Raw genomic sequence first — 115,367 nt, 5'->3', positions numbered from 1 at the left:
CAAGACGTAGCCTTGAGGGAAGTGAAAAAACAGCTCTTGCCATCTAAGGTGTTGGCCACTACAATCCTAAGCGAGGTGTGGTGCTGGGAAGTGATGCCTCCCCAAATGCTTTTGGGTAACATTGGCTCACCCGTGGCTCAACGGAGAGGAACGCCTGATAGCGTGTGCTTCCTGGACATTGGGCATATTTGTGTTCAGCATCAGCCAGAGAGAGAAGGAAAGTTTGGCAGCCATCTTTGGTGTGGGGTAATTCCACCAATACCTTCATGAATGTAAATTTGTAACAGTGACAGATCACAAACCACTACTAGGACTACTTAAAAAGGACAGGGCCTGTCCTTAAAAAGGACACCAACCTGTAATTGCTGGTGCGTATAATTACAGGTTGGAACACCATCCGGGAGGCCAAGTGACAAATGAGGTTGCCTTGAGAACCCTCCCATTGGTGAATGCACCACCGGTGGTGCCACCACGGGAACAGTCCTTTCTGGTTTTAAATTTCCGGTCACCGTCCACTGACATTATCCGAACATGGGCACAAAAAAGATTTGGTCCTGGCAAAACTAAAACAGCTGGTGGCAATGGGGGAGACAGAAGGGCCATCACAAACAGAAATGGAACTTTTCTGGATCCGCTGGGACCAGATCACCATAGAAGACGTCATTTTATTGTGAGGAGCAAGAGTGATTGTCCTGAGCGAAAGTCGCTGCCAGATACTGGCTGAACTCCGTGCGGGCCATCCAGGGGTTTCCAAGGTGTTGCTGAGAGGTTATGTCTGGTGGTCAGGGTTGGATGCAGTCATAGCCATGTTGTTAGGCAGTGCCCAGAGTGCCAACAAGGACAAAAATTACCGCTGGCAGCTACCCCAAATTCGTGGGACTGGCTGGGCAAACCCTTGACTCAGTTACACGTCAACAATACCGGTCCTTTCATTGGCTCAATGTTCTTAGTCATTGTGCACGCCCAGTCAAAGTGGCTGGACTTGCAGAGAGTTCATTTGTCCCTCACAGAGACGACAATTGAAAAGTTGTATGCATGTTTTGTTAAACACAGGCTTCCCGAGACAAGACAATAGGTCATAATTTACCAGCAGGGAACTTAAACATTTCCTAAAGTCAAATGGCATTCAGAATAAAAGGACAGCTCCTTACCATCCATCATCCAGTGGTCTGGCAGAAAGAGCAGCCCAAACTTTCAAGGCAAGCTTAAAGGAACAGCCGATGGCTTCACTCAATACCAAACTGCCCCGGTTCCTGTTTGATTATCGGACCATCCCTCACGCAACTACAGGGACAGCACCAGCAGAGTTGCTGATGGGGAGAAGACTCCAACCCAGGTTAAACTTTACCTCCCCAGACCTGGGGCTTTGGGGAGCAAGGGTGAAACGACATTTGAGAATGCCAATACCAGGCACAAGGCTCCTCTACGTGAGAGAGGTGGTTTAATCCAGGGGATGACATTTGGTGCAGGAATCATGGGAATGGCCTTGCACAGGTAAGAGGTGGGGTTGATGCAAAGTCAGGTCACATGACATGCAAAGTTCGCGAAGGTGAGGCAGTCCTGGACAAGCTCATGGATCACATGGAAATCACATGGAAACTTCAACCTCTCAAACTTGGGGGGGGGGGGGGGGGGGGGGGGGGTGGGCAGGAGCAAAACATACCCGGCCCTCAGAACAACTTCGTGGGTTCTCCCTGAGTGTCCAGCATTGAAGAAACTCTGAGGATGAGAAAGACATGGTCAATGTTACAGTCTCGATGCTGTTTACTAGCTGGGGAAGAAGATAAATTTCAGCTGAGACGCTCTGGGAACAGGAGACTGTCTATGGTCCGGTACACGGCACCGGTATCCGCGGCAGGGTCAGAGGAACTGGACCTGGTGTGAAATTGCCCCAGGAGAAGCTACAGGAAAAAGATCAGGCCTATGTCGCCAGGACCTGGTAGTGGGGGGTGGGGGGATGTAGTAATTAGAATGAGGTCAGGCAGGTGGATCTCATATCGGGGTTTCCTGACTGGGGCTGTTAACCTGGTTCAATCGGGGAGCCCTGACTGACAGATAGGAACAGGAGTGTTAGGTATTCTGCTCACTCTAGGAATCAGTGCTGAGCCAGCTGGGTCAGTGTCTTGTAAATAAAGGGTGACTTGGTGATAGGATACCAGGCCTCTGTGAAGTGATGACGGTGGGGTGGGGTCTATCAGAAATCTGAAGCCTCAGATTTAAGGAAATTGGGTAGAAGACAGATGAAGGTTTTTTTTTTAAAACAGTGACTGACAAGTTATCTGGGATATAATGCCTGAAAGAATGGAGGCAGCAGACTCAGTAAGTTTCAAACAAATGAATCATATAAACGCTCATACAGTGGGTGAAAGTATGTTTAACTGAGTAGGTCTTTCAAAAAGCTGACATCTTGGCTGAATGGCCTCCTGCTCTGTACTGCTGTACAGTTCTTGAAGAGAGTTGAATTGAAATACAACAGCTTACAGTGACAGAATATATTGGAGCATTTATGCATGGTTTCATGATGTGCAAAATTGGCATTTTTAAAATATTTATTTACAGGATAATAAGCATCATTGGCCAGGACATCATTTATTGCCCTAACCTAATTACCCAGAGGACAGTTAAGAGTCAACCACATTGATGTGGGTCTAGAGTCACATGGAGCCGAGAGTGTGGTGCTGGAAAAGCACAGCAGGTCGGGCAGCATCCGAGGTGCAGGAGAATCGATGTTCCGAGCAAAAGCTCTTCATCAGGAGTTCTGATGAAGGGCTTATGCCCGAAACATCGATTTTCCTGCTCCTCGGATGCTGCCTGACCTGCTGTGCTTTTCCAGCACCGCACTCTTGACTCTGATCTCCAGCATCTGCAGTCCTCCCTTTCTCCTAGTCACATGGAAGCAAGATTGGCTAAGGACAGATTTCTTTCCTTAAAGAGAATTAGTGAACCAGATGGATTTTTAATGACAATTTACAATGGTTTCATGGTCATCATTAGACTCTTAGAGTCATATAACATGGAAACAAACTCTTCAGTCCAACCAGTCCATGCCAACCATAATCCCAAATTAAACTAGTCCCACCGCCTGCATTTGGCCCATTTCCCTCCTTAATCCCAGATATCTGTGAATTCACATTGTAACATCTGGGGATTTGAATCCGGGTTCTCAGAACATCACCTGGGTCTCTGGATTAATAGCCTGGCCATTGCCTCTCCATTTTTGGAGACGCAAAAATCAAAAGCTTTGCCCCTTCCAGTAGAAGCAGACAAAAAAAGACTTGCATTTTCCATGTTCCAAAGTACTTGAGAGCCAATTATGTACTTCTGGGGTTTTCAATGTTGTCATACAGGAAGCACTGCAGCCAATTTGTCACAAATAGACCAGATTCATCAGTTTTATTTTGTTGTTGTTGCGTGAGGGATAAATATTGGTCCGAATACCAGCAAGAATCTCCTGCACGTCTCTGACATGGGATCTTCCAGCAGCCCTTTGACAGAGCAGATCAGAGCTCAGGGATTAACGTTGCATCGAAACATCCACACTCCCTCAGCACTGCAGTAGAGCGTCAGGCTGGACTTTTAACACATTGGAATGAGGCTGGAATCCCACCATCTCATGATTTGAGAGGGATGCCCACTGTGTCTCGCTGCTACATTTACCACTCTTCAGCACTTTTCAGTCAAATCTTTAAGGGTAAGTGATGGATGAAATGGTGTAACCTGCACAGACTGGGGCGAAGGATATGAAACAACTGAGTAGTAATCTGAATTGCATCAAATGGCAACGCACAGAACCCCATTTAAGGCGTCTTAAGGCAAGTGAAGATAAATATCTTCTCATCAGGTTCTGAGTTTTTGGGACTCTCTTCCCCAGAGAGAGATGGAGGCAGGATTGTTTAACATATTTTAAAGACAGAGGTAGATAGAGTTTTGACTAACAAGCAAGTCCAAGGTTAGTGGGACACTTGGTGGGGGGGGAAAGCAGGAAAGTGGAGTCGATGCACAATCGCATCCTATTGAATGGTGAAGCAGGGTTGTAGGGCCGAATGGCCTACCTCTCCTCCTAATTTGTTTGTTTGTACTAAAATAATGAACTGGTATGGTGGCTGTGTACCAGAACTATCTGTCATAGTTGTTCCTCTCAAAATACGGGACATTGGCTCATTCATCTTGCTTTGACCTGAAGGGACCAGCGAGGGACCCAGAACAAAATCTGAAAAGTCCCAGATTTCAGTACAAGAGGCCAGAGATTTGGAAGGATTATTGAAGTATTGACCTAAGTGAGGTTCAAAGAATGGTGACAAGAGTTGATCGGGTTTGACAGTAAGAAACTATTTCAGGCAGTTGGGGCAGATACAGAACAAGGTGACACAGAACTAAAACAAAGAAGAGAAATCAGCTTTTTTTTTCCCCCAGATGTGGGGAATCAGGAGCTCTCTGTCTCTCCTCCCCGACAAAAAGCTGGGTGGGGGATGCGGGCTATTGAAAACTGAGATTGGTAAGTTTTGGGTAGGGTGTGGGGATTAAGGGTTATGGAAGCATTGTGGTTAATTGGAGATAAGATACAGATCAGATATGATCTAATTCCCAATTAGATGACTGCTTTGGAGAACATCTCACTGGACACAGAAAGGCTTTGGAGCATCCTTATTGGTCCGAATAACACAAGCCTTGTAAGAATACATAAGAATATAATTGCTAAACCTCCCACCCTCCTCAACCTTATTAAACCCCTAGGCAACCAGCTCAGGCAGCGTGCATTTGTGTGTGTCTCTGTGTGTGTGTATATATATATATATATATATATATATATGTGTATGTGTGTGTGTGTGTGTATATATGTGTGTGTGTATATGTGTGTGTGTGTGTATATATATATATATGTGTGTGTGTGGGGAGGTGGGGTTGGCTCATTGGCTGCTTGCTTTATTTACAGAGGAGACCGTGACAACATCTCAACAGGTTGTATGCCTCGGCCGAACATATGCTGGAAACTCCGGTTCCTGATTGATAGTCCTGAGGGAGCATTGTGAGTGCCACCATCTGTCTTACACATTCCAGGATCCCATCTCGGAATCTCCAGTGGTTATGAAACATTCGCATAAATCCAATCGATGAGCCTGGTCACCCGCGTGTAGACACCGTAGTATTCCGGCCGGCCACAGCCGTAACCAAAGCTGACGATTCCGGCCAGGAACCACCGCCCGCTCGCCTCTTCACAGACCAGCGGCCCTCCAGAGTCACCCTGTTGACAAAGAGGAAGGTCATCAATTGGAATTATTGCTGTTTCAATTTTGTAAACACAAACATTTAGGGACTGGGTGAGATGGGGGAGGCAGTGGTATTTTTGCTGGGCAGTTAATCCAGAAGCAGCAATTGCTGGAAAAATCTCAGCAAGTCAGGCAGCAACTATGGAGAGAAATCAGAGTTCACTGGACCCCAAACATTAACTCTCCACAAATGGTGCTAACAATTTGTGTTTTTGTTCCTGATTCACAGCTTCTGAGTTCTTTCGGTTTCTGTTAATCCAGAGACCCAGATAATGTTCTGGGGACCTAGGTTCAAATCCCACCATGGCTGATGGTGGAATTTTTTTCTCTAATGTTACAGCGCAGTACAGGCCCTTCGGCCCTCGATGTTGCGCCGCCCTGTCATACTAATCTGAAGCCCATCCCACCTACACTATTCCATGTACATCCATATGCCTGTCCAATGATGACTTAAATGCACTTAAACTTGGCAAATCTACTACCGTTGCAGGCAAAGCATTCCATACCCTTACTACTCTCTGAGTAAAGAAACTACCTCTGACATCTGTCTTATACCCATCTCCCCTCACTTTAAAGTTGTGTCCCCTCGTGTTTGCCGTCCCCATACTTGGAAAAAGGCTCTCCCTGTCCACCCTATCTAACCCCCTGATTATTTTGTATGTCTCTATTAGGTCACCTCTCAACCTTCTTCTCTCTAATGAGAACAGCCTCAAGGCCCTCGGCCTTTCCTCGCAAGACCTTCCCTCCATACCAGGCAACATCCTAGTAAATCTCCTCTGCACCCTTTCCAAAGCTTCCACATCCTTCTTATAATGCGATGACCAGAACTGTACATTATACTCCAAGTTCAATTTTTAAAAACCTGGACTTAAGTGTCTAATGATGACAATGAAACTATTGTTGATTGTTGGAAAAACACCCATCTGGTTCACTAGTATCCTTACCTGGTCTAGCCTACATGTGACTCCAGACTCATAGCAATTTGGGTGACACTCAACTGCCCTCTGGACAATTAGGGATGGACAATAAATGCTGACCTAGCCAGCAATGCCCTTATCCCGTGATTGGGAGAAGACTTGAGTGGAACATAACCACTAGAATGGACCGGTTGGGTCAAAAGGTCTGTTTTTGTGTCATCCTTTTGTTGTTTTTAATCTCTTGTTTCCCTTCTCTCTGTTCATTCCTTCACCTCAATTTGTGGATTGGTGCTGGCTCACAATTCCATTGTTGCTGTTGGTGTTCTCGTGCCTCGTCTGAGCAGCATCATGATGAGATATTGCACCAACCAGTTAGAACACTCAAGAAGTCCAACGCCATCCTGGGAAAAGCTGCCCACTTGACTGGCATCCATTCATCCACTCACCTTCAACATTCACCAATGCACAGTGACATCCATAAGTTGCATTGCAACAACTCTCCAAAGGTCCGTTGTCAGCATTTTCCACCTCTACCATCCTTTGACCTCTATCCCCCTAGAAGGACAAGGGCAGCAGATACATGGGAACACCACAATCTTACAAGTTCCTTTGAGGAGGGGGTGGCATTATGGTACCTAGGCTAATGTTCTGGTAACATGGGTTTAGAACCCCACCATGGAGGTTAGCGCAATTTGGATCAGTGGAAATATGGAATTAAAGGTTAGCCGAAAGACAGTTGTTATTAAAAACCCACTGGTTCACTGATGTCCTTTAGGGAAGGAAATCTGCCATCCTTACCTGGTTTGGCTCTACATGTGACTTCAGATCCATAGTAATGTGGTTGACTCTTAACTCTCTGAAAAAGGAAGCCACTGAGTTCAAGGGCACTTTGGGATGGGCAAAAAACACTGGCCTTACCAGAAATTCCACATTAGTGAGGAGGCGATGGCCTAGTGGTATTATCACTGGGCTATTCACCCAGAGAGTCAAAAAGTGTGGTGCTGGAAAAGCACAGCCGGTCAGGTAGCATCCGAGGAGCAGAAGAATCGACGTTTTGAGCATAAGCTCTTCATCAGGAATGAGAAGGGGCCCAAGGGGGCTGAGGGATAAATGGGAGGGTGGTGGGGCTGGGGCGGGGGAAGGTAATTGGGAATGCAATAGGTAGATGGAGGGTGAAGGTGATAGGTCAGAGAGGAGGTTAGAGGGGATAGGTGGGAAGGGAGATGGACAGGTAGGACAGTTCAAGAGAGCGGTGCCGAGTTGGAGGATTGGATCTGGGTATAGAATGGGGGGAGGGGAGATGAGGAAACTGGTGAAATCCACATTGATCCCATATGGGGGGAGGGTCCCAAGATGGAAGATGAGGCGTTTTTCCTCCAGGCATTGGGTGGTTAGAGTTTGGCAGTGGAGGAGACCCAGGACTTGCATGTCCTTGGCGGAGTGGGAGGGCGAGTTGAAGTGTTCGGCCACAAGGCGGTGGGGTTGATTCATGCATGTGCTCCAGAGATGTTCTCTGCAATGTTCTGAAGTTGGTGTCCTGTCTCCCCAATATGGAGGAGACCACATTGGGAGCAACGGATACAGTAAATGACATGTGTGGAAGTACAGGTAAATCTCTGTCAGATGTGGAAGGATCCTTTGGGTCCTTTGACGGAGTTTGGGGGGGGGGGCGTGGGGGGGCGTGGGGAAGTGTGGGTGCAGGTTTTGTACTTCTTGCAGGGGGAGGAGTAGGTGCCAGGAGTGGAGGGTGGGTTGGTGGGGGACATAGACTCACAAGGGAGCTGCAGAGGGAATGGTCTCTGTGGAATGCAGATGGAGTGGGGAGGGAAATCTATCCCTGTTTGTAGGTGGCGGAAATGGCAGAGGACAATGCATTGTATCCGGAGGTTGGTGGGGTGGAAAGTGAAGATCGGGGGGGGGGGGATTCTGTCCTTATTACAATTGGAGGTGGGATTCAAGGGCAGAGGTGTGGGAACTGGAGGGCATCGTTGACCACATGGGAGTAGAAATTGCCGTCCCTGAAGGAGGAGGCCATCTGGGATGCTCTAGGTGGAATTGGTCTTCCTGGGAGCAGATAATAGACAATAGGTGCATGAGTAGGCCATTCTGCCCTTCGAGCCAGCACCATCATTCATTACGATCATGGCTGATCATCCTCAATCAGTATCCTGTTCCTGCCTTATCCCCATAACCCTTGATTCCACTATCCTTAAGTGCTCTATCCAACTCTTTCTTGAAAGTATCCAGAGACTTGGCCTCTACAGCCTTCTGGGGCAGAGCATTCCACACAGCCACCACTCTCTGGGTGAAGAAGTTTCTCCTCAACTCTGTTCTAAGTGGCCTACCCCTTATTTTTAAACTGTGTCCTCTGGTTCAGGACTCACCCATCAGTAGAAACATGCTTCCTGCCTCCAGAGTGTCCAATCCTTTAATAATCTTAAACGTTTCAATCAGATTCCCTCTCAGCCTTCTAAACTCAAGTGTATACAAGCCCAGTCGCTCCAATCTTTCAGCATAAGATAGTCCCGCCATTCTGGGAAATGACCTCGTGAACCTACGCTACACTCCTCAATAGCCAGAATGTCTTTCCTCAAATCTGGAGAACAAAACTGCGCACAATATTCCAGGTGCGGTCTCACCAGGGCCCTGTACAGCTGCAAAAGGACCTCTTTGCTTTTATACTCAATTCCTCTTGTTATGAAGGCCAGTATGCGGTGGAGGTGGAGGAATTGGGAGTAAGAGATAACGTTTTTACAGGAGACAGGGTGGGAGAAGGTGTAGTCCAGGTAGCTGGTCAGTGTTGGTGGGTTTGAAGTAGATATCTGTGTTGAATCGGTCACCAGAAGTGGAGATGGAGAGGTCCAGGAAGAGGAGGGAGGTATCCAAGATGGTCCAGGTGAAGTTGAGTTCAGGGTGGAAGGTGTTCGCGAAATTGATGGACTGTTCAATCTCCTCATGGGAGCACGAGGTGGTGCACATAAAGTCATCGATGCTGTGGAGGAAATGGTGGAGAGTGGTGCAGGTGTAACTGCGGAAGATGGACTGTTCCACGTACCCGATGAAGAGGCAGGCATAGCTGAGATCCATGTGGTTGCCCACGGCTACCCCTTAGGTCTAGAGGAAGTGGGAGGATTCGAAGGAGAAATTATTGAGGGTGAGGACCAGTTCAGCCAATCGAATGAGTGTGTCAGTGGAAGGGTACTGGTTGGGTTGGCAGGAGAGGAAGAAATGAAGGGCTTGGAGGCCTTCATCATGGTGGATGGAGGTGTACAAGGACTGGATGTCCATGGTGAAGATGAGACGTTGGGGGCTTTGGAAACAAAAGTGATGGAGAGGAGGTGGAGTCCTGAATGTACGTGGGGGTACCCAGATAATGACCTGGGTTCAAATCCCACCAAAGCAGCTGAAGGAATTTGAATTCAATAAAAGTCTGTAATTAAGTGTCCAATGATGACCATGTAATCATTGATGATTGTCTGGAAAAAGTCCATCTGGTTCACTAATGCCCTTCAGGGAAGAAAACTGCCATCCTTACCTTGCCTGGCCTACATGTGACCTAATTTGTGTTATAAGGAGAGGTTGGATAGGCTGGGACTTCTTTTCTCCTGGAACGTAGGTGGTTGAAGGGTGACCTTATAAAGGTCTATAACGCCATGAGAAGCATCGATAGGGTAGATAGTCAACGTTTTTCCCCACGGTAGGGCAGTCTAAAACTAGAGGGTATGGGTTTAAGGTGAGAGAGGAGAGATAGAAAAGGTCCAGAGGGGCAATGTTTTCACACAGAGGGTGGGGAGTGTCTGGAGCAGGCTGTCAGGCATAGTGGTGGAGGCAAGTACAATGTTTTTCAGTTAAGTAACACTTAGACAGGTACATGGATGGGTTAGGTATGGAGGGTTATGGGCCAAACATAGGCAAATGGGACTAGATTCATTGTGATTTTGGGCGCATAGACAGTTTGGGCCGAAGGGCCTGTTTCCATACTGTAGACCCCTATGACGTTTTATGACTGCCCTTTGGGATTCATCCCATGAATTAATAAAAAACAGGCTTCCCATTAACAAATTTAAAAATAAAGACCATCCCATCTGAACTTGGAACTATATCACTGTTGGAGCATCTAGTGTTTGCAGCTCTCTACAGTCTTGCTGCTCCCAATCCCTATCTCTCCCTGTCCCCATCTACTCCAGCCCCAAACCCTCTGTGATCTCCATGCTGCCCTCATTCTGGCCTGTCGCTCAACCCCATTCTCATCACTCCACCATTTGTGGCCAATCCTTCTGCTGGCGAGGCCAGAAGCACTGGAATTTCTACAGTGAAGCTCTCTCCTCCTTCAAGATGCTCTTTGATTGATCTTTGGTCACCTGACCTTATGTATCTCATTACGAACCTCAGTGTCAAGTTTTTATAAATCATAGAATGCCTACAGTGTGGAAACAGGCCATTTGGCCCGACAAGTCCACACCGACCCTCCGAATGGTATCCCACCCAGACCCATTCCCCGACCCTATTACATTTTACATTTCCCCTGACTAGTGCACCTAACCTGCACATCCCTGAACATGACGCGACAATTTAGCATGGCCAATCCACTCTAATCTGTACATCTTTGGACTGTGGGAGGAAACCAGAGCACCCAGAGGAAACCCCAGGGAGAATGTGCAAATTCCACACAGACAGTTGCCCGGGGCTGGAATCAAACCTGTGTCCCTGGCGCAGTGAGGCAGCAGTGCTAACCACTGAGCCACTATGCCACCCCAAGTTATGTGACATGACTCAAAGTCATAGAGTCGTACGCACAAAAACAGACCCTTTGGTCCAACCAGTCCATGCTGACCATAACCCCAAACTAGACTAGCCCCACCTGCCGACCCCTGGCCCATATTCAAACAACAGGTGGATGCTGGAAGTCTGAAACAAAAACAAATAGTTGGAGAAACTCAGCAGGTCTGGCAATATCTGTGGAGCGAGAAATCAGGGTCAATGCTTTGGGTCCAGCGACCCTTCCTGAGAACTGACTGTAGCTCGGAAAAGGTTGGTACATATGCTGAAGGTGGAGTGGGAGGGGTGGGGGGTGGGGGTGGGGGGTGAAGAGTAGGAATTAACAATTGGTGGAGATGGAGCCCAGAGAGAGAACAACAGTTAGGCAGACAAATGAATAGCTAAAGTTCAGCTGGGGGAAATGAATTAGGAGAAAGTGAGGACTATAGATGCTGGAGATCAGAGTCGAGAGTGTGGTGCTGGAAAAGCACAGCAGGTCAGGCAGCATCCGAGGAGGAGAGTCAACTTTCCGAACATAAGCTCTTCAAGATGATAAGGGGTTTAGATAGGGTTGACCATGAGAACCTTTTTCCACGTATGGAGTCAGCTATTACGAGGGGGCATAGCTTTAAATTAAGGGGTGGTAGGTATAGGACAGATGTTAGGCGTAGATTCTTTACTCAGCGAGTCGTGAGTTCATGGAATGCCCTGCCAGTAGCAGTGGTGGACTCTCCCTCTTTATGGGCATTTAAACAGGCATTGGATAGGCATATGGAGGACAGTGGGCTAGTGTAGGTTAGGTGGGCTTGGATTGGCGCAACATCGAGGGTCAAAGGGCCTATACTGCGCTGTATTTTTCTATGTTCTATGTTCATTGGGACACATTCCTGATGAAGAGCTTATGCTCCAAACGTTGACTGTCCCACTCCTCAGATGCTGCCTGACCAGCTGTGCTTTTCCAGCACCACACTCTTTGACTTGGGGGGGATGAATAGCTGCTAATGGAGACCATTATGGATGGCAATCGCTTGGTTGTGGTAGCAGCCTACTTGATGTCAAGGCCTAGTGTGTAGGGATTGAGGGAAAGACATGGGAGAAGGTGCCTCAGGCCCTAAAGTTATTGAACTTGATATTGAATCCTCAACATCCAAGTTTGGTTAGCTCAGTTGGCTGGATGGCTGTTTTGCCACACAGAGGGACGTCAAAAGTGCAGGCTTAATTCCTACCTCAGCTGAGGCAGCTAGGAAGGTCCATCTCCTCAATCCTGCCCCTTTGCCTGTATCCCTGAGGTTATCCCTCATGGTATCCCTCAGGTTAAACTCACCATCAGTTATCTCTCTCCAGTGGGAGAGTGGGATGATGAGAACTTTACATTTTCCTTGGACTTTGAGCAGCATTGGATCATTGTCTATGTTAAAACAGTGACCTGAATTTCCAAAATACTTCTGTGATTGGCTGTGAAGCAATCTTCAAGACCTTGAGGGTGTATGAGGTGTGACACAAACACAAGTTTCGTAGAATCCCTACAGTGTGGAGGCAGACCATTCGGCCCATCGGGTCCACACCAACCCTCCAAAGAGCATCCCACCCAGACCCAACCTGAATTTCCCATGGCTAATCCACCTACCCTGCACACTGTGGGACAATGTAGTATGGCCAATCCACCTAATATGTACACCTTTGGACTTTGGGAGGAAACCCACGCAGACTCAGGGAGAATGTGCAAGCTGCAGACAGCCCTAATGCTGTGAGGCAGCAGTGTTAACCACTGAGCCACCCTTTCCTTCATTTGCCCAGAGAAAATAATGGATGAGCTGAAGTCTGTTACAAATCAGTATCCTCAATATGCAGAGGCCAGGCGAGAGACACTGAGTTGCTGTTTGCGACAGGCAGACCCTGACCTGATTGTTGATCCCTCTGTAAGCCCATCACAGCCAAGGCTGACCCGCTTGGTACGGAACTGGAGTGTGTCCTGGGCACTGTCGGTAGCTCTGCTTTCTGTTCAACATTCCTTCAACCTCCCTCATCGCAAGAAAGGAGGATCGAAGTCAGACAGAGAAGTTGAAGTACAGTAAACATTTTATTATCCGACACCTATGGCTGATAGATCAAATGGGCAGCACGGTGGCACAGTGGTTAGCACTGCTGCCTCACAGCGCCAGAGACCTGGGTTCAATTCCTGCCTTAGGCGACTCTGTGTGGAGTTTGCACATTCTCCCTGTGTCTGCGTGGGTTTCCTCTGGGTGCTCTGGTTTCCTCCCACAATCCAAAAATGTATTGGCCATACTAAATTGCCTGTAGTGTTAGGTGAAGAGGTAAATGTAGGAGAATGGGTCTGGGTGGGTTACGCTTCGGCGGGTCGGTGTGGATTTGTCGGGCCGAAGGGCCTGTTTCCACACTGTAAATAATCTAACCTAATCCCAGATAATCAAGAGGTCCACATAATCAATGTTAAAGTACACACTAAGTAATGCAGGCAGTCCACACATCTCTGTTATACTTTATTTGCAGCACAAATCACTTCGCCTTAAATAAAACTTACCGTTAGAGAGCTTTCTCACTCGCACCCTCAACTGACTAAAAACCGAAAGAACTGCACATGCTGGAAATCAGAAACAAAAACAGAAATTGCTGGAAAAGCTCAGCAGGTCTGGCAGCATCGGTGGAGAGAAATCAGAGTTACCATTTCAGGTCAAGTGACCCTTCCTCAGAACAATCTGGACCCAAACTGTTAACTCTGATTTCTCTCCACCGATGCTGCCAGACCTGCTGAGCTTTTCCAGCAATTTCTATTTTTTTCTCTCAACTGGCTACTCTGAGATCATGGTATTTGAGGAGGAATTGAATTGAAATTGAATCAACTGTTGATATTCCACGTGGCCATTCGATTGAACAACTACATTTATATTGAGGTGAATATATTTTAAAAAACTACAGTAACTGGACAGAATAATACTGTAAACATCACGATATCATTTATCGGTTTATGTTAGTTCGTAAGGTGCCAGTTAAAACAAAGTTTGCCGTATTATAATAAAACAAAGGAACATCCTTTTCTCTCTGAGGGACATAAAGTCCTAGTAGGAGTGATGGGGGAAGTAGGTGTTGGCATGGGGACACTCGAGTAGCTACTTAGCCTGCAGTAATTTCTAAAAATATTCAAAAGTTTAGGTGGAGCAGGCATGGTTACCAGACAGTCCAATGCTGGTCTTATCCAATATCTCCGATCCCCCATAGAGTTTAGTGGATGGTAACCAGTAACAAAAATGGTGTCTGGTTATCCTATCCCTAATCTAGTGAGGTTAAGATCTAATGTCATTAAGCACCTCGACTGAATTTGGTGAACTTAGATTCGCAAAGTTTTAAGGAGGTCCTTCAGCCCATTGTGGAAGAGATAGTCTCCCTTACTCCTACTCTTGAAGATTGCTCCTTTTTCAAATATTGGAGCTTATCACTGAATCTATTTTGATCACTCCTTTAGGCCATTCCAAACGACAACAAAGCGGGTGGGGGTGGGGGGAGAATGTAGGAGAGGGGGAGCAAGGGCCTAATGGTATTATTGCTGGACTGTTTCATAGATTCATACAGCCCTTCGGCCCAACAAGTCTGTACTGGCATAACTACCCCAAAAATCCCAATTTCCTGTGCTGGTCCCATACCTTTGAATGTTGTGATATGTGAAGTGCTCATCCATACTTTTTTTAAAGGTTGTAAGGTTTCCAGCCTCCATTACCTTCCCAGGCAATGCTTTCCAGGTTCCCACCACCCACTGAACTTTTCTCCCCCGAATCCCCTCTGAATCTCCTACCTTAAAACTATGTCCCCCTGTGATTGACCTCTCAACCAAGGGGAACAGTTGCTCTGTACTCACCCTGACAATACCCCTCACAATTGTATACACTTCATGTCGCCCTCAGTCTTCTCTGCTCTTAAGAAAACAATCCAAGCCTATTCAGTCTCTCCTTATCGCTTAATAACTCCATCCCAGGCAACATCCTGATGAACCTCCTCTGTACCCCCTCTAGTGCTTTCACATCCTTCCTGTAGTGAGGTGACCAGAACTTCACACAGTACTCCAGCTGGGGCCCGAGCAACACTTGTACAATTCCAACATTATCTCCCATAAATCCATTGTTCATCATCAGGGGGAAATCCCATCTGGTTCACTAATGTCCTTTAGGGAAGGAAATCTGCCATCCTTACCTGGTCTGGCCTACATGTGACTTCAGACCCACAGCAATATGGTTGACTCTTAACTGCCCTCTGGGCAATCAGAAATGGGCAATAAATACTGGCCAGTGATGGTCTCATCTCGTGAACGAATGAAAAGAGCTTGGTGAGTCAGCCCTCTGGGTTATATGTCAAAAAGGGTGGTGCTGGAAAAGCACAGCTGGTCAGGCAGCATCTGAGGAGCAGAAGAGTCGACGTTTCAGACTGAAGGAGAGCTTATGCTCGAAACATCTACTCTCCTGCTCCTCAGATGCTGCCTGACCAGCTGTGCTTTTCCAGCACCACCCTTTTTGACTCTGATCTCCAGCATCTGCAGTCCTCACCTTCTTCCTCTGGATTACATGCCAAATATTTTCAATCTATCCCCTCTGGTCACTGACTCTCCCAATCACTGAACCATCACTTCCTCCGGTCCCTCCCTCCCTCCCTCCCTCCCTCCCCCCCGCTGTCCTCCACTGTTTGCCTGCTGTCCACCACCCCGAACTGCATTGTGTAGGGCTAAGAAAATTCAAGCTTACAGATTCAGTCAGCTTTTCAGCCTTGCTGATCTTTCATTTTGATCAAAGACAGAAACAAGGCACAATACCTGACAGGAATCCTTCTTTCCCTCAGGATAGCCAGCGCAGATCATTCTGGGTGAAATGGTGTAGGAATACGCTTTATTGCAGGTAGACTGATCAACTAGCTTGACGTCGACTTTCTGGAGAACATTTGCTACAGAACCTACAAGAAATAGAGAAATGGTCATCTTCGATTCTTATTACTGAGTGCAGCCTCCCGTCTTCCTCATGTCTATAACAATCCAGAATCACGGCCATTGCTATAGTAATACAAAAAAATTTAATTAGAAATTTACAATCAGAAGAATGTTCAATCCAGTGAGCTTTTCCCACCAAATAAGTCTAATCTGTATCTTCTTCTGTCAACTGGCTTTCTTTTGTTCTTTAATTTGATGCTTGTGTTAGAGGCAAAGCCAGCATCTGTTACTCATTCCTCATTGACATTGAGAATGTAGTGGAGTGTTGCCTTCTTAGATTAGACTAGTGTGAAAACAGGCCGTTCGGCCCAACAGTCCACACCAACCCTCCGAAGAGTACCCACCCAGGCCCATTCCCCTCTGACTAATGCATCTAACACTACGGGCAATTTATTATGGCCAATTCACCTGACCTGCACATCTTTGGACTGTGGGAGGAAACCGGAGCACCCAGAGGAAACCCACACAGACACAGGGAGAATGTGTAAACTCCACACAGTCACCCGAGGCAGGAATTGAACCTGGGACCCTGGTGCTGTGAGGCAGCAGTGTTAACCACTGAGCCACTGTGCCACCAAAAGCCACTATCAGCAATCCAGAGGGAGCATGGTGGCTCAGTGGTTAGCAATGCTGCCTTCCAGCGCCAGGGACCTGGGTTCAATTCCACCCTTGGGTGACTATCTGTGCGGGTTTCCTCTGGGCGCTCTGGTTTACTCCCACAGAGCAAAGATGTGTGGGTTAGGTGGATTGGACATGCTAAATTACCAAGGGGAACAGCGGCTCTCTACTCACCCTGACAATACCCCTCACAATCGTGTACACTTCATGTCCTTCTCTGATTAAAGAAAACAATCCAAGCCCATTCAGTCTCTCCTTATCGCTTAATTACTCCATCCCAGGCAACATCCCGATGAACCTCCTCTGCACCCCTTCTAGTGCTGTCACATCCTTCCTGTAGTGAGGTGACCAGAACTTCACACAATACTCCAGCTGGGGCCTGAGCAACACTTGTACAACTCCAACATTATCTCCGTGCTCTTATACTCTATGCCTCGACTGATCAAAGCAAGTGTCCCATCTGCCTTCCTAATTATCCTATTCACATGCAGTGCTGACTTCAGAGATCTAGGTTCTGGGAATCTGGGTTCAAGTTGCACAGTGGAATTTGAATTCAATAAAGAAATCTGGAATTAAACATCTAATGACGACCATAAATCTATTGCTGACCATCAGGGGGAAATCCCATCTGGTTCACTAATGTCCTTTAGGGAAGGAAATCAGATTCCTTATGAAGAGCTTATACTCGAAACGTCGACTCTCTTGCTCCTCGTATGCTGCCTGACCGGCTGTGCTTTTCCAGCACCACCCTTTTTGACTCTGATCTCCAGCATCTGCAGTCCACACTTTCTCCATGCTAAATTACCCATAATGTCCAGGCATGTGTAAGATAGGTGGATTAGCCATGGGAAGTGCAGGGTTACAGGGATCGGGTAGGGGGAGGGTCTAGGTGGGCTGCCCTTTGTAGGGTTGGTTGGACTCGATGGGCTGAATGGCCTGCTTCCACACTGTATAGATTCTATGATCTGATGTAAGTACATCTACAATGCTGTTAGAAAGAGAGTTTCAGGATTTTGACCCACTGACACTGAAGGAACGGTGATATATTTTTGAGTCAAGATTGCAAGTGGCTTGAAAGGGAATTTGCAGGATGCAGTGTTCCCCATGTATCTGTTGCCCTTGTCCTTACAGGTGATAGAGCTCATGGGTTTGGAAGGTGCAGTCTAAGAAGTATTGGTGAGTTGCTGCAGTGCATCTTTGAAGGTAGCACACACTGCTGCTCCTGAGCATCGGTGGTGGTGGGAGTGGATATTAATTGTGGTGGAGGGATTGCTCATTAAGCGGAATGCTTTGTCTGGAATAGTGTCAGGGTTTTGAGTGTTATGGGTTCCATATCTCCTTAAAAAAGCTCTAATTAAGAAAAATCAAATTAAAATGATCATTTAAAACCCATCAGTCAAATTTTCAATTGACTCCAATCTCAACAGCTTTTCGGAGAGCAGAGGTTTGAGATTTCCATGCTCTTTGCTATGAGGAAGTACTTTCTGACATTAATCCTTAATGCTCTGACTCTAAATTCAAGCATTTATCTCTTTGTTCCAGACCTTCTCAGCCAGAGGTAATTGTTCCTCTCTTTGTCCTCTGTATCAAATAATTCTTACTTGGTCTGGATGACATATAACTCCAGACCCACAGCGATGTGGTCAATTCTTAACTACCCTCTGGACAATTAGAGATGGGTAATAAATACTGGCCTAGCCAGCAACATCCACATCCCGTGAATGAGTTAAAAAAAAAAATGTCATGCTATTGAACACTTTAAATAGATCATGATTTGGAGACGCTGGTGTTGGACTCAGGTCATTCTAAAAGATGAGAGACTTAACAAGCAATCCGGGTCTTTTTCCAATCTATAATTTCAGCTATATCACACTGTAAACTTTTGCTATAAATTCTGTGTCTTACAATCTTATTCTTCACAATCACCTGATGAAGGAGCAGCGCTCCGAAAGCTAATGCTTCCAAATAAACCTATTGGACTATAACTTGGTGTATGATTTTAAACCTTAAATAGATCGCCCCTTGATTTTCTGTACAATCACCCTCATAACGTATTTGGGCGGCATGGTGGCTCAGTGGTTAGCACTGCTGCCTCACAGCACCAGAATCCCAGGTCCAATTTCAGCCTCTTTGTGGATTTTGCACATTCTCCCCATGTCTGCATGGGTTTGCTCTGGATTCCTCCCACAGTCCAAAGATGTGCAGGTCAGGTGCATTGGCCATGCTAAATTGCCCGTAGTGTTAGGTACATTAGTCAGAGGGAAATGGGTTTGGGTGGGTTACTCTTCGGAGGGTCAGGTGTGGACTGGTTGGGCCGAAGGGCCTGCTTCCACACTGTAGGGAATCTAATCTAATCTAATTTAGCATCTTTAGTTACAGAAGAGGAGCTGGCAGAGCAGCAGCAATCTCACTAGCCTAGTAACCAAACTACTGCCCTAAGGTCACTGGACTTTAAAACCTTTACTCTGTTTTTCTCCCCAAAGATGCTGTGTTTCTCTGGCACCTCCTGTTTTTGTTCCAGATCGCCAGTGTTCGCAGCTCTTTGTTTTATTTCAGTGCCCTGAGGACACTGTATTTAAGCACAATTAATTCAAAAATCCGCAGTCAAATGTTGCTGACCGGGATAATTTCACCTTCTGGTTCACTACTGGTCCTCCAAAGGAGGAAATCTGCTGTCTGTACCTGGTCTTGTCTCTCTGTGATCCTGACCTGCCATCTGGCAGGGCAAACTATTCCATTCAAGGGCAAATAGGGATGGACAACAAAAGCCATCCTTTGCAGTGGTACTTGAGTCCCACGAAGGAATGCTGCACCCTTTCCAAGGCCAAAATAGTGTTAAGTCCCTTCAGGGAGGTCAACTAGATGAAGGTCTGAGGCCTAGATTGTTTGAGAGTTTGGATTGATGGGAAAAACATGGAGTCATAGAATCATTCGGCACAGAAGTAGACCCTTCAGTCTAATCAGTCCATAATCCCAAACTAAACTAGTCCCATCTGCCTATGCTTCACCCATATCCCTCCAAACCTTTCCTATCCATGTACTTATCCAAATGTCTTTTAAATGTTGCAAATGTACCTGCATCCACCACTTCCTCTGGAAGTTCATTCCACACATGAACCACTCTCTGTGTAAAATGTTGCCTCTCGGGTCCTTTTTAAATCTTCCTCCTTTCATCTTAAAATTATAGCCCCTAGTCTTGAAATCCCCAACGGAAAAGACACTTGCCATTCACCTTATCTATGTCCCTCATGATTTTATAAACTTCTATACGGTTACCTCTTCACCTCCTAGGCTCCAGTGAAAAGCGTCCAGGCCTATCTAGCCTCTCCTCATAACTCAAACCCTCCATTCCCAGCAACATCCTGGGAAATCTCTTCTGAACCCTCATCAGCCTAATAGTATCCTCCCTATAACAGGTCCTGGTTGGCGTGCACAGAACATATGCCCCTAAATTGGCAACCTCTGGTTGACTGGAAACGTGCAGTGGTTGACAGCAGTGGTCTCTGGCACTAAGTCCACCCAACGATAATTTCTTTCCCGGTATGAGCCGTTAGTTTGCAAGTCTGTTCTCTTGGGTACTGATGTGACAGCCTTCTTTGTAAGTACAGGAGGGTCGTTATCTTTTGTTCCCTGGATAATGTTTATCTCCCAACCATCACAAGTGAAATAACACCATATGATTATCTGTCATTATCACTTTGCTGCCTGAGGGACTTTGCTGGGCACAAGTTGATGATCAGGCATTTATTGCAACACAACATGAATTGCATTTCAAAATACTTTATTGGTTGCCGAGTACTACGCACCTGCCAAAGGTTGCGAGAGGTGCTAAATTTGAGTCTTTTTTAAAAGGTTCGAAACCAAGCCAATTTAACACAGTAAGATAAATGAAGGATCCAACTGTAGTAAATCTGCTTGGAAGGAGGATGAAGAACGGAAATGCGAGCAACAGCACCAGAGCTCGTTATAGACTGGGAATTACCCAGTTGTAAAGTCATAGAGATGTACAGCATGGAAACAGACCCTCTGGTCCAACTCTTCCATGCCAACCAGATATCCTAACCTAATCTCGTCCCATTTGCCAGCACTTGGCACATATCCCTCCAAACCCTTCCTATTTATATACCCATCCAGATGCCTTTTAAATGTTGTAATTGTACCAGCCTCCACCACTTCCTCTGGCACCTCATTCATGCACACAGCACCTTCTATGTGAAAAGGTTGCCCCTTAGGTCCTGTTTAAATCTTTCCCCCTCACCTAAACCTTTAGTTCTGGACTCCCCCACCCCAAGGAAAAAAAACGTTGTCTATTTACCCTATCCATGCCCCTCATGAGTTTATAAACATCTACAAGGTCACCCCTCAGCCTCCGACGCTCCAGGGAAAACAGCCCCAGCCTATTCAGCCTCTCTCTGTACCTTAAACCCTCCAACCCTGGCAACAGCCTTGTAAATCATTTCTGAACTCTTTCAAGTTTCACACAATCTTTGCGATAGGAAGGAGACCAGAATTGCACACAATATTCCAAAAGTAGCCTAACCAATGTCCTGCACAGCTTCAACATGACCTCCAAACTCCTGTACTCAATGCTCTGACCGACAAAGGAAAGCATACCAAACGCCTTCTTCACTATCCTATCTACCTATGACTTTACTTTCAAGGAGCTATGAACCTGCACTCCAAGATCTCTTGTTCAGCAACATTCCCTAGGACCTTACCATTAAGTGTATAAATCCTGCTCTGAGTTGCCTTTCCAAAATGCAGCACCTCACATTTATCTAAATTAAACTCAGTCTGCCACTCCTCGACCCATTGGCCCACCTGATTAAGGTCCCATTGTACTCTGAGGTAACCTTCCTAGCTGTCCACTACACCTCCATTTTTGGTGTCATCTGCAAACCTACTAATCATATCTCCTATGTTCACATCCAAATCATTTCTATAAATGATTAAAATGCTGATGGACCCAGCACCGATCCTTGTGGCACACCAGTGGTCACAGGCCTCCAGTCTGAAAAGCAATCCTCCAGAACCACCCTCTGTCTTCTACCTTTGAGCCAGTTCTGTATCCAAATGGCTAGCTCTCCCTGTATTCCATGTGACTGAAGCTTGTTAACCAATCTACCATGAGGGACCTTGTTGAATGCCTTACTGAAGTGCATGCAGATCATGTCCACCGTTCTGCCCTCATCAGACCTCTTTGTTACTTCTTCAAAAAACTCAATCACGTTAGTGAGACATGATTTCCCACGCACAAAGCCAAAATATTTGGCCTTAATGCTTGCTGTTTGCCCATTGCCACCAGCTCTCCTTATACTTGGAAGCCGTGTCTTTGCAAGCTGTTCATGGATAATGGAGCAGTTAAACTACAGACAACAATACTACAATATAGTGTGTATAGCAATATTGACCTTCCAGACCATAGGGCCGCTCTCTTCTTAGAGAGAGATGATTTTCAGTGGCTCAGCGGTGAGCACTGCTGCCAGACAGCACCATGGACCAAGGTTCAATTCCAGCCTCCGGTGACTGTCTGTACAGAATTTTCATATTCTCCCTGTGTCTGCGTGGGTTTCTGTTGCATGCTCCAATTTTGTCATACAGCCCAAAGATGGGCAGGTTAGGTGGATTGACTGTGCTAAAGTGTCCAGGCTATGTGGATTAGCCATAGGAATTGCAGGTTTACAGGAATAGAGTGTGGGGGGGGCTGTGATTGGGTGGAATGCTCTTGGGAGGGTTGATGTGGACTCGATGGGCCGAATGGCCGATGGGGTTCTATAATGACTGGTGGTGGCTTAACCTGAGGGTCACCACCCCTCAGGTAAGTGGAGAGGTTGAAAAGGAGACCATCCTTCAAAGTTATTTCAGCCGATGCAAGGATCGAACCCACGCTGTTGGCATCACACTGCAGCGCAATCCAACCCACTCAGCTGTAGGGTGTATGTACAGCTATCCTGACAGACAAACTAGATCTTCAATGGAGGAACAAAACCCCAACAAAATGAAGGCTGCGCAGAAAATCTAACCCCCAGGGGGGGGGGGGCTACGTACCGTCTTCCTCAGTTGTTCCCCAGCCGGTGACCCAACACATTTTGTCTGTCTCGAACACGTGAGTTTTAGCTGGCAGGCAGATGGGGTATGTGAATGCGTCAATGGACACAGGTTGGTCCAACTGGAGTAGAGCAATGTCGTGGTCATAGGTGTCATCGTCATAGTATCGGTGAGAAATGATCTTCACTACCTTGAAGGTGAGCTCATGGTAGCTGACGACGTCAAGCTTGAACTTGCCCAGGACAACAGTCCACCGGTCAGGCGGGGCGAATCTGCGAGGAGACACAGAAAGGAATTTTAATGAATTGCAGGACTCGAAGATTCATTTAGCATGAGACTGAATTCCAAGCTGACCATGAGGTGGTGAGGGAAAACTGCCTCATGCCGGTGAACTGGGAATAACGTCGGTCGTTTAAACAATTTGATGTCGTTATGGATCTACCTGCTAACGAAGCAGTGAGCTGCAGAGAGCACCCAATTCTCACTGATGAGAATGCCCCCGCAAACGTGTTGGCCACTGATCTGTAGACTCGCCTGCCACGGCCACTCACCCTCAGTGGCATTTGTTCCCCCGACAATTCTGCTTGTGGGCGGCTGAAGGCCACACTCTGAGGAAGAGAAGGCAAATTGTTAATCCCAAGGAGGGTCTCACTGCAAGGGAAAGAGGAGCTTGGCCAGTCTTACTTTGTTGGCTGAAGTCTGTGCCCACACTGTGGGGAGGGGTGGGAGGGGGGTTGGTGATGGGAAGCTTCCAGACAGGGCCCACAATGTGGGGGCAGATGGGGTTCTAGTCTAGGCCCACACTACCAGGGTGGGATGGGGTACGAGGCAAAAATTCCAGCCTAGGCCCACAGTGTGGAAGAGGGGTTGGGGATGAAGGTTGCAGTCTGGGCCCACATGGCAGGGGAGGGGTTGGGGATGTAGGTCTTTACTAGGGGCAGTTTAACATTGATAACTGTTGAAGTAGGGCTTAATAAAGATACAGCTGAGCATTTGAAGTGTGCTGTGATATCCCTCTACCCTCAAAAGACATGTGATAGAGACTCTTTTTGAAGATTACAACCAGATAGAGGCAGAGATGTGTGCTGCTGCTAATCCAGGATGTCGATTATTTCTAATCAACCAGTTCAGAGATATGATTACACTCTGGTAGAATGGTGGCGTGATGGGGGGAGCCTTGAACCCAGGACTCTTGGCTCTAAGTACTGTTGGAAGAAATACCTAGAGGTTTGGCTTGAGATTAAACAGCTACAATTTTAAAAATATATTTCACAACACTTCAAGATGCCTTAATAAAGCGCAGATGAGGGATTTCAAACTTGGTTTTAGAGGCTGTTGTGATTTAGTTAGTTTCTGCAGCTCCACTTGCCAGTAGCAATGACCTTACCACAATATTTCTCATCTGATCCATCTTGACAATCTGACACATAGTCACACTGTGGGTTGGCTTTCTTTACACACGTCCCATCGTCACACTTGTAGGTGAACAGGTCACATGGTACAGCTAGAATACAAAGAACATGCAAGTATTTAACCACAGCTGAAAACACACACACACACACACAAACTCTCACGCACACACTCACTCAGAGAGCAAAGGATATAGTAATAGAAACATACTCTCACATACACACATTCAAACTTACACTCTCATAAGCTCACACACAAACACACATTTACTGAGGGAACACTGGACCCACACACACACATTCACATACACCAACTCTCACACATATCTCACTCATAGAGCAAAGGGGACACACACACACGCACACACCGAACAACCGATCTATCACCAAGCCTGTGCTCCCTTGACTATTCGCGATCTCCCCCAGATTTAGATGACTGAATGCCCCCTCCCCCAGGCAGACAGCCTGACCCACCCTCCGAGTCTTACACTGGGAAGACAGGCACTGGGGCCAGTGGCACATGAAGGCCCCTGATTGGTTGTTAATTGACCACTTTAGGGACTTTCATTGGGTGGTGGGTCAGGATGGTCACCCAGACCCTGATGGTAGTGAAGGAAGTGGGCATCTCCCTGATACTAACCAAATTGCCCTCCCTGTCACTTTCCACTCGGTGACTTCTAGAGATGAACAGTTTTTGAGATAGATTAATCCCAACACTCCAACAGAATTTCGAAAAGAAAATTAGACTCGATCCAAAAATAAACAGGTGATGTGCACTAAACTGTGCAGAACACCAAAGCTCAGTCTCCACATACCCTCATCACAGCTCTGTTCATCGTTGGCTGTCTCACAGTCTGCAACCTGATTACAGACATCCAGTAAGGAGAGGCAGGTGTTTCCCTCAGCGCAGTGGAACTGTGCAGGACAAACTGGGGAAAGAGTGAGAGAAAGAGGGAAGATGAATGAAGGAACAAGTAAAAGAGAGAGAGAGGAGTAGAACATGAGAATGAGAAAAAGGAGCTCAGCAGTAAGACCCTAACTATACGAGCAGCAGAAAGAGTATGCAGGTACAGCAAGTAATCAGGAAAGCTAACAGAATGTATTGGTTTATTGCAAGGGGAATTGAATGCAAGAATGAATGCTTCAGTTACGCAGGGCATTGGTGAGATCACATCTGAAGGACTCTGTACAGTACTGGTCACTGTATTGACAGAGGGATGTTAATGCATTAGAAGCAGTTCAGACTGGTTTAGTATACTAATACCTGGAATGAGTGGAAAGGCTAGGCAGGATCTGCCTGTGTCCTCACTAGTTTAGAAGAGTCAGGACTGATTTAATTGAAACATTTAACATCCTGAGCGGATTAAACTGCGTGGATACTGAAAGGGTGTTTCCACTTGTCGGGGAATCTAGAACTGGCGGGGGGGGGGGGTTATAGGTTAAAGATAAGGGGGCACCTATTTAAGAGAAAGATGAGGAACCATTTTTTTCTCTCAGAGGGTTGTGACTCTCTGGTATTCCCTTTCTCAAAAGGCAGTTATCGAGTGGCGGAGACATGCAGCACAGAATGAGACCCTTCGGTCCAACCAGTCCATGCTAACCAGACATCCGAATACTTGATGTAGAATCTTTAAACGGCAGAGTCAGATAGATCCTTGATTCCCAAGGGGATGAAAGTTTATTGGGGACATAGAGTTGAGATTAAAATCAGGTCAGTCATGATCTTAGTGAATGGCACAAAAGGCATTAAGGGCTGAGTGGCCTCCTCTAGTTCCCTGTTGGTGAAGAAGGGGAAATGGGTGGAAGATGATGCAAAGGGAAAGTGAGTATACAATCAAGATGGTAAGATTGGAGCATAGCCTCCACACAAGATAGAAATCTTGCCGCATGGTATTGTAATTATGAGCATTAACTCCAATATAATTAAACCGAGAAAAATACATGATCTTTTCATTACTGGCTCAGAACAATGAATCTCTTACTCGCAATAGCCGCCAACATTTATTTAACAAGCTTACTTCGACATGATGCATGAGTTAACATATTAGATTTTACAATGCTACATTGGTAAATAGACAAGGCCTTTTCTCCTGGGTTGGGTTGGGTTGGGTGGGGTGGGGAGGAGAGGGGGAGTCCAGAACTAGAGAGCATAAGTTTAGGGCAACAGGGAAAAGATTTAAACGGGACCTAAATGGCAACCTTTTCATGCAGAGTGTGGTGCGTATATGGAATGAGCTGCCAGAGGAACTGGTGGAGGCTGGTACAATTGCAACATTTAAAAGGCATCTGGGTGGGTAAGTGAATAGGAAGGGTTCAGAGTGATATGGGCCAAGTGCTGGCAAATGGGACTAGATTAATTTAAGATATCTGGTCGGATATCTCTGGACAAATTGGACTGAAGGATCTGTGTCTGTATGACTCTATGGAGCAGGTATTGATGGAGTGAGACAGGGTGAGGCCACATCTAGGGTTAGGGAATATCTTTCTCTTGTCAGCAATACCGGGACATCTGTTACCATTTGCTTCAGTATCATCGCAACGTGAGTTCTACCGAACTCTGTCACTGCCATTGTGCTGAACTCAAAGCACTCTCTCAGTGACTGTGGCTCTATGAGAGATGTCAGAGGACTGAGCTGTACTGGAACTGAGTACAGTGATGGCCTAGAGGTATTATCGTGGGGCTATTAATTCAGAAACACTGGTGACCTGAGTTTGAATCCTGCCGTGGCAGATGGAGGAATTTGAATTCAAGTGAATGAATCTGGGATTAAGAATCTACTGATGAAACAATTGTTGGGGGGAGGAAGCAAACCCATCAGTTTGACTAACAACCTGAAGGAAGGAACTCTAACATCCTCACCCAGTCTGGCCGGCATGAACTTCAGACCCACAGCAATGTGGTTGACTCTGAAATGGTCTAGCAAGCCTGTCAGTTCAAGGGGCAGCTAGGGACAAGCAATAAATGCTTGCTCAGCCTGTGATGCCCATGTCCCATGTCCCATGAGTGGGTTAACAAAAAACTTGTCACTGATGCCCTATATGATAGTGAGCTGTGTGGCAGTGCCATGGGGCCTGAGCAAGAGTTCACTCCGACACTGTTCAGTCCCTGGGCACACAGTCTGTGTCACAACAGTGGAGCTGCAAGGTTCAGGCTTTGAAATGACAGAAAACAGGAGCTTCCTTCCTTCATACACAGGGAGCATTCTGCCCTATCCTTGTAACCATGCATTTAGCTTGCATATCCCTGGATACAGTGGGGCAATTTAGCATGGCCAATCCACATAACCTGCATGCCTTTGGACTGTGGGAGGAAACCCACACAGACACGGGGAGAATGTGCAAACTCCATACAAACAAACGCCTAACGCTGGAATCGAACCCAGATCCCTGGTGCTATGAGCCAGCAGTGCGAACCACTGAGCCACCATGAAGTAATAAACTAGCCTTGGTGTTTCTGTGAGCCTGGTATAATTAGGTTCGAACACTTTCCCTTCTCTACCTTTCTAAAACAGTAAGCTGCCCCCAATCCGCACTCCATCCTGACTTGGAACTATCTCATTGTACCTTCACTGGGTCAAACACTGGGAATTCCCTCCCTAATGACACAGTGGGTGCACCCATTCAATAAGGTGGCTCACCCAAAGGGATAAAGCAGTGGGAGAAAAAGTTAATACTTGGAAATGAATGTTCGGGATGTGCTGTACTTCCATTTTGAAGTAGACTAGAGGAGTTGGACCATTATGTGTCATGGACCAGTTTTACTGGTGTTCCTACTGGTCACGACAACCTTCTCAAGGCCAGCAGGAATGGGTAATAAATACCAGTCTTGCCAGCGACACCCACATCCTGTGATTTTTTTCTTTAAATCGCTGAACTGAGAACAAGGGGGCACAGTATGAGAAACATAGCAACAGCTATCAGCAGACTGTTTGTGCTCTCGTTCTATGTTCTTTGCAAAGTTGCAATATTTACAGACGACCAAATCAATATGAGGCAACCATCAATATGTCACAGCGTGGAACAAAAGGTCAGAGTACCTCACAGGTTTGCTAGAATGCGACTGCACTCAGTGTTAACGTGTACCAGCAGACACTCTATCAAGTATTGGTACACTTCCTGAGGTTTGTAATGGTTAGCTCAGTTGGCTGGACAGCTGGTTTGTGATGCAGAGTGACGCCAACAGCATGGGTTCAGTTCCCATGCCATCTGAGGTCACCATAAAGGTCCCACTATCTCAACTTCACCCTCACCTGAGGTTTGCTGACCCTCGGGTTAAACGCCCCCTCAGTCCTCTCTCGAAAGAGATGGCAGCTGTCTGGGACTATGTTGACTTTAACTACTCTTTGAGGAAAGACTGAATAGGTTGGGCCCACTGGAAGTTGGAAGAATGAAGAAGTGGGGTTTGCACATTCTTCCAGTATCTGCATGGGTTTCTTCCGGGTGCTCCGGTTTCCTCCCACAATCCAAATGATGTGCAGGTTAGTGTGGATTGGCCATGCTACATTGCCCATTGTGTCCAGGGATGGGCAGGTTAGGGTGAATTGGCCATGCTATTTACGAATGAGAGGAACCGTACTGTTGAAGAGGAGAGTGTGAAACGGACTGGTAAACTAGAGGAGATACATGTTAGGAAGGAAGATGTGTTGGACATTTTGAACAACTTGCGGATAGACAAGTCCCCCAGGCCTGATGGGATATATCCTAGGATTATGTGGGAAGCAAGAGAGGAAATTGCAGTACCGTTGGCAATGATCTTTTCATCTTCACTGTCAACGGGGGTGGTACCAGGGGACTGGAGAGTGGCGAATGTTGTGCCCCTGTTCAAAAAAGGGAATAGGGATAACCCTGGGAATTACAGGCCAGTTAGTCTTACTTCGGTGGTAGGTAAAGTAATGGAAAGGGTACTGAGGGATAGGATTTATGAGTATCTGGAAAGGCACTGCTTGATTAGGGACAGCCAGCACGGATTTGTGAAGGGTAGGTCTTGCCTTAAAAGTCTTATTGAATTCTTTGAGGAGGTGACCAAGCATGTGGATGAGGGTAGAGCAGTGGATGTAGTATACATGGATTTTAGTAAGGCATTTGATAAGGTTCCCCATGGTAGGCTTATGTGGAAAGTCAGGAGGCATGGGATAGAGGGAAATTTGGCCAATTGGATAGAAAACTGGCTAACCGGTCGAAGTCAGAGAGTGGTGGTAGATGGTAAATATTCAGCCTGGAGCCCAGTTACAAGTGGAGTTCCGCAGGGATCAGTTCTGGGTCCTCTGCTGTTCATAATTTTTATTAATGACTTGGATGAGCGAGTCGAAGGATGGGTCAGTAAATTTGCAGATGATACGAAGACTGGTGGAGTTGTGGATAGTGAGGAGGGCTCTTGTCGGCTGCAAAGGGACTTGGATATGATGCAGAGCTGGGCTGAGGAGTGGCAGATGGAGTTCAACCCTGCCAAGTGTGAGGTTGTCCATTTTGGAAAGACAAATAAGAATGCGGAATACAGGGTTAACGGTAGGGTTCTTAGTGAGGTGGAGGAACAGAGGGATCTTGGGGTCTATGTTCATAGGTCTTTGAAAGTTGCCACTCAGGTGGATAGAGCTTGTAAGAAGGCCTACGGTGTATTAGCGTTCATTAGCAGAGGGATTGAATTCAAGAGTCGTGAAGTGATGTTGCAGCTGTACAGGACTTTGGTTAGGTCACATTTGGAGTACTGTGTGCAGTTCTGGTCGCCTCACTTTAGGAAAGATGTGGAAGCTTTGGAGAGGTTGCAAAGAAGATTTACCAGGATGTTGCCTGGAATGGAGAATAGGTCGTACGAGGATAGGTTGAGAGTGCTAGGCCTTTTCTCATTGGAACGGCGAAGGATGAGGGGTGACTTGATAGAGGTTTATAAGATGATCAGAGGAATAGATAGACAGTCAGAAACTTTTTCCCCGGGTACAACAGAGTGTTACAAGGGGACATAAATTAAGGTGAAGGGTGGAAGGTATAGGGGAGATGTCAGGGGTGGGTTCTTTACCCAGAGAGTGGTGGGGGCATGGAATGCGCTGCCTGTGGGAGTGGTAGAGTCAGAATCTTTGGTGACCTTTAAGCGGCAATTGGATAGGTACATGGATGGGTGCTTAAGCTAGGACAAATGTTCGGCACAACATCGTGGGCCGAAGGGCCTGTTCTGTGCTGTATTGTTCTATGTTCTATGTTCTAAATTGCCCCATAGTGTTCAGGGATGTGTAGGCTAGGTGCATTAGTTAAGGGTAAACATGGGGGGGGGTGGGTTACTCTTCAGAGGGTTGGTGTGGACTTGTTGGGCCAAAGGGCCTGTTTCACACTGTAGGGGTTCTAAGATTTCTTGTAAGCTGGTCCTGATGAGCTTTAGCTGGCAAACGTAGTCACTCTTTTTAGTCATGATTTGGAGATGCCGGTGTTGGACTGGGGTGTACAAAGGTAAAAATCACACAACACCAGGTTATAGTCCAAAAGGTTTAATTGGAAGCACTAGCTTTCGGAGTGCCGCTCCTTCACCACCTGACGAAGGAGCAGTGCTCCCAAAGGTAGTGCTTCCAATTAAACCTGTTGGACTATAAACTGGTGTTGTGTGATTTTTAATTTTTTTTAGTGATGGTTTATGGAATTGGACAGGGCTCTCCTGCTGTTCAGATCGGATGTCTATTGTTTGAAAAAGATCAGGTGGCTTTTCTTCATTGACCCAACGGCACTCTCTCAGCTGATGCCACCAGAAACCCCCCCCCACATTAACTGCCTCCCTGTTGTGGTGATATTCCCAACAACGGGCACTCACCAGGCAATTCTGAATGGTAACCTCCACAAAGGGACATCGATTGTGGAAAATACCGTGGCATATTTTCATGTTAAAGATGCAAGAAAGATTGAGGGAATAATATTATCATTTTCAAGTGAGTTCTTTTACAAAGCACCTTCAACACAGTAGATCATTCCAAGGTGCCTCAACAGCAGCATCAGCAGATAATTTGCACAGGGAAGCATAAGGAAATGTTAGGATAGGTGACAGAAAAGTTCCACAAAGTAAGTCGTCTCTTCCAAGATATTTCTAAGGTGAGAGGAGAGAGATTTAAAAAAAGACATGGGAGGGGCAAATCATTTACAAAGAGGGTGGTTTGCGGGTCGAACGAACTTCCTGAGGATGTGGTACAACGTTTAAAAGACATTTGGATAAGTACCTGAATAGGAAAGTTTTGGAGGGATATGGGCCAGGAGTACGTAGGTGGGGCTAGTTTAATTTGGGATTACGGTCAGCATGGACTAGTTGGGATCGAAAGTGGACACTGGGAATTTGTTTCCGTCAGAAGGGGGATGCTAGGACCTGTGGGCACAGCCTTAGAATTAGAGGGGGTCAATTTCGAACGGAAATGAGGAGACATTTCTTCAGCCAGAGAGTGGTGGGCCTGTGGAATTCATTGCCGCGGAGCGCAGTGGAGGCCGGGACGTTAAATGTCTTCAAGGCCGAGATTGATAAATTCTTAATCTCGCAAGGGATTAAGGGATACGGGGAGAGTGCGGGTAAGTGGTGTTGAAATGCCCATCAGCCATGATTGAATGGTGGAGTGGACTCGATGGGCCGAATGGCCTTACTTACATTCCTATGATTTATGGTCTTATGGAGAGTGTGCTGCTGGAAAAGATTAGCAGGTCAGGCAGCAGGAGAGTTGGCGTTTCGGGCAGAAGCCCTTCATCAGGAATGTGTATGACTCTATAAAAGACAGGTGTTGGGGTTCAGAGAGGGAGTCCCATCCATACCGGTCTGGCCTACACGTAACTCCAGACTCATAGCAATACGCTCGCCTCTTAACTGCCCTCTGGGCAATTAGGGATGGACAATAAATGCTGGCCCAGTCAGCAATGCTCACATCCCATGAATAAAAGTAAAACACATGAATTTTAGAGCCAAAAGTTGAGTCTAGACAGTTCAAGACCCAAGGGTGCAGTAGTGAGGGCGATGAAAAGCAAGGATACACAAGATCTCAAAATCGCGGAGATGGCTGAAGCTTGTGGTGCTGAGGGAAGTAGAGGTAGGGAGGAGGTGAGTTAAAATTAAAGATGGGAATGTTAAAGCTGTCCACTCTGACATGTCCGAACGAACCGACGATCAATCCACAGGCAGTGAATGAAATTTGTGGAGGAATTTTCCGGTGCTCAACAACAGAAAGTAAATGGTTCCTTTACCGCAATTGTTCTCATCCACTCCGTTGCTGCAGTCCTTCAGGCCGTCACATTCGGTGACACACAGACCGGATACAGAACACAGAACCTTGTCGGGGCAGGCTGTGACAGAGGGAGGGAAGGAGGAAGGCAGACACGTGAGCTGAGGCAGTACAGTGTCAACGGAATAATACCTCAGGATTAACATCTCCCTCATGCTGATCTACTCAGATCCATTTGGACTCCACTTGAGCTTAGATAGTTTCCCCTCAGCCTGGCTTCTCCCCCTCCCCTCCACTCTCCTGTTGCCCTCTGTTTATTAACCACCCCTCCCCCCATCACCTCCAATCCACTTGTCAAAGATAAGCACGTCCAACTTCAGCCTGTCTGACCTGAACAGGCAGGAAGAAGCCACTCACCATCCTGACTTGGAAATATATCGCCGTTCCTTCATTGTCGCTGGGTCAACATCCTGGATTTCCTCCCCTAAGGGCATTGTGGGTCTGCCTACAGCATATGGACTGCAGCGATTCAAGAAGGCAGCTCATACTCTACCTTCTCAAAGGGCAACTAGGGATAGGGCAATAAAGACTGGTCGGCCCCCACCCCACAAGAGACAGTAACAGAGAGTGGTCAACTCTGTTTTGAGATACACATTGCAATGCTATCCAATTCCCTCCTCCCCATCTTCACATTTTACCCCCTCTACACCCCTTGACAACCTCAGCATTGGGTACATGAAAGTCCAGCCTCAGAATGTTCTGCCCTTCCTTTAGCAAATACTGGAAAATTCTTCGTTTTCATTCATTGCTTCAGGGGCTGTCATTTATTGCCCTGTCCCTAGTTGGCCCTTGAGAAGGTGGGGGTGAGCTGCTTTCTTGAACCCACTGCAGTCCACCTACTGAGGGTTGACCCACAATGCCCTTAGAAAGGGAATTCCTGGATTTTGACCCAGCGACTAATATATCATCTGACTGCCTGACTGTCAATTTACTTCTCCAGCGTTCAATATTTTTCAAGTTAAACGATAATGAAGGGAAACACAAATCTATTAAGTCCTTACATCTTTATCCTCAATTTTAATAGACTGTCAATCATAGATTATTAGAGGACAGAATGAGGCCCTTCAGCCCATCATTTCCATTCTGGCCATCAAACAGCTATCTAGTCCTCTTCCCATTTCCCATCACTAGCCTTGTAAGCTATGGCATTTCAATTGCTCAATTAAGATTCCCTACAGTGTGGAAACAGGCCCTTTGGCCCAACAGGTCCACACCGACCATCCGAAGAGTAACCCACCCCAACTCATTACCTTACATTTTACCCCTGACTAATGTACCTAGCACTATGGGCAATTTAGCAGGGCCAATTCATCTGATCTTTGGATTGTGGGAGGAAACCCATGGGGAGAATGTGCAAACTCCACAGAGACAACCCCCCCAAGGCGGGAATTGAACTTGAGACCCTACTACTGTGAGGCAGTAATGCTAACCACTGAGTCACCATGCTGACCCAACTAAGCCCTTCTTAAGTATTGTAATGGTTCCCATCTCTAGCACTCTTTCAGCCAGTGCATTCCAGCATTATGTGTGAGAAAGAATTTCTCCTTAAGTCCCTCCTGCTCCTTACCTTAACTCCATGCACCCTGGTTATTGGTGCCACGACTTCAGGGATACGTTTATTCCTACTTACCCTATCTGTGCCCCTTATAACTTTGTACACATCAGTCAGATTTCTCTTTAGCCACATCTGCTTCAACTCCATTCTATCTAATCTTTCTTCATCGCTGAATCGCTCCATCCCAGGCAACATTCTCTGCACCCTCTCCAATACAATCACATCCTCCCTATAGTGTGGGGACTAGAACCACACACAGTACTCCAGCTGGTGCCTAACCAATGTTTTGCTCACAACGGAATTTGTCTTTAATTCCTGGAAACTCACAGGCAAAGTTGGTTACCTTAAAGGAAGCAATTCACACCAAGACCTTTTGTCTTCGGGAAGTCGGTCACGACATACTAAATAAAGCTCTCGCTGGGGCCTCCTCTATTGCTCTCACTAAGTCCAGCTTCTGTCCTGGGGCAAGAATTAACCCAACGTCTTCACTAAATCCTCTTAGCAAATCCACGCCCTTCATGGGAGTATGACCAAACCAAATTGAGCACCATAACAGGTCAGGATCTGTGACAGGAGGGGTGGTGGCGTCATGGGAGAGTTTCTGTGCTTGCAACCTAGGGGCCCAAACTAAATCCTTTAGGGTCACGGGATCAAATCCCAAAACAGCAGCTGGTTGGAATTTAAATTCAATTCATAAATCAGGAATATAGAGCAAGTCCCAGTGATTTGGACCATCATCAATTATCATAAACATTCATCTGGTTCACAAATACCCTTTAGGAAGGGAAACCTGCTGTCCTTACTGGGTCTGGCCTACATGTGACTCCAGACCCACAGCAATATGGCTGTCTCTTAATTGCCCTCTGGGCCATTAGTGATGGGGCAATAAAAGCTGGCCTGCCCAGTGATGCCCTCATCCCATGAATCAATATGAACAAAAAGGGAAGATTCACACGTACGGTCCGACTGGTTGAAGAGGCTGTAGGAGAACTGGATTCCAGGGCCCGTGAGGGTCACCTCGGAAGTGAAGGTCACCGTTGTGGTCAGCGACACGACAAAGAGTCTCTCTGCATACGGCTGCAGCATTCTCCGCCCACACAGCCTGAGGAGAGAGGAGAAACCATGAGGAGGCCAGAACAGTGGCACAGCCTGAGGTAGACCCCACGTCATCCTGCGCTAGTGCGCACCCCTCCACCTCTGTTTTTAAGAGTCAACCTCACTTCTAAAGGCTGTGAGAGCCCACCCAACCCCACCATTATTTCAATGGGTACCCAATGCCTCATCACCCAAACCAAGTGCCCTGTCTCCATGGGAACAGATTATGCTGCCAATAATCATTACCAAACTCAAGTGTGCTTCAGACACACGTAGGGAGCAGGTTACTGTTAAAAGCTGACACTTTCCATTTTGACCAGTGACCCTAATATCAATTATAACGATATATAACCCTTATTAACAACTAATTTACACACAGTATACTACAAACCTAAGGGGATTTGTGGTGCACTGGTAGTGTCCTCATCTCTGAGCCAGGAGGCCTCGGTTCAAATCCCACCTGCTCCAGAGGTGTGTCATAACACCCCTAAATAGGTTGATTGGGAAAATACCAATGCCCTGAAGCAGGGAATCTTTTTAGATTAGATTAGATTCCCTACATTAATGAACAGGCCCTTCGGCCCAACAAGTCCACGCTGACCCTCCGAAAAGTAACCCACTCAGACCCATTTCCCTCTGACTAATGCACCGAGAAACTTAGCATGGCCAATCCACCCAACCTGCATATCTTTGGACTGTGGGAGGAAACCCATGCAGACAATCAGAATTTGCAAACTCCACTCAGACAGTCACCCAAGGGTGGAATCAGACCTGGGACCCTGGTGCTGCGAGGCAGCAGTGCTAACCTCTGAGCCACCGCCCTACCCCAAAATTATATACCCCAGATAGGACTCAAACCCACAATCCCTGGCTTAGGAGGCCAGTGCCTTAACCATTAGGCCACTGGGCCCCCAACATGGAGCTGAACCTTCACAGAGCTTTGGCAGTTAGGGAATGCAAAATGGAAACCTTCCAGGCAAAGTGTCTCCACTCAGGTACTGGAGCACATTGGGATGTTAAAATCTACCATTACGCAAACACAGTCCAACAAGAATGCAGACTCAGGAATATCGGTCATCAGTGGATTATTATTCTCCTGCCTCTGAATCAGATCGTTTTGGGATTCAGTCCACTTTCAGGTCTCAAGTATAAAACGCAAAGCTGACCGTGATACAGGGAGCACTGTCCCAGTTCCACACAGAACATTTACCTGACTTCTCTCAGCTGCATTTTAAACATTCTCCAGTTTTGAAGAAGGGTCAAGGAAGGTTCCCCCAATATTTAACCCTCAATTGACTTCGCCAAAATGGATGATGGGATTGCGGTAACACAGCTGTGGGAGCTTGCTGTGCACAAATCTGTTGCTGCATTTCCAAGCTTACAACCACAACTACAATTCAAAAAGCATTTCATTCACTGTAAGGGATATCCTGAGATCATGAAAGGTGTTAGCTAATTGCAGGGCCTTTTTTTTGGCATCAACGGTAATGGAGACCATCCTAAGGATTAGACTAATATTACCTTGAATCACAGAATCATACAGTCCAGATGAGGCCCTTTGGCCCATCGGGTCTGCACCGACAAAAGAAAACTGCTGTAAATCTACACCAGGCTGTGACAAAGCTGCTCCTTTAACAAGGTGATGTTGTCTTTGGTTCTTGATTCAGAAAGGTCATAAAAGACACAGACGCCGAAAAGTTTAAGTTGAAAGGTTTTAGGGCCAATTTGATTATAGCTAACAGATACTGCCTCAGGCTTTTAAGTTGAAAAAAAAAGCACTTGTACAATGGAAGGGGAGTGGCCAGTTCCCCCAGCTCAGCTTTTCTCTGGTTCGGTTTGGTTTGGGCAGTCTGGCTATTCGCTGAGAGCAGTCAGGCAGAGTTTGAAGCTGTTGGACCCAAAGAAGTAGGTCATGCTGACCCTCCCTCTCTCTGACATGTCTCCTGTCAGACCCTGTGTTTGAGTTTTTTTCCTTTTGTGCCAAGGGGTATTTATGGGGATTGCTGCATGTATTTGGAACGACATCATTAACTTGGGATGACCTTATGGCTCTTCGGAGAGGTTAACTTATTCAGTAGTCTGTTCTCTTTTGTTTAGGTTTCATTCAGTAATCTTGTAGATAAATTCTGTTTTGTTTAAATCGAAGTGTGTTGACCAGCTGCATCCCTCCTGGAATATCTGCTTTACCCCTGCTTCAAACAACCAGCAAAATTAGGGTCTGGGCTACTTTCTTGAAATGTTTTGAGGGGGGGGGGGGGGGGGTCTGACCTGGTCCATTACAAGGCTCACTTTCTAGCACTCGGCCCATAGCCTTGACACTTCAAAAGCTCATCCAAGTACTTTGTAAAGTTACCCATTTCAGCTCCCCTCCCAGGCTGTGCATAACAGGGTTTTACATCTAGGTCGGACATTGTTTGATCCTCACTGCAGCTGAGCACTGCTGCGTGAGGTAACTCCACAGAGGCCGGTATCTGTCACCAAGTCACTCTTTAGTTACACATGATTTGGAGATGCCGGTGTTGGACAGGGGTGAACAAAGTTAAAAATCACACAACACCAGGTTATAGTCCAACAGGTTTAATTGGAAGCACACTAGCTTTCGGAGCATCACTCCGAAAGCTAGTGTGCTTCCAATTAAACCTGTTGGACTATAACCTGGTGTTGTGTGATTTTTAACTTTATTTACACATGCTCAGTACTCGGCAATGGTCCGGCTCCCTCAGAGCCAGGTCTCAGAGTGAACAGAACCTCTGACACTCAGAGTCGTAGAATTGTCCAGATCAGACCCTTCGGTCCAACTCGTTCATGCCGAACAAATACCCTAAACTAATCTAGTCCCATTGCCAGCGTTTGGCCAACATACCTCTAAACTCTTCCTATTCATGCAGATGCCTTCTCAATGATGTACCAGTGGTTTAAGAAGGCAGTTCAACACCACCTTCTCAAGGGGCAAATAGGGATGGGCAATAAATGCTTGGCCAGCCAGTGATGCCCACATCCCACAGATGAACTCCTCCACCACCTCCTCTGGCAGCTCATTCCATACACACACCCCCTCTGTGTGAAAAAGTTGCCCCTTAGGTCCCTTTTAAATCTTTCCTCTCACACCTTAAACCTACGCCATCTAGTTTTGAGTCAGCCAGGGCTCCCTGCCTAGACCAGGTTGACAGCCCCAATCTGGGAAATCATATTCATAGAATCTCTATAGTGTGGAAACAGGCCGTTCAGCCCAACAAGTCCACACCGACCCTCCGAAGAGTATCTCACCCAGACCAATTCCCCAACCCTATTACTCTACATTAACCCCTGACTAATGCAGCTAACCTACACATCCCTGAACAATATGGGCAATTTAGCATGGCCAATCCACCTTCACCTGCACATCTTTGGACTGTGGGTGGAAGCCAGAGCACCCGGAGGAAACCCATGCAAAGACGGGGAGAATGTGCAAACTCCACACAGACAGTTGCCCGAGGCTGGAATTGAACCTGCGTCCTTGGTGCTGTGAGGCAGCAGTGCTAACCACTGAGCTTCTATCAGGTTCAGTTGGCTGACCCCCTTAACAATCACAAAACCGTGAAAGATCGGGTGTGATAAATTAACACTTGTTCCGAAATTTCCTCATCCAGTTGCGGGAGTGGGGATCAATATCAGGGGCTTTGGGGTGGCGGGTAGGGGGCATTGTGCCCAGTTGTGAAGGAGGGGTAGGGTCCTGAGCCAGGATTAGTGTCCCTGCCCCTTGATACTTCCTCCATTAGCATCTGCAAGTCAGGATTACAACCCTCTGAACTAAACGGGTTTGCAAGATGTTGAAAGGTTTCACATGAATGGGAAAACTAGGATGTCTTTCCTCTGGCGATGGGTTGAAAGTAACTAAAATCATTGCGTTTGGGATGAAATCTAGAAGAGAGATAAGGAAAGATAGCTTCACTCAGAGTTGCTGGGATCTGGAATGGTATCTCTGAAAAGGTTCCATGTGTAAGACAGTGCCTCTGACAGTGCGGCACCCCCTCAAGACTGCACTGGAGTAACAGTCTAGAACTGCAAGCTTCAACTTGAACCCACAATGGAGATGTTGCACTGAGACAAGCCTGAAGTCCCAGCGAAACACCATGGACATTTCCATTTTGAGTATCATTGCATGGGAGGTGGGGATGTGGGGGTAATGGGGGCAGGGTCACAGAGTCAAATTGAGGTCCAGCCACCCATTCAGGTGGACAGACAACATATTGTGGAACCATTTTAAATCAGAGCAGGGCAGTCATTCTCTGCGTCCTAGCTAATATTTACCCCTTTATCATTGCAATCGGATCACTTGTTCAATATTTGCTGCTTGTGGGAGCTTCCTGTGCACAAACTGGCTGCTGGAGTTTCTCTACAATTGAATTGAAAAGGTCTGATGTTCAGCACTTTCGGATTCCCTGTAGAATGTGGGAAATCCTCTTTCATTTCTCTGTTGCCCGTAGAATTCGACATACTCGTTTACATTTCCCTAACCAAACTGGTCAGAAAGAGATGTTATGACAACACCTCTGGAACAGGATGGACTTGAACCCAGGCAGGGACAGTGACTAATTACCATGAGGGCATCCAGTAATGGACGTATAGAAAGACTGGTAACTAGAATTGTATATTGAACATTATACACGGAGCACCACTATTACCAAGTTCTTATTGACACACATGTCATGTGACCTGTTATCACTTCATGTGACGTCATTAGCCGTCCATTTAGAGTAATAGAGCCATAGAGATGTACAGCACGGAAACAGACCCTTCGGTCCAACTGGTCCATGCTGACCAGATAGCCTAACCTAATCCAGTCCCATTTTCCAGCACTGGCCCATATCCCTCTAAACCCTTCCTATTCATATATCCACCTAGATGCCTTTTAAATGTTGTAATTGTACCTGCCTCCACCACTTCCTCTGGCAGCTCATTCCATATATGCACCACACTCTGCGTGAAAAAGTTGCACCTTAGGCTTCTTTTAAATCTTTCTCCTCTCACCCTAAACCTGTGCCCTCTAGTTCTGGACTCCTCCACCCCAGGGAAGACTTTGTCTATTTATCCTATCCATGCCCCTCATGATTTTATAAACCTCTATAGGGTCACCCCTCAGCCTCCGACGCTCTAGAAAAAACAGCCCCAGCCTATTCAATCTCTCCCTATAGCTCAAATTGTCTAACCTTGGTAACATCCTCATAAATCTCTTCTAAACCCTTTCAAGTTTCACAACATCCTTCTGATAAGAAGGAGACCAGAATTGCACACAATATTCCAAAAGTGGCTGATCCAATGTCCTGTAGCAGCCATAAGATGACCTCCCAACTCCTGTACTCAAATGCTCTGCCCAATAAAGGAAAGTGTTCCAAACGCCTTCTTCACTATCCTATCTACCTGCGACTCTACTTTCAAGGAACTACACTCCAAGGTCTCTTTGTTTATTACCAAACTGTCTTACAGAGGGGTTGGCAATAATTAAGGAAGGGAACGGTGGAGGATGAAAAATTAAAATGCTTTCGCACTTACTTCCTGTTTTGTATCTTCCACTGGCCCTGGAAGCAAGGTTTAGTGAAGGTTGGTGTGTCCAGTTCATAACCGTCAAACCACAGTGTGATTCCATAGTCCAGGGATGGTACCTGTGGATGAGACGGGAGATATTACAGGAAGACTAAATTGGGGCACTGTTACTCTGCAACTGCACAAAAGCCACAACCGAACCACATCTGGCGTTAGAGAGAGCAGTTCTAGTTTCACACCTTGAGATGGATATGTTGGCCTTGGATGGAGTGCATCATCGATTTAACAGGATGATTCATTCTGGAAGCAGATGAAACAAATGACGATTGTATTCCCTGGAATGTTGGAGGCTATGGGATGATTTGATTGAGGTTTCCAAGATGTTAAGAGTGGCAAATAGAGAGGTAGAAGAAACTACTTCAGGGTTAGGAAGCTAGGATGAGAAGGATCAAGACTGTGCAATTATATCACGCAGTTTTGAAAGAAATTGGGACTTTTTTCACTTGAGTGTAGGAGGTTAAGGGGTGACATTATGGAGGTTTATAAAATCATGAGGAGCATAGATAAAGTGAATGGCAGGTGTCTTTTCCCTAAGATGGGGCATTTCAAGACTGGGGGGGGGTGTATTTTTAAGGTGAAAGGAGAAAGATTCAAAAAAGACATGGGGGCAACCTTTTTACATAGAGAGTGGTTTGTGTGTGGAATGAACTTCCAGATGATGTGGTGGATACAGTTACAACATTTAAAAGATATTTGGATAAGTACACGAATAGGAAAGGTTTGGAGGGATATGGGTCAAGCTCAGGCAGGTGGGACTAGTTTAGTTTGGGATTATGGTCGACACGGAATGGTTGGACTGAAGGGTCTGTTTCTGTGCTGTATGATTCGAGGACACTGTGGCTATTCAGTCTGCAAAACCCCGAGATCAGGTGCCATATAAATGTAATGCTTTCTGCAGAATTGTACCTGAAATCTAAGTATATTCCACATCAATGCAGCCTGAGATTGTCCCAAATCACTTTGCGGCCAATCTTTCATATCGAACTATTTTAGCACATTAACAGCACCTAGATAACCTGTTTTCGTGAAGTATTTTGAGGGATTATTTTTGTCCTGGACAATGGGAGGAGAAATAGTACAGGTTGCCTTTTATGTCTAACAGAGGTGGGGTGACGACCTCAGTTAAATGTCTCATTGGAAAAACAAAGTTTCAGACGATGCAGCTCTCCCTCAATACTGTGATGGGAGTGTCAGCCTGGATTGTGTTCTCGAAAGGGATGACCTGATAAGAGTCACAGAGGCCTACAGCAGGAAAACAGGCCCTTCGGCCCAACTGGCCTATGCCGCCCAGTTTAAACTAGTCCCATTTGCTGCGTTTGGCCCATATCCTTCCATATCTATCCCATCCATGCACCTGTCTAAATGTTTTAGATTAGATTACATTACAGTGTGGAAACAGGCCCTTTGGCCCAACAAGTCCACACCGACCCGCCGAAGCGCAACCCACCCATACCCCTAAATTTACCCATTACCTAACACTACAGGCAATTTAACATAGTCAATTCACCTGGCCTGCACATCTTTGGACTGTGGGAGGAAACCGGAGCACCCGGAGGAAACCCACGCAGACACGGGGAGAATGTGCAAACTCCACACAGTCAGTCGCCTGAGGCGGGAATTGAACCTGGGTCTCTGGCGCTGTGAGGCAGCAGTGCTAACCACTGTGCCACCGTGCCGCCCATTTCTTAAATGACAAAATTTTAGTTGCCATTCCAGACCGCTCTGGGAGAAAATTGCCCCTCTAGACCCTTTTGTATCTCTCCTCTCTCACCTTAAATCCATGCCCTCTTTAGATTTTCCTACCATGGGGAAAAGCCCGTCGGTTATCTAATTTATCTCTGATTCTCATGATTTTATAGACCTCTATAAGGTCACTTCTCAGTCTCCTACACTGCAGGGATAAATGTCCCAGCCTATCCAACCTCTCCTTATAACTCCAACCTGCCAGTTCAGGTAGCATCCTAGTCAAGCTTTTCTGCATTCTTTCTCGTTTACTAATATCTTTTCTACAGGAGAGTGATCAGAACTGCAAATGTGGCCTCACTCATGTTGATTTATAAATTCATGAGGGGCATGGGTAGGGTGAATAGTCAGGGTCTTTTCCCCACGGTAGGGGAGTCCAAAACTAGAGGACATCGGTTTAGGGTGAGAGGGGAAAGATTTAAAGAGACCTGAGGGGTAACATTTTCACGCAGAGGGTGGTGCGTTATGGAATGAGCTGCCAGAGGAAGACTGGTACAATTACAACATTTAAAAGGCATCTGGATGGATACATGAATAGGAAGGGTTTAGAGGGATATGGGCCAAATGGTGGCAAATGGGACTGGATTAATTTAGGATATCTGGTCAGCATGGACCTGTTGGACTGAAGGGTCTGTGTCCATGCTGCACAGCCCTATGACTCTGTCTGACTCAGAGGCGAGAGAGCTACCCACTGACCAAGGCTAATGTTGATGCTTTTATCATGAAACTTGTGATGTGAGAAACAAGATCTGTTTTAAAATTAGTAGCATCCCCACACTGTACTCACAGTGAAATGCCAGGTACACTCTGTGTGGGGTGGATAGTAACTGGGGAAAAATGGTGTGCTCGCATTTCCTTGGATGTTCCAACCTTCTGTCAACGTGATATTCCTGGAACAGTCTGGAATTAAAAGTGACAAAGGTTTAAATCGCACAGCTCATCTGCAGATGTTCAGGACAACACCAAGTACTTCCCATGTCAGGTATATCATCTCCCGACAGAGCTCTACATTGTTTTCAAACGAACGCAGCACTGTTGCCTCACAGCGCCAGAGACCCGGGTTCGATTCCAGCCTCGGCCGACAGTCTGTGTGGAGTTTGCACATTCTCCCCGTGTCTATGCGAGTTTCCTCCGGGTGCTCCCGTTTCCTCCCACAGTCCAAAGACGTACAGGTTCGGGTGGATTAGCCATGCTAAAGTGTAGGCTAAGTGGGTTGGCCATGGGAAATGTGAGGTTACAGGGATATGCTGTGGCGGAGGGGGTTGTGGTTGGGATACTCCTCAAAGGGTCAGTTCAGACTCATTGGGCTGAATGGCCTCTTTCTGCTCTGTAGGGATTCTATGAAATCTCTGAACACAAAGACATTTCTCTTATTTTTGCCATTAATCTCTCAGTTACAATTTTACATTGTTTCTTACTCCCTGACCGATAATGTCACTGGAAGGTGGCCATTTTATGTGATCCACACAGTTGATCGACTACGAAATGGTGGGCAGGCTGATAGCTGCTCCATTTGGTAACACTGAAGCGAGAGATGTCCTGTGCCAAGGCCTGGACCAGGCCTTTGAGTATTTGATGCCTCTGACCCACTCTGAGGGTTGATTTATTTGTCCCAAGTGTCTCCAAGAGCTGCCCCTAATGACTCAGTGACCACCCACAATCCAGCTTTCTCCGTTTTCTGCCACACAGACCGGAATCATGAACTTTGGCTGAGCCTTGAAGTGTGAGTTGGGCCCTGATTCTCTTACCGAGCATCGGCATGGCCTGTGCAGTTAGCCGAAATGGGTCGTAGTAACTGTACTGTCCTTGCCTCCATATGATTGACATCACATTGGATGATGAGAATATTTCCACCACAGGTTCTTTCCAGCTGCATTTGTAGATTCTGGAACCGAGGGAGAAACAGAGAGAGAGAGAGAGAGACAGAGAGAGAGAGAGAGAGAGAGAGACAGACATAGAGAGAGAGAGAGACAGACATAGAGAGAGAGAGACAGAGAGACATTGAGAGAGAGACAGAGAGAGAGACATTGAGAGAGAGACAGAGAGAGAGACAGAGAGAGAGACAGAGAGAGAGACAGAGAGAGAGAGACACACAGAGACAGAGAGAGAGAGAGAGACAGACACAGAGAGACAGAGAGAGAGACAGAGAGTGAGACAGACACAGAGAGACAGACAGACAGAGAGACAGACAGACAGAGAGACAGACAGAGACAGAGATACAGAAACAGAGAGAGAGACACACACAGAGACAGAGAGACAGAGAGACAGAGACAGAGAGACAGAGAGACACACAGAGAGACACACAGAGAGACACACAGAGAGACACACAGAGAGACACACAGAGAGACACACAGAGAGACACACAGAGAGACACAGAGAGACAGAGAGAGAGAGAGAGAGAGAGAGAGAGAGAGAATTGTGTCAATGTAATGGGTAGAGAGGACACCACAGGGAATGGGATCAAACAGTTTATGATTGCCCCACCCATTCACAAGATTCAATAGGATTACACACAATTGTAGAAAGCAGAAACATAATCAGGTCATACAATATAATCAAGGTTGATCATCCCACGAGATAAATGCTGCAGAAACAGGTTATTCAGCCCAATCAGTCTATGTCAGTGTTCATTGTCCAATCATAGCATCCCGACAGTCCTGATAAAGGCCATTCAGTAAGATCCAGATCAATCTGCACCCTAACTGCACCAACCCACCTTGGTTCCCTTACCCTTATTAACCTTAGCTAGCGTGGCAATCCTCAGGGTAGCGTCCTAGGCCCAACCATCTTCAGCTATCTCATCCTCCATTATAATATCTGCAGTGGGGACCTTCTCTGATGATTGCACAATGTTCAGGATCATTCGCAACTCCTCAGATACTGTGACAGTCTGTGTCCATATGCAACAAGACCTGGAGTGATCCAGGCTTGGATTGGTAAATAACAAGTGACCTTTATACCACAAAAATGTCTGCCATTGACCATCTCCAACAAGAGAGACTCTAGCCATTGCCCCTTGACATTCAATGGTGTTGCCATCACTGAATCTTCCACAATCAACATTCTGGGGGTTAATCTTGATCAGAAACTCAACTGGACTCACCATATAAATACAACAGCTGCAAGAGCAGGTCAGAGGCTAGGAATCCTGCTGCTCCTGACTCCCCAGATCCTATCAACTGTCCACAAGGCACAGGTCAGGGGGTGTGAAGGAATACTCCTCACTTGCCTGGATGGGCGCAGCTCCAACAACACTCAAGAAGCTCAACACCATCCAGGACAAAGCAGCCTGCTTGTTTGGCACCACATCTACCAGCATCCACTCCCTCTACATTGATGCTGAGCAGCCTTGTGCACCATCTGCAAGATGCACTACAGAAATCTGCCAAAGATGATCCTTCCAAACCCACAACCTCTCCCACCCAGAAGGACAAGGGCAGCAGATACACGGGAAAACCACTCCCTTCAAGTTCCCCTCCAAGCCTCTCACCCTCCTGACTTGGAAATATATCGCCGTTCCTTCACTGTCGCTGGGTCAAAATCCTGGAATTCCCTCCCCAACGGCATTGTGGGTATCCTGACAGCACGTGGACTGCAAAGGCTCAAGAAGGCAGCTCCCTTCTCAAGGACAACTCATGAGGGGCACACCCATAACCCATGAAGCGATAAAAAAAGATCCATTTTAGATTTGAAACTGAAGATTGACACTCATTGTTTTGTGTCTCGGGATGGTGTTTCCAGAGAGACAACACCTTTGGCATAAAGAAGTCACAACCAACTCTAATTTTAAAGACTGCCTCCCACCCCCTTTAGGGTTTGGTCTCCTGCCCTCATAACCCCTTTTCTTCCTGGTATATCAGACTTTTATAAAGATCTGTCTTTACAGGTTTTTCGCTCACATAGCAACCAGGAAGGGCCATACGCGAGGGGAAGACAGAAAAACTCACGACGTCAAGAGTGTATAGCCACTGGTTGCCACCTCGTTGTAGACTGCGATCCAATCACTGCAGCCGATGAGTACCCATTCAACCTTCAGTTTAATCAGGAGCCCGGGTGGGCCCTGCAGGTGCCAGTAGCAACTCTTGGTGTCCGACTCCGGCCCTTTGAGTACTGTGCTTTGGTCAGCGCTGACATAGCTATAAGTGTGACAATCTGAAGGAAGCAAGACACACAAGAAACCGTCAGTCCTCGAGGATTTGATTTATTCCTGCCACATGTACCGAGATACAGTGAAAAGTATTGTTCTGCATGCAATTCTGGCAAACCATACCTTACATAGGTACATCAGGGTAATAGAACAGAATGCAGAATATAGTGTTACAGCCAGAGAGAAGGTACAACAGAAAGATCAACTCTAATATATAAGAGGTCCATATATAAGTCTGATTACAGTGGGGAAGAAGCTGTTCTTGAATCTGTTAGTACTTGTTTTCAAACTTCTGTATCTTCTGCCCAATGCAAGAGGGTGGAAGAGAGTATAACCGGGGTTCTGATTGCTCTGTTATAGGAAGGATTTTATTAAACTGGAGAGGGTTCTGATAAGATTTACCAGGATCTTGCCAGGTCCAACTTAGTCCATGCCGACCATAATCCCAAACTAAACCAGTACCATCTGCCTGCTGTTGGCCCATCTCCTTCCAATCCTTTCCTATTCATGTACTCATCTAAATGTCTTGTAACTGTACCCACATCCACCACTTCCTCACAATGTTCATTCCACATACGAACCACGATCTGTATAAATAAGTTGCCCCTCATGTCCTTTTTAAATCCTTCTCCTCTCACCTTAAAAATATGACCCCTAGTTTTGAAGTCCCCCACCTTAGGGAAACCCTTTGCTGTTTACCTTATCCATGCCCCTCATGAACTTGTAAACCTCTATGAGGTAAGCCCTCAACCTCCCATGCTCCAGCGAAAAAAGTCCCAGCTCTCCTCATAACTCAAACCCTCCATTCCTGGCAACTTCCTGGCAAATCTTATCGGAACCCTCTCCAGTTTAGCAAAAAGCTTCCTATAACAGAGTGACCACAATTACACACAGCACTCCAGAAGAGACCTTACCGACTTCCTGTACAACCTCAACATGCGACCCAACCCCTATACTCAAAGGTCTGAGCGATGAAGGCGAGTGTGCTAAATGCCTTCTTATCCAGCCTGTCTACCTGTGACGCAAATTTCAAAGAATTACTTAGTGCTCATTTCCTGGTGTGGAACTTAATGCTCAGAGATGGGCTTGGTGCCTGTGACTGCTGAGGCTGAGCCAAGACCTGGGGGATGGCAGGGTCACCCAGGGAGGTTACAAAAGGCTTATTGCTGGAGTATCAGCTCAGCTAGAAGTGTCATAGTCATAGTACAGCACGGAAACAGACCCTTCGGTCCAACCCGTCCATGCTGACCAGATATCCCAACCCAATCTAGTCCCACCTACCAGTGCCCGGTCCATATCCCTCCAAACCCTTCCTATTCATATACCCATCCAAATGCCTCTTAAATGTTGCAATTGTACCAGCCTCCACCACTTCCTCTGGCAACTCATTCCAGACACGCACCACTCTGTGTAAAAAAAGTTGCCCCTTAGGTCTCTTTCATATCTTTCCCCTCTCACCCTAAACCTATGCCCTCTAGTTCTGCACTTCCCGACCCCAGGGAAAAGACTTTGCCTATTTACTCTAACCCCTCATAATTTTGTAAACCTCTATAAGGTCACCCCTCAGCCTCCGAAGTTCCGGGGAAAACAGTCCCAGCCTGTTCAGCCTCTCCCTATAGCTCAAATCCTCCAACCCTGACAACATCCTTGTAAATCTTTTCTGAACCCTTTCAAGTTTCACAACATCTTTCCGATAGGAAGGGGATCAGAGTTGCATGCAATATTTCATCAGTGGCCTAACCAATGTCCAGTACAGCCACAACATGACCTCCCAACTGCTGTTGTAGAGATCTACAGCACAGAAAAAGGCTCCTTGGCCCATCGAGTCTGTGCCAGCCCAAACCAACCACCTATCCCTATTTTCTTTGGGATCACCAAGTGTGCATCTAAATACTTCTTCAAGAGGGTTTCTGCCTTCTACCTCCCTCACAGCCAGGGAGCTCCAGATTCCCACCAATCTCTGGGTGAAACAAAAGCTCCTCCCATCCCCCTCAGCCTCCTCACGCTGGCCTTAATATCAGCGCTGCCTGGTCATTGATCCTCCTGTCAAGGAGGAAACATCCTTCCTGTCTACCCGGTCTATGCCCCTCATAATTTTATCCATCTTAGTCATGTCTCCCCTCAGTCTCCTCTGCTCTGAGGAAGACAATTCCAGTCTGTCCAATGCCCCTCCAAGTTTTCAGCTCAGGCAACATCCTGGTAAAACCTCCTCTGCACCCCTCTCCCAGTGCTATCACATCACTCCAGTAATGTGGATTCCGGATTGCACGCAGTACTCTAGCTCTCACCAACATTTTATGCAGCTCCAGAATAGCCTCCCTGCTTTTAAACTCTGTCTCTCAGCGAATGAAGTCAAGAATCCCATTTGCCCATCAAGTTGTAAATTATAAGTTGTGTTGTAACTCAATACAACATAGAATTCCATTACCTGTTGCTGCTGTCAATATTTTCAAATCTCTTCTTGACATTTCTGTAAAATGAAGAAAAAGACAAAGATTATTAAAGTCAGTGCCTTTTTTTTTTAAAACAGTGGAGGCAACAGAGGATAATCCTTGCTGCCAGAGAGAAAATCCTGGAGGCTCCTTAAGGGGAGCCTCCAAAAACAACAACAGCTTGCATTTATGCAGCATCTTTAAGATGTTGCTGAATGTGAGAAACGTTGGTGAAGATTTTCTTTCTTACATTCATGAATGCATAATGGCAATGTCTCAGCCAAATCAGAGTCAACTTGCCAACCAATCAACATCCCTTTCTCCTTAGTAGAAATTCTTGTGATCATTTGAAATTTGGCATTCTTGCATTGATCCTGACGAGTGTAAGATGAAAAGCTTCAAGACTCAAGTTCTGCATCACCAAACCTCATGACAGATATCTTGAGGAAGATTATTGAAAATAAGTTAACGCTGAGCCAGAGAAGGTGCTGTTAGGGCAGGGGACTAAAATACTGGTCAAAGACATAATTTTAAAGGAACAACTTTAGGCATGTGTGAGATTGAGAAGTGGAGTGGTTTAGGATGGGAATTCCAACCCTCAACATCCACATACCTTAGGTCATGACTGGTCCATTTGGATGACATATGATCATGGGCCAGAGAAAGTTAACCCAAAGCGATAATTTCAGATTTTTTTTATTCACTCACAGAATGAGGATGTCACTGCTTAGGTCAACATTTCTTGCCCATCCTAGCAGGCAGTTATGAGTCAACCACATCACTGTGGGTCTGGAATAACATGTAGGTCAGACCAGGTAAAGATGTCTAAAGGACACTAGTGAACCAGATGGGTTTTTCCAACAATGGATTCATGGACTTCATCAGACTCTTAATTCCAGATATTTTAAAAATGAACTCAAATTTCACCACCTACTGGAGCAGGATTTGAATCCAGGTCCCCATATCAGTACCTGGGTCTCCAGATTAACAGTCCAGTGATAATACCACTTGGCTATCACCTCCTTGCTCTAGGGGGATAGATGGGGAAGGGAGAGAGAGTCTAAGTTCAGTGTTGGCATGAATTCATTTGGGACTGAATTTGTCGATTGTTTCAACACTGGTATAATTTTCCAACACCAACAATCTGACAATTATTTCACATGTGCAATATTAAATCAACGTTAAATAAAACCTCCTATTATGTTTAAACCTTTGTTTTTCTTGCACAATATATTCTTCATTTAATTTTGTTTCTCATTGTTCGATTCTTTTAGGTTTTTCTTGATAATTATTTTAGACATATTTACGAGGCACATTGCTAGTGTATATCCCCCCAGGTGTCAGCAACATGCAGTCTTTCATCACCAAGGAGATGATTGGTAACTGGAACCCAGTGTTGGGGAGAGTAGTTGAGTGTAACAGACAGCTCATATGCAAAACAACCACTGAACATTTGTAAGGTAATCATACTGATTTGTTTGTTTGGAAACAAGGTAGATGATGTGAATACACAGATTGGCCATGGTCTAACTGAATCATAGAATGTCATCAAGCTATCATTTGACCTTACAGTTTCATATTTCTACCTCAATTCTGTCTCCTGATGCCTGATTGAAAGCAATGTGCTTAGTCTCTGATTAAAACCTAGATCGATGGTTAGGGTAGAGGAGTATGGGGTGTTGAGAAGTCTTGTTGAGGTTGTACAGGACATTAGTGAGGCCTCTTCTGGAATACTGTGCCCAGTTCTGATCATCCTGTTATAGGAAGGATATTATTAAGCTGGAGAGGGTTCAGAAAGGATTTACCAGGATGTTGCCAGAAATGGAGGATTTGGGTTGTAAGTAGAGGCTTCATAGAATCATAGAGATGTACAGCATGGAAACAGACCCTTCGGTCCAACCTGTCCATGCTGACCAGATATCCCAACCCAATCTAGTCTCACCTGCCAGTGCCCGGCCCATATCCCTCCAAACCCTTCCTATTCATATACCCATCCAAATGCCTCTTAAATGTTGCAATTGTACCAGCCTCCACACATCCTCTGGCAGCTCATTCCGTACACGTACCACTCTCTATGTGAAAAAGTTGCCCCTTAGGTCTCTTTTAAATCTTTCCCCTCTCACCCTAAACCTATGCCCTCCAGTTCTGGACTCCCCGACACCAGGGAAAAGACTTTGTCTATTTATCCTCTCCATGCCCCTCATAATTTTGTAAACGCTATAAGGTCACCCCTCAGCCTTCAACGCTCCAGGGAAAACAGCCCCAGCCTGTTCAGCCTCTCCCTGTAGCTCAGATCCTCCAACCCTGGCAACATCCTTGTCAATCTTTTCTGAACCCTTTCGAGTTTCACAACATCTTTCCGATAGGAAGGAGATCAGAGTTGCACGCAATATTCCAACAGTGGCCTAACCGATGTCCTGTACAGCGCAACATGACCTCCCAACTCCTGTACTCAATACTCTGACCAATAAAGGAAAGCATACCAAATGCCTTCTTCACTATCCTACCTACCTGTGACTCCACTTTCAAGGAGCTATGAACCTGCACTCCAAGGTCTCTTTGTTCAGCAACACTCCCTAGGACCTTACCATTAAGTGTATAAGTCCTGCTAAGATTTGCTTTCCCAAAATGCAGCACCTCGCATTTATCTGAATTAAACTCCATCTGCCACTTCTCAGCTCATTGGCCCATCTGGTCCAGATCCTGTTGCAATCTGAGGTAACCCTCTTCGCTGTCCACTACATCTCCAAGTTTGATGTCATCTGTAAACTTACTAACTGTACCTCTTATGCTCGCATCCAAATAATTTATGTAAATGACAAAAAATAGAGGGCCCAGCACCAATCCTTGTGGCACTCCACTGGTCACAGGCCTCCAGTCTGAAAAACAACCCTCCACCACCACCCTCTGTCTTCTACCTGTGAGCCAGTTCTGTATCCAAATGGCTAGTTCTCCCTGTATTTCGTGAGATCTAACCTTGCTAATCAGTTTCCCATGGGGAACCTTGTCGAATGCCTTACTGAAGTCCATATAGATCACATCTACTGCTCTGCCCTCATCAACTTTCTTTGTTACTTCTTCAAAAAACTCAATCAAGTTTGTGAGACATGATTTCCCACGCACAAAGCCACGTTGACTATCCCGAATCAGTCCTTGCCTTTCCAAATACATGTACATCCTGTCCCTCAGGATTCCCTCCAACAACTTGCCCACCACTAAGGTCAGGCTCACCGGTCTATAGTTCCCTGGCTTGTCTTTACCCCCCTTCTTAAACAGTGACACCACGTTTGCCAATCTCCAGTCTTCTGGCACCTCACCTGTGACTATAGATGATACAAATATCTCAGCAAGAGGCCCAGCAATCACTTCTCTAGCTTCCCACAGAGTTCTTGGGTACACATGATCAGGTCCTGGATAGGGTGGGACCTTTTTCACTGGAACTTGGGAGGTTGAGGGTTGAACTTACAGAGGTTTATAAAGTCCTCAGGGGTGTAGATAAAGTGACTTTTCCCTAGCGTGGGGAATTTCAAGACTAGGGGGCATATTTTTAAGGTGAGAAGAGACATGAAGGACAATGTTTTTTTTTATACAGAGAGAGGTCCATATGTCGAATGAACTGCCAGAGGAAGTGGTGGATGCGGGTACAGTTACAAAGTTTAAAAAGCATTTGGATAAGTTCATGAATATGAAAGGTTTGGAGGGATATGGGGCAAACACAGGCAGGTGGGACTAGTTTGGGATCATGGGTGGCATGGACTGGTTGAACTGAAAGGTTTGTTTCTGAGCTGAATGACTCTATGACTCTATGATTATACTAACAACAATTGGGTCTGGCAACCTGGCTACTTAGCGGAGAAAGTGAGGACTGCAGATGCTGGAGATCAGAGCTGAAAATGTGTTGCTAGAAAAGTACAGCAGGTCAGACAGCATCCAAGGGGCAGGAGAACGTCGATTATCCTGCTCCTTGGATGCTGCCTGACCTGCTGTGCTTTTCCAGCAACACATTTTCAACCTGGCTACTTAGAATGGTACCACCAATCCTTCTTCCTGTATTGGTCTAGATTTAGTAGTTGGTGCTGAAGGATGAACCAAAACTATTAAGAGTTAGAGTCAGAGTTGTACAGCACGGAAACAGATCCTTCGGTCCAATTCAACAATGCTGACCAGATATCCCAATCCAATCTAGTCCCATTTGTCAGCACTTGGCCCATATCCCTCTAAGCCCTTCCTATTGATAAACCCATCAAATTTTGTAATTGTACCAACCTCCACCACTTCCTCTGGCAGCTCATTCCAAACACACACCATCCTTTGTGTGAAAACGTTACCCCTTAGGTCCCTTTTAAATAGATCCCCCTCACCCTAAATCTATGCCATCTACCTCTGGTCTCCCTCCACCTTAGGGGAAAAGACTTTGTCTATTTATCCTATCCATGCCACTCATTACTTTATAAATCTCTATAAGGTCACCCCTCAGCCTCCGACGCTCCAGGGAAAACAGCCCCAGTCTATTCAGCCTCTCCTTATAGGTCAAATCCTCCAACCTTGGCAACATCCTTGTAAATCTTTTCTGAACCCTTTCAAGTTTCACAACATCCTTCGTATGGAGGTGGGGGGAGACCAGAAATGCACACAATATTCCAAAAGTGGCCTAACTAATGTTCTGTACAGCCGCAACATGACCTCCCAATTCCTATACACAATACACTGACCAGTAAAGGAAAGCATACCAAACACTTTCTTTGCTATTCATTGCTTCACTACCTATTGTTTTGCAAGAGAATGTGGTTTATTTCTTTTCTGTAACTGTATAAAAGTTATAGCAACTAAAACGGGTGTAGATGTAGAGGGAGCTGGGTACACATATGTGCTGATCATTGAAGGTGGCAGTACAGGTGGGGAGAGCAGGAAATAAAGCAGACAAGTCCTGGGCTTTATTAATAGGGCATATTGTACAAGAGCGGGGAGGTCATGTTGAATTTGTACAAGATCATTGCTTAACTTCAGCTGGAGTATTGTGTATAGTTGTGGGCCACACTAGGATGTGGTGAGAGAAAGTGCAGAAATGATTTACAGGATTGGTTCCAGGAATGAGAAACCACAGCTCTGGGGACAGATTGAAGGTGGTGAGACTGTCCTCCTTGGAGAGAAGGAGGCTGAGAAGAGATCCGATTGAGGCTTCCAACAGTGCAGATCGGGTGTTTCCGCTCGTGAAAGAAACAAGAGTGAGATGGCACAGATCGAAAGTGATGTGGAAATGAAAGAAGGGTGATGTGAGGGAAAACAAAACTCTCTCACACAGTTAGGGTCTGAAACGCACTGCCTGGAAATGTGGTGGAGGAAGGATCTATCGAGGCATTCAGGAGGGTATTGGTGACTACTCGCGTAGAAATAGTGTACAGGCATGTGGAGAAAAGGTAAGAGGTTAACACTAGGGGATAGAACTAGTGCAGGAACGATGGATTGAATGGCCTCCTGCTACACTATATTCTGTGATTAACTCTGAGACATATGAACTGTTACTAAGAGGAGGGAAGGAAGACATGTCAGTTTCTATGAGGCCACCATCTGCCAATCTCTAACTGTTCATTGCTTCACACATTCGCTACATTATCTCTCAGAGAGATGGAAGTCTCAGTTTAATTCAGATCAACACTTATACATCCATTGCCTTATACAATACAAACATCATCAGAGAACTTTCCAAACTGCATAGAAAGAGACCATTAGGCCCGTTGAGTTTGCATTGACCCTCCAAAGAGCATCCCATCTTATCCTTATTAACTGCCACCTTGGGAATAAGATGAGGAGATGAATCCGGATAGCACGCTTCCATGTTTTGTTGCATGTTTCTGGATTTCTCCCCCTGGGCAATTTCCCATGGCCAATCCACCTAGCCTGCACAGCTTTGGACTGTGGGAGGAAACCCAAGCAGACACAGGGAGAATGTGCAAACTCCACACAGACAGTCACCCAAGGGTGGAATTGAACCCAGGTCCCTGGTGCTGTGAGGCAGCAGTGCTAACCACTGAGCCACCGTGCCACCTGGGGAGACACTGCGACAATGGCAAGGTCCTCACAACAGAATGGAGATGGGCTGTGGCTCGATGATGCTACATTAGGGAGACATTCCAAAGTTTGGCTTGAACTGCCTGGCGAGAGCGAGAAACAAATGCTGCACCTCCTGTCTGGAGGTTTCGAATCATGTTCCAGTTTATAAAATCATGGATAGCATAAATAGACAAGGTCTTTTCCCTGGGGTGGGGGGAGTCCAGAACTAGGGGGCATAGGTTTATAGTGAGAGGGGAAAGATATGAAAGGGACAACTTTTCCACACTGAGGGTGGTGCGCGTATGGAATGAGCTGCCAGAGGAAGTGGTGGAGGTTGGTACAATCTAAAAGGCATCTGGATGGGTATATGAATAGGAAGGGTTTAGAGAGGTATGGGCCAAGTGCTGACAAATGGGACTAGATTAAGTTAGGATATCTGGTTGGCATGGATGAGTTGGACTGAAGGGTCTGTTTCCGCACTCCATAACTCTAAGAGGCATTGAGGAAAGCAGATTTAATAGGGCAAATGCCACTTTTCCCCATTGCATGGCTCCTGGTTTCTCGGAGGCACTCTTTGGACTAGCAAGCTTTGGTCTCAAAGAATTACAAACAGAGGTATGGACTCAGGCATGACTTCCTCAGATTGTGAAGGGGAAGAGAAAAATGCACATTCGTTGGACGAGCAAAAGGGTGAAAGGAATAAGTCTGAGCCAGTGAGAGGGAAATGGGAACGAGAGGAAATCTCTCAGCTTCTTTGAGTCCGAACAGTTCAATCAGGGTTGACCTGTGTCTTAATTTATATTCCCCACCTTATCACTGTAATTAATATCCTTGATTTACAGGCAGCTATCAGAAACCACGTGTTGAAACAAAATGACATGGGATTACTGACTGGTTACTGAGGTGGATGCTGTCTTGATCTGATAGCCAGTCGATTCAGTCAGGAAATAATTGTTGAGAGTCGACTTCACCAAATCCATGGTCAGGTTCTTCAGCTGCTTCTCTGTAACTCGGAAGTCTATCCAGAAGTAAGCCAACAGGCTACCTTTACTGTCGGGGCAGACGAGAAACAGTAAATAATTAAAAAGTTCATGGATCCCGTTGCCGTAATCCAATGTGAATTTTAAGGAAGAAACAGACTCGCAAATGATTCAACAACCAAGTTGCATTCACGTAGCACCTTTAACACCCATAGGTATACGACAGGAGCATCAGCAGACCACATTTGGTGTTCAGCCACATGGGGTGACATTAGGGCAAGTGGTTAAAAGCTTGATCAATTAAATGGTGGGTGTAAGGAGCATCTTAAACAGGGAGAAGGAGCTCAAGAGGACTAGGAAGGGAATTGCAGAGCAGAGATCTGAAGCAGATGAAGACAAAGTGAAGGCCTGGTGGCATGGTAGCTCAATGGTTAGCACTGTTGCCTCACAGCTCCAGGGATCCAGGTTTGATTCCCACCTTGGGCGACTGTCCATGTGAAGTTTGCATGTTCTCCCTGTGTCTGCCTGGGTTTCATCCCACAGTCCAAAGATGTGCAGGTTGGGTGGATTGGCCATGTTAAATTGACCATATTGTTCAGGGATGTATAGGCTAGATGCATTAGTCAGGGGAAATGTAGACTAATAAGGTAGGGGAATGGGTCTGGGTGGGTTACTCTTCACAGGGTCAGTGTGGGCTTGTTGGGCCAAAGGGCATGATTCCACACTGTAAGGGTTCCCTATAAACAAACCATCGAATAACAGTGCAGATAAGCTATTGGGTCTGTACTGACCCTCTGAAGAGCATCCCACCACTCACCCTGTAATTAACGTAGTTAGTCCACCTAACCTGCACACTACCAGACAATTTCCCATGGCCAATCCACAAAGCCTGCAAGTCTTTGACCTGTGGGTGGAAACCAGAGCACCCAGAGGAAATCCATGCAGACACGGGGAGAACATGCAAATTCCATGCAGACAGGGTGGAATTGAACCCAAGTCCCTGGCGCTGTGAGGCAGCAGTGCTAACTAACCACAGAGCCACCCCGTAGCTTGTGATTAAGCTGACCCTTTACAAGGGCCTGAGGTGCGGAGTCATCTATTGACATGAAAAAACACAAAGATGATTAGCAGGAGTAAATACCCAAAGTTTCCCAAAGAGTCACTCTTTTACCAAGCATGCTGAACAGAGAGGTGACCAAGCTTGAAGGAATTTTCCTTCTCCTAAATTTGGACATGCTGGTCTTGGACTGGGGTGTACAAAGATAAAAATCACACCACACGAGGTTATAGTCCAACATGTTTATTTGGAAGCACTAGCTTTCGGAGCGCTGCTCCTTCATCAGGTGGTTGTGGAACAGGACCAGAAAAATTTATTGCAAATGTTTACAGTGTGATGTCACTGAAATTATATATTGAAAAAGACCTGGATTGTCCGTTAAGTCTCTCATCTTTTAGAATGACCATGTTGGTTTCAGTTCTTTCATATGTAAATCATAAAACTTTTTTAAAGTTACATTCTCAAGTGCACTTTAACGATTGGTCAGGTAGGCGAAAGTGAAGGCAGCAGATGCTGGAGATTAGAGTCCAGAGTGTGGTGCTGGTAAAGCACAGCAGGTCAGGCAGTATCCGAGGAGCAGGAGAGTCGACAGTTTGGGCAAAGGCCCTTTAACAGGAATGAGACTGGGAGCCTCGGGGGTGGAGAGACAAATGGGAGGCGGGAGGGGCTGGGGGTGGGGGGGGGGGAGTGGGGGAAGGTAGCTGAGAGTGCAATAGGTGGATGGAGGTGGGTGTAATGGTGATAAGTTGAAATGAGGGTGAAGCGGATAGGTGGGAAGGAAGATTGACAGGTGGGACAGGTCGTATGTGGATGGTGCTGAGCTGAAAGGTTGGGACTGGGGTAAGGTGGGGGGTGGGGGGAGAAGGGGAAATGAGGAAACTGGTGAAATCTACATTGATACAATGGGGTTGGAGGGTCCTGAAGTGGAAGATGTGGCATTATTCCTCCAAGCGTTGGGTGTTAATCGAGTGGCGATGGAGGTGGCCCAGGACCTGCATGTCCTTAGCAGAGTGGGAGGGAGAGTTAAAGTGTTCGGCCACGGGGCAGTGGGATGGATTGGTGTGGATGTCCCGGAGATGTTCTCTGAAGTGCTCTGCGAGAAGGCGTCCAGTCTCCCCAGTGTAGAGGAGACCGCATCGGGAGCAACAGACACAGTAAATGATGTGTGGAAGTGCAGGTGAAACTTTGATGGATGTTGAAGGCTCCTTTGGGGCCGTGGACGGAGGTGAGGGAGGTGGTGTGGGCGCAGAGTTTGCAATTCCTGTGGTGGCAGGGGAAGGTGTGGGAGGGGAGGGTGGGTTGTTATGGGGCATGGACCTAACGAGAGGAGGGAACGGTCTTTACAGAAAGCAGATAGGGCTGGGAAGGGAATTATATCACTGGTGGTGGGGTCCATTAAAGACCACAATTTCCCCTCCCACGTGGTTGATGATGCCCTCCAGTTCATCTCATCCACTTCCCGCAACTCCACCCTCGCACCACTCACGCCCCACCCCCCCAACAACTGCAATAAGGACAGAGTCCTCCTGGTCCTCACCTTCCACCCCACCAACCTCCGTATACATCGCATCATCCTCCGCCATTTCTGCCACCTACAAACAGACCCCAACAGAGATATAGTTCCCTCCCCACTTCTATCCGCTTTCCACACAACAATTAACAGACAGGAGTGTTCCCTCCTAGTTGGAGAACACTTCAGTGGTCCAGGACATTCGACCTTGGACATTCAGGTGACCATTCTCCAAGGCGGACTTTGGGACAGGCAACAACGCAAAGTGGCTGAGCAGAGGCGGACAGCCAAGTTTGGTATCCATGGCGATGGCATCAACCGGGACCTTGGGTTCATATCACACTACAGGTGACCCCATTGCACTATACACACACACAGACAGACGGACACAGACACACACACAAAGACACAGACACTCCTACACACACACTCTGACAGACACAGACTCCTACAGATCCATACACTCACACAGACACACTCTCATACACAAGCTCTCTCTCTCATACACTCACGCATACACTCCCACACTCTCACACACCCTCTCACAGACCTTTACACCTTTACACACTCACTCACACACATGCACACACTCTCATACCCTCCCGCCACACACTCACCCACATGCACACACATACACATATAAGTTTGTGGGGTGAATTTGAACTTTCAGTATTACATTTTATTTTACTCAAAAACTGCATGAATCCATGTAAGCTTCTGTAAATCTGTTTTTTAAATTAGTATCAGATTGAACATTTTGACACAGACAGCCTTACACAGGGCACCTCACACCTACAATACATTACCTGGGCCAACATGACACCAATTGTTAAAGTTCACTTGAGAATGTAACTTTTAAAAAGTTCTGTGATTTACATATGAAAGAACTGAAACCAAAATGTTCATTCTAAAAGATGAGAGATCTAACAAACAATCCAGGTCTTTTTCAATATATAATTTCAGTTACATCACACTGTAGACTTTTGCTATAAATTCTGTGTCTTATGATCTTATACTCCACAACCACCTGATGAAGGAGCAGCGCTCCGAAAGCTAGTGCTTCCAAATAAACCTGTTGAACTACAACCAGCTGTTGTGACTTCGGACTTTGACCACCACAGTCTAACACTGGCACCTCCACATCTTGATTGATCGAGGGTGTGAAACACACAAATGAGTTGGACATAAACCTCATGTCTCTGTGAGGTTATGAGTTTCCAACTCCGATTATTCATCATCGGTATGTACCCAGTTGTCTGGTGACTTTGGTAGTTGGCTCGAAGCTAACACATTTACGAAACGGTTTCCTTACCCGAAAGTGAAGACCCTTGACTTGTTGTAGTACGACTTGATGTCTGACGAGGTGAAAGCTTCTTTGACCTAAGAGAGAAACGTTTGCACCAAACTTAGCCAATCATTCTTTTCATGTGATGGTAGGGTTTAATGAATATATATCTCAGTGTGCCCTAACACTCTGTGAGGAAGTTGGAACATCGAAAACACAGAGCAACAAGTTCTGCAGCCTTACCATCGTGCATAGTCTGTTATGAAAGACTGTGTAAAAGTACAGGCAGACCCTGGGGGCACGCGGGCTCAGTGTTTAGCACTGCTGCCTAACAGTGCCAGCCACATGGGTTCAATTCCACGCTTGAGTGACTGTCTGTGTTGAGTTTGCATGTTCTCCCTGTGCCTGCGTGGGCTTCTTCCCAACGATGTGCTGGTTAGGGGAATTGATCATTCTAAACTGCCCACTGTGTCCAGGGATGTGCAGGCTAGGTGGGTTAGACATGGGATACGCTGGGTGATTGACCTTCTGAAGAGGAGCATCCCACCAAATGTGGGCTGAATGGTCTGCTCGGATACTGTAGGGATTCTACGGTTCTATGACCCTGGGTTGTGAATGGAGTCTGTGTGCAGGACGGAAGAGGAAAGCAGCTGTCTGTAAGTCCAGCCAATGCTTGCTTGCTGGGTTTTCAAAACTACATCCCTGTGTGGGGTATCGTTTGTAAGTACGAACATTTGAAAGTCAGACCGTTGCAAATCGGGACCCCCCTCATAGCTGAGAACGTGTACAAACATCTGAAGAATCCACATTAGAACAACTCCATTCCAGTGTTAGGATAGTTTAGTCTTGGTATGATCAAGAGGTTAGAACCAAGGCTGCTGAACCCCTAGTAAACTCCGGGTTAGTCGTCTGTACCATGAACCAAACACATTGGCCCAAAATAGGACTGAAATGACAAAGTAAGGAAACAATCTGAAAACAGCGAAAGATTTCTGTTGTAAATCACATGAGAACATAGGAGTTACTGGTGCCATTTTATAGGGGTTGGAATACTGCCCTAACATCCCTGAAATCATAATTACCTATACATGTATCAAGACAACTAGATTAAACCTGAAGTAAACACAGATATTGCTGATAAAGCTCAGCAGGTCAGGCAGCATCTGTGGAGAGAAATCAGAGTTAACATTTAAGGTTGAGTGACGCTCCCTCAGTTCGGTTTTTACAGCATCCGGAGTCCTTTCAGTTTTTATTAGATGAATCCTTAACTTATCTTTTAAAGTTTATTTGTGGGACAGGACCATTACTAGCTAGGCCAGTCTTTATGGACCATAGCGAGGTTAACATTCACCTGCAGTACATTCAGGAGTCTCACAGACCAGAGGAAGGACATTAACAAACCAGATGGCATACATGTTTATGGGTGGCACGGTGGCTCAGTGGTTAGTACTGCTGCCTCACAGCACCAGGGACCTGGGTTCGATTCTAGCCTCAGGTGACTGTCTGTGTGGAGTTTGAACATTCTCCCAGTGTCTGCATGGGTTTCCTCTGACTGTTCTGGTTTCCTCACACAATCCAAAGAGGTACAAGTCAGGTGAAGTGGCCGTGCTAAATTGCCCATAGTGTTAGGTGCATTAGTCAGGGGGAAATGTAGGGGAATGGGTCTGGGTGGGTCACTCTTCGGAGGGTCGGTGTGGACTTGTTGGGGCGAAGGGCCTATTTCCACAGTGAAGGGAATCTAATCTGAAACCAGATTACCAGGTTACTTATTGCAGATGTTGTCTGATTTGAGACTTCACCGGGGTAGGATTTGAACTCATATAATTCATCTTAGATACTGAAATACTAGCCCAGCCTCATTCCTGATGAAGAGAGCTTATGCTCAAAACGTCGATTCTCCTGCTCCTTGGATGCTGCCTGACCGGCTGTGCTTTTCCAGCATCACATTTTCATCAGTGAGTATACCACCAAGCCAGTTTATCGCCCGTGCCTATCAGTACCACACACTCACTTTCCTAATCTTCACACCTCCTAAATGTTGATAATTGATTCCAATCAGCAAACTTTCTCTAACAGCAAAGTGACATTAAAAGTTAAACCCGGTGAACTTTGTGTTTCAGTTAAAAATAAAAGCAACCAATCGTATACGGTTTTATAAGCTCACCTGTTTACCAACTTCCTTCATCTCTGTTTCAAACGTGTCAGTTGCTTTGTCTGCATAATTGCTGTTAAAATCTTTGTTCGTTATGCACAGGCCACCCACAAAGTTTAACGGATATTTGGGATGGTCGACCTTCGGCTTTTCAACTGAGAAGATGATGAAAGAGAAAGTTTCTGTTAGGAAGTTACTGGGTGTGAATGGTTGATTGGTGATTGACATGGGCACCATAAGACCGTAAGAAACAGGAGTGGTAGTAAGGCCATTCGGGCCATCGAGTCCACTCAGCCATTCAATCGTGGCTGATGGGCATTTCAACTCCACTTACCCGCACTATCCCCATATCCCTTAATTCCTTGTGAGATCAAGAATTTATCAATCTCTGCCTTGAAGACATTCAACGTCCCAGCCTCCACTGCGCTCCGTGGCAACGAATTCCACAGCCCCCCTTTCTCCAGTTGAAGAAATGTCTCCTCATTTCCGTTCTTAATTGGCCCCCTCTAACTCTAAGGCCATGGGCCCTAGTATCCCCACCTGATGGAAACAACTTCCCAGTATTCACCCTTTCTAAGCCATGAATTATTTTGTAAGTTTCTATTAGATCTCCCCTCAATCTTCTAAACTCTAATGAATACAATCCCAGGATCCTCAGCCATGTCAATGACTTCAGTCCAGCTCAGTGTTCCCAGGATCCTCTTTGATGCCACACTTGGTCAAACACTGGCTGGATGATGAAGGCAGTTGTATAGTCATCCAGCACAGAAACAGACCCTTCGGTCCAACCAGTCCATGTCGACCATGTTCCCAAACCAAACTAGTCCCACAGCCTGCGCTTGGTCCATATCCCCCCAAACCTTTCTTATTCATAAATGTATCTAAATGTCTGTTGAATGTTATAACTGTATCTGCATTCACTAGTTCCTCGGGAAAATCATTCCACTCACTGTGTAAAAAAATTGCTCCTTATTCTTTTTAAAATTCTTCTCCTCTCACCTTAAAAAAGTCTTGAAATCCCCCAGTCTAGGGAACAGACACCTGCTGTTCACCTTCTCTATACCCCTCATGATTTTATAAACCCCAAAAGGTCACCACGCAACCTCCCATGCTCCAGTGAAAAATGTCCCCAGCCTCTCCTTATAACTCGAACCCTCCATTCCTGGCGACATCCTGGTAAACCTGTTCTGAACCTTCCCCAGCTTAATGTCCTTCCCGTAAATCAATTCTTGATTTAAATGGGAATCGACGGTTATGGGGAAAAGAAAGTGGAGTTGAGATCAAGATCAGAGCGACAGAGCAGCTGGGCGGAAACAGCTTGGCTCGGGGGAGTGGTTAGATTTGGAGCATTGTTCTTAACCAATGCCATACATCACATGCTTGAGATAGAACTCTGCTAAAATAGCAGCTTAAGATGACAACAGGGAAATATCTGATGGGAGGCATGATAAAGGAGTAGAAAATGATCATACAGTAAGGAAAAAAGTTCATTATAGTAGGAGATTTTCTAATCATAGGATGTGAATTTAATCTCCAATCGCCTCAATGGTGGCTCAGTGGTTAGCACTGCTACCTCACAGCACCAGGGTCCCAGGTTCAATTCTAGCCTTGGGCGACTATCTGTGTGGAGTTTGCATATTCTCCCTATAGGTTCCCTCAGGGTGCTCCGGTTTCCTCTCACAATCCAAAGATGTGCAGGCCAGCTGAATTGGCTATGCTAAATTGCCCATAGTGCGAGGTGCATTAGTTAGAGGGAAATGGGTCTGGGTGGGTTACTCTTTAGAGGGTCAGTGTGGACTGGTTGGGCTGAAGGGCCTGAATCTAATCTAAAACAAAAAGTCTGGAAAGTAAAGTTAATCTCAGTAATAGTGACCATGACTACCATTGTCACTTGTTGTGAAAAAAAACAAACAACTGGTTCACTTGGCTCTGTTAGGGAAGGAAATCTACCATCCTTAACTGGCCTGACTTACATGTGACTCCAGGGCCTCAGAGATACAGCTCTTAACTGCCCTCTGAAATGGCCCAGAGCACCTCTCAGGTCAAGGGCAATTAGGGTTGGGCATCGAAAGCTGGCCTTGTCATCACATCACATCACATGAAAGAGTAAAGAGGCAACATTTCTCCGACAGCCCAGAGAGCAGTCCTTCAGGATATAATTGGTTAACCACTTAGGATCTATTAAACTTTCAGTAAATGTTCTTTTGAAAACAATTATCCCTATTCATACTTTTCATCTCCCTTCCTTCCCCCACTGTCATTAGCAAAAAAAAACTCTTTAATATCTCTGCCATATCTTCACATTTAGTAAGAATTAGACCATTGGGCCCATCAGATCTATGCTGGTATTTATCTTCCAAATGAGCATTCTCCCAACCCTCTTCCTCGAACCTCACCAATACCTCCTTCGATACCTTTCTCCTCTATCTACTTATTTGGTCTGCTCCTTCAATCCCACTTCACTCAACTCAATTAATTATTAACATACATGGGAATCTGGGGGTGTGGGGAACAGATGGGAAAGTAGAGTTCAGACCAAGATCAGATCAATCACGACCTCATTGAAAGGTGGAGTGGACTTGAAGAGTCGGATGCACTTCTCTACTCTTAAATCTTCTATTCTTATTAAGTACTCTCTGTGGTAGCAAGTTCCAGAAACTTTTCCTGAATTCCTCTTTGGATATATCAGTCTACTACTGAGCTGTAGTGCTGTTCAGAGGCTGTTTAGCCTATGCTTGAGACATAGATACGGTGGATAGTCAGAGACTTTTTCCCCAGGGTTGACGTTTCAATTACAAAGGGGCACAGGGCCAAGATGAGAAGGGGGGAAAGTTTAAGGGAGATGTGCAAGGGATGTTTTTCATGCAGGGATTGGTAGGAGCCTGGAACGCACTGTCAGAAGGGATGGTGCATGCAGGCACTTTGGTGACATTGAAGAGGCATCAGGATGGTTACATGAATAGGGAAGATGTAGAGGGATAGGGACCAAATCTATGGCCCCAGAGCATGAGGCAGGACCTGTGGATTACTCCCTAACTAGCACATCATGAGGCTTGAATGATTAACATGGTTAACCTGGTGTAGCCACCATTTGTGATAGGAAGGCGCTGCTGTTACTGAGAGTTCAGAAATGTCAACCTGGGCTGATGCATTCTCAGAGAATCTCCCCCTTGACTGACGTTCCCTCTAAACTGTGCGGCGTGCACAGCCACAGCATGGTTCAATGCATTCCCATTGGTGTCGGCATGGCGATGGTGGCATTGACCTCTAGTTCCCCAAGCTATCATTTTTTTTTAGTTTAGTTAGAGCCTGGTGATCAGCACAGACTTGGAGGGCCGAAGGGCCTGGCGTATTCTGTACTTCTATTTTTTCTTGTTATTTGATCTATCAAGTCATACAGTCATACAGCACAGAAAACAGACCCTTCAGTCCAACTCTGTGCCGACAAGACATCCCAATCCTGTTTGCCAGCATGCCCTGTGAACCCTTCCTATTCATATACCCACCCAGATGCCTTTTAAAATGTTGTAATTGTACCAGCTTCCACCGCCCCGTCTGGCAGCTCATTCCATGCCCTGCCATAATCTTCCAACCTCAAAACAGGTCACTCCTTCATTGGAGAATAAAGTCGCAGCTTGTTCAGTCATTCCTGATGGCGATAACCTCTCCATTCTCATCTCAGTCTTAGAAATGGCTTTGCCAATTTCTCTGGTGTAGCTAAATACTTTTATAATATGGACAGGAGGATTGCTTGTAGTTTAGTTAGAGCCTGGTGATCAGCACAGACTTGGAGGGCCGAAGGGCCTGGCGTATTCTGTACTTCTATTTTTTCTTGTTATTTGATCTATCAAGTCATACAGTCATACAGCACAGAAAACAGACCCTTCAGTCCAACTCTGTGCCGACAAGACATCCCAATCCTGTTTGCCAGCATGCCCTGTGAACCCTTCCTATTCATATACCCACCCAGATGCCTTTTAAAATGTTGTAATTGTACCAGCTTCCACCGCCCCGTCTGGCAGCTCATTCCATGCCCTGCCATAATCTTCCAACCTCAAAACAGGTCACTCCTTCATTGGAGAATAAAGTCGCAGCTTGTTCAGTCATTCCTGATGGCGATAACCTCTCCATTCTCATCTCAGTCTTAGAAATGGCTTTGCCAATTTCTCTGGTGTAGCTAAATACTTTTATAATATGGACAGGAGGATTGCTTGTAATGCTGGAAGCAAGATCTAACCAAGGCTTGACACTAGATTGACATACCTCCTCTCGTGTTCTGTCTGTGCTGTGCACAATCCTGCTGATGTAAACCACGATAATTTTGGGAAAGCAAATCTTAGCAGGACTTATACACTTAATGGTAAGGTCCTAGTGAGTGTTGCTGAACAAAGACCTTGGAGTGCATGTTCATAGCTCCTTCAAAGTGAAGTCACAGGTAGACAGGATCGTGAAGGCGGCGTTTGGTATGCTTTCCTTTATTGGTCAGAGTATTGAGTACAGGAGTTGGGAGGTCATGTTGCGGCTGTACAGGACATTGGTTAGGCCACTGTTGGAATATTGCATGCACTTCTGGTCTCCTTCCTATCAGAAAGATGTTGTGAAACTTGAAAGGGTTCAGAAAAGATTGACAAGGATGTTGCCAGGGTTGGAGGACCTGAGCTACAGGGAGAGGCTGAACAGGCTGGGGCTGGTTTCCCTGGAGCGTCGAAGGCTGAGGGGTGACCTTATAGAGGTTTACAAAATTATGAGGGGCATGGATAGGGTAAATAGACAAAGTCTTTTCCCTGGGGTCAGGGAGTCCAGAACTAGAGGGCATAAGTTTAGGGTGAGAGGGGAAAGATTTAAAAGAGACCTAAGGGGCAACTTTGTCATGCAGAGGGTGGTACGTGAGCTGCCAGAGGAAGTGGTGGAGGCTGGTACAATTGCAACATTTAAGAGGCATTTGGATGGGTATATGAGTAGGAAGGGTTTGGAGGGATATGGGCCGGGTGCTGGCAGGTGGGACTAGATTGGGTTGGGATATCTGGTCGGCCTGGACGGGTTGGACCGAAGGGTCTGTTTCCATGCTGTACATCTCTATGACTCTATGACTCCATGAGTCATGGATCTTCCAGGATTGACCAGGAAACTCCAGTGATTAAAGTTTAATATCCTGGATACTGCTGTATATAAAAATCTGGAGGTAACTCTCCCGGAATATTAAACAAAGTCTTATAGCTTTCTCATTTTCTTTTCATTTATTAATTAAAAAATATAAGATCGTAGAATGGTTACCACACAGAGGAAGGCCATTCAGCCAGTCAGGACAATACTGCTTTTCTGAAACCCTTCCCTGTGTTAGGATGCTAAATCCAGCACAACATTCAGTTGGCACGGCTGCCTCAGTGGTTAGTATTGCTGCCTCACAGCATCAGGGACCCAGATTTGATTCCACCCTCAGGTTACTGTCTGGGTGGAGTTTGCACATTCTCCCCGTGTCTGCGTGGGTTTCCTCCCATAGCCCAAAGATGTGCAGGTTAGGTGGATTGGCCATGGTAAAATACTGGGTTATAGGGATAGGGCAGAGAGCAGGATGCTCTTCACAGGCCATTCGGCCCATTAAGTCCATATTGATTGTCCAAAGAGCATTCCACCCTCCTACCTTATCCCTCTAAGCCTGCATTTCTCATGGCTAATTCACCTAACCTGCACAACTTTGGACTGTGGGAGGAAACTGGAATACCCAGAGCAAACGCACACAGACACAGGGAGAATGTGCAAACTCCACACAGACAATCGCCCGAGACTGGAATCGAACCCAGGTCCCTGGCACTGTGAGGTAGCAGTGCTAACCCCTGAGACACCCACCTCTGAGGTAGGGACACTAGTACTGCACCACAACAGGAGGCATTAGTAAACTAGATGGGGCTAGAATTGCCTTGTGTTTTGAATACAGGCTTTAATTAACCAAATTTGAATTCCACCAGTGGGATTTGAATCTGTGGCTCCAGACCGTGAGGCAGGGCCTGTGGATTACTCCCTAAGGAGCACAATCATGAGGCTTGAATGATTAACATGGTTAACCTGGTGTAGCCACCATTTGTGATAGGAAGGCGCTGCTGTTACTGAGAGTTCAGAATTGTCAACCTGGGCTGATGCATTCTCAGAGAATCCCCCCCTTAACCGACGTTCCCTCTAAACTGTGCGGCGTGCACAGCCACAGCATGGTTCTGTGCATTCCCATTGGTGGTCGGCATGGCGATGGTGGCATTGACCTCCAGTTCTGCAAGCTATTGCCGTGCAAGAAAGAAAATTCGAGGGAAGGCTGCTCTTGCCTCCAGTAGGCCGCAGCCGGCCAAACAGCCTTTTCCCAGACATTTTGACAATTGAGCGAGAATATAATCCCTTTTTTTGTTTATAAATGTTGCTATGATTTGCTTTCACCTGGATGGGGCTTGGGGCAGGGACTCTGGAGAATAACCTTTCACCTGTTAAGACTCTGGCTCAATCTCAGAAGGATGTCAGCCCCAAGACACTCAGCTGTGCGCCTGCCGCAGTGTCTCACGGTCAACAAGAGAGTGGGACAAATCACCAACAAGGGAGCTGTGTTATTTTGGTGCTGAGAGGTTGTCAAGTCTCTCTTGCTTATCGGTTACCACGGCCACACAACCCCGGACGGGCCTTTCAGGTTTACTTTAGCGATTGATGCCCAGTGATTTACACCTGCTCTCTACGCCCCTGTGGGATCCCTTCTCTTGTTTATCCCACAACATGGTATGACAAACAGAAGCAACGTCCACTGGTGTTGAAAACAAGCAACACAGCATGAGCATCCCTGCCATTGGCTGGGGCTTACCGTGAAAATATTTATTCAGTTGTGACTGAAATAAAAAACTTACGTAGCAGCATATGAGAACATAGAACATTACAGCACAGTACAGGCCCTTCAGCCCTCGATGATGCGCTGGCCTGTGGAACATACACTATTCCATTATCATCCGTATGTTTAACCAATGACCATTTGGAGCTTTTATATACTCGCATTCTATGATATTGCCTGAGCCTTGCCCCTCACTCAAGCCGTTCTCCACCAAAGGTAGAAATTCTCACTCTTGTTTTCAAATTCCTCCGTGACCTCCCCCCTTCCCTGTCTCTGCTACCCCCTCCTCTTGCAACTTTCCAAGATTGTTGCTGGGTCAAGATCCTGGAATACCCGCTGTAAGGGCATTGTGGGGCAGCTCAGTGGTTAGCATTGCTGCCTCACAGCGCCAAGGACCCAGGTTCGATTCCAGCCTCGGGCGACTGTCTGCGATCCGTTTGCACATTCTCCCTGTGTCTGTGCGGGTTTCCTCCCACAGTCCAAATATGTGCAGGTTAGGTGAATTGGCTATGGGAAATTACCCATAGTGTTAGGTGCATTAGTCAGGAGTAAATGTAGATTTGTAGGGGAATAGGTTTAGGTGGGATACCCTTTGGAGGGTCAGCATGGACTGGTGATCGTGTTTTATTTTATTAGATTACTTACAGTGTGGATACGGGCCCTTCGGCCCAACAAGTCCACACCAACCCGTCGAAGTGCAACCCACCCAGACCCATTCCCCTACATTTACCCCTTCACCTAACACTACGGGCAATTTAGCATGGCCAATTCACCTGACCTGCACATTTTTGGACTGTGGGAGGAAACCGGAGCAAACCCACGCAGACACGGGGAGAACGTGCAAACTCCACACAGTCAGTCGCCTGAGGTGGGAATTGAACCCAGGTCTCTGGCGCTGTGAGGCAGCAGTGCTAACCACTGTGCCGCCCCCTAGGGCCAAAGTCATGCTTCCACACTGTAGGGAGTCTTTCTATGCTTCAACCCACATTGGGTGGACTGCAGTGGTACATGACACTATGATGCTATAAATTTTGTGTCTGATGATCATGCCCGACTAGCTACCTGACAAAGGAGCAGTGCTCCGAAAGCTAGTACTTTCAAATAAACCTGTTGGACTATAACCTGGTGTCATGTGGTTCAAGAAGGCAGCTCACTACCACCTCTTCAAGGGTCAACTGGGGATGGGCAATAAATGCTGGCCCAGCCAGCGATTCCCATGTCTCGTGAATGAATAAGAAACAAGACACCAGCACTTTCCCAGTTCTGGCTTCCTCCCCCATGTAGGTTAGACAGGGTGCAGAAAGGGTATTCCCTCTGACTTTAGCGAGTAGAACCAGTGGAAGTAGCCTCAGAATAAAAGGCAAATCATTTCGGATTGAGGTGAGGAGGAAGGTCTTCTTGGATGGATCTTTGGAATTTTCTATCCCAGACGTTTGTGGAAGCCGACACATTCTGTAGTTCAAGACAGAAGCTGATCGCTGTTTAGTTGCTAATGCCATCAAAGTATATGGAGGTAGTGCAGGCAAATGACATTGAAACCATCGCTCCTCATGCTGCTCAAAAGTGAAGCAGGCTCGAGGGGCTGAATAGCCCACTTTTACTCCAATACTGCAATGTCCCACCATTGATAGCTGTGTTTTCATACATCAAGACTCAAAGATCTGGCATTCTTCTCTCTAAAACTTTTCTTTTCTTCCTTTAAGATACACCTGTGAATGTTTGCAGCAGGGTTTTTGGCTATGTGGGTGAATATCTCCGGGGCGAAGGTTTGCAGGAGGGCATTTTCCTCTGCTTGAAAAATTGGGGGTGAGGGTTTTTCGCTGACTTTATACCTGGCTGCCCCCTTAGTGAGGAACTGACCTTAACAAGGGGAGAGAATGGGACTTCTGCCCATTGGGGACAGGAAATCCCTCTCTCATGAACTGCTGGACCATTAGATTAGATTAGATTCCCAACAGTGTGGAAAGATTAGCCAGAGCCAAAAAACAAACAAACAAACTGCAGATCCAAGGTAGACCAGGAGGAGGCTGGAATAACGCAGCAAGCCAGGCAGCGTCAGGAGGTGGACAAGTCAACATTTTGGATATAACCCTTCTTCAGGGCCAGCAGTGCTATATGCTCAGCAGCACTGAAGCAAATAGTGGCCACTCCTGGTATTTCAAGCAGTTCTGAGTAGAATCACGGAATGCTGACAGTGAGGAAAGAGGCAGTTCAGACCCTCTCGTCTACAGCATCCCACCCAACCCCCTACTCCATCCTATCCTGTAACCCCACATTTCGCATGGCTAACCCACCTATCTGCATATCCCTGGACACAACTGGCAATTTAGCATGGCCAAACCATTTAACCTCTTTGGACTGTGGGAGGAAACCCATGCAGACACGGAGAGAATGTGTGTACTCCACACAGGCAGTCACCCAAGGGTGGAGTCGAACCCGGGTCCCTGGTGCTGTGAGGCAACAGTGCTGGCCACTGAGACAACATGCCGCCCAGAAGGGGGATGTCACCCAGACATAAAGTAAGGGCTGCTTGGTGAGGGGTGAGAGGTAGGTGAAGGTTGGGGATTTGAGCAGATGAGATACCACTTCAATCTTCCTGCTTTTCATCCTTTTTTTATCTTCACTAGATTTCCTAGGCACGTGTATTACTGCAGCATTGACAGAAATAGGACATTAACTGGCAATGTCAGGACCCCAATAAGCCAAAGGGATGGGCAGGATGGCCAATACTTCACCGCAACCCTTCAGGCTGTGGGAGGGAAAGTGGTGGACTGGTCACTGGCTTTATTCAATATACAGCCCCTTCCCCCCACTTTCAAATATGATGATGGTGTGGTGGTGGTGGTTGGCGGGGTGGGGGGGCGGGGGGGTGGAGTGCATAAATTCACTCTGGCACACTGTCACATTTTTGTTATAGCGTAGAAAGATGGCCATTCAGCCCATTGTGCCCGCACTGCCACTCAGAATATTCTAACTCGGTGTCACCCTCCTGCCCTTTCCCCATATCCCTGCACATTGTTTCCAGCCAAGTTATTCTTCATAGCTCTTTTGAATCCTCCATTACACTTCCAGGCAGAGCAATCTAGACCCGGGCCGCTTGTGAAGTCATAGAGACGTACAGCACGGAAACAGAGCTTTCAGTCCAACTCGTCCATGCCGACCAGATATCCTAACCTGATTTTCCTGCTCCTCGGATGCTGCCTGACCTGCTGTGCTTTTCCAGCACTATTCTAATCTAGACTCTAATCTCCAGCATCTGCGGTACCCACAGGTTCCCTCGTCCACCCTACCAAGAGCCCTCATGATTTTAAGAATCACTTTCAGATCTCCTCTTTACATTCTCCTCTTCAAGGGGAACAGCTCCAAATTCTTCAATTTATCCTCATACTTGAAGTGTATTGAAACCATTCCTGGAAATCTCTCCTGAACTCTCTTAAAAACATCCAAAGCCTTCCTATAATGTGGTGGCCAGAGATGTACACAGGACTGCAGCTGAGGTCAAACCAGTGTCTTATACCAGTTTCACATAGCCTCCCTTCCCTCGGACTTTATGCCTCTATTTATGAAGCCTGCAATACCGAATGCTTTACTTACATAAAATAAAATACTCTTCCAATGAAGTGTTACCAGACTTGAAATGTTAACACTTCTTACATAGGTATTGCCAAACCTGCTGAGGTTTTCCAGCAATTTCTGTTTTGGTATGCTTTCTTTACAGCTCTTTCCATCTAAAGTACCGCCTTTATTGACGAAGGTTTACAGATACTCAGTTCTCTTTGCTCCAGCATACCCATTAGAACAGTACTCTGTGTTTTGTATCATCTCACTGCGGGCCTGGGTGAGCCCCCACTGCGGGCCTGGGTGAGCCCCCACTGCGGGCCTGGGTGAGCCCCCACTGCGGGCCTGGGTGAGCCCTCACCAGGGGCCCGCCTCAGCCCTCACCGCGGGCCCGCCTCAGCCCTCACCGCGGGCCCGCCTCAGCCCTCACCGCGGGCCCGTGTCAGGCCTCACTGCTGGTGTGTGTTAATCCCTCAGTGCGGGTGTGCGCGTGGCCTCGCTGCGGGTGTGCGCGTGGCCTCGCTGCGGGTCTGTGTTAATCCCTCAGTGCGGGTGTGCGCAAGGCCTCGCTGCGGGTGTGCGCAAGGCCTCGCTGCGGGTGTGCGCAAGGCCTCGCTGCGGGTGTGCGCAAGGCCTCGCTGCGGGTGTGCGCAAGGCCTCGCTGCGGGTGTGTGTTAATCCCTCACTGCGGGTGTGTGTTAATCCCTCACTGCGGGTGTGCGCAAGGCCTCACTGCGGGTGTGCGCAAGGCCTCACTGCGGGTGTGCGCAAGGCCTCACTGCGGGTGTGCGCAAGGCCTCACTGCGGGTGTGTGTTAATCCCTCACTGTGGGTCTGTGCAAGGACTCACTGCGGGTGTGTGTTAATCCCTCACTGTGGGTGTGTGCAAGGCCTCACTGCGGGCCTGTGTTAAGGCCTCGCTGCGGGCCTGTGTTAAGGCCTCGCTGCGGGCCTGTTCAAGGCCTCGCTGCGGGCCTGTTCAAGGCCTCGCTGCGGGCCTGTTCAAGGCCTCGCTGCGGGCCTGTTCAAGGCCTCGCTGCGGGCCTGTTCAAGGCCTCGCTGCGGGCCTGTTCAAGGCCTCGCTGCGGGCCTGTTCAAGGCCTCGCTGCGGGCCTGTTCAAGGCCTCGCTGCGGGCCTGTTCAAGGCCTCGCTGCGGGCCTGTTCAAGGCCTCGCGGCGGGCCTGTTCAAGGCCTCGCGGCGGGCCTGTTCAAGGCCTCGCGGCGGGCCTGTTCAAGGCCTCGCGGCGGGCCTGTTCAAGGCCTCGCGGCGGGCCTGTTCAAGGCCTCGCGGCGGGCCTGTTCAAGGCCTCGCGGCGGGCCTGTTCAAGGCCTCGCTGCGGGCCTGTTCAAGGCCTCGCTGCGGGCGCGTGCAAGGCCTCGCTGCGGGCGCGTGCAAGGCCTCGCTGCGGGCGCGTGCAAGGCCTCGCTGCGGGTGTGTCTTCGTATTTATGTATCTTGCGATATACTTTATCTCGCGTGTGGGTACACCGCCCCAGTGTGGGTACACCGCCCCAGTGTGGGTACATCCTCTAGTTTTCTGCCTACTGTACAGACTATTCTTAAGTTGGTTATATAAGGTGGTGTATCTTGGAAAGGCAAATCAGGGCAGGACTCATACACTTTGCAGTAAGGTCCTGGGGAGTGTTGCTGAACATAGAGACCTTGGAGTGTAGGTTCATAGTTCCTTGAAAGTGGAGTTGCAGTTAAACACAGACAGTCAAGAACATGTTTGGTATGCTTGCCTATATTGGTCAGTGCATTCTGGGCTCCCTGCTGTAGAACGATATTGTTACATTTGAAAAGGCTCAGAAAAGCTTTACAAGGATGTTGCCAGGGTTGGAGGATTTGAGTTATAGGGTGAGGTTGAACAGGCTGAGGCTATTTTCCCTGGAGCGTCAGAGGCCGAAAGGTGACTTTATCGAGGATTATAAAATTATGAGGGGTATGGATAGGGTGAATAGGCAAGGTCTTTTCCCTGGGATGGGGGAGTCCAGAACTAGAGGGCATAGCTTTAGGGTGAGAGCGGCAAAGTTTAAAAGGGACCTCAGGGGCAACTTTTTCACACAGAGGGTGGTGCCTGTATGGAATGAGCTGCCAGAAGAAGTGGTGGAGGCTGGTACAATTATAACATTTAAAAGGCCTGGATGGGTATATAAATAGGAAGGGTTTAGAGGGATATGGGCCAAATGCTGGCAAATGGGACTAGATTAATTTGGGATATCTGGTTGGCGTGGACGAGTTGTACTGAAGGGGCTGTTTCTGCGCTGTACATCTCTATGACTCTAGTGGGAATGGACTCTTTCCTGTTTAGATTAGATTACATTACAGTGTGGAAACAGGCCCTTCGGCCCAACAAGTCCACACCGACCCGCCGAAGCGCAACCCACCCATACTCCTACATTTACCCCTTACCTAACACTACGGGCAATTTAGTATGGCCAATTCACCTGACCCTGCACATCTTTGGACTGTGGGAGGAAACCGGAGCACCCGGAGGAAACCCACGCAGACACGGGGAGAACGTGCAAACTCCACACAGTCAGTCGCCTGAGGCGGGAATTGAACCCGGGTCTCTGGCGCTGTGAGGCAGCAGTGCTAACCACTGTGCCACCGTGTTAAATGGGAGAAACAGCTGGATCACTTACTCAGGAAGTACCAGAGGGCAATCCCAGTGATGACCATAATCACAACGATAAGCACAAAGGACACGATGATTATTGTCCTCCTGCCAGTCCCTGTCGGTTTTGTAGGCAGAATCACCTGGAAGATAAAAGACAAAAAAATGACCATTTTTGACACAGCAATGTTTATAATCACTCAGGTAGCTTCAGACTCATTGTACAATCAGTTAGTAACCAACCAGGAACTCCAATTTCGACTCCAGGACACATCAGCCACCCTGGGGGAACGCCCCTTACAAGGTGCATCAAAGGAAAGATCGCATTTTTATTTCCCCTGTCTCCTGCATTTATTGCAATATTTCTGAGCTGGGGGAAAGGAGGATGACTGACAGCCAAGAAACATTTCTTTTTAATTCAGTCACAGGATAAGGGCGTCAGTATTTATTGCCCATCCCAGAGAGCGGTTAGGAGTCAATCACATTGTTGTGGGTCTGGAGTCACATGTAGGCCAGAGCAGGCAGGTTCATAGATTCATACAGAGCGGAAAAGGCCATTCGGCCCATTGAGTTTGCATTGACGTGTACTCATCCCAATTTCCTGAGTTTGTCCCATATCCCTGAATGTTACGATATTTGAAGTTCTCATCCAAATCTTTTGTAAAGATTTCCAGCCTCCACTACCTCCCCAGGCAGTGCATTCCAGATTCCTACCACCCACTGAGTGAAAAGGTTTTTTCCCAAATACCCTCTGAATGTCTTGCCCCATACCCTAAAAGCATGCCCCTGTAGTGATTGATCCCTCAACCAAGGGGAACAACTGCTCTCTATCCTGTCCACACCCCTCATAATCTTACACACCTCAATCATGTCCCCCCCCTCCTCAGTCTTCTCTGCTTTAAAGAAAACAATCCAAGCCTATCCAGTCTCTCCTTATAGCTCAATCGCTCCAGCCCAGGCAATATCCTCTGTACTTGGAGAAAGTGAGGACTAATCAGAAACGAGAGTGTGGTGCTAGAAAAGTACAGCAGGTCAGGCAGCATCTGAGGAGCAGGAGAATCGATGTTTCAGACATAAGCCCGATTCTCCATATCCTCTGCACCCCCTCTGGTGCTGTCACATCCTTCCTGTCGTGAGGTGACCAGAACTTCACACAGTACTCCAGCTGGGGCCTGAACAACGCTCTGTACAACTCCAACATGACCTCCTTGCTCTTAGACTCTATGCCATGACTAATGAAAGCAAGTGTCCCATCAGCCTTTCTAACTATCCCATTCACATGTTCTGCCCACTTCAGGCTAGGATGGCAGTTTCCCTCCTGAAAGGGCATTAGTGAACCAGATGGGTTTTTTTTCCAACAAGCAATTCAGGGTCACCATTAGACTCTTAATTCCAGATGTTTGCTGAAGTCAAATTTCACCATCTGCTGTGATGGGATTTGAACTGTTAGAAAGACAAGCAGCCCTTCGTTCCTTTAGGGGAAGTGATGGCCTAGTGGCATCATCGCTGGGCTGTTAGCCCAGAGACCCAGGTAAGGCTCTGGGCTGAGGGGTGACCTCAGAGGTTTATAAAATCATGAGGGGCATGGTTAGGATAAATAGACAATGTCTTTTCCCTGGGGTGGGGGAGTTCGGAACTAGAGGGCATAGGTTTAGGGTGAGAGGGGAAAGATATAAGAGGGACCTAAGGGGCAACTTTTTCATGTAGAGGATGGTACAGATTTGGAATGAGCTGTCAGAGGAAGTGGTGGAGGCTGGTATAATTACAACATTTAAAAGGTATCTGGATGGTATATGAATAGGAAGGGTTTAGAGGGATATGGGCTGGGTGCTGGCAGGTGGGACTAGGTTAGGTTGGAATATCTGGTCAGCATGGACAAGTTGGACCGAAGGGTCTGTTTCTGTGCTGTACATCTCTATGACTCTACGGCTCTATGACAGGAACAAATCCTGTGACCAGAAACCGGTGAACAGCTTTTCTAGTTCTTCCAATTCCACAACACCCACATTTTTTTTGGTGTGTGTGTGTGTGTGTGTGTGTGTGTGTGTGTGTGTGTGTGTGTGTGTGTGTGTGTGTGTGTGTGAGAGAGAGAGAGAGAGAGAGAGAGAGAGTGTGTGTGTGTTTAAGGTGAAGTTTATAAGGGGTTTAGAGTTTTAACTTTTAGAATTATACGTCGATGCACGTAATTGTTTACCCTTAGCTAGAGTATAATTACTTGTGATTGATAGAAATTCTTGTTAAATACAGAAACCTAGTCCATGTTTTCTGTCAACATGGCTCTGAAAGTCGTTAAATTGGGAAATTCTGCGTGCTTTTAAAAAAATTTTAATTTTTGCAACTCCAGGAAGAGCTGGGTTTGGTTTCTAGTGTGCCAACCCTGCAGAGATGGCTGTGATATACTATCCTGCTGCACCGGGACGCCTGAATCCAGAGAGAGAGAGAGAGAGAGAGGAGGTTATGAATTCAAACCCCAGCCCAGAGATTCTAAGTGCAGCCCTGAGGGACAGCTGCACTGTCTGAGGTACAGTCACATGGATGGAAGGCTCTCGCAGATGAATTTGTAAGACCACACCGCACTGTTACAAAGAGGAGCATGGATGCTCTCTATCATTGTATCCATTGGTGGGGAAATGGTAACAACACTAGACAAATAATTCAGGGGCTCAGACTAATGTAAATAGGTTCAAATCTCGCCAAGGCAGCTAGTGGAGTTTAATACCAATTAATTAACACATCTGGGTAATATATTTAACCAAAGAAATAGTGATGATAAAATCATGGAAAAAAAGTTCCATCTGGGTTTGCTGATGTTGCTTATCCATATTATCCTTCTTATCAAGGATAATTTATCCCTTATTCAGCTCAGTAAGGCTCCCTAAACACCACTTTGCAAGCCAGTAATCTGTACCATCTAGAAGGCACGAGCAGTAGACACATGGGATCACCACTGCTTGCAAGTTTATCCCCAAAACCCAGACACCACCATCTTGACTTGGACAACTTAACCTATCCTTCATTGTCTCCAGGTCAAACTTCTGGAATCCTAACTTCCTGGTGGTTGTATCCATATCACGTGGACTGCATCGGTTCAGGAAGGCCGCTCACTACCATCTTTCCTTTTGTTACTACACGAAGCACATATGGAATTTGTACTCAGTGAAGAAGTGTGCTGAAATAAAGTACATGTGAATAATACAGTAAAACCCCTAAATCCGCAGATTCGGTTTCCGCGGTTTTAGTTATCCTGCGGTTTACTGTGGCTCGAAAATATTACATGGAACATTCCAGAAATAATTCCAGAGGGTTACCGGGGAGGTCAATTTAAATCATAGGATTCGCTACTATCTGCGGTTTCCGGCATCTGCGGTAGATTTTGCAATGCATCATCCGTGGATACGGGAGGGGACACCTCTACTTGCTGTTTGGAAGTGCAACACATGGAGAACATTGAAGTTTATTAACATACTAGATAGAAAACCATCTCACACTATTAATTCCCTCCTGTACTGACAAGCCTGGTCTGAGCACAGAGTCATAGGGTCAGTTTCTGTGCTGTATGACCCTTCAGTCCAACCAGTCCATGTCGAACATAATCCCAAACTAAGTCCCACCTGCCTGCTCCTGGCCCATATCCTGTCAAACTTGTTCATGTACTTCTCTAAGTGTCTTTTAAACATTGTAACTGTACCCACATCCACCCCTTCCTCAGGGTGTTCATTCCACACACGAACCACCCTCTATGTAAAATAGTTGCCCCTCATGGCTTTTTCAAATCTCTCTCCTCTCACCTTAAAAATGCTCCCCCCCCCAACTTGAAATCCCCCCGTCTGAGGGAAAGGACACCTGCCATTAACCCAATAGAAGAACGAACAACACAGCACAGGAACAGACCCTTCGGCCCACCAAGCCTGCGCTGACACATTTTGCCCTTCCACACTAAAACTGCCTTCACTTGCAGGATCTGTATGCCTCTATTCCCTTCCTATTCATATATTTGTTCAGGTTTTTCTTGAATGCTGCTATTGTGCTTCCACTACTTGTCTGGCAGCGTGTTCCAGGCACTTAGCACCCTTTGGCACTGAGTATGGGTGGCCAGGTGGCTCAGTGGTTAGCACTGCTGCCTCACAGCACCAGGGACCCAGGTTCGATTCCAGTCTCGGGTGACTGTCTGTGTGGAGTTTGCACATTCTCCCCGTCTCTGTATGGGTTTCCTTCATGTGCTCCAGTTTCCTCCCACAGTCCAAAGATGTGCAGGTTATGTGGATTGGCCATGCTAAATTGCCCCATAGTGTTCAGGGATGTGTAGGTTAAGTGCATTAGTCAGGGGTAAATGTAGAGTAATAGGAGAGGGGACTGGGTGGGTTACTCTTTGGAGAGGTTGGTGTGGACTTGTTGGGCTGAAGGGCTTGTTTCTATTCTATTCTTTGCGTGAACAAGTTGACCATTTGAGTCATGAGTTCAAGTAACAAACTACAATCATCTTCTCAACAGCAGTTATGGATGGTCAATAAATGTTGACCCAGCCAGTGATGCCCACATCCAATGAACAAATTTAGAACTGCTGCCTTTGTCTTCCATAATGGGAGATGTTATGGGCTGCTGAAAGAGACTTGGTAACTATGTTTTGTAATGGTACGTGCTTCTGCAGCCCTGCACTATTGGTGAATAGAGTTCCAATTCTCAGATTCACAAGAACTGAAAGCGATTATAAACTCATAGAAAACTATATTATCTTGTGTAACTTTTAAACTGGATTTTGGGAGATCAGATGTTAAGGAAAATTATACTGTTAATGGCACGTGCCTGAACAGCATTGATGTAGAGTGGGATCTTGGGGTTCAAGTCCATAGTTCCCTGTTAGTGGCCACACAAGTAGATAGGGCAGTAAAGAAGGCATATGGCATGCTTGCCTTCATTGGTCAGGGAATTGAGTACGAGAGTCAGCATTTCATTTTGCAGCTTTATATTACTTTGGTTAGACCACACTTTAAGAATGTTACATTCAATTCTGGCTGCCACATTACAGGAAGGATGTGAAGGTTCAAAGATTGTGAGAAGATTTGTAGCTCGGGTGCTCGTTGTTGTGGTTCTGTTCGCCGAGCTGGGAATTTGTGTTGCAGACGTTTCGTCCCCTGTCTAGGTGACATCCTCAGTGCTTGGGAGCCTCCTGTGAAGCGCTTCTGTGTTGGTTCCTCCAGCATTTTCCATACACCAAGGACATTTCTGAACTGACAGCCAGACTACTGCGACCACTAGGACTCATAACAGCACACAATCCAACAGCCACTCTCTGACAACAACTCACTAGGACAAAGGACCCGATACCCAGCATGAGCAAAACCAATGTAGTGTACAAAATCCCATGCAAGGACTGTACAAAACACTACATAGAACAAACAGGAAGACAGCTAACGATCCGCATCCATGAACATCAACTAGCTACGAAACGACACGACCAGCTATCCTTAGTAGCCACACACACAGATGACAAGCAACATGAGTTCGACTGGGACAACACTACTATCATAGGACAAGCCAAACAGAGAACAGCCAGGGAATTCCTAGAGGCATGGCACTCATCCACAGATTCAATCAATAAGCACATCGACCTAAACCCAATATACCGACCACTGTAGCGGACAGCTGGAACTGACAACCGGAAGCGGCAGGGACAGGCCACTACAAATGCCGGAGGAAACATCACAGAAGCGCTTCACAGGAGACTCCCAAGCACTGAGGATGTCAACTAGACAGGGGACGAAACGTCTGCAACACAAATTCCCAGCTCGGCGAACAGAACCACAACAGGATGCGAAGGGTTTGGAGAGGGTATAAAAGAGGTTTACCAGGATGCTGTCTGGATTCCAGGGTTTGAGATACAAGGACAGGCTAGAAAAACACGAGTTGTTTTCCCGCAGAAGCCGTGGGGAGATTAGATACAAGTCTGAAAGGCTGAGAGACTTGGGTCTGTTCTCATTGGAAAGAAGAAGGCTAAGAGGGGATTTGATAGACATACAAGATGATCAGAGGATTAGATAGGGTAGACAGTGAAAGTCTTTTTCCTAGGATGATGACGTCAGCTTGTACGAGGGGCCATAACTACAAATTGAGGGGTGATAGATTTAAGACAGACATCAGAAGCAGGTTCTTTACGCAGAGAGTGGTAAGGGCGTGGAATGCCCTACCTGCTAATGTAGTCAACTCAGCCATATTAGGGAGATTTAAACAATCCTTAGATGAGCACATGGATGATGATGGGATAGTGTGGGGGGGGGGGGAAAACGGAGAGTAGTTCACAGGTTGACGCAACATTGAGGGCCGAAGGGCCTGTTCTGCGTTGTATTGTTCTATGTTCTATATCTATAAAGTTATGAGATGCATGGATAAGGATAACGGTCAAAACCTTTTTCCCAGAGTTGAAATGTCTAAAACTAGAGTCATGGATGTGAGAGGGGGAAAGTTCAAAGCAGATGCGTGGGGCACGTTTTTTTACACAGAGAGTGGTAGGAGTCTGGAACGCATTGCCAGGGGTGGTGGTGGAGACAGACACGACGGAGGGAATTTAAGTGACTTTTAGATGAGCACATGAATATGCAAGGCATGGAGGGGCATGGACCAAGGGCAGGCGGAAGAGATTAGTTTATTTGACGTTATGTTCGGCACACTATTGTGGGCCGAAGGGCCTGATCCTGTGCTCTACTGTTCTATGTTCTATATTCTGTGGAGAGAAATCAAAGTTTTGGGCCAAGTGACCCTTCCTTAGAACTGAAGAAGGACAGCCCAAGTTCAGAGGAAGGGTCACTGGACGCGGAACAGTAACTGATTTCTCTCCACAGATGCTACCAGATCTGCTGAGCTTTTCCAGAGATTTCTGTTTTTAAACTTCAAAGAAATTTCTGATTCACTCTGCCTTCAGCAAACTCTCTGGATTCTCTCAATCACATGGATTTATACCAATATCTTTGGTTTTTAAAGTATTTTGTTATTGTAAACGTTTTCTCCTTCTCTTCTTTTTATATGCGTGTGTGTGTGTGTGTGTGTGTGTGTGTGTGTGTGCATTGGTTGGGATAGTCAACACCCCCACCTCCAACCTGGATGTGAACGCTTGAGTAATCCATACAAGAGCAGAGTCATTTTTGGGTCACCTTAAATCAAAATGTTCCATCTGTCTCTCTTCCTTAACTCAATCAAGTTGCTATTTTGCCCTGGATGGTGTCAAGCTTTTTACTTTCATCAATGGAGCTGCAGATTTCCAGCCAATAGGGAGCATTCCATCACACTTTTGACTTCTGCCTTGGAGATGATGGACAGACGCTAGACTCGTGAAGTCACATGGCGTCAGGTCAAATTTGGGCAAGGAAACATTCTGTCGATTATCTTCACCCTTTCGTCCCCCAGCTGACGAATCGGCTCTATGCCATTTTGAACATCATTGGAAAGGTTGACAGAATATACTTGACTTCAATCTCTATCACCAAGAGTGGCATTACCCATTGGCGAACCCTGAAGGGTATATCGGCCAGGTAGTGTGTGTTGAGGATAACCATTCAGTGTGTTGTGTGGCACTGCCACCTTCCTGAATGAGTTAGATTCACAACTGGGCGAAAGTGAGGACTGCAGATGCTGGAGATTGGAGTCAAGAATGTGGTGCCGGGAAAGCACAGCAGGTCAGGCAGCATCTGAGGAGCAGGAGAATCGATGTTTCGGGCGAAAGCTCTTCAATAGGAATTCACAAATGATCTAGCGACTCACAACTGGCGATCCATGAGATGCTGTGGGCCATCAGCTGCAGCAGAATTGTGTTCAATGTAAAAATATCCTCCATTTTACTTTTGTCATCAAGCCAGGGGATCAACCCTGCTTCAGAGTGCAGGAGGTTGTGCCAGGAGCAGTGCGATGCATACCGACAAATAAGATGTCAATCTGGTGCAGCTACCAAACAGGCATGGCAAATAGCAGGAGCGAGTTGCAATAGACAGGACGATGTGATCCTAAAACTGTGGGCAATTTAGCATCAGATCAAAGCTCTGCAGCCCTATCACATCCAAATGTGAATGCTGGTGGACAATTCAACAATGAACTGGAATCTATATATCAGTGCAACAGATAAGAGTGAAGCATCTTCAGTCAGATGTACCAAGTGGATGATGGATCTCACCCTCCTCCTGCTGTGGTCTCAGCATCATAAATACCGATCTTCAGCCAAATTGCTTCATTCTGCGTAGAATTGTAGGCTCCTTACAGTGTGGAAGCAGGCCATTCGGCCCATTGAGTTCACACTGGCACTTGGAAGAGCATCCCACCCAGACCCACCCCAACCTTATTTCCCCGTAACCCTGCATTTCCAATGACTAATCCCCTTAGCCTGCACATCCCTGGACATTACAGGCAATTTAGCATGGCTAATCCACCTAACCTGCACACCTTTGGATTGGGAGGAAACCGGACCACCCGGAGGAAATCCACAGAGGGAGAATGTGCAAACTCCACACAGGCAGTCACCCGAAGAAGGAATCGAACCCGCGTCCCTGGCGTTGTGAGGCATTGGAGCGAAGCTCTGCAGCCCTATCACATCCAATTGTGAACATTGGTGGACAATTCAACAATGAGCTGGAAGGTACATCAGTGCAAAAGGCAAGACTGAAGCATTTACAAACATCTTGAGCTAGACATACCAAGTGGACGATCCATCTCAGCCTTCTCCTGTGCTCCCCAACAACACAGAGACCAGCCTTCAGCTAAATTTATTCACGCCACGTGGTATCAAGGCTAAAGGCACTAGAGACGGCAAAGGCTACAGACCCTCACAATGTTCCAGCAACAGTACCGAAAATTCGGGGCAGCACGATGTGGTTAGCACTGCTCCCTCACAGCACCAGGGTCCCAGGTTCGATTCCAGCCTCGGGTGACTGTCTGTGTGGAGTTCATAGGATTTGGGGGGAAAGTCTCCACTGGTTGAAATTATACCAAGCACAAAGGAAGATGGGTGTGGTTGTTGGAGGTCATAGAGTCTGAGAGTCATAGAGATGTACAGCATGGAAACAGACCCTTCGATCCAACCCGTCCATGCCGACCAGATATCCCAACCCAATCTAGTCCCACCTGCCAGCACCTGGCCCATATCCCCCCAAACCCTTCCTATTCATTTACACATCCAAATGCCTCTTAGATGTTGCAATTGTACCAGCCTTCACCACTTCCTCTGGCAGCTCATTCCATACACGTACACCCTGTGTGTGAAAAAGCTGCACCTTAGGTCTCTTTTATATCTTTCCCCTCTCACCCTAAATCTATGTCCTCTAGTTCTGGACTCCCTGACCACAGGGAAAAGACTTTGCCTATTTACCCTATCCATGCCCCTCATAATTTTGTAAACCTCTATAAGGTCACCCCTTAGCTTCCGACGTTCCAGGGAAAACAGCCCCAGCCTGTTCAGTCTCTCCCATAGCTGAAATCCTCCAACTCAAATCCTCTTGTGTATTTAGACAATTGAACCACTGAATCATGACTGGTACTATGATGCCTTAGAAATTTGAGAATATCCTCCACATATTTCATTTTGCAGTCCATCTCTCTCATAATCTCAATCTCAGGATATCCCTGCAGGAGTTCCTCAAGGTAGATTTTATAAATCAATCTGGGCAATTAGGGATGGGCAATAAATACTGGCTTAGCCAGCGACACCCACATCCTGTGAATGAATAATTTAAAAAAAGACCTTTGAGCAAAGGAGTTGGAGTGTCACGTTGAGATTGTATAGGGCATTGGTGAGGTCTCTTCTGAAGTATAGGGTACAGTTCTGAACGCCCTGTTATAAGAAGGATATTATTAAGCTGGAGAGGGCTCAGAAAGGATTTCCCAGGATGTTGCCGGGAATGGACGGTGTGAGATATAAAAATCTGGGAAAGGCTGGGACCTATTTTCACTGTAGCGTGGGAGGTTGAGGGGTGAAATTAGTGAGGTTTATAAAATCATGAGGGGCATGGATAAGATGAATGACAATGGTCAATTTCCTTAGGCAGGGGATTTTCAAAATTAGGGGGCATATTTTTAAGTTGAGGGGAGAAAGATTTAAAAATGACATGACGGCAATGTTTTTACACAGAGAGTAGCTCATGTGTGGAATGAACTGCCAGAGAAAGTGGTGGATGCAGGTACAGTTACAATGTTTAAAAGACGTTTGGATAAGTTCATGACTAGGAAAGGTTTGGAGGGGTATGGGCCAAATGCAGGCAGGTGGGAACAGGATGAGCATGGACCAGTGGGACTGAAGGATCTGTTTCCATGCTGTATGACTCTATGACTGTACACTGAACCTAGGCCTTGTGATCCAGAGTATGGAACACTGCCACTGCATCGCAAGAACTCTCACTTCCTCAGTTCTTTGCCCTCTCCATCTTCAACTGCGACATCAATAACATTCATAAGGGCAGAGTGGGGACGCTCGCCGAAGATCACACAATATTCAGCACCACTTGCAACTCCTCAGACATTGAAGCAGCCCACGTTCAAATGTAAGAAGGCCTGGACAATATCCAGGCTTAGCCTCACAAATGTCAAGTAACATTCATACCACACAGGTGCCAGGCAATAACCATCACCAACAAGAGAGAACCTAACCACTGCTCCTTGACATTCAATGGCATTTCCACCACTGAGGGGAATTTAGATTAGATTCCCTCCAGTGTGGAAAGAGGCCCTTCGGCCCAACACGTCCACACTGACCGTCCGAACAGTAACCCACCCAGACCCATTTCCCTCTGATTAATGCACCTAGCACTAAGGGCAATTTAGCATGGCCAATCCACCCTAACCTGCACATCTTTGGACTGTGGGAGGAAACTGGAGCACCCGCAGGAAACTCACGCAGACACGGGCAGAATGTGCAAACTCCACACAGACAGTCACCCGAGGCTGGAATCAAACCTGGGATCCTGGTGCAGTGAGGCAGCAGTGCTAACCACCGAGCCACCCCTTTAGCACATTGTATCATGCTCCCCTTTGGACAAAAAAAAACATGAAATGGACCCTCAAGGAATCAGAGCAGGAGTAGGACATTCATCCCCTTGAGCTTGCTCCCCCATTCTATCAGATCATGGCTGGGCCAACCCAGGCCTCAACTCCTCTTTTTATGCTTCATTATCATAGCCCTCAACTACTCAATATTTCAAAAATCTATCTACCCTCTTTTAAGGTAATTTGAGATAGAATCACAGAATCCCTATTGTGTGGAAACAGTCCCTTCGGCTCAACACGTCCATACCGACCCTCTGAAGAGTAAGCCGATCAAATCCACTCCCCTACCCATTTAGCTTTCACAATTCTTTGGGCTAGAAAATTCTAGCCTTTCACTATGAGAAAAGAAATTTCTTCACATTTTTTAAAACAATGAATGTTCCCTTCTTAATGTCCCTGGTTTGAGACTTCACTAGTGCTAGAACATCTAAGTCAACATCTCCCCTGTCAAAACTTCCCAGAATCTTGTTTGGTTTAGCTCAATCGGTTGGATTGTTGGCCTACAGAGCGGTGTGATGTCAACAGTGTGGGTTCAATTCCCATCGCCAGTTTGATGTTACCATGAAGGACTCTTCTTCTCAACCTCTTCCCTTGCCTGAGGTCAAATCACCACCAGTCGCTTCTCTCTCAAATGAGAAAGCAGCCCTTAGGTTTTGGTAAGACTATGGCGACACAGCCACCACCACTGAATCTCCACTACCAACATTCCGGAGGTTCCTGTTGACCAGAAACTGAATAGAATTCAAAATATTCTTGCTTAAAGAGCAAGGAATTCGGAGACAAATATTTCACGCCCTGATTGTCTAAAGCCTGCCCACCATCTACAAATTAAAAGTTGGAAGTGGGGTGTGTGGAACACCCTCCACTTGCCTGGATGAACTTAAACGCTCAAGAAATACAACGTCATCTTGGAAAAAGTCTCTAACCATTTTCTCACTTCACCATCGATGCACCGAGGCAACAGGGTGTACCATCGACAAGACGCACTGCAGCAACTCACCAAGGCTCTTTTGACATCACCTCTACCATTTAGAAGGACAACGATAGCAGATACATGGCAACACCACCACCTACAATATCCCCTCTAAACCACACACCATCCTGACTTGGAAATATATCACTGTTCCTTCACTGTCACCAGGTCAAAATCCTAAAATTCCCTTCCTGCCCAACTCCCTTTCCACCCTCTTTCCCTTACTTAGAATCATAGCATCCCTACAGTGTGGAAGCAGGCCATTCAAACCATTGAGCCCACACTGACCCTCCAAACAGCATCCCACCCAGACCCACCCCTCTATCCTATCCCTGTAATCCTACATTTCCCATGGCTAATCCACCTAGCCTGCACATTCCTGGACATTACGGGCAATTTAGCATGGCAAATCCACTAGCCTGTGCATCTTTGGACTGTGGGAGGAAACCAGAGCACCCGGAGGAAACCCACGAGGACGTGGGGAGAATGTGCAAACTCCACACAGACAGTCACCTGAGGGTAGAATTGAACCAGGGTCTGTGAAGCAGCAGTGTTAACCACTGATGGACTTCCGAACTTTAAGACCATCTGCTCTAGTACAATGAGAAGTTGTTCATTTTGGAAGGGAGTGCAAAAGGACAGGACGTAATTGAAATGGAAAAAAATTCCAGAAAGCTGTGAACCAAGGTGCTTGAGAGGACCTGTGCTCAGAAAGCTATCACACAGGGGCTGTAGGTAATCAGGACAGCGAATGGAATCTTGGCCCTTATTTCAAAGGGGGTTGGAGTATAAGATTAGGGAAGTCTTACTACAACTGTACAAAAGCACTGTGGATGGAAGCACATCTGGAGGACTGTGAGCAGTTTTGGTCTCCTTATTTAAGGAAAATATCATTTCATTGGAAGCAGTTCAGAGAAGATTCACTAGGATGATCCCTGGTATAGAGGGATTGTCAAATGAGCAAAAGTTAAACAAGTTGGGACTTTAGTCACTGGAGTTTAGAAGAATGAGAGATGATCTCATTGAAACATATTAGATTCTTAAGGGGTTTGACAGAGTCAATGCTGAGAGGATGTTTCCACTGATGGGAGAGTCTAGAACCAGAGGGCACAGTGTCAGAATAAAGAGGCACACATTTAAGACTGATGTGGAGATGTCCGTGTTGGACTGGGGTGGACCAAGTTAAAAATCACACAATACCAGCTTATAGTCCAACAGATTTATTTTTATTTTCTTTCTTTGTTTTGCTTTTTTTTCTAAATTTCCTGGTTATAGTTTTTTCTTCCTTTTTGTCCAACAGCTTTCAGAGTACTGACCCTTCGGTAGGTAGCTGGTGGAGCATGATCATAGGGCACGTATCCTTATGATCCTGCTCCACTAGTTACCTGTCCAAGGAGCAGCGCTCCTAAAGCTTGTACTTCCAAATAAACCTGTTGGACCATAACCTGGTGTTGTGTGACATTGAAGCCTGAGATGAGGAGGAACCTCTTCTCTCAGAGAGTTGTGAGTCTTTGAAACTCTTTGCCGCAGAGAGCTGTGGGGGACAGAGTCCTTGCGTATACTTAAGGTGGAGATAGATTCTTGATCAGTTGGAGATTGTAGGGTTACAGGGAAAGTGAAGGTGAGGAATGTCAGATTAGCAATGATCCTGTTGAATGGTGGAGCAGGTACGAGGGGCTGAATGGCCTCCTCCTGTTCCTATTTCTGATGGTGCTCTCAAGAGCAGATTGGGATGAACAAATGTTGTCTTTTCCAACAATGCTCACATCCCGTGAAAGAATTTATTGACACAAAAAGTGCTGATTATCTGTTTATTCCCTGGTTGTTGTTTGTAGGAACTTATTGTGTGCAAATTGGCTCCCTTGCCTCTTGCCTTCCAACTACAAGCCTTTTAAAAACCCTCCATTGAATAGGAACACTGTTGGAGAGCAAGGGGAGGTGGAAACTGCTCTACAAATGCAAAGTTTTCTTCATTCATTCAGGAAAAGTAAAATCCCAGAATCAGGGCACTCAAATTTCAAAGGCTGGTGTTTGCTTTCGCATGACCCTTGTAGTCAAACTACACATCAGCGTTTTGAAAGGATTGACCTTAAAACCGAGTCTGTCCTTTCAGGGACAGAGTCTGAGTAATGATTTACTACAGGGGTGAAAATCCTCATGTTGACAGATTTGGTGGCTGGCTCCTTTCTCGATGCACAGATACGCCGGTGAAAGGCCGGCCACGTAAGAGAGTTCTGCTTCTGTGTCTCTGGTGATGGTAGATGACATTCCTCCCACTCTCCCCCACTCCCACCTCATCCCGTTCCATTTCTGGCTCATATGTACATGGATCCAATCTACCTGCCTTGGTTCTGTAGCCCCTTGCCTAATGATGATCTCAATCTTGAGATTTTCCATTGACGCTCTCCCCCATTGACTCCATTGATAGAGTCAGTTGGTTGGAGGTCTCTAAATTTCCCTACTTGTGTGAAGAAGACCTTCCTGACATCATATAAGAACTGCCAAGCTCGAATTTTAACATTATTTTCCCTTGATTTGCAGTTTTCCATCAAAGGGCATGGTCCCTTTGCCCCTACTCTGGGTAGTGGGGCAATTTGGCATACAGAACATAGGCATCTCTTTCCATTAGAGAGAGGCACTGGATTCAGGGAAACCACTCAATTCTAGTCCTCCATGTACTACCACCAGCTGATTCAGAGATTGAACCCACACTCTTGGCATTAACCTGCAACCAACTGAGCTAAACAATCCAGAACTTCTAAGATCATTTTAAGTACGTCGGTTAGACCCACTGCTTCATCCGCCACGCTCATAGAGGAAGGCAAAACCTTGTCTATGCAACCTGCCGTAATAATTTAACTCTTTCGCCTGCCATATCCCAGTGAATTGTATCAATGCTCACTTCCAAGGCCAATGTATCCTTCCTGAGGTGTGGTGCCCAGAACTGTAACACCAATTACAGAACGACCAGAGATTTATCCAACCAGGGCAAGACTTCTGCCTCTTGGCATTCAGGAATCTTAAAATAGAGACCAAGATTTTGTAAAGTCAATGTACTCCAGATAGAGCAAAGTGATCTGACAAGGGAGTGAAAATAATCTCATTCCCACATTATCAGTCAAAAGATACTCTCGGGAAAATCATTCCGATGCAAGCTGCCAGGGCAGGAAGAGATTTTGATGAGTGCATGATGGAGACATGGGTGCCCCTGACCTTGGGGTTGGTTAGCTCAGTTGGCTAGATTAGAGGGGTGCTGGAAAAGCACAGGTCAGGTAGCATCCAAGGAGCAGGAAAATTGACGTTTCGGGCAAAAGCCCTTCATTCCTGATGAAGGGCTTTTGCCCGAAATGTCAATTTTCCTGCTCCTCGGATGCTGCCTGTCCTGCTGTGCTTTTCTAGCACCACTCTAATCTAGACTCTGATTTCCAGCATCTGCAGTCCTCACTTTTGCCTAGCTCAGTTGGCTGGATGGATGATTGGTGATGTAGAGTGATTCAGGTTCAATTCCAGCACCAGCTGAGCTGACCATGAAGGACTGTCCTTCTCAGCCTCTCTCCTCATCTGAGACACGATGACCCTTAGGTTAAACTACCACCAGGTATTTCTCTCGGTCTCACTGAGAGAGGTGGACTACAGTGACTTTACCCCAGCTCTACTATGTTTGAGATAGCTCAGAAGATTTAGCCTCCCCGGTCCCACTGCCAGCCATGGTTAGAGATATTATCCAAGGACTCTCCAATATGACTTGCTGCCTTACTCAATCTAACAGCCCAGTTACAATTTTTTTTCCAAAACCAATGAGCAAGCATGCGCAAGAAATGCAAAGGAGACAGAAAAATGGTACTGGTTGTTCAGCTCCAGGAAATTCCAAGGAGGATTAACAAGCAAACATTCCTCATTTTCATGTCAAACGAAACAAAATTATCTTTCCTGAATTTGTCTTTTTGCCTCTTCTAACGTCACAAAGTAATATTTTGGATTCTTCCATTCCGCCCACTCGGAAAACAGTTCCATAATGGGTTCAGTAAGGGTTGGAGGGAGTGGCTAATTAATCTCAAAGGATTCAGTGAGGTGGGGGTGGGAGAGCCCAGGGTTGTGTTGGTGACTCTGGGGAGAGGTACAGGAGCTAGGCCGCACCTGCTGTATTGGAGCAGTGAGGAACATTATTCCCAGGCCTGAGGCTGGGCCTCAAACTGTGAGCTCTACACTGAAGCTCAGAGGAGGCGAATGCACCCCTTCTTACCCCATAGCTGGTGGGCAAACAAATTCTGCCGATTCTGAAAACAATTCCTGAGATGCTGGCCAATTCACCAGAGCTTTCAACCCTGGGGAAAAGAGTAGCACAGGATCAGGACTATGGCACTGAGTAGAAGACGGAAACATATCAGAATCAAACACATCAGTGTGAGCCTTATTGTAAGTGTGATGGATCCTTTCTGTTTGAACCACAAGGACCAGCAAAAAGAGACTGCCATTTATATAGCACCTTTCCAGTCCTTAGAGCTATTCAGATACATGTCTTTATTTGACCATGTGATGTAGCAACAGCAGCAGGTTGTCTGCCTGCAGCAATAATGACTAGATAATCTTTTATTAATGTCGGTGAGGGATAAATATTGGCCAGGATCCCCAGGGAGAAGTCTCCTGCTCCTGGAAGAATGGTTTGGGGAGGGGATGCTTTAGGTCCACGTGAGAAAGAGAGAGGGAAGACAAGGCCTGAAGGTGAAGGGCTCTTCTTAGAAACATCATCGACAGTGCAGCACCCCTCCAGTACTGCACCCCTCGAATACACCCTTCCTCCAGTACTACACCCCACCAATTCACCCTCCCTCCAGTACTACACCCCACCAATTCACCCTCCCTCCAGTACCGCACCCCTCCAATACACCAAACCTCCAGTACCGCACCCCTCCAATACACCAAACCTCCAGTACCGCACCCCTCCAATACACCAAACCTCCAGTACACCATCCCTCCAGTCCTGCACCCCCTCCAATGCACCAACCCTCCAGTCCTGCACCCCCTCCAATACACCATCCCTCCAGCACTGCACCCCCTCCAGTACACCATCCCTCCAGTCCTGCACCCCCTCCAATGCACCAACCCTCCAGTCCTGCACCCCCTCCAATACACCATCCCTCCAGTCCTGCACCCCCTCCAATACACCATCCCTCCAGTCCTGCACCCCCTCCAATACACCATCCCTCCAGCACTGCACCCCCTCCAATACACCATCCCTCCAGTCCTGCACCCCCTCCAATACACCATCCCTCCAGCACTGCACCCCTCAATATACCATCCCTCCAGCACTGCACCCCTCAATATACCATCCCTCCAGCACTGCACCCCTCAATATACCATCCCTCCAGTCCTGCACCCCCTCCAATACACCATCCCTCCAGCACTGCACCCCCTCCAATACACCATCCCTCCAGCACTGCACCCCTCAATATACCATCCCTCCAGCACTGCACCCCTCAATATACCATCCCTCCAGCACTGCACCCCTCAATATACCATCCCTCCAGCACTGCACCCCTCAATATACCATCCCTCCAGCACTGCACCCCTCAATATACCATCCCTCCAGCACTGCACCCCTCCAATATACCAACCCTCCAGTACTGCACCCCTTCCAATACACCAACCCTCCAGTACTGCACCCCTTCCAATATACCAACCCCCCAGTACTGCACCCCCGCCAATACACCAACCCCCCAGTACTGCACCCCCGCCAATATACCATCCCTCCAGCACTGCACCCCTCCAATACACCAGCCCTCCAGTTGTGCACCCCTTCAGTGCACCATCTCTCCAGTTCTGCACCCCTACCCCTCCAGTCATCACAGAATTAGCTCTCCAGCCTTTGATGGGTGTGCGGGACTCTCCAGCTTCTCTCTCAGAGTTGGGACCGAGCCACATCTACGAGAATCGACTGGACTATTCAACAGAACCCAAGTACTTTTGGAAAACAGCCGATTGACCCCAAGCCCTGGAGACATAACGCGTTGGTTGGAACTGGAAGGGGACTGCCCACAGTGTCATTGTAAAATGCAACAAATCTCACAGCAACATTGCAACTTACAAATTCTGCGTTGGGGTGCCAGTTCATGTTGGTCCTGACCATGTTCATTGGCGCTGGGATAAATTCAGGGGGCTCCTGCCCGTTCATGTTATTCCTGACCATGTTCATTGGCGCTGGGATAAATTCGGGGGGCTCCTGCCCGTTCATGTTATTCCTGACCACGTTCATTGGCGCTGGGATAAATTCGGAGTGCTCCTGCCGGTTCATGTTCAATCCTCAGGTGCACACTTGAATATTTCTGTTGCTCTGTGCCAGGCATCCGCAGCACACTTTCAGTTGACAGGTCTTTCCTGGAGAAAAACTGACAGTGGCAAGGTTTTTTTTTTGCAGTCTGGAATGGAAATTAAAAACAGCTCTATTGAGCAACCAAGCGATCAATACTTTTAAAGGAGGGTCACTTAGTGCTCTGTCAAAGTCTGGATTCTTCCCTCAGGATGGAGAGAGTGTTTTGCTGAGCTCACATCGAGAGAAATAGAGTCTTGTCAAGGTAAAGACTTTGCAGACACCTGTGACTAAGTCCTAACAAAGCATAAACAGCCTCACCAGTTGGATTCCACTGGGTCCTACTGCTCCACTGCTTGTCAAAGTTCCTCAGAAGAGATTAGAAATGTGTGGGCGGAAATATTCAGCACATCCACACGATCTGATGGGCCTCTGGGTTTAATCGCCTCTGTGACTTCAGGGGCAATTATTTTTCCCGCAGCGCCACTTCTTTTCCTAGGATATGGGCCAAGTAGAGGCAGGCAGGACTACTTTAGTTTGGGGTTATGTTCTGCAAGGACTGGTTGTACCGAAGGGTCTGATTCCGTGCTGTATGAAATTAGGGGAGGCAAAGTTGCTGAAAAAACTCAGAACTCTGAAGAGGTCATGGAATTGTGCAGCATGGAAGCAGACCCTTCGGCCCAACGTGTCCATGCTGACCAGATAGCCCAAACTAATTTAGTCTCACTTGCCAGCATTTGGCCCTTATCCCTCCAAACCCTTCCTATTCATGTACCCATCCAGATGCCTTTTAAATGTTGTAATTGTACCAGCCTCCACCACTCCCTCTGGCAGCTCATTCCATACACACACCACCTTCTGCATGAAACAAATTGTCCCTTAGGTCCCTTTTAAATCTTTCCCCTCTCACCCTAAACCTATGCCCTCTAGTTTTGGACTCCCATCCCCTGTGAAAAAGACCTTGACTATTCATCCTATCCACGCCCCTCATGATTTTATAAACCTCGATAAGGTCACCCCTCAGTCACTGATGTTCCAGGGAAAACATCCCCAGCCTATTCAGCGTCTCCCTATAGCTCAAATCCTACAATCCTAGCAACGTGCTTGTAAATCTTTTCTGAGCCCTTTCAGGTTTATCTATATCTTTCCTATATTAAGGAGACCAGAATTGAACACAGTATTCTAAAAGTGGCCTAACCAATGTCTTGTACACCACAGCATGACCCCCCCCCAACTCCTATACTCAATGCACTGACCGGTACAGGCCATTGTCACTAGTCCTGAAACGCTAACTCTGCTTTCTCTCTCTCCACAGATGAGGCAGACCTGCTGAGTTTCTCGAGCAATTTGATTTTTTTTCTGTCTTCCAGCAACTGCGGTTCTCTTTTGTTTAATTAAGCAATAAATGAGCTTCTCCTGGCTATTCTTTGAGACTAAGGTTTAACTGGAAGGTTGTTTAAACATGAGATAGGGCTGAAGGAACTAGCCAGCTTCTCCACTCACCTAATTAAATTCCAGTCCTGTCTTAGGTAGCAGCTTGCTTGCCTCGAGTCAAAAATTCTTTCTTATAGTCCCAATCCAATGCTTAAATATAATATTCATGACTGAGGATTCTGGTGGAACAGTGATTGTATCCCTACCACTGAGCTAGATGGCCCTGGGTTCAAATCTCACCTACACCAGAGGTGTGTTTGAGCAGCAAGTACATGGGAGTGATAATGACCAATAATCTATCCTGGGCCACCCATGTTGACGCTATGGTTAAGAAAGCACAGCAATATCTCTCCTCCCTCAAGAGGCTACGGAAATTCAGCACGTCCACAAAGACTCTTACCAATTTTTAGAGATGCATTATAGAAAACATTCTATCCAGACACATCGCGGCTTTGAAAGGCAACTGCTCTGCCCAGGACCGTTAGAAACTACAGAGAGTTGTGAACACAGCCCAGTCCATCACACGAACCAGCCTTCCATCCATGGACTCCATCTACACTTCCCACTGCCTCAGGAAGGCAGCCAACATCATTGAGGACCCCGCCCACCCCTCACCAGTTATAATCTCTTCCAACCTCTTCCATTGGGCAGAAGAAGCAAACATTTGAATACATGTAGGGATACATTCAAGAGCAGCTTCTTCCCTGCCATTAACACACTTTTGAACAGACCTCTCAAATGTTAATTCTGATCTCTCTATCTCCTTGCACAACTTTGAATTACTACTAGAAAAATGTCTATTATTTATCATTCTTCTATTAGACCGTAACTTGCGTGTTTTGCACTTCTTATGAACTTGATGCTGTGTACAATTGTGTAGTTTCTGCTGTCCATGTAGCACCCTCGGTCCTGGAGGAACACTGTCTCGTTTTTACTGTATCACTCGTATATGGTAGACATGACAAATAAAACGCTACTCTGTCTACCTCTTCTGCAGCTGTAACACTGCATTCTGCACTCTGTTCTGCTATCCTGACTTCTTTTGTATGGTATGATTTGCAAAGCAACACTTTTCACAGTATCTCAATGCATGCAACAACAATAAATCAAATCAAATCAAAGATGTCTGAAAGTGAAGGAGAGCTACATGGTTTGTGTTGTCTCCTTTTGAATCTAATGCTGCCCAAGGTCCCATCTATCTGCTTTAATGAATACTAAAGGCTCCATAGGAGCATATTGAAGAAAAACTGAGATGTTTTAAGATACCTTCCACTCAGAGATATTATCACACATCTCTGGAGTGAGTGGGACTTGAACCCACACCTCCTGGTCCAGAAGCCAGTTTGCTACATCTGTGCCACAAGGACACTAAGCTGCTGAGTTATATCCTGTGACTTAATTGCCCACTGTTTATCTCTCAATCAACCTTGCAAAAAAAGGAGGAGATTGTCTGGTCTTATCCCAGCTCTGGGAGCTTGTGGTGTGAACTCTGGCTGCCATGTTTCCCAGATTACAACACCGCCTACACTTCGAAAAGAGTTTAATTGGCTATAATGCCCTCTGAGATGCCTGTTGGTCATTAAAGAAGTGATGTAACTAGATGGTTAAGCAAAAACGGAAATTGCTGGAAAATCTCAGCAGTTCTGGCAATGTCTGAGAAGAGAAAATAGAGTTAACCTATTGATCCCAGTGACCCTTCCACAGATATCGATGATTTAGATGAGAATATAAAAGACATGGTTAGTAGGTTTGCGGACATGGTGGCATGGTAGACAGTGAGGAAGGTTATCTAAGATTACAGAGGGATCTTGATCAAATGTGTCAATGAGCTGAAAAGTGACAGATGGTGTTCAATCTGAATGAATGCGAGGTGTTGCAGTTTGGTCAAATAAACAAGGGTAGGGCTTATACAATGGCAGGGCCTTGGGTGGTGTTGTAGAGCAGAGGGACCGAGGGGTTCAGATACATAATTCTTCAAAGTTTGTGTCACATATGGACAGGGTGGTTAAAAAAGGTATTGCTCATTGCTCAGTCCTTTGAGTATCAGAGTTGTGATGTCATGCTGAGATCATATAGGACATTCATGAGATGTCTTCTGGGATACTGTGTCCAGTTCTGGTTCACTCAGTTATAGAAAGAATATTAAGCTGGGCAGGGTTCAGAAGAGATTTACCAGGATGTTGCCAGAGATGGAAGGTTTGCGTTGTAAAGGAAAGCTGGGTAGACTGGGACCTTTTTCACTGGAGCTAAGGAGGTTGAGAGATGATCTAATAGAAGTTTTTAAAATAATGAGTGGCATAGATAGAGATAATGTTAGGTGTCTATGCCCTAGGATGTGGGATTTCAAGACTAGGAGGCACATATTTAATGTGAGAGGAGAGAGTTTTAAAAAGGATGTGAGGGGCAAATTTTTTTCACAGAGGGTGGTTCGTGTGTGGAATGAACTTCTTGAGGAAGTGGTGGATGCAGATACAGTTACAACGTTTAAAAGACATTTGGATAAGCAAATGGATAGGAAATGTTTGGAGGGATATGGGCCGGGAACAGGCAGGTGGGACAAGTTTAGTTTGAGATTATGTTCGGCATGGAGTGGTTGGGCCAAAGGGTCTGTTTCAGTGCTGCATGTCTCTGTGACTCTACGTAAATGAAAGTTTTTCTCCTTCTTGTCTGCATCGTGTTTATGATTAGAGTTTGTTTGCATCATTGGAACACCCTTGAGATGTATCATGAGGTTAAAGGCACTATATAAACATATAAGCATGCTGTCACATTTCCGATGCTGATTGGACATGTTCCTGGAGGTGCTATCACATGATCTTCCATCTCCAACACCCATCCCCCACACTCCTTCATTGTCCCATTCAAGGAGGAGGGATTCAATTTCCGGGACAATTGGGTGTTTCTTGACTACCAGACAAAACACCTTTTCTTTCTTCTGCCCTGTTCTTTTATATCTACATGCAATATTCTTCAAAGGATTGATGGAAAACATTTATTTTTAGAGTTCTCTATAATCATTAGGGCAACACGGTGACTCAGTGGTTAGCACTGCTGCCTCACAGCACCAGGGACCCAAGTTTGATTCCAGCCACGGGTGACTCTCTGTGTGAAGTTCACACATTCTCCCCGTGTCTATCTGGGTTTCCTTCGGGTTCTCTGGTTTTCTCCCACAGTCCAAAGATGTGCAGGTCAGGTGGATTGGCCATGTTAAAATGGCCTTAGTGTCGAGGGATGTGCAGGCTCGGTGAGTTAGCCATTGGAAATGCAGAGTTATAGGGATAGGTTAGGGAAGGTGTGTCTGGGTGGAATTCTCCTGGGAGGGTTGGTGTTGGCTAAGTGGCCTGCTTACATTCTATGATCTTCTCCCAAGTGATACTGGTGGGAGCATCATCTTCAGATGCTGAAGACTCCTGGGTGAGCATGGATGTCAGGAAGCTTATTTATGGCCTTTGTTTCTGTCCACATGCCACCTCTTGGTTAGATTACTGGCTGTCCCTTCCAGGTGGGGATGCTTGACTTCTGAGAGTCTGAAGATGGCCAATTCAGTGCCTTCAGACTCTGCAGCACGTAGGTATTCGTCATTGTGTGGAATGTGTGGTCTTGTGTTCTTAGTTTGAGTCATGTCTCATTCTTAGACTGTAAGGTACACGAGCAGAATTAGGCCATTTGGCCCTTCGATCTTCGATGATATGTTTCTCATCCCCATTCTCCTGCCTTCCCCCATCACCTTCAATCCCATTATTAATCGAGGACCTACTTATTCTGTCTTACCTGTTTGGTGTGCATGTGTGGAGGGAATTCTTTAAGAGGCTGAACATTTTAAGGAATAGAGTCATATGCTGATGAATCATAATTATCTATCTGTCGCTAGCATCTATTTATTTGTAAAATATAGTAAGTCGTGCTATGTTCATAAACCTGCTCCAGACTTTCTGTCAATCTTGGTTTGCAATTTGGTTAAATTGGTGAATTTCATAAAATTTATAAAATCTTTAACTTCTGTGATCATTCCAGGAATAGGGAGCTTCTATTTCCAATGCGCTTATCCTTGTGTGGTCTGGCAGAGGGAATCGTGAAACATCAAATGGGACAGGCGTAAAGGACCTGAACCTCAAAGTTAAATGTAGAAGTGGTGTCTAAGATTAGTAAACGTTTCCAAAAGGTGAAATGTGGAAACTATGAAACTTAGCTAAAGTACTCCTGTAGTCACTGTGGATTGGGATGGTCTCAACATTTTCATTCCTGTTTTGATTTAATATATATTGAGTGAAAATATAAGTCTATTCTTGTGATTTTCTCATTAAGTTAAAGTTTGGGATGCTGATTAATTGTCACTTTTACCCAACTTCCTACCAACATTGGCCTGGTCCAATGTATTAGTATAAAACTGGACGGGTGCTATTCCATCTCTGAAGATTTCCCCCCACTAACATTTCGAATTCATTACCTGCACTGACCATGCGCTCTCCGAGTGATGTTGATAACTGATGGTAAATTTCTGGTGCATCAGAAAGATCCCAAGATTGGATTGGGATTGTCCACATTCATTGCATTTTTCCTTGTGTCAATCCGAGTTGGGCTTGAGCAACATTGCAGTGGTGAAAGGCCGGTATGTATGCTGTTCCAGCATTCTGTTATGGATCAAAATCCTAGAACTCCATCCCTACCAGCATTGTACTGTTTCATCTAATCTCCATTGGGGATTGTGCAACCATTGAAAGGTTGTTTTGTACTCATTTATATAGAACATAGAACATTACAGCGCAGTACAGGGCCTTCGGCCCTCGATGTTGCGCCGACCTGACATACCAATCTGAAGCCCATCTAACCTACACTATTCCATGTACGTCCATATGCTTGTCCAATGATGTCTTAAATGTACTTAAAGTTGGCAAATCTACCGTTGCAGGCAAAGCATTCCATACCCTTACTACTCTCTGAGTAAAGGAACTAACTCTGACATCTGTCCTATATCTATCATCCCTGAATTTAAAGCTATGCCCCCTCGTGCTCGCCGTCACCATACTTGGAAAAAGGCTCTCCCTGTCCACCCTATCTAACCCTCTGATTATCTTATATGTCTCTATTAAGTCACCTCTCAACCTTCTTCTCTCTAATGAAAACAGCCTCAAGTCCCTCAGCCTTTCCTCGTAAGACCTTCCCTCCATTCCAGGCAACATCCTAGTAAATCTCCTCTGCACCCTTTCCAAAACTTCCACATCCTTCTTATAATACTCCAAGTGCAGCCGCACCAGAGTTTTGTACAGCTGTAGCATAACATCTTGGTTCTGGAACTCGATTCCTCTTTTAATAAAAGCTAAAACACTGTATGCCTTCTTAATAACCCTGTCAACCTGGGTGGCAACTTTCAAGGATCTGTGTACCTGGACACCGAGATCTCTCTGCTCATCGACACTATCAAGAATCTTACCATTAGCCCAGTACTTTGCATTCCGGTTACTCCAACCAAAGTGAATCACCTCACACTTGTCCGTATTTAACTCCATTTGCCACCTCTCAGCCCAGCTCTGCAGCTTATCTATGTGTCTCTGTAACCTACAACATCCTTCGTCACTATCCACAACTCCACCGACCTTAGTGTCATCTGCGAATTTACTAACCCACCCTTCTACTCCCTCATCCAGGTCGTTTATAAAAATGATGAACAGCAGTGGACCCAACACCGACCTTTGCGGTACACCACCAGTAACTGGACTCCAGGATGAACATTTCCTATCAACCACCACCCTCTGTCTTCTTTCAGCAAGCCAATTACTGATCCAAACTGCTATATCTCCCACAATCCCATTCCTCCGTATTTTGTACAATAGCCTACTGTGGAGAACCTTATCGAACGCCTTGCTGAAATCCATATACACCACATCAACCGGTTTACTCTCGTCTACCTGTTTGCTCACCTTCTCAAAGAACTAATTAATGAGTTTAGACCATAAAATAGAGGAGTAGAAGTAGATCACTTAATCCATTGGGTTTGCTCCACCATTTGATGAGATTGTGGCTGATCTGATAATCCTCAACTCCACTTTCCCTCCTTTTTCCCATAACCCTTGATTCCCTTCCTGATTACTCTCTCAACCTTGAATGCACAATGACCCAACGAGGGGTGGCACAGTGGCTAGTGGTTAGCACTGCTGCCTCACAGCACCAGGGACCTGGGTTCAGTTCCACCATTGGGTGACTTTCTGCGTGGGGTTTGCACGATCTCCCTGTGGCTGTGTAGGTTCCCTCCCACAATCCAAAGATCTGTAGGTTAGGTAGATTGGCCATGCTATATTGTCCAGTGTCCAGGGGATATGTAGGATGGGGGAGGGGGGAAGTCTGGATGGGATGCTCTTCAGAAGGTTGGTGTGGGCTGAACGGTCTGTTTCCACACTGTGCGATTCTGTTCTATGACCCTCTGCAGTAAGGAATGCCACAAGTTCTTTACCATCTGAGAGAAGAAATTTCCTCTCATCTCTGTGTTGACTGGGGGAACCCTTATTCTGAGGTCAGATTAGATTGCCTAGAGCGTGGAAACAGGCCATTCCGAAGAGTAACCCACCCAGATCCATTCCCCTCCCCTATTTTTACTAATGCACCTAACACTATGGGGAAACTTAGCATGGCCAATTCACCCAACCTGCACATCTTTGGATTGTGGGAGGAAAACGGAGCACCCAGAGGAAACCCACACAGACACGGGGAGAATGTGCAAACTCCACACAGACAGTCACCCGAAACAGGAATCAAACTCGGGTCCCTGGCACTGTGAAGCTGCAGAGCTAACCACTGAACCACTGTGCTGCCCATCCACCGTGCCATCCATATTATGACCGCTGGTTGTGGACTCTCTCACAAGGGAAAATAAGGTCTCCACATCTATATTGTCATGTCCCCAAAGAATCTTGTTTGTTTCAATAACATTGCTTCTCGTATTTTTAAACTCCAATGACTACAGACCCAGCCTACTTAACCCCTCCCTTAAGAACGCCCTTCCAAACCTGATATCTGACCAACTTCTCTGGACTGCCTCCAACGTCAATTTCCTTCCTTCGATAAAGGCCAAAAATGCTTTTCAGTATTCCAGCTCTAGTCTGACCTGTCCCTGTATAGTTTTAACAATGATAGCAGAGAGATGAGACTGGATTATCAATCCAAAAGCTTGACCGAATGTTCTAGAAATAGATTTCAAATCTGACCAGTACAGCTGAGGGAACTTCAAATCAACTAATTAACAAATTGTAGTCTCATCAATAGTGAACATGGAATTACCATTGTTATAAAACACCATCTGTTTCACAACTGTCCTTCAGGGAAGGAATCTGCCATCCTTACTTGATCTGATCTACATGTGACTCCAGCCCTGCACCAATTTTACTGCCCTCTGAAATGGCTCCTCACCAGCTGCTGAGAGCACTTGGGAATGGATGATAAATACTGGCTTTGCCAGCTCTGCTGACAACACAAGATCAAGAGGCATTTGGATGGGTATATGAATAGGAAGGGTTTGGAGGGATATGGGCCGGGTGCTGGCAAGTGGGACTAGATTGGGTTGGGATATCTGGTCGGCGTGGACTGGTTGGACCGAAGGGTCTGTTTCCATTCTGTACATCTCTATGACTCTATGACTCTAAATTAAAAAAAACAGAATAATCACACTTGACTGCCTTACCAGTTCAGCGGTCAGTGCGGTGCAACTTCCCTCTCCTAGCAATTTAAACAATTTCTCTGCCATAAACATTAACATGGAGCCCTTGGGAGTGTTTGCCCCATGGCCTAGAGTCTTGGCAGGGCCCAGTGCCCAGGGAATTGTATCACATCAGGTTGTAATCCAACAGGTTTATTTAAAATCACAAGCTTTTGGAGCGCTGCCCCTTCATCAGGTCACCTGATGATGTCCTGTCATCACTCAATTTCCCCCAAAGGTCTGGGTACATTTTAAGTCAGATTACTGCCTCTATTAGTAATGAGGTGATAAATTCTTTACAGTGGCCGATGGTGTTTAATTTAGATAAATTTGAGGTGTTGCGTTTTGGTAAGACAAAACAGGACAGGACTTCTGCAATTAATTGTAGGATCATGGGCAGTATTGCCCAACAAAGAGATCCATGAATGCAGGTTCATAGCTCCTCGAAAGTGCAGTCACAGTCCATTGAGTTTAAGAGTTGGGAGGTCATGTTGCAGCTAATCAGGACATTGGTGAGACCACTTTTAGAATACTGTGTTCAACTCTGGTCCCCCTTCGATAAGAAATATGTTGTTAAACTTGAAAGGGTTCAGAAAAAAATTATAAGCTTGTCGCCAAAGTTGGAGGATTTCAGCTATAGGGAAAGGCTGAATAGGCTGGAGCTGTTTTGCCTGGATCGTCGGAGGCTGAAGGTGACCTTATAGAGGTTTATAAAATCATGAGGAGCATGGATCAGGTGAATAGCCAAGGTCTTTTTCCCTGGGGTTGGGGAGTCCAGAACTAGAGGGCACAGGTTTACGGTGAGAGGGGAAAGATTTAAAAGGGACCTGAGGGTCAACTTTTTCACACAGAGGGTGGTGCGTGTATGGAATGAGCTGCCAGAGGGAGTGATGGAGGCTGGTACAACATTTAAAAGGCATCTGGATCGGTATATAAATAGGGAGGGTTTAGAGGGATAGGGGCCAAATGTTGGCAAATGGCATTAAGTCAATTTAGGATATCTGGTTGGCGCTGATGAGTTAGACTAATGGTCTGTTTCCGTGCTGTATGACTCTATGACTTGGCCTCAACAGCTCTCAGTGGCACTGACTCCCACAGAGTCACCACCCTCTGGTGAAGAGATTCCTCCTCACCTTAGTCCTAAAGGGTTGTTCCTTCACCTTTTGCCCTTATCACTGCTCACACATTTGCTCTTCATTTTGTCATCACAAAGTCTCAAAATGCTGGGATCCTTCACAAAGACCATGCCTCCATTTGCTCTAGTCTTTGATGTGTAGCACTTCACAGCCTATGGTCTGCCTCACTGGCATTGGTTGTTATAGAATCATAGACTCATAGAGACCCTTTGGTTCAACCAGTCCATACCGACCATCATCCCCAAGATATACTACTCCCACCTGCCTTCTCCTGGCCCATATCCCTCCAAATATTTCTTATTCATGAACATATCCAAATATATTTTAAATTTACCTGCATCCACCACTTCTTCTGGAAGCTCATTCCACACACAAACCACCCTCCATGTAAAATAATTGCCCCTCATGTCCTTTTTAAAATTTCTCTCCTCTCACCTTAAAAATAGAACATAGAACATAGAAGAATACAGCGCAGTACAGGCCCTTTGGCCCTCGATGTTGCGCCGATCCAAGCCCACCTAACCTATACTAACCCACTATCCTCCATATACCTATCCAATGCCCGCTTAAATGCCCATAAAGAGGGAGAGTCCACCACTGCTACTGGCAGGGCATTCCATGAACTTACGACTCGCTGAGTGAAGAACCTACCCCTAACTTCAGTCCTATATCTACCCCCCCTTAATTTAAAGCTATGCCCCCTTGTAATACCCGACTCCATACGCGGGAAAAGGTTCACACTGTCAACCCTATCTAACCCCCTAATATGGCTCCTAGTCTTGAAACTCCCCGACCATTGGGAAAAGACACTTGCCATTCACCTTATCTTTGCCCCTCATGATTTTATAAACCTCTACAACATCACCCCTCAACTTCCTACACTCCAGTGAAAAATGTTACCAGCCTCTCCAGCCTCTCCTTATAACTCAAACCCTCCATTCTTGGCAACATCCTGGTAAATCTCTTCTGAGTCCTTTCCAATTGAATAATATTCTTCCTTTAACATGGCGACAGGAACTGGACACTAGACACGCATCCAACCAAAACAAAAACAATTAAGGCAGGCCCTCCATTAGTGAGTGAGGCCCCTTTTGGTCATTGCTGACCACAAGTTACATCCTTGTTGTTCCAGCTTTCTGCTTTTCTGAAGCAATGTCACTTGTGCCTGAAGAGACCAATGCTAGAGTGACAGTCACTATCGTGGAGGTCACATCTGTATGTGGTTATTGATCTGCTAGAACTGCTGCACTCCTCCCTGTGTGCCCGCTTGTCTGCTGCAGCGTTCCTCAGCTTCTTTCCCCCTGTTTTGAGGTGTTGGTTCAGGGGTGCTTCTCTATCTCGTGACGTCAGTTCCCAGGACTCCGTAACAATATCAAGTGCCTTCATGTCCCTCATGCAGATGCCCTTGCAGTGAAGCTGGAGACACCCAATGGGTCTCTTCCTAGATGCAGAGCTCTCTGTAAAGGATATCCTTTGGGATGCGGCCATCCTCCATGCGGTGGACGTGGCCCAGCCAGTGCAGTCTCCACTGCCTGAGCAGAGTGTACATCCTGGGAAGGCCAGCGCAAGATTGGACCACTGTGTTGGACACTCTGTCATGCCAGGATATGCCCAGGATACAGCGGATACTATTCAAGTGGAAGGTGTTCAATCTTCTCTCTTGTCTAGCACATGTAGTACACGTTTTACTGCTGTATAGCAATGTATTTATGATCCAGGCGTTGTAGACTGACCTTTTTGTCTTCACTGTCAGCTTGGGATTTGTCCATACTCGAATCATGAGGCGAGCAAGAGTTGAGGCTGCTTTCCCGATCCTCTTGTCGATCTCTGTGTCCAAGGAGAGCTTGTCAGTGATGGTAGAGCCAAGGTACATAAACTGATGGACGACAAAAACCCCCACCCCGCAACCACACACCCACATGCACACATACACATATAAGTTTGTGGGGTGAATTTGCACTTGCAGAATTACATTTTACTTTGCTCAAAAACTGCATGAATCCACGTAAGATTCTGTAAATCTGTTTTTTAGATTAGAATCAGTCTGACCATTGTGGCTCAGACAGCCTCACAGGGACCTACAATACCTTATCTGGGCCGACATGACACCAATTGTTAAAGTGCACTTGAGAATGTAACTTTAAAAACAGGTTTTGTGATTTACATATGAAAGAAAGAATCCGGGTCTTTTTCAATCTATAATTTCAGTTACACCACACTGTAAACTTTTGCAATAAATTCTGTGTCTTACAATCTTATTCTCCACAATCACCTGATGAAGGAGCAGCGCTCTAAAAGCTAGTTGTTTCCAAATAAACCTGTTGGACTATAACCTCGTGTTGTGGGATTTTTAACTATATTTCAGAAGCGCAGCAATTAAAACAATCCCAAAAAGTATGGGAGCAAGGACACAGGAGTTTGACATTGCTGCGGATGTTGAAGGGCTCCGAAGAGCTGCCGTGAAACTGTACCGTCCCCTTCATGTTACTGTGGAAGGTTTCGGTGGACAACTGATCTTCAGGAGAACCTCGAACAGGCTGTTTCTGCTGACCAGGCCGAATGCCTTGCTGAGGTCAATGAAAGCAATATACAGGGGCATTTTCTCTGCACTTCTCCTGCAGTTGGCGAAGGTAGAAGATCATGTCTACTGTTGACCTTTTACTCGGAAGCCGCACTGTGACTCTGGGTAAACATGTTCTGCCAGTTTCTGCAGGTGAGTCAAAATGACCCGAGCAAAGGCTTTGCCGACAATGTTGAGGAGAGAGATGCCTCTGTAGTTGTTGCAGTCGCTTCTCTCGCCCTTGTTCTTGTAGAGGGTAATGATCCTTGCATCCCTCATGGCCTGCAGTACAGCTCCTTCTTGCCAGCACTGACAGAGGACTTCACGCAATGGGAGCAGGAAGCTAGTCTTGCAGCACCTGATCAGATCAGGAAGAATCCCGTTGCTACCTGGGCCCTTATCCTGAGGCCAGGCTGTCAATGACCTTACTGAGCACTTCTACTGATGGCTCTGTGTCTAGCCCGTCCATGGTCTGCAAACACTGATGGCATCAAGTGCTGAATCAGACACTGTGTGCTCTCTGGAGGAAAGACCAGAGTAGTGTTCAACCCAGCTCTCCATTTGCTGGCCTTTGTCTGTGATTACTTCCCCAGTAGAGGATTTGAGGGGGGGCTGTTTTGCTCTGAATTGGCCCTAGTGCCTTTGTACATTCCCCTAATGTTCCCTGTTATAGTGTCCGTCTGAATTTCCTCACTTAGCTGTGTCCGGTACTCATTAGCATAATGCCTGGCAGTACCTCTGCTGAACCTTGTTCCTAGCAGCCCTGAGAATCTGCAGGTTCCTCCCACTAGCTGACCGCTTGTACTCAGCTGGGCGGGGGCCTGCTTGGCTTCAATGACAGGGGTCATCTCAGTCACCTTAACCTCAAACCAGTCGTGTGTCTTGAAGGTCTTCTTCCCAAAGATAGCCAGGAATGTGCGTTGCACGGTATCCTGCCAGGTTTCCCATTTCTCTGTGACGGAGTCTCCGTGTCGCAAGACGCTGAGATCTCTCTCGGAAACCTCTGAGACCTGATGCACAAGGTCTGGCTGGGACACCTTGCTGACGTTGATGCGAGGGTTCCCCTGTTGCTCAGTGCAATGGAATCTCTTAGGTTGCAGCCTGATCTTGCAACACACTAAGGAGTGGTCTGTGTCATAATCCACACTATGATAAGAGCATGCATGGACAATGTATTCGATGGTGGCATGCCTAACTAGGATCAGATCGAGTTGGTGCCAATGCTTTGAGCGCAGGTGTCTCCAGGGAACCTTGTGTTGCGGCTTTGTCTGGAAGTAGGAGTTGGTGACGCACAAATTGTGGTAAGTGCACAGCTCGAGCAGTCGATGTCCGTTCTCATTCATTTTGCCCACACCAAAATGCCCAAGGCAGGAGGGCATGGTCTGCACCCACTCTGGCGTTGAGGTGGGTATAGTAAGAAAAACACAGGCCTGGTCCGGCAGCAAACAGTGTCTTTGACAAACTGGGGGAGATGGAGACTGAGAACATGGACAATGGAAGTTGTCATGAGTGGGGTTCTTCTGATGGTGGCTAGAGAATTAGAAAGGGGAATCGGAGAAGAAATGCAGCCCTGGCGAAGCCTAGTGGAGATAGAGAGAGATGGAATCAGTATCAGAGAGACAGGAACACAATTAGCACAGACAGTAGCCAATGAGTCATAGTCACAGAGTCATAGAGATGTACAGCATGGAAACAGACCCTTCGGTCCAACCCGTCCAGGCCGACCAGATATCCCAACCCAATCTAGTCCCACCTGCCAGCACCCGGCCCATATCCCTCCAAACCCTTCCTATTCATATACCCATCCAGATGCCTTTTAAATGTTGCAATTGTACCAGCCTCCACCACTTCCTCTGGCAGCTCATTCCATACATGCACCACCCTCTGTGTGAAAAAGTTGTCCCTTAGGTCCCTTTTAAATCTTTCCCCTCTCACCCTAAACCTCTGCTCTCTAATTATGGACTCCCCTACCCCAGGGAAAAGACTTTGTCTATTTATCCTATCCACACCCCTCATGATTTTATAAACCTCTCTAATGGTGGCGAAGAAGCTGGGAAATTGTAATGGAGCAATCTGAAAGTTGCAGGAGACCTACATGAGCAATAGGGCAAACCCCCTGCTGACTCTGAGAGGCCTTGAGGAGGGAAGGATCCCTTTGTGTCTGGAAGGTGAGGGAAATTCCTGTTAGGTCATCTCGAGAAGTTAGCAATTAGAGCCCAACAAGCTGAGCCCACTCCCCCCAGCTGATTGGTTTAACTCTACCACAATGTCCTGAGAGATCGGTAACACAGGTCGAGTTTTGATTTTCTTTTTCATCAACACGTTCAGAGATGCTATTATGCGTCTCATAATTTAGGCCTCCTCGGTCAGAGGTAGAGACACTACTGCCACTCCGCAAGAACCTTTCAGACAAATATCTATTGCAATATGTTGATTCTCTATTCTCTGCATTTCCACGGACGTTTACCAAGGTTCCCACTGGTGGAGCAAAGAATCCCTGTTTATAATCATGGTGTTGTGTGTGTGTGTGCGCGCGTGTATGTGTGCGTGTGTGTATGTGTGCGTGTGTGTATGTGTGTGTGTGTATGTGTGTGTATGTGTGTGTGTATGTGCGTGTGTGTGTGCGTGTGTGCGTGTGTGTATATGTGCGTGCGTGTGTGTGTGTGCACGTGCGTGTGTATGTGTGTGTGTGCGTGCATGTGTGTGTGTGCACGTGCGTGTGTGTGCGTGTGTGTATGTGTGTGTGTGTGTATGTGTGTGTGTGCGCGTGTGTGTGTGTGCGCGTGTGTGTGTGTATGTGTGCGTGCGTGTATGTGTGTGTGCGTGTGTATGTGTGTGTGTGTGCGTGTGTGTGTGTGTATACGTGCGTGTGTGTGCATGTGTATGTGTGTGTGTGTGTGTGCGTGCGTGTATGTGTGTGTGTGTGCGTGCGTGTGTGTGTCTGTGTGTATGTGTGTTTAAATGGCTGATTGCCTGACAGTCATTAATCCTTAAATGTTTAAAGGTTTGAGTAAAGGAATGGGGAAACCATACATCAGAGAAGCCACGAGAGAAGCCAAAATGTGGGTCCCTGACAGTTATCACTTGGATGTGTAGATAACGTATTTGGACTGATTTGGATAGGGGGATGAGCAATATTCAGAAGAGGTTTGCGTGATCTGGAGTGTATTACAGTAAAAATATTCATAATAACCAGTGTTTTTTTTGTTGTTTGTTTAATTGACGTAGGTGTCACTGGTTAGGTCAATAGTTATGAGTCATCCCTTGTCCCTGAGAGCCGCTGCAGTCCTTGGGGTGTAAGGTACATCTAGAGTCATGTTCTGATCTGCTTTTCCCCTTGTCAGTTTTCTGAAGGATCAGCCACATTACTGGGTGGTTGAAGTCAAGTGAATGCTAGATGGGCTCGGGTTGCAGATTTTCCTTTCCTGAAAGGGATGAAATGTCTAAAATATCTAATATCTATTTGTGTACCTGATGGTTTTTTTTTGCATAAAATGGCTTTTTAATGAAATTTCACCCCCAGATGCGATTGCATTTGTAAGTATCAATGTTCAGAAATCGGGGTGCCCTGCGCACTGGCCCTGTAGGTTACTAGTCTGGTGAATTTGTCATGGTAGCCCCCATCTCCTTTATTTATGTAAATCTGATGGTGGTGAGCTGCCTTCTACACCACTGCAGTCCACAATATAGGTCGGATCTCAAACAACAACGAGATAGAGTACAGGAAGGAAGTAGAGTGATTAGCGGCATGGTATAAAGACAACAATCTCTTCATCAATATCAGCAAAATGAAGGAGATGGTCACTGCCTTCAGGAAGTGGAGTGGAGGGCACACCCCTGCCTGTATCAATGGTGCTGAGGTGGAGATGGGGGAGAGCGTCAGACTCCTGGGAGCGACCATCACCAACAATCTGTCCTGGCCCACCCACGTTACGGTCAAGAAAGCACAGCAATGTCTCTACTACCTCAGGAGGCTAAGGAAATTCGGCAGGTCCACAATGACTCTTACCGATCTTTATAGCTGCACCATTGAAAGCATTCTGTCTGGATGCATCACAGTGTGTTACAGCAACTGCTCTGTCCAGGACCGTACGGAACTACAGAGAGCTGTGAACACAGCCTAGTCCATCACACAAACCAACCTTCTATCCATTGACTTCATCTCCCATTGCCTTGGGAAAGTAGCCAACATCGTCAAATTATAGTCTCTTCCACCCTCTTCTGTCACGCAGAAGATATAAAAGTTTGAATGCACGTATGAGCAGACTCAGGAACAGTTTCTTCCCCGCTGTTATCAGACTTACGAACGAACCTTTTTAACGTTAGTGTTGATCTCTCTCTCTGCATCTTCTCGGCAGATGTAACACTGTAGCCTGCACTTTGTTCAGTTTCCCTGATGCACTTGTATAGTGCGATCTGTCTGTAAAGCATGTAAGCCAACAATTTTCACTGTACCTCAGTACACATGGCAGTAATAAATCAAATCAAATGCTGTTAGGGAGGGAGTTCCAGGATTTTGACCCAGCAACACTGAACAACTAGTGACATATTTCCAAGTCAGGATGGTGCATGGCTCAGAGGGGAGCTTGCAGAATTGCCACATGTTAAAACGCTGGCAACTTTTACTTCACAGAATTGTCACAGTACAGAAGGTGAGGAAGTGAGGACTGCAGATGCTAGAGAGTCAGAGTCGAAATGTGTGGTGCTGGAAAAGCGCAGCAGGTCAGGCAGCATCTGAGGAGCAGGAGAATCGACACTTCGGGCATAAGCCCTTCATCAGGCTGTCCGGCTCCTCGGATACTGCCTGACCTGCTGTGCTTTTCCAGCACCACACTTTGTGACAGTGCAGAGGAGGCCATTCGGCCTGTCCTGTCTGCACTGCTCTTCCAATGAGCATTGGTCCAGTGCCAATCTCCTTCGTTGTCAGCCCATATCCTTGCGCTCTATTTTTATCCAAATAATTATCCAAAACCCTCTTCAAGGCTTCACTTGAACTTGGCTCCACCACACTTCCAGACACTTCCAGATCCTAACGACCCAGCTTTCCTCGCATCGTCCTTGCTTCTTTTGCACATCACTTTTTGTCTGTGCCCTTCCTTCTCGTCCTTTTTATGAACAGGTACAGCCTCTCCCTATCTTCCTCTATCCAGCCCACTCATGATTTTGGAATCCTCTATCAAATCTACTCTTGGCTTTTGTGTCTAATGCTCCCAATTTCTACAATCTATCCCCAGAACTGAAGTTTTTCAATCCTGGAATCAGTCTTGTAAATGACTTCCACACTCTCTCTCCAGTGTAATGACATCTTTCCTATAATGTGGCACCCACAGCTATATGCAACACACCAGATGAGATGAGGGGTATAGATAGGGTTAATGGTAGTTGTCTCTTCCCTATGATGGGGAATTTCAAGACGAAGGGGCACATTTTTAAGGTGAGAGGAGAGAGGTTTAAAAAAGATGTGAGGGGCAAATTTTTTACACAGGGTGGTTCACAAGTGGAATGAACTTCCTGAGGAAGTGGTGGATGTGGGCAAAATTACAACATTTAAAGGACATTTGGATAAGTACACGAATAGGAAAGATTTGGGCGGATATCGACCTGTGGTAGGCAGGTAGGACTAGTTTAGCTTGGGACCATGTTTGTCATGTAATGGTTGGATTGAAGGGTCTATTGCCAAAGTCTGTATGAGTCTATCACCTCCTTGCTCTTGTACTCTTTACCTCCATTAATAAAAGCAAGAACATTGAATGCTTTATTTACTGCTCTCTTCACCTGTCCCCATGACCTGTCTTACCTGCCTATCTCCTTTTCCACCTATCCACTCCACCCTCCCCCCAACCTATCACCTTCATCCCCTCCCCCACTCACCCATTGTACTCTATGCTACTTTCTCCCCACCCCCACCCTCCTCTAGCTTATCTCTCCACCCTTCAGGCTCTCTGCCTTTATTCCTGATGAAGGGCTTTTGCCCGAGACGTCGCTTTTACTGTTCCTCGGATGCTGCCTGAACTGCTGTGCTTTTCCAGCACCACTAATCCAGAACCCTGTCACCTTCAATGGTCTGTGCACATTTACACCCAGGATCCACTGTTCCTGCATCCCATTTAGTCTTGTTCCTCCCATTAGATATTGCCCTTCAATGTTCTTCCTTCCATTACCTCACCGTTCTCTGCATTGAATCTTACCTGCCACTTTTCTGCTCACTCCACCGGCTAGTCAATGTCCACTTGGAGTTCCACACTGTCCACCTAACAGCTTACAAAATTCTTCCAAGTTAAGTGTCATCTGCAAACATTGAAATTATCCCTTGCACATCTAGGCCCAGATGCTTAATATATATCAGGAAGGTGGATGCTTTGAAAGGGGTGCAGAGAAGGTTTACCAGGGTGTTGGCTGGCCTGGAGGGTTTTAGTTATGAGGAGGGATTGGATAAACTCAGATTGTTTTCACTGGAAAGACGGAGGCTAGGGTGGGGGGGGGGGGGGGGGGGGGGGGGGGGCGACCTGATAGAGATGTTCAAGATTATGAGAGACAGAAGCTTTGACAAAGGGTCAGTTAGACTCGAAATGTCAGCTCTTTTCTCTCCTTACAGATGCTGCCAGACCTGCTGAGATTTTCCAGCGTTTTCTCTTTTGGTTTCGGATTCCAGCATCCGCAGTAATTTGCTTTTATTTGATAGAAACCGCACATGGGCAATAAGTAGCGGGTCTAAATAAGGATTAATAATCGGTGCAGGCTTGTTGGGCTGAAGGGCCTATTCCTGTGCTGTGTTGTATTATATTGTAAATGCAGGGGTTCCAGTACTGATCTCTGGAGAACTCCACAACAAACCTTCCTCCAGCCTGAAAAATATCCATTGACCATCAGCCTCTGTTTCCTGTCACTCAGGCAATCTTGTATCCCCATTTGCCTGGATGACTGCAAGTCCAACACGAAACTTGACACCATCCAGGACAAAGCAGCCCGCTCGATTGGCACCACATTCACAAGCATCCACTCCCTCCACCACCGACGCTCAGTAGCAGCAATGTATGCGATCTATGAGACGCAAAGCAGCAATTCACCAACGATCCTCAGACGGCACCTTCCAAACCAGCAACCACTTCCATCTAGAAGGACAAGGGCAGCAGATACATGGGAGCACCACCCCCATCAAGTTCCCCTTCACTCACCATCCTTACTCAGAAATACATTGCCGTTCCTTCACTTTTGCTGGGTGAAAATCGCGGAATTCCCTCCCTAAGGGCATTGGGGGGCAACCCACAGCAGGTGGACTGCAGACAGTCAATAGGCAGCTCACCCCCACCTTCTCAAAGGGCAACTAGGGACAAGCAATAAATGCTGGGCCCAGCCAGCGACACTCACATCCCATTAATGAATACATTTTGAAAAATCCAAATTGCTACCGCCAAGTATAAATAATCTATTAAGTAGAATCCAGCCCTGGATCGTGTTGTGACAAAGTAGCTTTATTATCCAATCAACTTTGCAACAGGAGAAGCATTTGACCCTTGTGTAAGGTGTCATGTGTAGAACTTGCTACGTGCTTGTTGCTACATTTTAAGCTTGCAGGCTCAAGGTGAGATGATGGTGTATATAATCCCACTGGACTAATAATCCAGAGGCATAGGCTAATGAGTTGGAGAAATGGGGTCAAGTCGCACCATGCAGGAGATGGAATTTGAATTCAATGAGTAAAATTTGGGGTTGAAAGCTAATGGAGAACCACAAAACTGTCAATGATTGCTTTGAAAACCAGACAGGTTCACTAATATCCTTTAGGGAAGGACATCTGTCATCTTTAGTAAAAACTGAACGAACTGCGATTCGGAAACAAAAACAGAAACTGCTGGAAAACCTCAGCAGGTCCAGCAGGATCTGTGGAGAGAAGTCGGAGTTAACGTTTCGGGTCCAGTGACCGAATTCTGCGGACGGGTCACTGGACCTGAGATGTTAACTTTTGTCATCCTTATGAATTAATTTGATTTTTTTGATTTATTGTTGTCACATGTACCTAAGTACAATGAAAGGTTTTGTTTTGCATGCAGTACAGGCAGAGCATACCGTACAAAGAACATTAGGGCGATTGAGCAGAGCGAGGAATACAACGTTACGGCTGCAGAGAAGGTGCACAGAAAGAAAGCTCAACGTTAGATTTAAGATTTGAGAGGCCCATTCAGAAGTCTAACAACAGCGGAGAAGAAGCTGTCCTTGAGCCTGTTGGTATGTGTGTTTAAGTTTTTGTATCTACTGCCTGACAGCAGAGGTTGGTTGGAGGGGTCTCTGATGACGTTGGCTGCCTTCCTGAGGCAGTGGGAAGTGTAGATGGAGCCAATGGATGGAAGGTTGGTTTGTGTGATGGACTGGGCTGTGTTCACAACTCTCTGTAGTTTCTTACGGTCCTGGGCAGAGCAGTTGCCGTACCACACCGTGACGTATCCAGATAGAATGCGTGCTATGGTGCATCTGTAAAAGTTGGCGAGGGTCCTCATGGACATGCCGAATATCCTGATCCTCCTGAGGAGAAAGAGGCGTTACTGTATGAATCCATCCGGTTGACTCTTAACTCCTGTCTGAAATAGCCTAGCAAGCCATTCAGTTTAAGGGCAATTGGAGATGGGCAGCAGGTACCAAACATGCCCCCCAATTCCTTGAACGAACAACTTAAGACCTATCGAGGCGCTGTGAGGGCTTGGGTTGACTGAGGGAGAGCTACAGGGTTACTGGTGTTGGCATTTGCAAGGCATGTTAATCTGAAATAGAGTTGGCCCCCTGTGAGGAAGTTAAAAAACTAATCCCACAAAGGGTCTTTTGAAGGATAAACTCTCCCCAGGGTCCTGGCCAGTTTTTATCCCTCAAACAGCATTGCAGGTGATCTGAATAGTTCTGCCATTGTTGCTTGTGCAAGCTTGCTGTTTGTGAATTAGCTGCTGTGTTTACAGCAAGGACTACAGTTCAAAAAGCACATCATTGGCCGTGAAATTCTTTGCAACATCCTGAGGTCATAAAAATAAGCTTTTCCGTTGTTTACAGCTTTAAGCTAATTTTTATTTTGCTGCTCATTGATTTTGATTGCAATGGGAAACACACCTAAAATCCCTTGTCGCAATCCTCCACCTGGGACCTGGTTACGAACTGCTCAAACAAAGGGTCATGAGTGAAGCCAGCTAGATGGGGGAAAGCATTCAATTCCAGCATGGGCCCCCATAAAAAGTGGATGGGGCTGTCACAGTGTGCAGTTAACCCGCACCCACTCCTTCTGATGCACGCAGTGCTCAGACTTTGTGCTACCTGCTTATTACAGGGCATCCACATGCAGTTTGCTGTTAAATGCGCATCTGAGCCTCAGATTGTCTTAGCAGGGGGCCCACATTCATGGTGAGTCAGGT

General features: G+C 46.5%; 1 protein-coding gene across 1 annotated transcript; it reads right to left on the bottom strand.

The window, feature by feature from the left end:
• Positions 1 to 2,819: 2,819 nt before the first annotated feature.
• On the bottom strand, positions 2,820 to 93,440 carry tmprss6 (transmembrane serine protease 6). Its single transcript, XM_043679802.2, has 18 exons — positions 92,937 to 93,440; positions 74,891 to 75,005; positions 61,841 to 61,983; positions 59,704 to 59,771; positions 55,737 to 55,894; positions 48,790 to 48,831; positions 46,162 to 46,366; positions 43,963 to 44,099; positions 43,002 to 43,114; positions 40,421 to 40,530; positions 34,753 to 34,895; positions 32,201 to 32,299; positions 24,820 to 24,933; positions 23,983 to 24,099; positions 23,038 to 23,203; positions 22,596 to 22,867; positions 15,759 to 15,895; positions 2,820 to 5,242 (listed from the first exon to the last, which is right to left on the bottom strand). The coding sequence occupies exons 1-18, from the start codon at positions 93,141 to 93,143 to the stop codon at positions 5,084 to 5,086; spliced, it is 2,505 nt and encodes an 834-aa protein (XP_043535737.1). The 5' UTR covers positions 93,144 to 93,440; the 3' UTR covers positions 2,820 to 5,083.
• Between the last annotated feature and the right edge of the window lie 21,927 nt (positions 93,441 to 115,367).

The sequence above is a fragment of the Chiloscyllium plagiosum genome, unplaced genomic scaffold (assembly GCF_037043375.1).
Source record: "Chiloscyllium plagiosum isolate Xiang-an unplaced genomic scaffold, Cpla_swu_hap1 HiC_scaffold_33, whole genome shotgun sequence".
In the NCBI taxonomy this organism is placed as follows: domain Eukaryota; kingdom Metazoa; phylum Chordata; class Chondrichthyes; order Orectolobiformes; family Hemiscylliidae; genus Chiloscyllium; species Chiloscyllium plagiosum.
The sequence above is the reverse complement of the archived record's forward strand: the minus strand, read 5'-3'. Positions and strand labels throughout refer to the sequence as shown.

What these genes read in the sequence shown, in the direction of transcription:
- tmprss6 (XM_043679802.2), bottom strand. Translation starts at nt 93,143, where the DNA reads ATGAACCGGCAGGAGCACTCCGAATTTATCCCAGCGCCAATGAACGTG. An exon ending in GGCTATACACTCTTGACGTC is followed by an intron (nt 44,100 to 46,161) that starts GTGAGTTTTTCT and finishes CCTCGGTTCCAG; the next exon opens with AATCTACAAATGCAGCTGGA. An exon ending in GGGAACAACTGAGGAAGACG is followed by an intron (nt 15,896 to 22,595) that starts GTACGTAGCCCC and finishes TATTTCTTGTAG; the next exon opens with GTTCTGTAGCAAATGTTCTC.